Raw genomic sequence first — 144,179 nt, 5'->3', positions numbered from 1 at the left:
ACCAGCTTGGGTCGTGCAGCTGGGTTAATCCACAGTTTATCAAAAGTGCTCCGACTCATCAACGACAGACCCGAGCCCGTATCCACTTCCATACTCACTGGGACTCCGTTGATTTTTACTTCCTTTATCACTGGGGCTGAATCGTCGGTACACGTATACAGTCCAAGCACCTCATCTTCTTCTACCTGCTCCTCGCTGGATTGTGGATCATCCCCCATCTCCTCAGCTACATGGTGAGTCCTATTTCTTTTACACATACGCTGAAGGTGGCCTTTCGTATGGCAGGTATTGCACGTGTACTCTGCAAACCTGCACCGGTGAGCCCCATGGCTTCCTCCACAGCGCCAGCATGGTGCTGCTTGATTGGCCCCCCTCAGCAGACTCTGAGTTCCAGGATCCCGAGGTCCATGCTCTCTGCCCCGGGCAGAGCCACGTTCTGCAGTTTTGTCCGTGGTGGGCGCTATCCTGTGGACAGTGCCTGCCGAGTTCGAGACTGTGTGGATCATCTGCTTGGTGCTGCAAGTCGAGGTCATATGTGCCCAGCTGATGGTGATGGCCTTTGTCAGAGTGACTGTGGGTTCCGTAGCTAACAGCTTGTGAAGGAAGCCCTCGTGGCCAATCCCCATAATGAAAACGTCCCGCAACGCCTCGTCAAGGTTTGCGCCAAAATCACATGGCGCCGCGAGTCTCCTGAGGTCCGCAGCATATTTGGTGACATCCTGGCCCTCAGGTCTGCAGTGATGTTAAAATTTGTATCTGGCCGTGAGGATGCTCTCCTTTGGTTTCAACTCGTCACGAATGCGTTCAGTCAGCTCCTCATATGACTTGTCCCTGGTGTTCCCGGGTGCCAGCAAATCCCTGACGTGACAGTAAACCTCATCTCCACAACTGGAGAGCAATATCGCCTTACGCTTATCTCTCATTGCGTCCGTGTCCTCCGTCAGGTTGTTTGCTGTAAAGTAGTACTCGAGTCTTTTCGTAAAGGCCTCCCAATCATTGCGCACGGTAAAATCCTTTAGCGAGCCCAGAGTAGCCATGGTTACGTGGAGTTCGTCCGCTTCCTTGTCGCCAATGTGGTGTATGTAGCACACAAATCACTGACTCCACACGGTCTGGTGTTAATCTAACTGCTGTGACCTTCGTCCTTTATTGTTCAGCTCCAGAGTGCCTCTCAGGTGTGGTGGTCAGCCTTTTATATTGCCTGTTGCAGGTACTTCCAGGTTTCACACCACAGCACCCTCTGTGGTGTACCATTGTGCTTATATTACATTTAAGGTACCAGGACGATAAACACAACCTATCCTCATAAGTCAACCCCGTCATCTCCAGAATCAACCTGGTGAACCTTCTCTGAACAGCCTCCAAGGCAAATCTATCCTTCCTTAAATATGGAGACCAAAACTGTACGCAGTGCTTTGGGTGTGGCCTTAACAATAGCCTGTACAGTTGTAGCAGGATTTCTCTGCTTTTATACTCAATCCCCCTGACAATAAAGGCCAACATTCTATTTGCTTTCCTGATTACTTGCTGTACCTGCATACTAACTTTTTGTGTTTCATACACAAGCACCCCCAGGTTCCTCTCTACTGCAGCACTTTGCAATTTTTCTCCAATTAAGTAATTTTTTTCTGCCAAAGTGGATCACCTCATATTTTCCTTCATTATACTCCATCTGCCAAATTTTTGCCCACTCATTAGTCTGTCTATATCCCTTTGCAGATTTGTTGTGTCCTCTGAGTCGTACATAACATGCTATGCTTTATTTTCAATAATATATCAAATACTATAATCACAAAATGATGGCACTTACATTTTCTTGTCATTAGTATCAGCAGACGAACTGATCAAGGCTAATATTTCATGCAGCTCTGTTCTTGTAAGGATGCTGTCTGTCTGTGTGTCAACTCCTGTACCTGGATCAGGCCAACATCCCCAACATCGAAGCACTGACCACACTCGATCAGCTCCGTTGGGTGGGCCACATTGTTCGCATGCCTGACACAAGACTCCCAAAGCAAGTGCTCTACTTGGAACTTTACACGGCAAACGAGCCCATGGTGGGCAAAGGAAATGTTTCAAGGACACCCTCAAAGCCTCCTTGATAAAATGCAACAACCCCATCAACCCCTGGGAGACCCTGGCCAAAGACCGCCCTAGGTGGAGGAGGTGCATCCGGGAGGACGCTATGCACCTCGAGTCTCGTCGTCGAAAACATGCAGAAAACAGGTGCAGGCAACAGAAGAAGCATGTGGCAAAGCAGTCCTATGCACTCTTTCCTTCAATAATTGTCTGTCCCAATTGTGACAGAGAATGTGGTTCCCATATTGGACTGTTCAGTCACCTAAGAACTTTTAGAGTGGAAGCAAGTCTTCCTCGATTTCGAGGGACTGGCTATGTTGATTATGTACCTGGATACCGCAAACTAGACAAGTGGTGTGCCTACCATAATAATGGGCGTGATTTACCAGCTAGAAGATCTGTGTGTTGGTGTTGAAGGTGCTTGTAGTTATTTGTCTGACATCTTAAATAAATCTTGCAGCCATGTAGGTAGCAAACATTTCCCAAGGAGGCAATTTAGGTCCCCTGTACAAATGGCACCAGGACCACTAAGATAGCAACATAGCTTCAGGCAGTCTGAAAAGAGAAAGTGTTGCCTTGTTAAACCTTAGAACTGCCAATAAAAAACTGCGGCAACCATGTGGGTGGGAATAGATTTTGTCTCGGCACTGAGTGTAACGAAGTAGCATAGGCATTTATAAAGCACACGGTTTCCGATTTTACTATCCACAGCACATCGAGGAATTTTCTCATCATTATGGAGTTTATACTTAAGAACATAAGAACATAAGAAATAGGAGCAAGAGTAGGCCATTTGGCCTCTCGAGCCTGCTCTGCCATTCAATAAGATCATGGCTGATCTGATGGACTCAGCTCCACTTCCCTGCCCACTCCCCATAACCCTTTACTCCCTTATTGCTCAAAAATCTGTCTATCTCCACCTTAAATATATTCAATGACCCATCCTCCACAGCACTCAGGGGCAGAGAATTCCACAGATGTGAACCCTCCGAGAGATGAAATTTCTCCTCCTCTCAGTTTTAAATGGGCGGTCCCTTATTCTAAGACTATGTACCCTAGTTTTAGTTTCCCCTACGTGGAAATATCCTCTCTGAATTCATCTTGTCGAGCCCCCTCATTATCTTACAAGTTTCAGTAAGATCACTTCTAATTCTTCTGAACTCCAATGCGTTTAGACCCAACCTACTCAACCTATCCTCATAAGTCAACCTCGAATCTCTGGAATCAACTTAGTGAACCTTCTCTGAACAGCCTCCAATGCAAGTATAGAAACATAGAAACATAGAAAATAGGTGCAGGAGTAGGCCATTCGGCCCTTCGAGCCTGCACCGCCATTCAATGAGTTCATGGCTGAACATTGCAACTTCAGTACCCCATTCCTGCTTTCTCGCCATACCCCTTGATCCCCCTAGTAGTAAGGACCTCATCTAACTCCTTTTTGAATATATTTAGTGAATTGGCCTCAACAACTTTCTGTGGTAGAGAATTTCACAGGTTCACCACTCTCTGGGTGAAGAAGTTTCTCCTTATCTCGGTCCTAAATGGCTTACCCCTTATCCTTAGACTGTGACCCCTGGTTCTGGACTTCCCCAACATTGGGAACATTCTTCCTGCATCTAACCTGTCTAAACCCGTCAGAATTTTCAATGTTTCTATGAGATCCCCTCTCATTCTTCTGAACTCCAGTGAATACAAGCCCAATTGATCCAGTCTTTCTTGATATGTCAGTATCGCCATCCCGGAAATCAATCTGGTGAACCTTCGCTGCACTCCCTCAATAGCAAGAATGTCCTTCCTCAAGTTAGGAGACCAAAACTGTACACAATACTTCAGGTGTGGCCTCACCAAGGCCCTGTACAACTGTAGTAACACCTCCCTGTCCCTGTACTCAAATCCCCTCGCTATGAAGGCCAACATGCCATTTGCTTTCTTAACCGCCTGCTGTACCTGCATGCCAACCTTCAATAACTGATGCACCATGACACCCAGGTCTCGTTGCACCTCCCCTTTTCCTAATCTGTCACCATTCAGATAATAGTCTGTCTCTCTGTTTTTACCACCAAAGTAGATAACCTCACATTTATCCACATTATACTTCATCTGCCATGCATTTGCCCACTCACCTAAACTATCCAAGTCACTCTGCAGCCTCATAGCATCCTCCTTGCAGCTCACACTGCCACCTAATTTAGTGTCAGCCACAAATTTGGAGATAGTACATTTAATCCCCTCATCTAAATCATTAATGTACAAAGTAAACACCTTGGGCCCCAGCACAGAACCTTGCGGTATCCCACTAGTTACTGTCTGCCATTCTGAAAAGTACCCATTTACTCCTACTCTTTGCTTCCTGCCTGCCAACCAGTTCTTAATCCACATCAACACACTACTCCCAATCCCATGTGCTTTAACTTTGCACATTAATCTTGTGTGTGGGACCTTGTCGAAAGCTTTCTGGAAGTCCAAATACACCACATCAACTGGTTTTCCCTTGTCCACTCTACTGGAAACATCCTCAAAAAATTCCAGAAGATTTGTCAAGCATGATTTCCCTTTCACAAATCAATGTTGACTTGGACCTATCATGTCACCTCCTTCCAAAGGCGCTGCTATGACATCCTTAATAATTGATTCCATCATTTTACTCAATACCGATGTCAGGCTGACCGGTCTATAATTCCCTGTTTTCTCTGTCCCTCCTTTTTCAAAAGTGGGGTTACATTGGCTACCCTCCACTCCATAGGAACTGATCCAGAGTCCATGGAATGTTGGAAAATGACTGTCAATGCATCCGCTATTTCCAAGGCCATCTCCTTAATTACTCTGGGATGCAGTCCATCAGGCCCTGGGGATTTATCGGCCTTCAATCCCATCAATTTCCCCAACACAATTTCCCGAGTAATATATCCTTCCTTAAATACGGGAAACCAAAACTGAATGCCTGGTGTGGCCTCACCAGTACCCTGTACAGTTGTAGAAGGATTTCTCCACATTTATACTCTATCCCCCTTGCAATAAAGTTCAACATTCTATTTGACTACCTGATTACTTGCTGTACCTGCATACTAACATTTTGAGTTTCATGCACAAGGACCCCCAGGTCCCTCTGTACTGCAGCACTTTGCAATTTTTCTCCATTTAAATTATAATTTGCTTTTCTATTATTTCTGCCAATGTGAATAACCTCACATTTTTCCACATTATAATCCATCTGCCAAATTTTTGCACACTCACTTAGCCTGTCTATATCCCTTTGCAGATTTTTTGTGTCCTCCTTATAATTTGCTTTCCCACCCATCTTTGTTTCATCAGCAAACTTGGTTACATTACACTCAGTCCCTTCATCCAAGTCATTAATATTGATTGTAAATAGTTGAGGCCCCAGCACCGATCCCTGCGGCACCCTACTAGTCACTGCTAGCCAACCGTAAAATGACCCATTTATCCCATCACTCTGTTTTCTGTTAGTTAACCAACCCTCTATCCATATTACCCCCAACCCCGTGAGCTTTTATCATGTGCAGTAACCTCTTATGTGGCACCTTATTGAATGCCTTCTGGTAATCCAAATGCACCACATCCATTGGTTCCCCTTATTTCCCTTGCTCATTACATCCTCAAAGAACTCCAGCAATTATGTCAAACATGATTTCCCTTTCATAAAACCATGCTGACTCTGTTTGATTGAATTATGCTTTTCCAAATGTCCCGCTACTGCTTCCTTAATAATGGACTCCAGCATTTTCCGAATGACAGGTGTTAAGCTAACTGGTCTATAGTTTCCTGCATTTTGTCTGCCTCCTTTTTTAAATAGGGGCATTATATTTGCAGTTTTCGAATCTGCTGAGACCGACCCAGAATCCAGGAAATTTTGGTAAATTACAACCATTGCATCCACTATCTCTGCAGCCACTTCTCTTAATACCCTAGGATGTAAGGCATCAGGTCCAGGGGACTTGTCCACCTTTCGTCCCATTATTTTACCTAGTACTACTTCATTAGTGATCGTGATTGCATTAAGTTCCTCCCTACCTAAACCTCTTGATTATCCACTATTGGGATGTTTTTAGTGTCTTCTCCCATGAAGACCGATAACAAATATTTGTTCAACGTCTCTGCCATTTCCCTGTTCTCCATTATTAATTCCCCAGTCTCATCCTCCAGCGGACCAACATTTACTTTAGCCACTCTTTTCCTGTTTTTATATTTCGTGTTAGTTTACTTTCATAATCTATCTTTCCTCTCTTAATCATTTTTTTAATCGTTCTCTGCTGGCTTTTAAAAATTTCCCAATCCTCTGGCCTCCCACTAGTCTTGGCCACTTTTTATGCCTGTTTTCAATTTGATACCCTCCCTTATTTCCTTAGTTAGCCACGGATGGTTATCCTTTCTCTTACAGACTTTGCTTCTCATTGAGATATATCTTTGTTGCGAGTTATGAAATATCTTCTTAAATGTCTGCCACTGCTCATGAACCATCCCATTCTTTAGTCTATTTTCCCAGTCCACTTTCACCAGCTCTGCCCTCATACCTTTGTAGTCTCCTTTATTTAAGCTTAGGACCCTGGTTTGAGAATCAACTTTCTCACCCTTCAATTGAATTTGAAATTCAACTATGTTATGGTCACTCTTTCCTAGCGGATCGTTTATTAATCCTGCCTCATTAGAAAGTAGTAAATCTAAGATAGCCTGCTCCCTGGTTGGTTCCGCAACATACTGTTCAAGGAAACGATCCCGGATACATTCTATGAACTCTTCCTCAAGGCTACCCTGACAAATTTGCTTTGTCCAATCATTATGAAGGTTAAAATCACCCATGATTATTGCCATTCCTTTATTACAAGCCTCTATTATTTCTTGATTTATACTCCATCCAACAATAGGGACCCTATAGACTATACACCCACCAGTGACTTTTCCCCTCTTTATTATTCCATAAGAACATAAGAACAGAAGAATTAGGAACAGGAGTAGGCCATCTAGCCCCTCGAGCCTGCTCCGCCATTCAACAAGATCATGGCTGATCTGGCCGTGGACTCAGCTCCACTTACCCGCCTGCTCCCCATAACCCTTAATTCCCTATTGGTTAAAAATCTATCTATCTGTGACTTAAATACATTCAATGAGCTAGCCTCAACTGCTTCCTTGGGCAGAGAATTCCACAGATTCACAACCCTCTGGGAGAAGAAATTCCTTCTCAACTCGGTTTTAAATTGGCTCCCTCGTATTTTGAGGCTGTGCCCCCTAGTTCGAGTCTCCCTGACCAGTGGAAACAACCTCTCCACCTCTATCTTGTCTATCCCTTTCATTATTTTAAATGTTTCTATAAGATCACCCCTCATCCTTCTGAACTCCAACGAGTAAAGACCCAGTCTACTCAATCTATCATCATAAGGTAACCCCATCATCTCCAGAATCAGCCTAGTGAATCGTCTCTGTACCCCCTCCAAAGCTAGTATATCCTTCCTTAAGTAAGGTGACCAAAACTGCACGCAGTACTCCAGGTGCAGACTCACCAATACCCTATACAGTTGCAGAAGGACCACCCTGCTTTTGTACTCCATCCCTCTCGCAATGAAGGCCAACATTCCTTCACCTTCCTGATTACCTGCTACACCTGCAAACTAACTTTTTGGGATTCATGCACAAGGACCCCCAGGTCCCTCTGCACCACAGCATGTTGTAATTTCTCCCCATTCAAATAATATTCCCTTTTACTGTTTTTTTTCCCAAGGTGGGTGACCTTACACTTTCCGACATTGTATTCCATCTGCCAAACCTTAGCCCCTTCGCTTAACCTATATAAATCTCTTTGCAGCCTCTCTGTGTCCTCTACACAACCCGCTTTCCCACAAATCTTTGTGTCATCTGCAAATTTTGTTACACTACACTCTGTCACCTCTTCCAGATCATCTATGTATATTGTAAACATTTGTGTTCCCAGCACCGATCCCTGTAGCACCGATTTCCAACCCGAAAAGGACCCATTTATCCCGGAAATGGCCGGGCCATTTGGAATGGTTGGAAGACCAAGATCAGTTTTAGATCGATACCCACTACCTGCTAATGGGAGCCATCAACTCAGGAAATGACAGACATCCATAAATCAGCACCCATTGTCTCTCCGGATGTAAGGCCTGGGAGCGGGAATACAAAATAGCATTTTTCACAAAGATTTCAAAGGCTACGAGCCACTTCAGACCACAGGGTGGGGGTGGGGTGGGGGGGGGTGCGAGGTGGTCCAGACATAACACCTGAGTCAATCCATCGCTCAGTATTGACGGGAGGAAAGGTGATGAGTTTTGAGGATATAAGGAGCCGTTTTGCCGTTTTGCAACAAGCTGCAGCTCAGGAAACAGCTCAGGATACAGCTCAGGATAAAGCTCAAGTGGAAGCTCTCGCAAGCTAAAGTTCAAGCTCAAGTTCGAAACGCTCTTCATTTTAACAAAACACCACCAGAAGCTGAGCGCTGCTCTTCAACCCTCACCAATGGACCTCGACTCAAACTGGAACTTGGAAACTGCATTGATGGTACGGAACCAGGAGCAAGACGTACAGGAAGAAGCGACAAACAAGACAACGGGCAATCCGAGTAAGCATATTGCCTGCACCCACACATCCGCAAGATCACTTAGCTGTGTGAGGGGGTGATTGTAAGTCCCGACCAAACCCAAGGCGTTTAGTGCTGGGAGGGGTCTGTGTTAGTTTATTTCACAGGTGGGTTCTTTTATTAAGCTGTGGTAATTAACACAGCAGGGCTTATTGGATGAGCCAGGGTTGTACAGTTTTGCACTATTTATGAGTAGTGTTGTTAATCTTATTAAACACAATATGGTTGAGTCCGAAAAAAGTGTGTCTGAGTCTGATCCGTCCAGATAATCTCTATCATCCAGAACTTGTAGTAGGAGGTGCATTTTCGGTACGCCCGAAGGACTAATTAGCAATCTTGTTGTGCGAGGCCCCTTGGGGAAGAGTGACCATAATATGGTAGAATTCTTTATTAAGATAGAGATTCAGGTGCATTTAAAATGGGAAACAAAGAGATGGCGGACCAGTTGAACAAATACTTTGGTTCTGTCTTCTCGAAGGAAGACACAAATAACCTTCTGGAAATAATAGGGGACCGAGGGTCTAGTGAGAAGGAGGAACTGAAGGAAATCCTTATTAGTCAGCAAATTGTGTTTGGTAAATTGATGGGATTGAAGGCCGATAAATCCCCGGAGCCTGATAGTCTGCATCCCAGAGTACTTAAGGAAGTGGCCCGAGAAATAGTGGATGCATTGGTGACTCTGGATCAGTTCCTATGGACTGGAGGGTAGCTAATGTAACACAACTTTTTAAGAAAGGAGGGAGAAGAAAATGGGTAATTATAAACCGGTTAGCCTGACATCAGTAGTGGGAAAAATGTTGGAATTAATTATTAAAGATGAAAAAGCAGCGCATTTGGAAAGCAGTGACAGGATCGGTCCAAGTCAGCATGGATTTATGAAAGGGAAATCATGCTTGACAAATCTTCTGGAAATTTTTGAGGATGTAACTAGTAGAGTGGACAAGGGAGAATCAGTGGATGTGGTGTATTTGGACTTTCAAAAGGCTTTTGACAAGGTCCCACACAAGAAATTGTTGTGCAAAATTAAAGCACATGCTTTTGGGGGTAATGTATTGTTGTGGATAGAGAACTGGTTGGCAGACAGGAAGCAGAGAGTCGGGATAAACGGATCCTTTTCAGAATGGCAGGCAGTGACTAGTGCTGTGCCACAGGGCTCAGTGCTGGGACCCCAGCTATTTACAATATGCATCAATGATTTAGATGAAGGAATTGAGAGTAATACCTCCAAGTTTGCAGATGACACTAAGCTGGGTGGCGGTGTGAGCTGTGAGGAGGATGCTAAGAGGCTGCAGGTTGACTTTGACAGGTTAGGTGAGTGGGCAAATGCATGGCAGATGCAGTATAATGTGGATAAATGTGAGGTTATCCACTTCGGTGGCAAAAACAGGAAGGCAGAATATTATCTGAATGTCGGCAGATCAGGAAAAGGGGAGGTGCAATGAGAGCTGGGTGTCATGGTACATCAGTCATTGAAGGTTGACATGCAGGTGCAGCAGGCGGTGAAGGAAGTAAATGGCATGTTGGCCCTCATAGCGAAGGGATTTGACTATAGGAGCAGGGAAGTCTTGCTGCAGCTGTACAGGTACCTTGGTGAGGAATCACCTGGAATATTGTGTTCAATTTTGGTCTCCTAATCCTTGCTATTGAGGGAGTGCAGCGAAGGTTCACCAGACTGATTCCCAGGATGGCAGGACCGACATATGAGGAGAGACTGGATCGACTGGGCCTGTATTCACTGGAATTTAGAAGGATGAGAGGGGATCTCATAGAAACATATAAAATTCTGACGGGACTGGACAGGTTAGATGCAGGAAGAATGTTCCCAATGTTGGGGAAGTCCAGAACCAGGGGTCACATTCTAAGGATAAGGGATAAGCCATTTAGGACCGAGATGAGGAGAAACGTCTTCACTCAGAGAGTTGTTAACCTGTGGAATTTTCTTCCACAGAGAGTTGTTGATGCCAGTTCATTGAATATATTGAAGAGGGAGTTGAATATGGCCCTTACGACTAAAGGGATCAAGGAGTATGGAGAGAAAGCAGGAAAGGGGTACTGGGGAGAATGATCAGCCATGATCTTATTGAATCGTGCTGCAGGCTCGAAGGGCCGAATGGCCTACTCCTGCACCTATTTGCTATGTTTCTATGTTTCTAACCACCTACAAGCCTTGCCTTTTAAGCCTCCACCTCATCTCCCGCTGCTGCTCCCACACAGGTCCGTTGCCTCTGTGAAATATCACTTGACTATTTTTAATTTTTAAATGAAACTTCTCCTCTTCTTCAAATTCCCACTCTTTCCAAATTCCCAAATAAACCACTCTCTTTAACTCCACTCCATTTAAGACCTCTCTGTGCTGATCACTCTGTGCTCTGATAAACTGTTGATTTTTATACCCTTAGAAGCTACACCCAATTTACAATGTTGACTCAGCACACCTTTTGTCAATGATTAACACCCATTCAAGACAACCAATTTTAGCTTGTTCCACTGGAAAGAACCATTGTGATGAAGAATATCAATTTCTCTCTGTAGTACATGGGCAACACTCATTTCCCAGTCATTACAGAGAGGAAAAAGGGGCGGAGACCCGTAACGTTGGGTCTGCGCCCTCTTTTATACTGCCCTTGAATTTCTAGAGCTTTCCTAAATGGGCAAAGGGGAGCCTTCACCTGCTAATAGCAATGTTGATGAGCTAGAACAGGAATTTTGCTGCAACATGTTCCTCCCAGAATGACCAAGGACATGGTGCCCATTGCCAGTGGTGCTCACATAAACTGGGGTGAGGCCTTGTGCCAGCAACCCCCCCCAGACTGCAGTCAGAAGCCTTGGCTGGAGGACGGGCGGATGCTGGGGGTGCGACCAATACATGCCAATGGTCTGGAATATCAAATTTGGAGGCATGTGGGCTGGGCAGATCGAGCTTGCTGTCGCTAAACTCAGTCTGTCCTGCAGCCCAGGGAAGGAGAGAATATCAGGGCTTCATTTCAAATCAACCGGGGGGGGGGGGGGGGGGGGGGGCGGGGGGCGTGACGATTTTCATTTCCTATGCCAGTTTGGAGCTGGGGGGAGGCGGGAGGGGGAGCGGGGTGTAAACATAGAAACATAGAAAATAGGTGCAGGAGTAGGCGATTCGGCCCTTCTAGCCTGCACCGCCATTCAATGAGTTCATGGCTGAACATTCAACTTCAGTACCCCATTCCTGCTTTCTCGCCATACCCCTTGATCCCCCTAGTAGTAAGGACCTCATCTAACTCCTTTTTGAATATATTTAGTGAATTGGCCTCAACAACTTTCTGTGGTAGAGAATTCCACAGGTTCACCACTCTCTGGGTGAAGAAGTTCCTCCGCATCTCAGTCCTAAATGGCTTACCCCTTATCCTTAGAGCGATTAACAATAGCAGCACAGAAAATACTGCCCCATTCCCACTGATGTCTAGGCTTCAGTCATTTTGGCTCGGGCACCAGAAACAGCCAGGAGCCTTGAGATTCTCTGACATCACAGGACCTAAAGCAATTTTGAAGAACGTATGGGCAGAGCTTGTGCACCGCACACACTCTGCTCATTGGTACTTGGTGTTGAGTAGCTTAACTCGGGATCGTTGAAGGGACCGCTGCAGCGCACGCAACAAAACGTTAGAGACAGGCAAAAAAAATTGAACGTCTGATGCCTGACCCTCCGTGGCCCTCCCTCGAGATTGCCCCCCCCCCCCACTTTAACGTACCTGCACACACGATGGAGTCGCCAAATTTCCCACCCAATCAATAGGTGATCTGCGCCAAATAAGAACGACTTGTATTTATATAACACCTTTCATGACCTCAGGATGTCCCAGAGCCCTTTACAACCAATGAAGTAATTTTTAAAGTGTAATCACTCTTGTAACGTAGGACCTGCAGCAGCCAACATGCACACAGTAAGGTCCCGCAAATGGCAGTGAGATAAATGACCCGATAATCTATTTTCAGTGGCACGTTGGCTGAGGGATAAACATTGGTCTGGAGGAATTCTGTTGCTCTTTTTCAAGATCTGTGGGATCTGTTACGTCCACCTGAAGGAGCAGACAGCGCCCCAGTTTAACATCTCATCTGAAAGATGGGATCTCCGACAGTGCAGCGCTCCCTTGTTACCACACTGGAGTATCAGCCTAGATTATTTGTTCAATTCACTGGAGTAGTGACTACTTCTATTAGATAGGCAGCTCCGATGGAAGTGGTGACATGCAAATCCACCCTGATATCTCTATTAAAGAATTAAACACAGTTAACTTTTACATTTATTATTGAAAAACTTAGTAAAAGGCCAGACCCCATAAGTGCAGATCCTCAGTAAGATTGATATGGGTCGCAGAAAACACAAGCTAAATCACTAAATAGCGATTAGGTGATTCAGGCTATCATGCTAAAATGTGGATAGAATATCTGAGGGAGACATTTCTTTATGGTAAATGTTGAATATAAAAGCTTTTAAAGTACGTGATATATGAATTTTCCCGTAATATATAATGACTTTGTACAGCAACGAAATGACACTTCCGGCAATGAAATGTACTGTGGTCATGAAGGACAGAAAATGTATTCCCTTCATCGGAATATCAAATTATGCATCTTCTGTGAAGACTGCCTTGTTACATTCCCGACATCGAAACATCAAAATAAATCAATATGTACTAAAAAGGTCTCGTCCTCTTCAAACAAAAATGTGAAAGACATATCAGTGCGTATCACTGAAGTATTATTGAGATAAAGTAATAGGAAGCTGAAACCTCTAAGCCAAGCATCTTTATGGAATACAGCAGCAACGCAAATCCACTCGATGAATTAAAGAAAGCCGAGCAGTTTGCGAAGCTTTTTAAATACAGCACTGCAGGGGGCACCAGCATGCTGTTTATTTAATATCTGTTAGCTTTGGCGCTTAATAGCGATTGAATCAAACGACGTTTGGACGTGTGCCCTCTGGTGAAAGCCCAATACTTTGCCTGCATTCTCCTCCTCATAAAGACCTCCTTTAAAGAGGGGATCTCTTTTGTAGCCCTTTTAATAAATTGAACAGATGAAACAAATGGTGATCAATGTTTTTTTATTGTGAATGTTTCAGCTTAAACAAACCATGTTTGAGTCTGACTGTGTGAGGAAGCTGACTTAACATGCATGGCTGATTGCTGCAGCAAACCTAGGTTAATGACCACATCTACTAATGCTCATTTGGACCCCTCACACACTTTGGCTCCATAACTCTAACTCGGCGGTTGCCTCAATTATGGCATCAGCACCTACTGTTTAAACAAAACGACTGGTCGGAAAAGATCAACAGAAATAGACGGGACGAAAGAAACAAAGGCGGCGAATGTTTTGGAACTGTTGGGACTATTTTTAAAACTGCGGTCAAAAATGTTTCTTTCACACAGTTAGAAACACATTTTAAAAGAAAAGGGATAAATCTGTCACAAATCTGTTACTGTTACTGTTGTGGATACCATTTATAACGCGTTAGAAAAAAACCTGTCAGCTGGGTTAAATGAGTTGAAAACGATTTCCGGCATACTGTATCTTGATGAAATAACTCAATATCCTTCAGTAGGTCATTTTAAAACAAAGGAGGAACACATTCCAAGTTCGAAAAAACTAATGGGGAAATCAATTGGTAATGCCAAAATTTAGGGGGTAATGTGGGTGTTATTGAATGGAAAATTGAGCAGAGAACAGTCACACCAGATCTCCACCCACTATGCAGAATTCTAAGGCACTGAAAGCACCAAACATGAAACATTTCAGTATTCAGGCACGCAACTTCCCAACTTGTGTGTATTGCCACGAGTGATCTACCCACCTGTATAAAATGGCTATGAGATTAATTTAAAGAGTTAGAAAGTAAATTCTCTGAAAAGTTTCCAAGCCATTACTGAGCTTTATTTCTTTTTTTCATTGTGTTTTCTTTTGCTGCTGTGACAGCTTTTTTTCATAAGCTTTTGAACCAACTGTTGTGATGAGTAAATCTCACCGAGAGCAGCGCGAGAGTAGACCTGATCGGGGACAGAGCGGAGTCAAGGGAATGAAGAGCGGAGAAGAGAGACAAAATATTAGGAGTGACATCACAGGTAGGTAGGTGATTGGTTGGTGAGTACTAGTTTTTTTTTTGTCTCTAAGTTAGCTAAAACATTGTAACTTGCTATAATTTTACTTTATTAAATTAGTAACTCAAACTAGATAGACCAATAAAGTAATACATCTAAAATAATTGATAAAATAACAAGTAATAAACTAATCAAATAAATAAAGAAGCTTAGATAAACATGGCAGGGCAGGTGGTGTGCCACAACTGCAGCATGTGGGAGTTTGTGAAGACCAGCGAGATCCCGAGCAACCACATCTGCGGTAAGTGTCTGCAGCTCGAGGGACTTTGGCTCCGAGTTGTTGAGCTGGAGTATGAGGTGCAGGCATTGAGGGGCATCAGAGAGCAGGAGAGTTACCTGGACACTTTGTTTCAGGAGGCAGTCACACCCCTTAGGTTAAGTAGTACTTTAGAGTTTATCAATGGTCAGGGATAGGAGGGTGTGCCTGCAAGTCATGAAGGCCTGGGACCCACGATGTGTTAATGAAGGAGCCTTGGTCCTTGACCTTGTCCAACAGGTATGAGGTTTATGCTGCCTGTGATGAGAGAAAGGACTGCAGGGAAGATGGACAAACTGACCACGGCACCATGGTACAGGAGGCCATTCAAATGGTGGGGGTACTGAAAAGGATTGTGGTAGTGGTAGGGGACAGTATAGTCAGAGGAATAGATACTTGTTCCATTCTTATCTATCTAATCGTAACCAGAAAATCTCCTGCAATGGCTTCTCTTCCCACTCCTGCATTATCTCTGGTGTCCCCCCAGGATCTATCCTTGGCCCCCTCCTATTTCTCATCAATATGCTGCCTCTTGGCGATAGCATCTGAAAACACGGAGTCAGTTTCCACATGTATGCTAACGACACCCAGCTCTACCTCTCCACCACTTCTCTCAACCCCTCCTTGGTCTCTAATTTGTCAGACTGCTTATCTGACATCCAGAACTGGATGAGCAGAAATTTTCTCCAAGCAAATATTGGAAAGACCGAAGCAATTGTCTTTGGTCACTGCCACAAACTGCGTTCCCTAACCATTGACTCCTTCCCTCTCCCTAGCATCTATCTATTGCTAAACCAGACTGTTCACAACCTAGGCATCACATTTGGCCCTTTCTTAAATAAGGAGACCAAAACTGTCTGAAACTTGGATCCTAAACCTGAACAAAGCAAATATGTAGCTATGAGAGGCAAGTTGGCAAAGGTAGGTTGGGAAATTAGATTAGATTAATTAGATTAAAAAGCAATAGCAAACATTTAAAGAAATAATTCATAATTTGCAACAAATATACATCTCCTTAAGGAATAAAAACACCATGGAAAAAATGGTCCTACCGTGGCCAGAAAGAGAAATTAACGATAGTAATAGATCAAAGGAAGAGGCTTATAATGTTGTCAAAAAGAGTAGCAAGCCTAAGGATTGGGAGGATTTTAGAATTCAGCAAAGGAGAAACAAGAAATTGATCAAGAAAGGGAAAATAGAATATAAGAGTAAACTAGTGAGATACATAAAACAGACTGTAAAATCTTCTATGTAAAAAGGCAAAGATTGGTGAAAGTAAACATGGGTCCCTTATAGGCTGAGACAGGAGAAATTATCATGGGGAATAAGGAAATGGCAGAGAAATTAAACAAATACTTTGTGTCTGCCTTCACAGAATAAGACGTAAAAATCCTCTCGGAAATAGTGGAGAACCATGGGTCTGGCGCATTTGAGGGACTGAAAGAAATTGGTATTAGTGAATAAATAATATTGGAGAAAATAATGGGACTGAAAGTCGATAAATCCCCTGGACCTGATGGCTTACATCCTATTGTTTTAAAAGAGGTGGCTATAGAGATAGTGGATAGTCAATTGGTTGTCATCTTACAAAATTCCATAGATTCGAGAATAGTTTCCGTGGATTCAAAGGTAGCAAATTTTAAAAAGGCGGCAGAGAGAAAATTGGGAACTACAGACCAGTTAGCCTGACATCAGCAGTAGGGAAAATGCTAAAATCTATTACCAAGGACGTGGTAACAGGGCACTTAGAAAATAATAATAGGATTGGGCAGAGTCAACATTGATTTATGAAAGGGAAACCATGTTTGGCAAATCTGTTAGAGCTTTTAGAGGTGGTAACTAGAAGAATAGGTACGGAGGAACCAATAGATGTGATGTATTTGGATTTTCATAAGACATTCAATAAGGTGCCAAACAAGAGGTTATTGAACAAAATAATGGCTCATGGGATTGAGGTTAACAGACAGAAAACAGAGAGTAGGAATAAACAAGCCATTTTCGGGCTGGCAAGCTGTAACTAGTGGGATACCACAAGGATCAGTGCTTGGGCATCAGTTGTTCACAATTTATGTAAATAATTTGGATGACGGGTCCAAATGTGATATATCCAAGTTTGCTGATGATACAAAGCTAGGTGGGAATGTAAGTTGTGGGAAGCATACAAAGTGGCTTCAAGGGGATATATATAAGTGAGTGGGCAAGAACATGGCAAATTAAATCTGGTAATGTGTAATGAGACTGGATTAATTAATGATCACATATTAAAGCATCCTCTTGGGAAGATTGATCATAGCATGGTAGAATTTCAAATTCAGTTTGAGGGTGAGAAAGCTAGGTCTCAAACTATTGTCCTGAATTTAAATACAGGCAATTACAAAGGTATGCATGCAGAGTTGGCTAAAGTGGACTGGGAAAATAGATTATAGGGTAAGATGAGCAGTGGAGGACATTTAAGGGGATATTTCATAACTCTCAGCAAAGAAATATCCCAGAGAGAAAGAAAGACAAGAGGAGAAGGATGAACCATCCTTGGCGAACTAAGGAAGTAAAGGATGGTATCAAATTGAAAACAAAGACATACAATGTTGCGAAGAATAGTGGAAAGCCAGAGGATTGGGAAGTTTTCGAAAACCAGCAAGTGACGACTAAAAAAATAATAGAGAGAAGATAGTTTATGAGAGTAAAGTAGCAAGAAATATAAAAAACAACAGTAAGAGCTTCTACAGGTATATAAAAAGGAAGCGTGTGGCTAAAGTAAACATTGGTCCCTTAGAGGATGAGACTAGGGAAATAATAATGGGAAAAAGGGAAATAGCAGACTTTGAACAAATATTTTGTATCTGTCTTCACAGTAGAAGACACTAAAAGCATCCCAATAATTGATAATCAAGGGCTATTGGATATGAAACATAGAAACATAGAAATTAGGTGTAGGAGTAGGCCATTTGGCCCTTCGAGCCTGCACCGCCATTCAATAATTTCATGACTGATCATTCAACCTCAGTACCCCTTTCCTGCTTTCTCTCCATACCCCTTGATCACTTTGGCCGCAAGGGCTATATCTAACTACCTTTTGAACATATCTAACGAACTGGCCTCAACAACTCTCTGCGGTAGGGAATTCCACAGGTTAACCACTCTCTGAGTGAAGAAGTTTTTCCTCATCTCGGTCCCAAGTGGCTTACCCCTTATTCTTAGACTGTGACCCCTGGTTCTGGAACTCCCCAGCAACGGGAATATTCTTCTTGCCTCCAACCTGTCCAATGCCGTCAGAATTTTATATGTTTCTATGAGATCCCCTCTCATTCTTCTAATCTCCAGTGCATACAAGCTCAGTTGATCCAATCTCTCCTCATATGTCAGTCCTGCCATCCCGGGAATCAGTCTGTTGAACCTTCGCTGTACTCCCTCAAGAGCAAGAATGTCCTTACTCAGATTAGGAGACCAAAACTAAACACAATATTCGAGGTGTGGCCTCACCAAGGCTCTATACAACTGCAGTAAGACCTCACTGCTCCTATACTCAAATCCCCCAGCTATGAAGGCCAAAATGCGATTTGCTGCCTTCACCGCCTGCTGTACCTGCATGCTAACCTTCAATGACTGATGTACCATGACACTCAGGTCTCGTTGCACCTCCCCTTTTCATAATCAGTCACCATTCAGATAATATTCTGTCTTCCTGTTTTTGCCATCAAAGTGGGTAACCTCACATTTATCCACATTATACTGCATCTGCCATGCATTTGCCTACACACCTAACCTGTCCAAGTCACCCTGCAGCCTCTTTGCATCCTCCGCACAGCTCACACCACCACCCAGCTTAATGTCATCTGCAAACTCGGAGATATTACCTTCAATTCCTTCAACTAAATCATTGATGTATATTGTAAATAGCTGGGGTCCCAGCACTGAACCCTGTGGCACCCCACTGGTCACTGCCTGCCATTCTGAAAAGGACCCATTTATTCTGATTCTCTGCTTCCTGTCTGCCAACCAGTTCTTTATCCACGTCAGGACATTACCCCCGATATCATGTGCTTTAATTTCGCACACCAATCTCTTGTGTGCGACCTTGTCAAAAGCCTTTTGAAAGTCCAGATACACCACATCCACTGGTTCTCCCTTGTCCGCTCTACTAGTGACATCCTCAAACCATTCTAGAAGATTTGTCAAGCATGACTTCCCTTTCATAAATCCATGCTGACTTGGACCGATCCTGTCACTGCTTTCAAAAATGCGCTGCTATTTCACCTTTAATCATTGATTCCAACATTTTCCCCACCACCGATGTCAGGATAACTGGTCTATAATTCCTTGTTTTCTCTCTCCCTCCTTTTTTAAAAAGTGGTGTTACATTAGCTACCCTCCAGTCCATAGGAACTGATCCAGAGTCAATAGAATGTTGGAAAATGATCACCAATGCATCCACTATTTCAAGGGCCACTTCCTTAAGTACTCTGGGATGCAACCTATCAGGCCCTGGGGATTTATTGGCCTTCAATCTCATCAATTTCCCTAACACAATTTCCTGACTAATAATGATTTCCTTCAGTTCCTCCTTTTCGTTAGACCCTCGAACCCCTAGTATTTCCGGAAGGTTATTTGTGTCTTCCTTTGTGAAGACAGATCCAAAATATTTGTTCAATTGGTCTGCCATTTCTTTGTTCCCCATTATAAATTCACCTGATTCTGACTGCAAGGGACCTACGTTGATCTTCACTAATCTTTTTCTCTTCACATATCTAAAGAAGCTTTTGCAGTTAGTTTTTATGTTCCCTGCAAGTTTCCTCTCATACTCTATTTTCCCCTTCCTTATTGGACCCTTTGTCCTCCTCTGCTGAATTCTAAATTTCTCCCAGTCCTCAGGTTTGCTGCTTTTTCTGGTCAATTTATCTGCCTCTTCCTTGGATTTAACACTATCTCTAATGTCCCTTGTTAGCCACGGTTGAGCTACCTTCCCCATTTTATTTTTATTCCAGACAGGGATGTAGAATTGTTGAAGTTCATCCATATAATCTATAAATGTCTGCCATTGCCTATCCACTGTCAACCCTTTATGTATCATTTGCCAGTCTATCCTAGCCAATTCATGTCTCATACCATTGAAGTTACTTTTCCTTAAGTTCAGGATCCTAGTCTCTGAATTAACACTGTCACTCTCCATCTTAATCAAGATTTTTACCATATTATGGACACTCTTCCCCAAGGGGCCTCGCACAACAAGATTGCTAATTAGTCCTCTCTCATCACCCATTTAAAACGGAAATGAGGAGGAATTTCTTCTCTCAGAGGGTCGTGAATCTTTGGAATTCTATACCCCAGAGAGCTGTGGACCTGGGTCATTGAATATATTTAAGGTTGAGATAGACAATTTTTTGAATTATAAGGGAGTCAAGGGTTCGGGGTGCGGGCAGAGATGATGGCCCAAATTCAAAATGGTAATGCCAGGAGTTAGAAAAACATTAATTCACCATTCGCACCCTATCTTGACTAATGTTGAATTTGGGCCATCATCCCTTTTGTCTCTCTCATCGTTCCTGTCTTCCAACCTGTCACAGACCTTCCATTTTGTTCTTTCTTCCCCTTCCCCTTTCAGTGCTTGTTAAGAATCTGTTCTTTACGAACATTCTCCAGTTCTGACAAAGGGTCATCGACACGAAGCGTTAACTCTGCTTCCTGCCTGACCTGCTGAGATTTCCAGCATTTTCTGTTTCTATTCCAGATTCCAGCATCCGCAATATTTTGCTTTTGTCAGGGAATCAAGGGATATGGGGACAGTGCAAGGAAGTGGAGTTGAGGTAGGAGATCAACCGTGATCTTACTGAATTGTGGAGCAGGCTCGAGGGGCCAAATGACCTACTCCTGCTCCTATTTCTTATGTTCTTATGCAGTGCCCCATTGGAAATCCCCATGGAATCCTCTGATATCTGCTTTTTGCAGAAAGAAAGAGAACAATGGAGGGATGATGGACAAATATTTTGAATCAGTCAGATGTCAGCAACACCTTAAGCAGGTGCTGACATCTCTGTTTGTCCGAGGAGCATTGCATGTGGAAGCTTTGTTTTACAAGGGATGCCATGAAAGAAACTGACTGCCAGATTTCCCCCAAGCATGGCATTTCCAGTGGCTGTCTAACTTACACTGCCCTTAACGCTTGTCCTTCTTGATCATTTATGATGACTCTGGGGACTTCAGCAATATAAGTCAATCAGCTTTCCACTAACATGTGAAACAGGCTTATTTGCCTGATCAAGCAATGCCCATATTTTAAGAATTAAGTGTTATATTCAATCAAGGTGGGATATGAACTGCTAACCTTTGGATGGTCATTCCGATACCTTAATCACTACACTACTAAACACTGCTATATCTGGAGCTTGCTCACAGCATTACAATGAGGCTGACCCCAGGAATGTGTGACGGAGAGGTCAGTCTAAGTGCAATATAATGCTTTAATGAGAAGGAGATGGTGGGTTCACCTTGCTTGGGTAACCTGGTGAACTTTATTTGGCACAGCTTTTGATGTGCCTTACAGTAGAGGTAGCATGCACACTGGAGATCACCTGTTCCAGTCTTCCAGGGGACCTGGGGTGATCACTTCTGAAGAACGCAGCCCTCTTTTGCCTCACTTCTTGCATCAGACTTGTTATTCCTCTATTGGAGAAATGGCCTGCTCTCTGCTCTCTTTCCAGTCATAGATTTTTATTATAAAGCTTGCTGTCTGCCATATGTGAAAAATGATACTGCTTATTCCTTTAAGCTGCCACAGGACTTTAAATCCAGGAGAGGCACACACCTTCCCATTCAGAAATAGACGAGCTGCCAATTACAGGTATTTTCAATCCCTGCAGCTTATACACAATATTAAAGTGACCCTAGAAATATGTGAGGGGTCAGTTCTCTGTGTGCTTGTCACCGACATCCAAATGGGCTTATGCTTGATCAGAGAGTCTCTGCTAGTGGGTCGGCCCGGAAATCAGCATCGTCCCGGCCTGCAAGACCATCAACAGGCCACGGCCATTGGAGGGAGTACCGTGTGGCAGCATACCACTGAAGGGAGCAGCGCGTGCTGCTGCAGGAGGTCAACAGCTATGACACGGGCTTGACAGAGCTAGGCCTTTATTCAGTGGCAAGGATTAACCAAGACATAGAAACATAGAAACATAGAAAATAGGTGCAGGAGTAGGCCATTCGGCCCTTCGAGCCTGCACCGCCATTCAATGAGTTCATGGCTGAACATGCAACTTCACTACCCCATTCCTGCTTTCTCACCATACCCCTTGATCCCCCTAGTAGTAAGGACTTCATCTAACTCCTTTTTGAATATATTTAGTGAATTGGCCTCAACAACTTTCTGTGGTAGAGAATTCCACAGGTTCACCACTCTCTGGGTGAAGAAATTCCTCCTCATCTCGGTCCTAAATGGCTTACCCCTTATCCTTAGACTGTGTCCCCTGGTTCTGGACTTCCTCAACATTGTGAACATTCTTCCTGCATCTAACCTGTCTAACCCCGTCAGAATTTTAAACGTTTCTATGAGGTCCCCTCTCATTCTTCTGAACTCCAGTGAATACAAGCCCAGTTGATCCAATCTTTCTTGATAGGTCAGTCCCGCCATCCCGGGAATCAGTCTGGTGAACCTTCGCTGCACTCCCTCAATAGCAAGAATGTCCTTCCTCAGGTTAGGAGACCAAAACTGTACACAATACTCCAGGTGTGACCTCACCAAGGCCCTGTACAACTGTAGCAACACCTCCCTGCCCCTGTACTCAAATCCCCTTGCTATGAAGGCCAACATGCCATTTGCTTTCTTAACTGCCTGCTGTACCTGCATGCCAACCTTCAATGACATATGTATCATGACACCCAGGTCTCTTTGCACCTCCTCTTTTCCTAATCTGTCACTATTCAGATAATAGTCTGTCTCTCTGTTTTTACCACCAAAGTGGATAACCTCACATTTATCCACATTATACTTCATCTGCCATGCATTTGCCCACTCACCTAACCTATCCAAGTCGCTCTGCAGCCTCATAGCATCCTCCTCGCAGCTCACACTGCCACCCAACTTAGTGTCATCCGCAAATTTGGAGATACTACATTTAATCCCCTCGTCTAAATCATTAATGTACAGTGTAAACAGCTGGGGCCCCAGCACAGAACCTTGCGGTACCCCACTAGTCACTGCCTGCCATTCTGAAAAGTCCCCATTTACTCCTACTCTTTGCTTCCTGTCTGACAACCAGTTCTCAATCCATGTCAGCACACTACCCCCAATCCCATGTGCTTTAACTTTGCACTGGACGACTGGAGACCAGCTCTGCTGCACAGACCTAGCGCGCACACATACTGCAGTGTGGGCTGGCCTATGCCTATCTTATATGTTTCAATAAGATCACCTCTCATTCTTCTGAACTCCAATCAGTATAGGCCCAACCTACTCATAAGCCAACCTCCTCATCTCCGGAATCAATGTAGTGAACCTTCTCTGATCTGCCTCTAATGCAAGTATATCCTTCCTTAAATAACACCAAAACTGTACACAGTACTCTCGGTGTGGTCTCACCAATACCCTGTACAGTTGTAGCAGGACTTCTCTGCTTTTATACTCTATCCCCCTTGCAATAAAGGCCAACATTCCATTTGACTTCCTGATTACTTGGTGTAACTGCATACAAATTTTTTGAGTTTCATGCAAAAGGACCCCCAGGTCCCTCTGTACTTCAGCATTTTGTAATTTTTCTCCATTTAAATAATCATTTGCTTTTTTATTTTTTTTTGCCAAAGTGGATAACCTCACACTTTCCCACATTATACTCCATCTGCCACATTTTTCCCCACTCAATTCGCCTGTCTATATCCCTTTGCAGATTTTGTGTGTCCTCCTCATAACTTGCCTTCCCACCCATCTTTGTATCATCAGCAAACTTGGCTACTTTATACTTTATATCCAAGTCATTAATATAAATTGTAAATAGTTGAGGCCCCAGCACCGATCCCTGTGGCACCCCACTAGTTACTGTTTGCCAAGCTGAAAATTACCCAATTATTCTGACTCTCTGTTTTCTGTTAGTTAGCCAATCCTCTGTCCATGCGAATATATTATCCCCAACCCCGTGAATTTTTATCTTCTGCAGTAACCTTTTATGTGGTACTTTATCAAATGCCTTCTGGAAATCCAAATGCACCACATTCAATGGTTCCCCCCTATCCACCCTGCTCGTTACATCCTCAAAGAATTCCAGCAAATTTGTCAAACATGATTTCCCTTTCATAAAACCATGCTAACTCTACTTGACTGAATTATGCTTTTCCAAATGTCCTGCTAATGCTTCCTTAATAATGGACTGCACAATTTTCCCAATGACAGATGTTGGGCTAACTGGTCTATAGTTTCCTGCTTTCTGTCTCCCTTCTTTCTTAAATAGGGATGTTACATTTGTGATTCTGCAGTCCGCTGGGACCTCTCCAGAATTCAGGGAGTTTTGGTAGATTACAACCAATGCATCCACTATCTCTACAACCACCCTTGGATGCAAGCCATCATGGCCACGGGACTTGTCCATTTTCAGTCCCATTATGTTACCGAGTACTTCTTCTTTAGTGATAGTGATTGTTTTAAGCTCCTCCCCCCCGCCTAATAACCCCTCGATTATCCTTTATTGGGATGTTTTTAGTGTCTTCTACCATGAAGACTGATACAAAATATTTGTTCAAAGTCTCTACCATTTCCCTGTTCCCCATTATTCATTCTTCAGTCTCATCCTCTGAGACCAACATTTACTTTTAGCCACTCTTTTCCTGTTTATGTACCTATAGAAACTCTTACTATCTGTTTTTATATTTCTTGCTAATTTACTTTCATAATCTATCTTTCCTCTTTTTATTTTTTTTTAGTCATTCTTTGCTGGTTTTAAAAAATTTCCCAATCCTCTGGTCTCCCACTAATCTTGGACACTTCAATGCCGTTGCTTTCAATTTGATACCATCCGTTATTTCCTTAGCTGGCCACGGATGATTTTCCCTTCTTTTAAAGTATTTCCTTCTCATTGGAATATATTTTTGTTGAGAGTTAGCTCCTTAAATATCCTCCACTGTTCATCAACCGTCCCATACTTAATCTATTTGCCCAGTCCACTTTAGCCAACTCTGCCTTCATATCTTTGTAGTCTCCTTTATTTAAGCTTAGGACACTGGTTTGAGAGCCAACTTTCTCATCCTCCAACTGAATTTGAAATTCAACCATGCTATGATCATTCTTTCCTAGAGGATCCTTTACTCGGTGATCATTTATTAATCCTGTCCCAATCTCCTGCCATATTTATACTGTTTCTCTGGGGCTTCTACCAAATTTACAGTGGAAGATTGAGGAACCCCTGAGGAAATTCTAACCCCAGTGTCAGTATCAATGTCACAGGTCAGGTATGACATAGAACAAATGGTCAGTATCTCCTCTACTCTTCCTTAACAATGTCGTTTAAGCCATCACCTCAAAAAATTTCCACCAGCTGCATCTGTATTAACTTTTCCATTACTCACACCAGCCAGTCTTGTGACTTCCCTGCCGGAGAGTACCTGTTTTTCAATAGGTTTATGCTGCAGGAGTAGTTGTACATGACATTTTAAACATTCACTCCCTCCACCACCGATACACCGTGGCTGCAGTGTATACCATCCAAAAGATGCACTGCAGCAACTCAGCAAGGCTTCTTCCTCCAAAATCCATGACTTCTACCTCCTAGAAGGCCAAGGGCAGCAGGCGCATGGGAACGCCATCACCTCCATGTTCCCCGTCAAGTCACACACCATCCTGACTTGGAAATAGATTGCCATTCCTTCATCGTCACTTGGTTAAAATCCTGGAACTCCCTCGCTCACAGTACTGTGGGAGTCTCTTTACCATATGGGCTGCAGCGGTTCAAGAAGGCGGCTTACCACCACCTTCTCAAGGGAAATTAGGGATGGGCAAGAAATGCTGGCTTTGTCACCGATGCCCACATCCCAGGAACGAATAAAAAAACAAATTATGCTGTTATACTTAAGTCATTGTGTAGCAACATTTACTATTAGGTAATTATTTTTAGCACTTCAATGGCAAATCCGAGCAAAGCTAATTTTGCATTAGATATTTACAGCCATCTAGGAGAGGAAACAGGCATCCCATCATGCAGGCCTGGATTGGAAGTCAGATCCCAGAAGTAAAAGAGACAGGAGCACCGATGGTGCTTCAGTATCCCCTGTCGTATCTTGTGAGGTATCGCATTCTTTTCTGCCATGTTGGAAAACCTGTTAATGGGATAAAATATTAAAGTTGCAAATCCATTTTGGTCCATGAAACTAGTCCAAATGAATGAACAGAAATAATTATTTATTTATTGACGAATTTCCCAAATAAATATCAAGTAAACCATCTTCTAATTTTGCGTTGCACAATCTAGTGAAGCACTCATTAAAATATCAAAAATTAGTTTGCATCTTTTGATGCTATCCAACAACCAAATTGAAACTGTTTCATATTTAATAAATGAGTCTAAGTTCAATGACTGTCCCTGAGTCAAATCAATGACTTTGAAAGGTTGCAAGTCCGGTGGGAAGGAAATGAAATTTATGCAGTGTAAGGGCAGGGAAGGGTTACAATAAGTTCCAGTGGTAACTGGCCAGATAAACTGGATTAGGAAAACTAGCAGTACGACATTTGACTTTTATCCTGTTCTGTTCTGTTAATTATGTGTTGGTGTGTGACTGCAGATGCACTTCAATGACTGAAATAACTCCATTTTAATTAGCACAGAGAGGCTGATAATTCTCTGTCTTTATTCCATCAAAAGAATGACAGTGTCAAAGGTACAAAGATGAGAGAATGCCAGGCACTGTTGTGACTAAATACTTCAGAAATTAAGAATGCAAAAGCAAATTCATCTTCATTAAGTTTACATTGGCACTAGTCTGTCTTCTCAGTGTAATGAGATGAAAAGCATGTAGACAAAGGGCAATGATTCTCATTATGATGTCTTCAGGGCTACTTTTAATTCTGGTGACTAAATGTGTGTCTGGCTAATTACAATGCTAGTTATTGGGGTTCAGTAATAAGTTTCTCGACCTTAATCAGGTTTAAATTAAGTAATTAAAGTTAGTAGCTAATAATTCTATTTCTTTCAATTTATTGGCCTGCCTTTAACAGGAAAAAGCAATGGGGCCGAAATTAACTGGAAATTGGCGGCCACGCTGCGTAGTGGAATGGCTGCTATTTTGAAAATACCGCTCCTGCGGTATCCCAGCAGTGACCCGCTCCTCGCACTACCATTCCACTGCTACAGATCCGTCCTAAGTGCATCTTCAGAGTATGCACCGCCAATGATCCCCCCCGAACATGAAATTCCGCTGAGAAAATCTTGCTCCCGCCGCTCGGTGCCACTGGCAGCTTTTTCTGTCAGTGCACTGTGCTTCAAGTGCTTTTAAAATGGTGGTGTGGCTGCATTTGTTGACTATCTCTGAGAAGGTAATGTTGGACCTTCTCCTTGAACCAGTGCAGTCCTTATGCTGATGCTGCTCCTACAGTAGTGTTAGGTAAGAAATTACAGGATTGAAGGAATGATCATGTACAGTCAAATCACAGATAGTGGAGGGAAAATTGCAGTTGGTGCTGCAATTGCTACTCTTGTTCTTAAAATAACGTTAAAAACAACCAAAAAGATATTCCGAAGAGAAGCATTGAATCAAGTCAGCTAATTAAATACTACTAATGCATCCTGGGAAAGTGGGTGTACAGCAGATGCTGAGACTGCTAACGGAGTCAGAGCGTGGGACAACTGGCCAAGGCCAAGTCCAAACTTTTAGGTGTGAATAAAAACTATAATAAAAGTATTAAAAGTAAGAAAAATACAATTCAATTGGTAAATGTAATCATGTTATCATGAAATATGTGTATTTTTATGTTTTGTATAAAACCTTTTGTCAGACAATAGAAATTTCAATTACTGGGAAAATTGGTGGCCTTTTTTCCAAAAGCATTTTAAGTACTTTCTTTGATTCACCCTTTTAGTTTATTGTAAATTTCTCTGACTGGTTATTCAAGATTAGTGGTTTCATTCTTCAAGTAACTATATCCCATTTCCTTTGTAGATCAGTCACAGAACAGCACCCTTAATTGTTGGTTTTCATAAGCCTTTAATTACCTAGCTACTCTTAATGAAAGAGGAGATAAACATTTGAAATCGCAAAAGATTCAGGGTTATGGGCCGAGAACATTTGGATTGATTTTTGGATTGTTCCAACAAAGAGCCAGCAGAGGTATGATACGTCTCTTTCTAAGCGACACATTTCAATGGGTACTTCTCATCAATTGTTTTCTAGCCACTTACTTTATTTTTCACTTATACATTCCCTACCTCTTGAATTCTGATTTTGCTGCTTCTTTTTCTGGCAAAAGTGTAATTGTGAATGTGTGACAGCATAAGTGTGACAATAGGAAATAAGTGTAACAAAGAGCAAATGTGTGCTAGAGGCACAATATTATAGGTAGCTATATATGTAAGGTGATTGGCAAAAGTACCAGTGTTGACATGATAAATATTTTTTTTGCAGTGAGTTATTATGATCTGGAATTCACTGCTCGAAAGGGTGGTGGAAGCCGATTTAATAGTAACTTTCAAAGGGAACTGGATAAATATTTGAAAGGGAAACATTTATTGGGCTATGGGGAAAGAGCAAGGGATGGGACTCATTGCATTGCACTTTCAAAGAGCCAGCACAGGCACGATAGGCCGAATGGCCTCTTTCTATGCTGTATCTGTCTATGATTCTATGATAACTATAAATAGATGTAAATATCACAATATCTGAAGCAAAAGTATGTTTATGCAAGGGCTATTGTCAAAGGAAATTTTTACATATGAAATTGAGCATCATTGATATTTGAAATGAGAATCATGAACTCAGTATAATAACAATTTTATATGTTGCCTTTAACATAGTGAAACATCCCAAAGCATTTCACTGGAACGTTATCCAAAAAAATCTGACACCAAGCCACAGAAGGGGATATTAGGACAAATGACCAAAAGCTTGGGCAAAGAGGTAGGTTTTAAGGAGCATCTTAAAGGTGGGGAGAGAGGTAGAAAGGCAGAAAGGTTTAGGGAGGAAATACTGGAGCTTAGGGCCTTGGCAGCTAAAGGCATGGCCACCAATGATGGAGCGATTATAATCGGGAATGTACAAGAGACCAGAATTGGAGGAGTGCAGAAATCTCAGGGCGTTGTAGGGCTGGAGGAGGTTACAGAGATAGGGGACAAGGCCATGGAGGGATTTAAAAACAAGGATGAGAGCTTTAAAATTGAGATGTTGCCAGGCCGGGAGCTAATGTAAGTCAGTGAGCACAGGGCTGATGGGTGAACGGGTTAGGATACAGATAGAAGAGTGTTGGATGAGCTTGAATTTTTGTAGGGTAGAAGTTGGGAGGCTGGCCAGGAGAGAATAGTCATGTCTAGAGGTAACAATGGCATGAATGACGCATTTCAGAAGCAGGTGAGCTGAGACAGGGTTGGAGTCGAGCAATGTTACAAAGATGGAAGTAGGTGGTCATGGTGATGGAGTGGATATGTGGTCGGAAGCTCATCTCATGGAAAAATACGACACCAAGGTTGCAAATGGTCTGGTTCAGCATCAGACTGTTGCCAGGGAGAGGGATGGAGTTGATGACTAGGGAACCAAAGACAATGCCGCAATTTCGTCTATGGAGATGGGTTCAGTGTGGCCGGGGTCGGTAGCAGGGTTCAATGCTGCTGCGAGCTGCATCCCGCTCTATTGAAGTGATTTTATGATGATTGGGCTTGTTAAGCCCGCCCTGCAAGGTTCCTGGCCAAGTAAAAAGGAAGCGGGTCTGATGATGTCACTTGATGACGTGTCATCAGCTGGTTTCCTTAAAGAGACCATGTCCAAATTGATTTTGACAGTTGTGCTGTCAATGCTCTATAGCACTGAGCTGCTGTAAATACTGACAAGCACTGCACAGAGGTGCAGGGCTGCACCCAGGCTCACCCATAACTCCCTCCATATGCTTATGGAGGGAGTCACAGCACACGGGGAGGTTCTCCTCCATCACCATCCCTGGGTATGTCCTGTCCCACTGGCAGGACAGATCCACCAGAGCTGGCAGCACAGTGGTATACAGTCGGGAGTGAGTGGCCCTGGGAGTCCTCAACATTGACTCTGTTCCCCATGAAGTCTCATGGCATCAGGTCAAGCACGGGCAAGGAAACCTCTTGCTAATTACCACATACTGCCCTCCCTTAGTTGATGAATCAGTACTCCTCCTTATTGAACACCACTTGGAAGAAGCACTGAGAGTAGCAAGGGCACAGAATGTACTCTGGCCGACTTTAATGTCTATTATCAAGAGTGGCTTGGTAGCACCACTACTGGCCGAGCTGGCTGAGTTCTGAAGGATATATCTACCAGACTGGGACTGCAGCACATGGTGAGAGAACCAACACGAGGGAAAAACCTACTTGACCTCGTCCTCACCAATTTACCTGTCGCCGATGCATCTGTCCATGGTAGCAGCGACCACCACACAGTCATTGTCGAGACAAAGTCCCATCTTCACACTGAGAACACCATCCATCATGTTGTGTGGCACTACCACCGTGCTAAGTGGGATAGATTCAGACCAGATCTAGCAGCTCAAAACTGGGAATCCATGAGGCACTGTGGGCCATCAGCAGCAGCAGAATTGTATTCCACCACAATCTGTAAACTCATGGCCCAGCATATCACTCACTCTTCAATTACCATCAAGCCAGAGGACCAACCCTGGTTTAATGAAGAGTGTAGAAGAGCATACCAGGAGCAGCACCAGGTGTACTTAAAAATGAGGTGCCAACCTGGGAAAGCTGCAACACAGGACTACATGCATACTAAAAAGTGGAAGCAGCATGCTGTAGACAAGGTGATACAATCCCACAAACAACAGATCAGATTAAAGCTCTGCAGTCCTGCCATATCCAGTCATAATTGATGGTGGACCATTAAACAGCTAATGGGCGGAGGAGGGTCCCTGAATATTTCCATCCTCAATGATGGCGGAGCCCAGCATGTGAGTGCAAAAGACAAGGCTGAAGTTTTTACAACCATCTTCAGCCAGATGTGCAGAGTGGATGATCCAAATCCTCCTCCTCCTGAGGTCCCTACCATCACAGAAGCACGTCTTCAGCCAATTCGATTCACTCCACGTGATATCAAGAAACGGCTGAGTGCACTGGATACAGCAAAGACTATGGGCCCCGACAACATCCCAGCTGTCGTGCTGAAGACTTCTGCTCCAGAACTAGCCATGCTTCCAGCCAAGTTGTTCCAGTACAACTACAACACGAGTATTTATCCGACAATGTGCAAAACTGTCCTGTTCACAAAAAGCAGGACAAATCCAATCCCGTCAATTACCGACCCATCAGTCTACTCTCAATCATCAGCAAAGTGTTGGAAGGTGTCATCAACTGTGCTATCAAGCGGCACTTACTCAACAATAACCTGCTCACCGATGGTTAGATTGGGCCCCGCCAGGATCACTCAGCTCCAGACCACATTACAGCCTTGGTCCAAACATGGACAAAAGAGCTGAATTCCAAAGGTCAGGTGATAGTGCCTGCCCTTGACATTAAGGCAGCATTTGACCGAGTGTGGCATCAAGGAGCCCTAATAAAACTGAAGTCAATGGGAATCAGGGGGAACATTCTCCACTGGCTGGAGTCATAGCTAGCACAAAGGAAGATGGTTGTGGTGGTTGAAGGTCAATCATCACAGCCCCAGGACATCACTGCAGGGGTTTCTCAGGGTAGTGTCCTCGGCCCAACCATCTTCAGCTACTTCATCTTAAGTTCAGAAGTGGGGATGTTCACTGATGACTGCTCAGTGTTCAGTATCAATCACAACTCCTCAGATAATGGAGCAGTCCAAGCCTGCAATCAACAAAACCTAGACGACATTCAGGCTTCGGCTGATAAGTGGCAAGTAACAGTCATGCCACGTAAGTGCCAGAAATGACTATCTTCAACAATTGAGAGTCTAACTACTGTCCCTTGACATTCAATGGCATTACCATTGCCGAATTCCCCACGAGCAACATCCTGGGTGTCACCATTGACCAGAAAGTTATCTGGACCAGCCACATAAATACTGTGGCATCGAGCAGTTCAGAGACTGGGTATTCTGCAGCGAGTGTCTCACCTCATAACTCCCCAAAGCCTTTCCACCATCTACAATGCACAAGTTAGAAGTGTGATGGAATACTTTCCATTTGCCTGGATGAGTGCAGCTCCAATAACACTCACTAAGCTCAACGCCATCCAGGACAAAGCAAACCACTTGATTGGCACCCCATGCACCACCTTAGACATTCACTCCCTCCATCACCAGCGCACCGTGACTGCAGCATGTACCATCTACAAGATGCACTGCAGCAACTCGCCAAGGCTTCTTCAACAGCACCTCTCAAACCCATAACTTCTACCACCTAGAAGGACAAGGGACGCATGGGAACACCACCATCTCCATGTTCTGCTCCAAGTCACACACCATCCAGACTTGGAAGTAGATCACCGTTCCTTCATCGTCGCTGGGTCAAAATCCTGGACCTTCCTCCCTTACAGCACTGTGGAAGTACATTCACCACATGGACTGCAGCGGTTCAAGAAGGCAGCTCACCACCATCTTCTCAAGGGCAATTAGGTATAGGCAATGAATGCACGCCTTTAACAAATAAAAAAAAACACAGGAGGTTCTCTTCCCTTCCAATGGCGGAACTGACCTTCCCAGGACACCAATGCAGCCAACATTGCACAGGAGAGCACAAGCAGGGATGTCATGAGGAGGACCTGGCTGCAGTGGCACATAACTTTCAATGATCTCAGTAGCAAAGCCACTCATCACATCCTCATCCTGCTGTGTCACTCATCACATCCCCATCACTCTGCCTCCCTACCCTACTCCTGCACATCCTTACTCACACCAACTGACCTTGCACCTCCAGCCATCTCGCTCTAATCATCATCATAGGCAGTCCCTCGGAATCGAGGAAGACTTGCTTCCACTCTTAAAATTAGCCCTTTGGTGGCTGAACAGTCCAACACGAGAGCCACAGTACCTGTCACAGGTGGGACAGATAGTCGTTGAGGGGAAGGGTGGGTGGGAAAGATTTGCCGCACACTCTTTCCGCTGCCTGTGCTTGTTTTCTACATGCTCTCAGTGATGAGACTCGAGGTGCTCCGCACCCTCCCGGGTGCACTTCCTCCACTTAGAGTGGTCTTTGGCCAAGGACTCCCAAGTGTCAGTGGTAATGTTACACTTTATCAGGGAGGCTTTGAGGGTGTCCTTGTAACGTTTCCTCTGCCCACCTTTGGCTCGTTTGCCGTGAAGGAGCTCCGAGTAGAGCGCTTGCTTTGGGAGTCTCGTATCTGGCACGTGGACAATGTGGCCTGCCCAGCGGAGCTGATCAAGTGTGGTCAGAGCTTCAATGCTGGGGATGTTGACCTGGTCAAGGATGCTAATGTTAGTGCGTCTGTCCACCCAGGGGATTTGGAGGAACTTGCGGAGACACCGTTGGTGGTATTTCTCCAGCGACTTGAGGTGTCTACTGTACATGGTTTATGTCTCTGAGCCATACAGGAGGGCAGGTATTACTACAGCCCTGTGGACCATGAGCTTGGTGACAGATTTGAGGGCCTGGTCTTCGAACACTCTTTTCCTCAGGTGGCCGAAGGCTGGAGGTGGTGTTGAATCTCGTCGTCAATGTCTGCTCTTGTTGATAAGAGGCTCCCGACGTATGGGAAATGGTCCACGTTGTCCAGGGCTGCGCCGTGGATCTTGATGACTGGGGGGTAGTGCTGTGCAGCGAGGATAGGCTGGTGGAGGACCTTTGTCTTACAGATGTTTAGCGTAAGGCCTATGCTTTCGTACGCCTCAGTAAATATCTACATTATTACTACCTCATCTCACGAGCCACCCCTCACTCTTGCAAGCCGAAGAAAGCTCAATCTTTCTTCCAAGTGCAATAATCAGCAGCTTCTAACCTTTGAAAGTGAACACCTGTGAAATGGAAGCTTTCAGAGACCATTTACAGTTGTCAAGTTAAGAAATCGCCCTATGCTGACACAACACGCGACCTCCAAACTTGACATGACCCCGAGCAGTGGGGAAGCCGTAGGTGAACTCTTTAAATCTAAAGGTGAACTCCCGCCTCCTCTCGCTGCCACTGGGTCTTTTGTAGGCCTCACCAATGCCACGAACTCCCACCTCCGACTGCCGCCGCCTCTCGCTGCCTCGGGGCCTTTTGTAGGCCTCACCAATGCCACGAACTCCCGCCTCCGACTGCCGCCGCCTCTCGCTGCCTCGGGGTCTTTTGTAGGCCTCACCAATGCCACGAACTCCCGCCTCCGACTGCCGCCGCCTCTCGCTGCCTCGGGGTCTTTTGTAGGCCTCACCAACGCCACAAACTCCCACCTCCAACGACTACGTGTGCGGGAAGTGTATCCGCCTCCAGCTCCTGACAGACCGCGTTGTGGAATTGGAGCCGAGGGTGGATTCACTCTGGAGCATCCACGAAGCTGAGAATTATGTGAGTAGCACATGTAGCGAGTTGGTCTTACCGCAGGTGAAAGGTCCACAGCCAGATAGGGAATGGAAGAACAACAGGAAGAGCAGTGCAAGGAAGGTAGTGCAGGGGTCCCCTGCGGTCATCCCCCTGCAAAACAGCGCCGGTAACATTCCAGCCAATGTCTTCAGTCTTCCCAATATTTAGTTGGAGATCCAGTACTGAATGTTGGACAAGCATTGTGACAAATCATAGACAGTAGAGGGATTGAGAGAGGCGGTCTCGAATAGATCCTTGAGGGGGACTCCAGAGATAATGGTGCTGGAGCGGGAAGAGAAGCCATTGCAGGTAATTCTCTGGCTGCAACTGGATAGATCAGAATGGAACCAGGTGAGTCCAGACCCATGCAGCTAGATGACAGAGGAGAGGTGTTGGAGGAGAATGACGTGGTCAACCATGTCAAAGGCTACAGATAGGCCAAGAAGGTCGAGGAGGCATATTTTACCATGGTTACAGACATATAGGATAACATTTGTGACTTTGATAAGGGCTGGTTTAGAACTGTGGCATGGGTCGAAACCTGATAGGAGGGATTTAGTTATGGATTTGAGGGAAAGACATGCACGGATTTGGGCAGTACATCAATGATACCTGTTGAAATAATTATTAAATATATAGAGGGAGGAATTATTTGGGGTTTCTCCCAAACAGCCATCGTAGCTTTGGTGGAAGATCAGTGGAATCCCCAGAGAAACGGTGTCAGTGGTGTTAATGCTCTCTCACTGAGGTGTCCAAGGATCTACTGCCAAAGTTATGGTGGCTGATCAGGGGAAGCCCTGTGGAAATACATCCATAGTCATAAATATTTGAGAATGTATGATTAAGTGTTACAGAGAGATATAAAAAATATGTAAGCTGATCTTCACTCTGTAATGCAAATTCATTTCTTGTTAACTTTAGAAATGTCTTTAATGCTGTGGTTCAACCTTTTGACTCTATGTGGGTGATCTTCACCTTCATCGACTAGTCAATAATCTGAGGGAGATCACCCAGTGATTTCAATAGAATGAAAATCTGACGGACTCTGATAGGCGATCTGCCCCATCAGATTACCACCCAGATGATGAAGGTGAAAAGATACCCCTGTGTGTGTTAATAGGGATTTTTGTCAATATTCAGCTCTGTAAAATGTTAGCGGGTCTGATTTGCAATGCACAAAGCACACATCCTCTTGGTCAATCTGTTGAGCCACAAGTGGATTTGGAATATGAAGAAAAGTTTCACTCATCTCAACTGCTGAAAGATATGAGGTCACCAGTGACTGTGAAGAGCAGAGATGTCAAGGGCAGGTAACACGGACAATGACCTATGATGGCAATAGGTGGCGGTGGTGGATGGAAAGGAGCACTTCCCATTTGCAGCTCAAACTGCAGGCGAAGATATCAATATTTTATTATGCCACCTTCTTCCTTAGTGGAAAGCAAGTTCTGAATATCAGTAACAAAAACAGTTCTGATGAAAGGTCATTAACCTGAAACGTTGGCCGGAATTTTGCCGACGCTCAGAGGTGGGTAAGCTATAAAATTTGAAATGATTGATAGTAGGTCGGGACCCCGCTGTCAACCTGCCTCCATGCTACTTTACCAGGTGTCAGGTCTGTCAATACTGAACAGACCTGACACGCAGCGGCGGAAGAGGCAAGTTAGGTGATCAGGTAAGAACGTCGGGAGTTGTATCAACATGAATTCATTTCTTTACCTGACACCTGCAAATGTGTTCTAACAGCACCCATCTCACAGCTGTTCACTTTCCAAGATCAAAAGCTGTTGCTTACTGCATTTGGAAGGTACATTGATCTTTATGCAGGTTGCAAGTGTTTGGCGCTACCTCTCCAGCTACCTCATTGGAACAACCTCCCTCATCATTGAGAAGATCGCTTTTGTCATCTCAAGTTCACCTGCCATCTATTAACTTAGCATTAGTTTCCTGGAAACGATCTCACCTTGGTCCTCGGATTCCCACCACAATCAGCCCCAACACCAACAACAACACCAACCTTCTCCGCAATCATCTGATGCTGCACAGGACAGAGGGCATTAGCACCTGACTACATTGCTACCCAGGACACCAGGGATGGCCTCACCATGGCCACATTTACTTCAGTTGATGCTGTACAACCTGGCTGCCACATGATGCACCAGGTTTGGACTACCCCACACCAACACCATAAAGCATCGCTACAAATCTAAGTCATCCCTTTCATACTCATCAGCATTGTTGGGTTGCGGGGGAGGGTGCCTTTGTGTCTCACCATTCACTACAACTCACTAAGCCAGTTCCAAAGGTGCCCACAAATCTGTCCAAGAACGCAAAGTGTTGAAAATAAAGATTTCAATGTTTGACAACACATTAACAGAAACTTTACATGAACAATGCATAAAGCACCCAAGTGCCTACCCTTGTGTGTTGTTAGTTGGTATGATTAGACTAGGATGAGGATATGTGTGAGGGGTGGCTAGTGAGATGGAGAAGTGATAACCTAGATAGAGAGAGAAGGATGGTTGGAGGTGAATATAAGAACATAAGAAATAGGAGCAGGAGTAGGCTATACGGCCCCTCGAGCCTGTTCCGCCATTTTATATGATCTTGGCTGATCCGATCATGGGCTCAGGTCCACTTCCCTGCCTGCTCCCCATAACCCCTTATTCCCTTATTGGTTAAGAAACTGTCTGTCTCTGTCATAAATTTATTCAATGACCCAGCTTTCACAGCTCTCTGAGGCAGCGAATTCCTCAGATTTACAGCCCTCTGAGAAAATAAATTTCTCCTCGTCTCAGTTTTAAATGGGCGGCCCCTTATTCTAAGATCATGCCCCCTAGTTCGAGTCTCCCCCATCAGTGGAAACATTCTCTCTGAATCCAACTTGTCAAACCCCCTCATAATCTTATACGTTTCGATAAGATCACCTCTCAATCTTCTGAATTCCAATGAGTAGAGGCCCAATCTTCTTAACATTTCTTCATAAGTTAACCCCCTCATCTCTGGGTTAAGGTAAGTTAGTGTGAGTAAGGATGTGCAGGAGTAGGGTAGGGGATGTGATGAGTGACACAGCAGGATGAGGTTGAGTGTGGCTTGCAGTAACATTTTGAGATTTACTGAGATCATTGAAAGGTTATATTAATCTTTATGTTAATGATTTAGACTTTGGAATCAAAAACACAATTTCTAAATTTGCAGATGACACCAAATTGGGAGTGATAGTCAATACTGATGAGGACTGCAACAAATTACTGGAGGATTTGCAGAATGGGGATATAAATTTCAAATGAAGTTCAACACAGATAAATGTGAGGTATTACATTTTGATAGAAAGAATAAGGAGGTCACTATTTCTTGGAGGGTGTGAGTCTGGGTGGGGTGGAGAAACAAAGGGATCTGGGAGTACAAATACTCAAATCACTAAAAGTTGCATCACAGGTTAACAAGGCCATAAAGAAAGCAAACCAAGCACTAGGGTTTATTTCTAGAGATATAGAATTGAAAAGTAGGGAGGTTATGCTAAACCTGTATCGAACCTTGGTTAGACTACACTTGGAGGACTGCATACAGTTCTAGTTACCATATTATAAAAAGGATATAGAGGCACTGGAGAGGGTGCAGAGGACATCAATATAAGGTATAAGATAGTTACCAAGAAATCCAATAGGGAATTCAGAAGAAACTTCTTTACCCAGAGAGTGATGAGAATGTGGAACTCGCTACTACAGGGAGTGGTTGAAGTGAATAGTATAGATGCATTTAAGGGGAGGCTGGATAAGCATATGAGGGAAAAGGGAATATCATCATCATAGGCAGTCCCTCGGAATTAAGGAAGACTTGTTTCCACTCGCAATATGAGTCCTTAGGTGGCTGAACAATCCAATATGGGAACCACAGTCCCTGTCACAGTGGGACAGATAGTCGTTGAGGGGAAGGGTGGGTGGGACTGGTTTGCCGCACACTCTTTCTGCTGCCTGTGCTTGATTTCTGCATGTTCTCGGTGATGAGACTCAAGGTGTTCACCGCCCTCCTGAATGCACTTTCTCCACTTAGGGCGGTCTTTGGCCAGGCACTCCCAGGTGTCAGTGGGGATGTTGCACTTTATCAGGGAGGCTTTGAGGGTGTCCTTGTAACATTTCCTCTGCCCACCTTTGGCTCGTTTGCCGTGAAGGCGTTCCAAGTAGAACGCTTGCGTTGGGAGTCTCGTGTCTGGCATGCGGACAATGTGGCCTGCCCAGTGGAACTGATCAAGTGTGGTCAGTGCTTCAATGCTTGGGATGTTAGCCCAGTCGAGGACGCTAATGTTGGCGCATCTGTCCTCCCAGGGGATTTTGTACGATCTTGCGGGGACATCGTTGGTGATATGCCTCCAGCTTGAGGTGTCTACTGTACATGGTCCATGTCTCTGAGCCATACAGAAGGGAATAGAGGGTTATGCTGATAGATTTAGATGGGGAAAGATGGGAGGAGGCTCGAGTGGAGCATAAACGCCAGCATGGACTAGTTGGGCCAAATGACCAGTTTCTGTGTCGTATGACATTACATAGGATATATCGTACAGAAACAGGCCAGTCCCAATTTTAATCACTCCACCACTTGCAGTCTTGCCTTTAGCTGCCTGGGCCCTACGCTCTGGATTTCCCTCTCGAAACTGCTCTGACTCTCTACCTCTCTCTCCTCCTTTACGAAGCTCCTTAAAACATATGTCTTTGACCAAGCCTTTGATCATCTGCTCCAACATCTCCTCCTTTTGTTTGATAACGTTCCTGTGAAGTGCTTTGGGATGTTTTACTAACTTAAAGGTGTGATATAAATGCAATTTGTTGATGTTTTTATTCTGTACTCACTCGTTCAGGGACACTGAAGCCGAGTGTAGTGCCAATCGTGCTGCCTCAGCAAAGACCAATGGATTGACTGCAGACCGAAGGGGAGGGGGGGAGGGAGGGTAAGAGTTAAAATGTGGGAGTCCCCTGCTCTGCATAACCCAGTTACTCATGGGATAAACATTCCGAGCCATCAGCTGAGCTTTTTTCATAGCCAAATATATTGAAAATTACTAAATCATTAACAGAAAGACATTTTGCAATTTCGTTATCACTGGTTAAAGGGAGGTTTATTCACTTTACTTATTAAGATTGACTGCTAAAGTACATCATTGTAACATCAATGGCTTATCACTGACATTTTCTAAGCAAAGAGGTTTTAGCATATCAAAGATAAAATTTCAGCATTAATTTACATTAATACCAGTATGGTCAGATAATTCTGAAATCTCAAAACATTTTAAACTTTTTACATTGGCTTTAAAATATGTTTTCAAAATATTTATTAATAGACTCTAACTCAAGAATTGGCGACTATTATAAATAAATATAACATCTACAGAAAGGAACTCCAAAAACCTGTGTTTACCAATGCATTTCACGTCAGAAATAGAAGCTGATGACAATGGAGAAATGGTGCAGCAAAGTAACAAAAATGATGTCCTGGCTGCTTACTTGTACACTAAAGACAGAGCACAAAAGAACAAATGAATGCACTTGCTGAGGAATTTTATGAATATTTGTGTCAATATTATTCACATTAATTTTAAATTCTGCTGGTGTAGCATTTTGCAGTTCTTGGGCTATGCAACCACTGATTTGCAGAACTCTTGTTGAAAGAAAAAATACAATTTGCAGAAAGAGTGGGGGAAAAAATGCAATTTCACCGATCATGAGATCTTTGCAGTAAGGATCCTATTTTCAGACAAGACCATGTAAAGATAGTTTAATTGGTTCCACGGCAATGCACAGGTGCCACTTATGCCAATTTTTTGGTTCTACAATTTTTGTTTATCATTTGCAGCGGAAATATAACATTTCCTTGCAATTATTCAAACTTTCTAGCCCTGAAACTCCATGGGGATTCTCCTAACCGCTTGTCAGAATCACAGTAGGAAACTGACTGAATATCTGGGGAGTAATGGACAATTATTGGGTTTCCTTGAGGATTCTTGCTGAGATCCTGGTGAAGTTATGGTGGAAGATAAGTAGAGCAACTGCTTCTGCCCGCCCCACCCCTCCCCGCACCCCCCCCCAAATAATTTTCAGGCCAGTGTACTCACCCATTTAAATGAGCCAATTGACTCTTGCAAATTGTCTGACTTTATTGCACTGGTGATGGTAAACGTGGAAAATGGCAAGCATGAGACAAGAAAGTAAGTTTTGCTCTAAGAGATGGAGCTTGCTACACTCATTATTGAATACAGCAAAAGGAGGAAGAGTGGAAAGAGTTGGGCCAGTAGCAAGTCCGATTGTAACATCTTCAGACTGATATCTTCCTTCATCAAGAATAACCTGCGAATGACCCTCTTAGTTGCAAAGGCTTGCAGTCAATTTCTAAGGATATCTGCGAAAAGAACACATGTATATAATTTTACATACACATTACTTACAATACACCAAATTGCATTATCTCACATATTTTACTTTGTGGGATCTTTTGCACATTTCTTTCAAAGCAAGGAAAGTAAGACTACAGCATTACAAAACCTTGTGCAGAAATACTGTTAATTCCTGATGTCAATGGGGATAGCCCTTTGAACATGGTATAGTGACATCAGCTGCATGTCATATAGAGAAGACATGGGGCAGGGATATATTTACTTACCTTACTCCTTTTTCCTCTAATTTGACTGAACAACTATTGTTTATTGATTCTATGTTCAATGATTATCTCTCCACTCATGCCAGTCTTTTATTTTAATTCTATATATAGTTTATAAATTTGCAGTAGAATGGTTCTTTCCTCTCAAGAAGACACTGTGGGGCCGATTTTTGCTGAATACTTTAAGTGCTAAAGAGGTGGCCAAGATAGGATCTTAAGTAGAAGTGCCGGTTTAGTCTGTGTTTAGTGCAAGACATCTTCACTGAGGCGTACAAAAGCATGGGCCTTACACTAAACAACCGTAAGGCAAAGGTCCTTCACCAGCCTGTCCCTGCCACACAGCACTGCCCCCAGTCATCAAGATCCATGGCACGGCCCTGGACAACGTGGACCACTTTCCATACCTCGGGAGCCTGTTATCAACAAGGGCAGACATCGACAACGAGATTCAACACAGCCTCCAGTGCACCAGCGCAGCCTTTGGCTGTCTGAGGAAAAGAGTGTTCGAAGATCCGGCCCTCAAATTTATCAAGCTCATGGTCAACAGGGCTGTTTTAATACCCGTCCTCCTGTATGGCTCAGAGACGTGGACCATATACATTAGCCATCTCAAATCGCTGGAGAAATACAACCAACGATGTCTCTGCAAGATCCTGCAAATCCCCAGGGAGGACAGACGCACCAATGTTAATGTCCTCAACCAGGCCAACATCCCCAGCATCGAAGCACTGACCACACTCGACCAGCTCTGCTGGGCGGGCCACATTGTTCGCATGCCTGACACAAATCTCCCAAAGCAAGTGCTCTACTCGGTGCTCCTACATGGCAGGCAAGCCCAAGGTGGGCAGAGGAAATATTTCAAGGACACCCTCAAAGCCTCCTTGATAAAGTGCAACATCCCCACTGACACCTGGGAGTCCCTGGCCAAAGACCGCCCTAAGTGGAGGAAGTGCGTCTGGGAGGACGCTGAGCATCTTGAGTCTCATCGTCGAGAGTAGGCAGAAACCAGGCACAGGCAGCGGAAGGAGTGTACGGCAAACTAATTCCACCCACCCTTTCCTTCAACGACTATCTGTCCCACCTGTGACAGAGACTGTAATTTCTGTATTGGACTGTTCAGTCACCTAGGAACTCATTCTTAGAGTGGAAGCAAGTCTTCCTTGATTTTGAGGGATTGCCTATGATAGAAACATAGAAAATAGGTGCAGGAGTAGGCCATTCGGCCCTTCGAGCCTGAAAAGCCATTCAATGAGTTCATGGCTGAACATGCAACTTCAGTACCCCATTCCTGCTTTCTCGCCATACCCCTTGATCCCCCTAGTAATAAGGACTACATCTAACTCCTTTTTGAATATATTTAGTGAATTGGCCTCAACAACTTTCTGTGGTAGAGAATTCCACAGGTTCACCACTCTCTGGGTGAAGAAGTTTCTCCTCATCTCGGTCCTAAATAGCTTACCCCTTATCCTTAGACTGTGAACCCTGGTACTGGACTTCCCCAACATTGGGAACATTCTTCCTGCATCTAACCTGTCGAAACCCGTCAGAATTTTAAACGTTTCTATGAGATCCCCTCTCATTCTTCTGAACTCCAGTGAATACAAGCCCAGTTGATCCAGTCTTTCTTGATATGTCAGTCCCGCCATCCCGGGAATAAGTCTGGTGAATCTTCGCTGCACTCCCTCAATAGCAAGAATGTCCTTCCTCAAGTTAGGAGACCAAAACTGTACACAATACTCCAGGTGTGGCCTCACCAAGGCCTTATACAACTGTAGTAACACCTCCCTGCCCCTGTACTCAAATCCCCTCGCTATGAAGGCCAACATGCCATTTGCTTTCTTAACTGCCTGCTATACCTGCATGCCAACCTTCAATGACTGATGTACCATGACACCCAGGTCTCATTGCATCTCCCCTTTTCCTAATCTGTCACCATTCAGATAATAGTCTGTCTCTCTGTTTTTACCACCATAGTGGATAACATCACATTTATGCACATTATACTTCATCTGCCATGCATTTGCCCACTCACCTAACCGATTCAAGTCACTCTGCAGCCTCATAGCATCCTCCTCGCAGCTCACACTGCCACCCAACTTAGTGTCATTCGCAAATTTGGAGACACTACCTTTAATCCCCTCGTCTAAATCATTAATGTACAATGTAAACAGCTGGGGCCCCAGCACAGAACCTTGTGGTACCACACTAATCACTGCCTGCCTTTCTGAAAAGTACCCATTTACTCCTACTCTTTGCTTCCTGTCTGCCAACCAGTTCTCAATTCACGTCAGCGCACAACCCCCAATCTCATGTGCTTTAACTTTGCACATTAATCTCTTGTGTGGGACCTTGTCGAAAGCCTTCTGAAAGTCCAAATACACCACATCAACTGGTTCCCCCTTGTCCATTCTACTGGAAACATCCTCGTAAAATTCCAGAAGATTTATCAAGCATGATTTCCCCTTCACAAATCCATGCTGACTTGGACCAATCATGTCACCTCTTTCCAAATGCGCTACTATGACATCCTTAATAATTGATTCCATCATTTTACCCACTACCGATATCAGGCTGACCGGTCTATAATTTCCTGTTGTCTCTCTCCCTCCTTTTTTAAAAAGTGGGGTTACATTGGCTACCCACCCCTCCATAGGAACTGATCTAGAGTCTATGGAATGTTGGAAAATGACTGTCAATGCATCTGCTATTCCCAAGGCCACCTCCTTAAGTACTCTGGGGTGCAGTCCATCAGGCCCTGGGGATTTATCGGCCTTCAATCCCATCAATTTCCCGACAAATAAGGATTTCCCTCAGTTCCTCCTTCTTACTCGACCCTCCGACCCCTTTTATATCCGGAAGGTTATTTGTGTCCTCTTTAGTGAATACTGAACCAAAGTACTTGTTCAATTGGTCTGCCATTTCTTTGTTCCCAGTTATGACTTCCCCTGATTCTGACTGCAGGGGACATACGTTTGTCTTTACTAACCTTTTTCTCTTTACATATCTATAGAAGCTTTTGCAGTCTGCCTTAATGTTCCCTGCAAGCTTCCTATCGTACTCTATTTTCCCTGCTCTAATCAAACCCTTTGTCCTCCTCTGCTGAGTTCTAAATTTCTCCCAGTCCCCTGGTTCGCTGCTATTTCTGGCCAATTTGTATGCCACTTCCTTGGCTTTAATACTATCCATGATTTCCCTTGATAGCCATGGTTGAGCCACCTTCTCTTTTTTATTTTTACGCCAGACAGGGATGTACAATTGTTGTAGTTCATCCATGCGGTCTCTAAATGTCTGCCGTTGCTCATCCACTGTCAACCCCTTAAGTATCATTCGCCAATCTATCCTAGCCAATTCACGCCTCATACCTTCAAAGTTACCCTTTTTAAGATCTGGACCATGGTCTCTGAATTAATTGTTTCATTCTCCATCCTAATGTAGAATTCCACCATATTATGGTCACTCTTCCCCAAGGGGCCTCGCACAACGAGATTGCTAATTAATCCTCTCTCATTACACAACACCCAGTCTAAGATGGCCTCCCCCCTAGTTGGTTCCCTGACATATTGGTCTAGAAAACCATCCCTTATGCACTCCAGGAAATCCTCCTCCACCGTATTGTTTCCAGTTTGGTTAGCCCAATCTGTATGCATATTAAAGTCACCCATGATAACTGCTGCACCTTTATTGCATGTGTTATGTAATGATGTGTGTATCGTCCCAGTACCTTAAATGTAATGTAAGTACTATGCCACACCACAGAGGGCGTTGCGGTGGGAAACCCTGGTAGTACCTGTAACAAGGGCTATATAAGGCTGACCACCACACCTGGGAGGCATTCTGGAGCTGAACAATAAAGGACGAAGGTCACAGCAGTTCGACTTACACCAGACCGTGTGGAGTCAGTGATTTGTGTGCTACATACACCACAGCATGCACCCCTAATTTCCTGTTTGATGCCCTCCCCAACATCACTGCTACTGTTTGGAGGTCTGTACACAACTCCCACTAGCGTTTACTGCCCCTTGCTATTCCGTAGCTCCACCCAAACCGATTCCATATCATCCAAGCTAATGTCTTTCCTTACAATTGCATTAATTTCCTCTTTACCCAGCAACGCCACCCCCCCCTCCTTTTCCTTTCTGTCTATCCTTCCTAAATGTTGAATACCCCTGGATGTTGAGTTCCCAGCCTTGGTCACCCTGGAGCCATGTCTCCGTGATGCCATCCACATCGTATCCGTTAACTGCTATCTGCACAGTTAATTCGTCCACCTTATTCCGAATACCCCTCGCAATGAGGCACAGAGCCTTCAGGCTTACCTTTTGAATGCACTTAGGCCCTTTAGAATGATGGAGTGCAAGATGCCATCTTGGTAATGGAGTTGAAGCGCGTGCTAGTAACAGCCGCCCAGAGACTTGTTCAACAGCTGATTACCACTTAAAATGCCTGCTAGTGCTCATTGGAGAGGCTGCGCTGCATTTTTGTGGCTAGCACTTCAACTAACACCCCCTCCTAACAGCAAGCAGCTGTTTGGGAATAAACAGGGTGTTGATGTCGATTTCAAGCGCTACTTAAAGGGAAACTCACCATTTCAAAGTCAGTGCTGCTGAAGCCGTGAAGGGGACCTCTGAACCACACACATCCAGAGACTTGCTGGAATAAAATAAAAACAGAAAATGCTGGAAACACTCAGCAGGTCAGGCAGCATCTGTGGAGAGAGAAACAGAGTTAACCTTTCAGGTCTGTGACCCTTCGTCAGAACTGAAAAAAGTTAGAGATGTAGCAGATTTTAACCAGGTGCAGAGGCAGGGAAAAGGTGGGCAGGGGAGGAAAGAACAAAAGGGATGGTCTGTGATAGAGTGTAAGGCAGGAGAGATTAAATGCTGCGAATGGGAATGGCAGAATCATCAACAGCTGCTGTCTGAAAAAAATAGGGCATAGGTTATGGTCTGAAATTGCTAAACTCAATGAGTCCAGGACACTTCTGTCACACTTCAACACTCGAGCAACATTTATTCCACAAATTCTCTGAGGACTTCACGTAAAAAGTAAGTGCTGTGCTACTCCATCAGGAGTCACCAGGAGAAAGGGAGTGCTTGGTCACGGACAACTTGCAAGGAGACCCCTTGGTCTTTTTTCTTTCTTTTCATTGGTTATCCTATAAAAATGTAACACAATTCAAATACCTTTAATTTGCATACATAGCAAAAACTGACAATATTGCTCACTTTCATTCGAAATTTAATTGAGAGGCTGGAAAACCATTCTTTACTCAGGATGTAGAATGTAGAATTCTCACCCACTAGTCATTATTGAAGCAGAATCCTTAAGTTCTTTTAAGAAAGAAAATATTTAATTTATATAACACCTTTGATGACATCAGGTTGTCCCAAAATGCTTCACAGCCAATACAGTACTTTTGAGATGTAGTTACTGTTGTAATGTAGGGACCATGGGTAGCCAATTTGCGCACAAAATCCCACAAACAGCAATGGACCGATTGTCTCGTTAATTTTGGACGAGGGATAAATGCTGGCTATAGCACCAGGAGAACTGCACTACTCTTTCCGAATAGCTATTTTATATTCAGTTGAGAGGTCAGATGGGGCCTAGGTTTAATCTTTCATCCAAACGTCATCATCATCATCGACAGCACAACTGACAGTGTAGCACTTCCATAGTACTGTACTAAATAGATTATGTGCTCAAGTCACGGGAGTACGTCTTGAGCACATAATCTTCTGACTTAAAGGCAATAGAGCTACCACTAAGCCAAGGCTATTTAAAAAAGTGATTTTAATAGTTGCTTCAAGAATACTAAAGTGTATTGGAGCGAGCAGGAGAATGGGATTAGCATAGCTGGCCTAGATATTCTGACCTATTGAGAATTTGGCTGAATCAGTGACAGAGGTGAGCTTTGTACCTATGAAAGGCAACTTGCACATTCCCTGCTCTGACCACTGCTGAGGTTGGGCGGTAGTAATGGTAGAATATCTAGTTGGGAAGCTCACGTGAAGAAAAGCATTGGCACAGGTTTAATTGGCCAAATTACCTGTTTTGATGTTGTAACATTCTATAATTTGATGATCCAAAATAATCCATCATTGCATGAACAGTTTTTGTGGGTAAGGAATGCTGGAGCCGAAATTGCCCCAGCACCCGAAATGGGACACAACTACCGATGTTTAAAGGTACCGTCTGCCCCAATGCATGAGACGGACAATCCGCCGATTTTCAGCACTTTGTTACTTGTTTCCGGTCGGAGCGGTGTTGGGAGAGGGGCGGAAATGCAGGAGGGTCGGAACGGCTATCGGGAGAGGGGCGGAAATGTGGGAGGGTCGGAGCAGCCATCAGGAGAGGGACGGAAGTGGGGAACTGCCATCGCTCCGAGTCATCAACGCCACGCTGTCGCGTCACAGCATCCCTTCCCTTCAGTTAAAGTGGAGAGCCATTGCAAACTCTGCAGCTACATTAGTGGCAAACACTGGGCCACCAGGGAGAGCCAGCAGCCTAGTATCCAAGAGGTGGTGGCGGGCAGACTATTGGCGGCCCGGCCAAACACGTGGCCACCATTGTCGGGTCGGCCATGGCAGTGCACCCTCCTCTTTAAGTGCGGACGTGCCAAAGCCACAAGAAGGTTCCCGCTGGGGAAAGCGTCGGGGGCATCGACCAATGGCCGATCCGCTTCCACAGGGCAATTTCCTGAGGAGCCATTACAACGCGGGGCAGAAAGGGGGTCACCACTGGTCGGTAAAGGGTCAACGGTGCGGCAACACGAGTGGAGGGCAGACGTTCTTCGCTGGGAAAATTCACGAGGGCAATTTCAAATTGGCAGCCCATCCACGGTGAACGAGCAGTGAGTGCTTACTGACCTGTGGCCGCGACTTTTAGGCGACCATGGCTCTCATTGAAAGGGGCAATTTTGGCCCCTGTGTCTCCTGGGCAAACAACTTTCAGAAAGTGAATTAATGCAAGTTTGTTGGTGATAAGAACATAAGAACATAAGAATTAGGAACAGGAGTAGGCCATCTAGCCCCTCGAGCCTGCTCTGCCATTCAACAATATCATGGCTGATGTGGCCGTGGACTCAGCTCCACTTACCCGCCCGCTCCCCGTAACCCTTAATTCCCTTATTGGTTAAAAATCTATCTATCTGTGACTTGAATACATTCAATGAGCTAGCCTCAACTGCTTCCTTGGGCAGAGAATTCCACAGATTCACAACCCTCTGGGAGAAGAAATTCCCTCTCAACTCGGTTCTAAATTGGCTCCCCTGTATTTTGAGGCTGTGCCCCCTAGTTCTAGTCTCCCCGACCAGTGGAAACAACCTCTCTGCCTCTATCTTGTCTATCCCTTTCATTAGCTTAAATGTTTCTATAAGATCACCCCTCATCCTTCTGAACTCCAACGAGTAAAGACCCAGTCTACTCAATCTATCATCATAAGGTAACCCCCTCATCTCTGGAATCAGCCTAGTGAATCGTCTCTGTACCCTCTCCAAAGCTAGTATATCCTTCCTTAAGTAAGGTGACCAAAACTGCATGCAGTACTCCAGGTGCGGCCTCACCAATACCCTATACAGTTGAAGCAGGACCTCCCTGCTTTTGTACTCCATCTCTCTCGCAATGAAGGCCAACATTCCATTCGCCTTCCTGATCACTTGCTTCACCTGCAAACTATCCTTCTGTCATTCAAGCGCAAGGAACCAATCGTAGAGCAGTGGAGGCGTGTCCTGCTGAGTTGGAGCTGTGAGCAGTGAGAGAAGCAGCTAGCAACTTGAGCTCCTGCCTGGGGAGCCCTGAGACCAGCCCAGGAACAGAAGGAAGGAAGGGGTTTCACCACCAACTTTACCCAGAGGGAGAGGAGGAGAACAGAAAACTTTCAACATCTTTTTCACCATTCTGCAAAGAGTTGGAGAGAGGGGGAAAAGACAAACAACATCCAGTGTGGAAGGAGGGAGACTCAACATTTCTACAGGTGGGTGTGGGTGCATTTCCCAAACAGACTTTGTTGTATCGGTGGGGGGAGGAAAGAAGACCACTGAGGGCCGGAACATCGCGGGGGGTGTGTGTGTGTGTGGTAGTGTGCGTGGGGGCCTTGCTTACAACTAGGCCCCCCCCACAATTGGAACCCCCCCCACCCCCCACATTTGCCTAGCCTGGGATAGCTGGAGCTACCAGGCTGAAGATTGTTATTAATCACCCAATTAAAGATCGTTAGGAGTGCCTGGTGGCTCCAGCTACCCCAGGTGAAGACATCTTCTCCCCCCACCTGAAGACCACCTCAAAGACTTTTGTGTTTTGCCATCTGGGGAGTGCACCCACCCACAGCTGCGAGGAGAGACCTGCCCTCGCAGCCCCCCCCCCTTCCCACCCCCCTCTCTCTTTTCTCTGCTACTCTGTTTCTCCCCTCTCTCTCTGAGAACCCTTTCCTTCCAAATTTAAAAAAAAAACCAATTAAGACAACTGAGCAGAGGGAGCAAGGCCTCTCCCCAATTGTCAACGAGGGGAGAGGTGCCTCGTTAAGGGCTCCTCTGCTCAGTGAACATAAGAGGCCATTAAAGACCATTGAGGCCTGTGACTTTGGGGTGGGTGTAGCCCTTAAAGGGACCCCGTGATGGCGACCCCATCCACGCCGGTGGCAGGGCCAGCAAGGACGTATGCGCAGGTGGCAACCGCTTCCACAGCACCTCCTGCGCCACCCGCTGCCCTGCCACCATTTAGATTAATTACTAGAAAACACGGGGTCAAGAGCTACACTCACCCCACAATGAGCATTGAGGAGTGCGTGCGGGCGATGGCTGGGGTAGTCGGCCCCTCGGCCATTGTCGCAGCCTCCAAGATGTCTGGGAAGGCTGTTTTCTTCCTGGGGTCGGAGCGGGCGGTGTCCCTGGCCCTCGAAAAGGGGCTCACGGTGGGCGGGACGTTCCTGCCGGTGGACCCTCTCGAGGCCACCGCGCAGAGGGTCATCGTTTCAAACGTCCCGCCCTTTGTTTCCGCTGAGCTCCTCCTCCCTCACCTACAACAACTGGGGGAGGTAAGGTCAGGGATCAACCCCATACCGCTCGGCCTCAGGGAGAACAGCCTGCGCCACGTGTTCTCCTTCCGCCGCCAGCTCTTTGTCCGGCTGGCGCGGGAGGACACGACGGAGGGAGATTTTAATGTGGTGCACGAGGGGACTGCCTACCGCGTCTTCTGGACGTCGGACGGCGTGCGGTGCCATGCCTGCAGGGAGGTGGGGCACGTTCGCAAGAACTGCCCCGCCTCCAAGGCCGCCAAACCATCGAAGGCGGCCAAGGCTGGCGCCGCCGCCACCCCTCCCCCTAGTTGCGTCCGCGTGCCGGGAGCCGTAGGTGCGCGGGCATCGTCGGAGGCCTTTGTTTTCAGGGCCTCCGGCGGGGGGGAGGGAGAGCGTCCGAGCGGAAAGAAGGCGCGGAACAAGAAGAAACATCTAGAGGCGGGTCCCCTCAGTGCGCCAGAAGGATTGACCACCGCGCTCGGCCCAACCCAGCCACCGGCGAGCGCGGGGTGCCCCGAGCCCGTGCCCGAGCCCTTGACCAATACCGCAGAGGGGCCCGGGCGCGGGCAAGAAAAGGAAAAGGGGGGGGCGGAGCGGGAGGCCTCGGCAGACATGGAGGTCTCCCTGACTCCGCGCGCCCCCAGGAACAAAAAGAGGCACCGCCCCAATGACGCGGAGGGGGAACAACATCCCTCCGCGGAGGAGTCGGTGCCCGCCGCGTGTCCCGCGTCCCCCACCAGCGCCCCCAAATTGCGCTGCAGGCGCGAGGAGTCTTTCCCCGGGGAGGGTGAGACAGTTGAGGCTGCCCAGCCTCTGCCTCCCGGGGATGGAGTGGAAGATCTGCCTGTCGTGAGGGGCGTGGGGACCGCGGAGCAATGCGTAGCCGCCGGGCCGGGCGTCGCGGGGACTGAGGCGGGCGAGGCCGAAAAGGCCGAACCTGAGCCCGCCCAGCCAATACCCAACTTCCCCCGGGAGACGCTCGACCCGGCAGAAACACAATTTACTGTTTTTAATGAAACTGTAGATGCTGGGCCGGGGGGTGGCAGCGGGGAGGGGGAGGAACACCCACCCTCGCCCCTTACTTTGGAGCTGGAGCACTTGGAGGGCCTGGGGATTTCCTATGGCCGGGTCTCTCCTTGTTCTCCGGTTCCTGGGGCGGAGGGGGAACCCCTTCCGCTGTCATTTCCCGACCCAGCACCATTTTTAAAAGAGCCCAGTGGGGACTCCTCTGCCGACGATCCTGGGGGTGGGATCGGGGCAGTGCCAGGGCCGGTTGGAGCGGCCGGTTCATTTGCCGTACCTTGTGCGGTCGATGGGCCGGCTGCTGGCGGCCACCTCCCGGAGGAGGACGGGGACTCGGTGGGGGACGCGGGTGAAGACCTAGAGACCACCGCCAGTGAGGCGGTGGATCTGCTCGCGGCCGCCGCTGAGGCCCTCCTCGTTCCTGCAAAGGAACTCCGGGACTTTTTGGCCCAGAGCCGGGGTCGCCGCGACCAAGCCCGACTGGCCCTGGAAAAATGGTCCGAGCCGGAGCTGATCAAGGGGTCCGTCCGCGCCGCCGTTAAAACCTTGGCCGCGGGCGGGCCCTTGACAAAGGAGCAGCACCTTGAGCTGCGCGAGCTCGAGGGACTCCTCGCTGGGCTGCGGAGGGAGCGGAGTTCAACAAAAGACTCCGCTCCCTCCCCCACAATAGGTTAAGGTAGAGGTTGCACTATGCTTTTGCCATGAAGATAACCATAGCCAGCCTCAACATCAACGGCGGCAGAGGGGCACGCCGTAGATTTGACAATTTTTCGCTCCTGCGGGAGGGGAAATATGCGGTGTGCTTCCTGCAAGAAACCCACACCGTTCCGGGAGACGAAGCCACGTGGCTCCTGGAATGGCAAGGAGAGGTCCGCATGAGCCACCTCACCGCCATTTCTAGTGGGGTGGCCATCTTGCTGGGCCCGCATTTTCAGCCGGAGATCTTGGGGGTCGAGGAGCCCGTGCCAGGCCGCTTGCTGCACGTAACGGTTCGCCTGGGGGACGTGCCGCTCCATCTCGTGAACGTGTACGCCCCTCATCCCGGCCCGCAGCAAACGCGCTTCTTTGAAGAGGTGTCCGCTCTTCTTGGCTCCGTCGACGTCGGCGACTGCATTGTCCTCGGGGGGGATTTTAACTGCACCCTCGAGGCGAGGGACCGCTCCGGTGCCCCGCAGTGCATGACGGCGATGGAGAAGTTGAGGGACCTGGTCGGGTCCTTCGACTTGGTGGACGTCTGGCGAAATCTCCACCCCGACTCCAGCGCCTTTACTTGGGTGAGGCCTGGAGTTGGATGGTCTAGAGTCGACCGCCTTTACGTGTCTCGGGCGTACGTTTCCTGCGTCCCGGCGGCCTCCATGCGGCCGGTGCCGTGTTCGGACCACCACCTGGTGTGGGCGGAGCTCGCTTCGCTCCGCGCGAGGACGGGGTCCGCGTACTGGCACTTTAACAACCGGCTGCTGGAGGACGTGCGGTTCCAGGACTCGTTCCGTCGATTCTGGTCCGACTGGAGAAGGAAGCAGGGGGGCTTCCCCTCCTTGAGGCTATGGTGGGACGTGGGCAAGGCTCACGTCCGCGTCTTCTGTCAAGAGTACGCGAGGGGGTCGACCAAGAGGCGGGCGGCCAGAGTCGGGCGCCTAGAAAAAGAGGTGCTCGACCTGGAGGCCCGTCTCGGTCAAGTCGTCCAGGACCCGGCCCTGCGGACGGTGTACGAAGCGAAGAAGGCCGCGCTGAAGGACCTGCAGCTCGTCGGGTCCCGAGGCGCGTTCGTGAGGTCGCGGATCCGGTTCCTGCGGGATCTGGACCGCGGCTCCCCCTTCTTCTACTCGCTGGAAAAAAGGCAGAGTGTCCGTAAGCAGCTCTTGACGCTGCTGGCCGACGACGGCTCTCTCGTCTCGGATCCGGAGGGCGTCAACAACAGGGTCCGTGAATATTACGGGGCTCTGTTCTCTCCGGATCCGTCCAGCGAGGAAGCGCGTAGAGTTTTGTGGGAGGACCTGCCGAAGGTCGGCCCGGAGGGCGCCGAAAATCTGGAAGCTCCGCTAAGCCTGGCGGAGCTGACCGGTGCCCTCGCCCGGCTCTCGAGGGGAAAATCCCCGGGGCTGGACGGGCTGACCGTGGAGTTCCACAGGGCGTTCTGGGACGTCCTGGGGAGCGACTACGCGCGGGTCCTGGGGGAAAGTCTGGCGACCGGGGAGATGCCCCTCTCTTGGCGCAGGGCAGTCATCGTCCTGCTGCCTAAGAAGGGCGATCTCCGCCTCCTTAAGAACTGGCGCCCGGTCTCCCTCCTCAGCACGGACTACAAAATCTTCGCCAGGGCGATGTCTGCTCGCCTTGGTGCCGTGCTGGACCACATGATCCACCCCGACCAGTCCTACACGGTCCCGGGCCGGACAATCCACGACAACATCCATCTGGTCCGGGACCTCATCCATTGTTCCCAGGAGGCTGGTCTGTCGGTCGCCTTCCTATCCCTCGACCAAGAGAAGGCGTTCGACAGGGTGGATCACGACTATCTGCTCGGAACTCTGCGCGCTTTCGGGTTCGGGACGCATTTCGTCGCCCGGATCCGACTTTTGTACGCCGCCGCGGAGTGTCTGATTAAGGTTAACGGGTCCTTGACGGCGCCCCTTCGCTTTAGGAGAGGGGTGCGCCAGGGATGCCCCATGTCCGGCCAGTTATACGCCGTTTGCGTGGAGCCTTTCCTGCGCCTCTTGCGGACGAGGTTGACGGGACTGGCTCTGCAAGGGCCGGGCGTGGAGGTCGTCCTCTCGGCTTACGCCGATGACGTGCTCCTCGCGGTAGAGGATCCCGCTGACCTGCGGAGGATGCGTGAGTGCCAGGAGATTTACTCGGCCGCGTCCTCCGCCAGGATCAACTGGGAGAAATGTTCCGGACTCCTGGTGGGTCAGTGGCGGGTGGACTCCCTGCCGGAGGAGCTCAGGCCTTTTGCCTGGAGCACGACCCATCTCCTCTATCTGGGAGTCTACCTTAGCCCCGACGAGGAAGCCTGGCCGGCGAACTGGCAGGAGCTGGAGGCCAAGGTCGCCGCTCGCCTAGGGCGCTGGACAGGACTGCTCCGAGTGCTGTCCTACAGGGGTCGAGCGCTAGTCATAAACCAGCTGGTGGCCGCAATGCTGTGGTACCGGCTGGTCACTTTGACCCCTCCCCCTGCGTTTGTCGCCAAGATACAGAAGAAGCTGGTGGACTTCTTCTGGAACAACAGGAAGCACTGGGTCTCTGTCGCGGTCTTGAGTCTCCCGCTTGAGGAGGGCGGTCAGTCGTTGGTGTGCGTCAGCGCCCAGCTCGCGACTTTCCGTCTTCAGACCCTGCAGAGATACCTTTACGTCGAGCCCCCTCCTAGGTGGTGTGCTCTGGCGAGGTATTTCTTCCGCCAGCAGCTCGACCTCAATTATGACACGCAGCTCCTGTTTGTGAACTTGGGGGGTGCCAGGACCGCCCTCCGGGAGCTGCCTGTCTTTTACAGGGAACTCATCAGGGTCTGGAACAAAGTCTCCACCAAGCGCAGCTCTCCGCCGGCTGGAGTGGCGGCCGTCCTGCAGGAGCCGCTGCTCGGGAATCCGTACCTCCACGGCCGAGGCTTCATGTGGCGGTCGGAAGAGAGGGCTGTGGCTGGTGAGGTGACCAGGGTCAGGGACCTGCTCGATGGCGGAGGAGCGGGCTGGATGGCGCCAGTCACGCTGGCGCGGCGCCTAAATTCTGCCAACGTCCGCCGCGCGGCCGATGCCATCGAGTCGCTAAAAACAGCTCTGGGCCCTGACTCCGTTAGGTGTATCGAGGAGGCTCAAGCACGTGGGGAGATCCCGTCCGAACTGACCCCCGTCCGGACGGAATTCCTCATCGGCGCCAAACCCCGGAACCTCCCTCGGGGGCCGGCGCCTCACAACTTGAGCCGCCTCGGGGAAATCCCCTCCGTGCCTTTCAGTTCCGCGCGGAGGGGTTTCCTGTACGGGCTGCTCCTGCACACCCTCAACTTTGCCATCCTCGCCGGCCGTCCGGACACGCCATGGCGCACCATCTTGCCGTCCGGAGGAGGCGGGGGTCCCCGATGGAGGGCACTCTACGCAGGGGTCCTCCCACTATTCATCGGGGACTTGGCCTGGAGGGTGGTGCACGGAGCAGTGCCGTGCAACAAATTTTTAAGCCGGTTCACGGACTCCCAGGCCGCCTGCAATTTCTGCGGTCTGGAGGAGTCCGTGTTCCATGTTTTTATTGAGTGCACAAGGTTGCAGCCCCTGTTCCATTATTTGAAGGGGCTGCTCCTGAAATTCTGGCTGCACTTCAGTCCCACTCTCCTGATCTTTGGGCACCCTGTGCGGAGGGGAGCGGGTAGGTCCGAAGGCCTCCTCGTAGGACTGCTCCTGGGCACGGCCAAGGGTGCCATCAGCCGGTCCAGGCAGCGGGCGGTCGAGGGGGTCGTTCAACCTGACTGCCTGCCTCTCTTCCGCTCTTACATCCGGTCCAGGGTGTCCTTGGAGATGGAGCACGCGGTGTCCACCGGTACGCTCGCGGCCTTCCGCGAGAGGTGGGCACCGGAGGGACTGGAGTGCATCATCACGCCCGGCAACCAAATTTTAATTTGATTTTACGTTTTAAAGTTAATTTGTTTTAATTGCCGGTGCTTTTAGTGTCCCCTTCCCTTTTATAGGGGGCACTGGGGAAAAATTGTGATTTTAGTGCCCAAAAAAAAAAAACAAAAAAAAAAAAGAAAAAACAAAAAAAAAAAAACACAAAAAAGGGGGGAAAAAAAAATGGGCCTTGTAAATGTCTGGAGTGTCACCCAGGTCGGGTGGCACAGTTTAATGTTTATGTTTTCGCAGGTAGACTCTAAAAGAGTTTCATGCACAAGGACCAATTGTGCAGCAGTGGAGGCGTGTCCTGCACAGTAGGAACTGTGAGCAGTGAGTGGAGCTGCTATCAACTTGAGCTCCTGCCTGGAGAGCCCTGAGACCAGCCCAGGAACAGAAGGAAGGAAGGGGTTTCACTACAACTTCTAACCAGAGGGAGAGGAGGAAAAAGCAGAAAACTTTAAAACAACTTCATCATTTCTGCAAGGAGTTGGAGAGAGGGGGAAAAGACCAACAATATCCAGTGTGGAAGGAGGGAGACCCAACATTCTACAGGTGGGTGTGGGTGCATTTCCCCAAACAGACTTTGTTGTATCGGTGGGGGGAGGAAAGAAGACCACTGAGGGCCGGAACATCGCGGGGGGTGTGTGTGTGTGTGGTAGTGTGCGTGGGGGCTGTGCTTACAACTAGGCCCCCCCCACAATTGGAACCCCCCCCACCCCCCACATTTGCCTAGCCTGGGATAGCTGGAGCTACCAGGCTGAAGATTGTTATTAATCACCCAATTAAAGATCGTTAGGAGTGCCTGGTGGCTCCAGCTACCCCAGGTGAAGACATCTTCTCCCCCCACCTGAAGACCACCCCAAGGACTTTTGTGTTTTTGCCATCTGGGGAGTGCACCCACCCACAGCTGCGAGGGGAGACCTGCCCTCGCAGCCCCCCCCCCTTCCCACCCCCCTCTCTCTTTCTCTGCTACTCTGTTTCTCCCCTCTCTCTCTGAGAACCCTTTCCTTCCAAATTTTAAAAAAAAACCAATTAAGACAACTGAGCAGAGGGAGCAAGGCCTCTCCCCAATTGTCAACGAGGGGAGAGGTGCCTCGTTAAGGGCTCCTCTGCTCAGTCATTATACAAGAGGCCAATTAAGACCATTAAGGCCTGTGACTTTGGGGTGGGTGTAGCCCTTAAAGGGACCCCGTGATGGCGACTCCATCCACGCCGGTGGCAGGGCCAGCAAGGACGTATGCGCAGGTGGCAACCGCTTCCACGGCCCCTCCTGCGCCACCCGCTGCCCTGCCACCATTTAGGTTAATTACGAAAAAACACGGGGTCAAGAGCTACACTCACCCCACAATGACCATCGAGGAGTGCGTGCGGGCGATGGCTGGGGTAGTCGGCCCCTCGGCCATTGTCGCAGCCTCCAAGATGTCTGGGAAGGCCGTGTTCTTCCTGGGGTCGGAGCGGGCGGTGTCCCTGGCCCTTGAAAAGGGGCTCACGGTGGGCGGGACGTTCCTGCCGGTGGACCCTCTCGAGGCCACCGCGCAGAGGGTCATCGTGTCAAACGTCCCGCCCTTTGTTTCCGCTGAGCTCCTCCTCCCTCACCTACACCAACTGGGGGAGGTAAGGTCGGGGATCAACCCCATACCGCTCGGCCTCAGGGAGAACAGCCTGCGCCACGTGTTCTCCTTCCGCCGCCAGCTCTTTGTCCGGCTGGCGCGGGAGGACCTGACAGAAGGGCACTTTAATGTGGTGCACGAGGGGACTGCCTACCGCGTCTTCTGGACGTCGGACGGCGTGCGGTGCCATGCCTGCAGGGAGGTGGGGCACGTTCGCAAGAGCTGCCCCGCCTCCAAGGCCGCCAAACCACCGAAGGCGGCCATAGCTGGCGCCGCCGCCACCCCTCCCCCTAGTTGCGTCCGCGTGCCGGGAGCCATGGGTGCGCGGGCATCGTCGGAGGCCTTTGTTTTCAGGGCCTCCGGCGGGGGGGAGGGAGAGCGTCCGAGCGGAAAGAAGGCGCGGAAGAAGGAAAAACATCTAGAGGCGGGTCCCCTCGGTGCGCCGGAAAGTCTGACCACCGCGCTCAGCCCAACCCAGTCACCGGCGAGCGCGGGGTGCCCCGAGCCCGTGCCCGGGCCCTTGAATAACACCACAGAGGGGCCCAGGCGCGGGCAAGAAAAGGAAAAGGGGGGGGCGGAGCGGGAGGCCTCGGCAGACATGGAGGTCTCCCTGACTCCGCGCGCCCCCAGGAACAAAAAGAGGCACCGCCCCAATGAGGCGGAGGGGGAACAACATCCCTCCGCGGAGGAGGCGGTGCCCGCCGCGTGTCCCGCGTCCCCCACCAGCGCCCCCAAATTGCGCTGCAGGCGCGAGGAGTCTTTCCCCGGGGAGGGTGAGGCAGTCGAGGCTGCCCAGCCGCTGCCTCCTGGGGAGGGCGTGGAAGATCTGCCTGTCGTGGGGGGCGTGGGGCCAGTGGAAGAATGCGTAGCCGCCGGGTCGAGCGTCCCGGGGACCGAGGCGGGCGGGGCCGAAAAGGCCGAACCTGAGCCCGCCCAGCCAATACACAACTTACCCCGGGATTTGCTCGACCCGGCAGAGAATGAAACAATTGATTTTAATGATACTGTAGATGCTGGGCCGGGGGGTGGCAGCGGGGAGGGGGAGGAACACCCACCCTCGCCCCTTACTTTGGAGCTGGAGCACTTGGAGGGCCTGGGGATTTCCTATGGCCGGGTCTCTCCTTGTTCTCCGGTTCCTGGGGCGGAGGGGGAACCCCTTCCGCTGTCATTTCCCGACCCGGCACCATTTTTAAAAGAGCCCAGTGGGGACTCCTCTGCCGACGATCCTGGGGGTGGGATCGGGGCAGTGCCAGGGCCGGTTGGAGCGGCCGGTTCATTTGCCGTACCTTGTGCGGTCGATGGGCCGGCTGCTGGCGGCCACCTCCCGGAGGAGGACGGGGACTCGGTGGGGGACGCGGGTGAAGACCTAGAGACCACCGCCAGGGAGGCGGTGGATCTGCTCGCGGCCGCCGCTGAGGCCCTCCTCGTTCCTGCAAAGGAACTCCGGGACTTTTTGGCCCAGAGCCGGGGTCGCCGCGACCAAGCCCGACTGGCCCTGGAAAAATGGTCCGAGCCGGAGCTGATCAAGGGGTCCGTCCGCGCCGCCGTTAAAACCTTGGCCGCGGGCGGGCCCTTGACAAAGGAGCAGCACCTTGAGCTGCGCGAGCTCGAGGGACTCCTCGCTGGGCTGCGGAGGGAGCGGAGTTCAACAAAAGACTCCGCTCCCTCCCCCACAATAGGTTAAGGTAGAGGTTGCACTATGCTTTTGCCATGAAGATAACCATAGCCAGCCTCAACATCAACGGCGGCAGAGGGGCACGCCGTAGATTTGACAATTTTTCGCTCCTGCGGGAGGGGAAATATGCGGTGTGCTTCCTGCAAGAAACCCACACCGTTCCGGGAGACGAAGCCACGTGGCTCCTGGAATGGCAAGGAGAGGTCCGCATGAGCCACCTCACCGCCATTTCTAGTGGGGTGGCCATCTTGCTGGGCCCGCATTTTCAGCCGGAGATCTTGGGGGTCGAGGAGCCCGTGCCAGGCCGCTTGCTGCACGTAACGGTTCGCCTGGGGGACGTGCCGCTCCATCTCGTGAACGTGTACGCCCCTCATCCCGGCCCGCAGCAGACGCGCTTCTTTGAAGAGGTGTCCGCTCTTCTTGGCTCCGTCGACGTCGGCGACTGCATTGTCCTCGGGGGGGATTTTAACTGCACCCTCGAGGCGAGGGACCGCTCCGGTGCCCCGCAGTGCATGACGGCGATGGAGAAGTTGAGGGACCTGGTCGGGTCCTTCGACTTGGTGGACGTCTGGCGAAATCTCCACCCCGACTCCAGCGCCTTTACTTGGGTGAGGCCTGGAGTTGGATGGTCTAGAGTCGACCGCCTTTACGTGTCTCGGGCGTACGTTTCCTGCGTCCCGGCGGCCTCCATGCGGCCGGTGCCGTGTTCGGACCACCACCTGGTGTGGGCGGAGCTCGCTTCGCTCCGCGCGAGGACGGGGTCCGCGTACTGGCACTTTAACAACCGGCTGCTGGAGGACGTGCGGTTCCAGGACTCGTTCCGTCGATTCTGGTCCGACTGGAGAAGGAAGCAGGGGGGCTTCCCCTCCTTGAGGCTATGGTGGGACGTGGGCAAGGCTCACGTCCGCGTCTTCTGTCAAGAGTACGCGAGGGGGTCGACCAAGAGGCGGGCGGCCAGAGTCGGGCGCCTAGAAAAAGAGGTGCTCGACCTGGAAGCCCGTCTCGGTCAAGTCGTCCAGGACCCGGCCCTGCGGACGGTGTACGAAGCGAAGAAGGCCGCGCTGAAGGACCTGCAGCTCGTCGGGTCCCGAGGCGCGTTCGTGAGGTCGCGGATCCGGTTCCTGCGGGATCTGGACCGCGGCTCCCCCTTCTTCTACTCGCTGGAAAAAAGGCAGAGTGTCCGTAAGCAGCTCTTGACGCTGCTGGCCGACGACGGCTCTCTCGTCTCGGATCCGGAGGGCGTCAACAACAGGGTCCGTGAATATTACGGGGCTCTGTTCTCTCCGGATCCGTCCAGCGAGGAAGCGCGTAGAGTTTTGTGGGAGGACCTGCCGAAGGTCGGCCCGGAGGGCGCCGAAAATCTGGAAGCTCCGCTAAGCCTGGCGGAGCTGACCGGTGCCCTCGCCCGGCTCTCGAGGGGAAAATCCCCGGGGCTGGACGGGCTGACCGTGGAGTTCCACAGGGCGTTCTGGGACGTCCTGGGGGGCGACTACGCGCGGGTCCTGGGGGAAAGTCTGGCGACCGGGGAGATGCCCCTCTCTTGGCGCAGGGCAGTCATCGTCCTGCTGCCTAAGAAGGGCGATCTCCGCCTCCTTAAGAACTGGCGCCCGGTCTCCCTCCTCAGCACGGACTACAAAATCTTCGCCAGGGCGATGTCTGCTCGCCTTGGTGCCGTGCTGGACCACATGATCCACCCCGACCAGTCATACACGGTCCCGGGCCGGACAATCCACGATAACATCCATCTGGTCCGGGACCTCATCCATTGTTCCCAGGAGGCTGGTCTGTCGGTCGCCTTCCTATCCCTCGACCAAGAGAAGGCGTTCGACAGGGTGGATCACGACTATCTGCTCGGAACTCTGCGCGCTTTCGGGTTCGGGACGCATTTCGTCGCCCGGATCCGACTTTTGTACGCCGCCGCGGAGTGTCTGATTAAGGTTAACGGGTCCTTGACGGCGCCCCTTCGCTTTAGGAGAGGGGTGCGCCAGGGATGCCCCATGTCCGGCCAGTTATACGCCGTTTGCGTGGAGCCTTTCCTGCGCCTCTTGCGGACGAGGTTGACGGGACTGGCTCTGCAAGGGCCGGGCGTGGAGGTCGTCCTCTCGGCTTACGCCGATGACGTGCTCCTCGCGGTAGAGGATCCCGCTGACCTGCGGAGGATGCGTGAGTGCCAGGAGATTTACTCGGCCGCGTCCTCCGCCAGGATCAACTGGGAGAAATGTTCCGGACTCCTGGTGGGTCAGTGGCGGGTGGACTCCCTGCCGGAGGAGCTCAGGCCTTTTGCCTGGAGCACGACCCATCTCCTCTATCTGGGAGTCTACCTTAGCCCCGACGAGGAAGCCTGGCCGGCGAACTGGCAGGAGCTGGAGGCCAAGGTCGCCGCTCGCCTAGGGCGCTGGACAGGACTGCTCCGAGTGCTGTCCTACAGGGGTCGAGCGCTAGTCATAAACCAGCTGGTGGCCGCAATGCTGTGGTACCGGCTGGTCACTTTGACCCCTCCCCCTGCGTTTGTCGCCAAGATACAGAAGAAGCTGGTGGACTTCTTCTGGAACAACAGGAAGCACTGGGTCTCTGTCGCGGTCTTGAGTCTCCCGCTTGAGGAGGGCGGTCAGTCGTTGGTGTGCGTCAGCGCCCAGCTCGCGACTTTCCGTCTTCAGACCCTGCAGAGATACCTTTACGTCGAGCCCCCTCCTAGGTGGTGTGCTCTGGCGAGGTATTTCTTCCGCCAGCAGCTCGACCTCAATTATGACACGCAGCTCCTGTTTGTGAACTTGGGGGGTGCCAGGACCGCCCTCCGGGAGCTGCCTGTCTTTTACAGGGAACTCATCAGGGTCTGGAACAAAGTCTCCACCAAGCGCAGCTCTCCGCCGGCTGGAGTGGCGGCCGTCCTGCAGGAACCGCTGCTCGGGAATCCGTACCTCCACGGCCGAGGCTTCATGTGGCGGTCGGAAGAGAGGGCTGTGGCTGGTGAGGTGACCAGGGTCAGGGACCTGCTCGATGGCGGAGGAGCGGGCTGGATGGCGCCAGTCATGCTGGCGCGGCGCCTAAATTCTGCCAACGTCCGCCGCGCGGCCGATGCCATCGAGTCGCTAAAAACAGCTCTGGGCCCTGACTCCGTTAGGTGTATCGAGGAGGCTCAAGCACGTGGGGAGATCCCGTCCGAACTGACCCCCGTCCGGACAGAATTCCTCATCGGCGCCAAACCCCGGAACCTCCCTCGGGGACCGGCGCCTCACAACTTGAGCCGCCTCGGGGAAATCCCCTCCGTGCCTTTCAGTTCCGCGCGGAGGGGTTTCCTGTATGGGCTGCTCCTGCACACCCTCAACTTTGCCATCCTCGCCGGCCGTCCGGACACGCCATGGCGTACCATCTTGCCGTCCGGAGGAGGCGGGGGTCCCCGATGGAGGGCACTCTACGCAGGGGTCCTCCCACTATTCATCGGGGACTTGGCCTGGAGGGTGGTGCACGGAGCAGTGCCGTGCAACAAATTTTTAAGCCGGTTCACGGACTCCCAAGCCGCCTGCAATTTCTGCGGTCTGGAGGAGTCCGTGTTCCATGTTTTTATTGAATGCACAAGGTTGCAGCCCCTGTTCCACTATTTGAAGGGGCTGCTCCTGAAATTCTGGCTGCACTTCAGTCCCACTCTCCTGATCTTTGGGCACCCTGTGCGGAGGGGAGCGGGTAGGTCCGAGGGCCTCCTCGTAGGACTGCTCCTGGGCACGGCCAAGGGTGCCATCAGCCGGTCCAGGCAGCGGGCGGTCGAGGAGGTCGTTCAACCTGACTGCCTGCCTCTCTTCCGCTCTTACATCCGATCCAGGGTGTCCTTGGAGATGGAGCACGCGGTGTCCACCGGTACGCTCGCGGCCTTCCGCGAGAGGTGGGCACCGGAGGGACTGGAGTGCATCATCACGCCCGGCAACCAAATTTTAATTTGATTTTACGTTTTAAAGTTTAATTTGTTTTAATTGCCGGTGTTTTTAGTGTCCCCCTCTCCTTTTATAGGGGGCACTGGAAAAATTTGATTTTAGCGCCCCAAAAAAAAAAAAAAACCAAAAACCAAAAAAAAAAAGGGGCTTGAAAATGTCTGCTGTGTCACCCAGGTCGGGTGGCACAGTTTAATGTTGTTTATGTTTTGCAGGTAGACTCCTAAAAGAGTTTCATGCACAAGGACCCCCAGGTCCCTCTGCACCGCAGCATGTTGTAATTTCTCCCCATTCAAATAATATTCCCTTTTACTGTTTTTTTTTCCAAGGTGGATGACCTCACATTTTCCGACATTGTATTCCATCTGCCAAACCTTAGCCCATTCGCTTAACCTATCCAAATCTCTTTGCAGCCTCTTTGTGTCCTCTACACAACCCGCTTTCCCACTAATCTTTGTGTCATCTGTAAATTTTGTTACACTACACTCTGTCCCCTCTTCCAGGTCATCTATGTATATTGTAAACAGTTATGGTCCCAGCACCGATCCCTGTGGCACATCACTAACCACTGATTTCCAACCCGAAAAGGATCCATTTATCCCGACTCTCTGCTTTCTGTTAGCCAGCCAATTCTCTATCCATGCTAATACATTTCCTCTGACTCCGCGTACCTTCATCTTACCTCTATATTAAAGTTCGACTGAAAATGATGGCAGTGTAAAAGCTAAACAATAGTAGAATATCCAGTGATGCTATGGAATGGACACCCATTAATAATTGAAGTTTTAAAGCCAGTAGTAACAAATATTTAGTTCTGCTGTAAACCTATGCAAGAAAACACAACAGAGATGCCAATCCATTCACGATTGGGCCTCTTCTGCTGCAGGGGTGGTCTTATGGAAACCTCTGCCACCGCCATGCAATATGGTAACATTATGGTTACGTTACTGGTCCAGTAACCCAGATGCCTGGATTAATGATCCGGAGACACGAGTTCATAATCCCACCATGGCTGCTGGAGAATTTTAATTCAATTAATTAAATAAATCTGGAATAAAAAGCTAGTATCAGTAATGGTGACCATGAAACTACCGGGTTGTCTTCAAACCTCATCTGGTTCACTAGTGTCCATAAGGGAAGGAAATCTGCCATCTTTACCTGGCCTGGTCTATATGTGACTCCAGACCCACAGCAATGTGGCTGACTCTTAACTGCCCTCTGAAATGTTACTCTGTTGTATTCAAGAAGGCGGCTCACCACCATCCAAGGGTGGTTCCTTAATTAGAATATGGCTGGTGGCTTACGGACCTCAGGCATCTCCCAGAAGAGGGAGGCAGCACTAGTCAACCAGTCAGTGACTGGCACCATTGACACAAGCCTAAGATTTTTGACCCCATTGGTCCCTCCCTTATAAAGGGGATGCAAAGAATCAAAAATGTCTTCAACATCTTCAGGGGTCCAGGCGAAGTCCCAGGCCTGGACTCCCCAGGTGGGCTGAATTTCTTTCAGCTGGTACACCTCTTCTCACCCAGTGAAAAAGCCTGCCAGTGGATTCTCAGGCCAGAATTGAGCAAGCACTTGGTCTGGAAATCCCATCTCCCAGCCACTCCACATCTGATTGGTTTGGGTGGATGTTCCATCCCAAACAAGGCCTTGCAGGAACTGGATGCAGAGGTTGGAACCTGACACATCTGGGGCCCAGCCTAATTTGGGCCTCTTCTGCTGGAGGATACCGGAGGACTGTAAATTTTGGGGCCGATAACATCAATGTAGTAAAATAATGCATTTCAATACATGTGTTCAAATTCATCTGTAGATTCCTTCATCTGCTATATTAATGGACACATTAACCCATTTAGCAATAAAACAAGTTAATGCTTCTATTAAAATGGTGACTATAGCTTTTTCTACAGAAGGTGAGGCATCCATACTCTCACATTGCACAGTACGATTTGACTCTACAAGCCATTTATTTTCTGATTAGTGCTAAGTCAACCTAAAAATTACTGATGAAAACAGCTCCAGGAACTTGAACATATTTTCAGTGCTGCTGAAAATACAGTGAAGTGAAATAAATAAGGAACATTACTATAAAGATTTCCTATATTTAAAAAAAAGACAATCCAAAATACTCAAGACCAGATTATAGGAGAAAAATGAAAAATAGACACAGCGAAAACCAAAAGATTCGTGCAGGGGGACACGGAAGAGGTTAGATGGTCAGATCTGGAAGGCTGTTAGCACAGAAGGAATTGTGTCAGTGACCCAGCGTTTATTGGCAGTTTTCTACAGTGAGATGATACAACACAATCTTCCCAAATTAGAAGTGAGTAGAGGTTATGCATACAAAAGAGCACTGATAATTGGAGCTAAAAAAAAGGGTAAAATTAAAGTCTCTTTGTACTTCAGTTGTTTATTGTGCAGCAATTATTTGTTATAGTCAATTAATAATGGAGTGCACAAGCAGTGAATCAATATTTTATTATCTGGCAAGACATTCACTAAAGGTGATTGGGAGCCTGATACTAAGAACTAAATTAAACAGTTGTATGTTAAGATATTTTGGCAGGCCGGTCTTCTACTAATAAATTACCAAGCGTATTAATGAGGCAATTTTGTTTAATAATTAGTCTATTAATGCGGTATTGGTCCGATTATATACAATGAAAAGTAAATTAATGAATTAAATCTCTAAGGAGAACCCAAGATGGACACACAACATGCGAGTTTCTGATAAAGTCACTGAAAAACATTTATCTCGTCTTTTCAATGCCGATATCTGCTTTCAAATGAACATTGGTCAAACTTGCAACGAATGCTTTGTTTTGCATCCAATCTTCTTCCATTCTCCCCTTCAGGGATACAGTTCAATGGGCACCAGATGCCACCTGCTCATCTAAGCCTTCAGATTACTGTTGGCAATAATAGCTGTTGAACCCTCAGTGGGAGGGTTTTCCTGTGTTCAGTGCCCAATTAGCACTCAGAAAAGGACCCCATGCACAGGAAAAATAGGATCAGTGTTTTGTCCCTATTCTGTGCCTGGAGAGGACATCAGGTGAATATCCTGTGACCTTTCAGGTAGTTTGACCTGATAGCACCTGAACAGGGCATTGAAAGAAAAGACTTGCATTTATATAGCACCTTTCATGACCACCAGACATCTCAAAGCACCGTTAAACCAATGAAGTACTTTTGGAGCATTGTCACTGTTGCAATGTGGGAAACATAACAGCTAATTAGTGCACAACAAGCTCCCACAAACAACAATGTGGTAATGACCAGATAATCTGTTTTTCTTATGTTGATTGAGGGATAAATATTGGCCCTGTTTTTTGAAATAGTGCCATGGTATCTTTTACATCCACCTGAGAGAGCAGACGGGGCCTCGGTTTAACGTCTCTCCGAAAGACGGTACCACCAACTTTGCAGCACTCTCTCAGCACTGCACTGGAAGGGACTAAAGAGTTATGGGGAGTGGGCAGGGAAGTGGAGCTGATTCCATGATCATATATGATCTTATTAAATGGCAGAGCAGACTTGAGGGGACAATTGGCTTACTCCTGCTTCTATTTATGTTCTTATGTCAGCCTTGATTTATGTGCTCAAGTCTCTGGACTTGAACCCACAACCTTTTAACTCCGAAGCAAGTGTGCTACCAACTGAGCTGATACTCATTTGCATTCCATTCACATTGCACATTAGTATCAGACAGCTCTGCATTTGTCCACCAAACAGGCATGGTACTTCAAATAAATAATTCACATGATGCACTTTGATACATTTCTTAAAAATAAAAAAGGAGCCTATTTTAAATATTTGTGTCAGTTGTCATTTTCTTTTGGCCCTATCTCCCTTTATTGACACCGAAGGGTTTTCCTATAAGGATCCTCAGAGTTGTTCTGCTCTGAGAAAGAATAAGAATGACAGGCAGGTCAAACTGCCCAAGAGGTGCTGCATGCCTTCCCACCCACACCCGCCCCCCCCGTGTTTTCAGAGAAAGGTGAAGTGCCTCATCTTGGCAGACATTGTGCTGGTTGGGGCTCTTCTTCCCAAAGAACATTGTGCTTGCTAATGTCCAGTGCTATCACGGAGATCTTCAAGGAAGGTGACCAGTCCAACTGCGGTAACTACAGAGGAGTCTTCCATCTGTTGGCCACTGGGAAAGTCATCGCAAGAATCCTCCACAATCGCCTTCTCCACGTGGCTCAAGCACTCCTCCCAGAATCGCAATGCTAATTCCGCCCACTAAAGGGGCACAGCGGACATGACCTTCAATGTGCGGCAGATACAAGAGAAATGCCGGGAACAGCACCAAACCTTGTACATGGCCTTCTTTGACCTCACAAAAGCCTTCAACACGGTCAACCATAAGGCATTATGGAGCGTCCTCCTCAGTTTCGGCTGCCCTCAAAAGTTTGTCACCGTCCTCTGCCTGCTCCATGATGACATGCAAGCCGCAATCCTGACCAACGGATCCACCACAGACAAATCCTACTTTCGGACCAGGTTCAAGCAAGGCTGTGTCATTGCACCAACGCTCTTCTCGATCTTCCTTGCTGCAATGCTCCATCTCACCCTCAGCAAGCTCCCGGCTGGAGTGGAGCTAAATTACAGGACAAATGTGAATCTGTTCAACCTCCGCTACCTCCAGGCCAGATCCAAATTCATTCCATCCTCTGTCATTGAATTACATTACGCAGACGACGCTTGCATCTGTGCACACTCGGCGACTGAACGCCAAGCCATTGTCAATGTTGTGTGTAGAAGAACTCCACGAGGCTGAGTACTGTGAGCTAAACTTAGTGTGACCTTAGTCTTCTTTATTACAACTCCAGAGTGCCTGAACAACATGGCAGCCAACCTTTTATACTGGCCCCGCACATGTGTGCAGGTGACCATTAGGACTCAAACAGTCACACCCTCTGGTGGCAAGTATTACATAGTTACATACATAACATCACTCCGCGCCCCCCCCACCCCCCAAAGATTTCGGTACAAGTTATTTACAAGTTGAGGCAATCCGGAGCACTTCGCTCCCTGGTTGATCGTCTAAGTTCAAACCCTGGCGTGTGTGAGTTGGTCGGACCATTGCTGCACTGCACTACGGCTAGTCGGACCGAACTGTCAGGAACAATGGGTTCATCCTCGTGATTGACAGCGAGGTCGATTGCTGGTGGATCGTCGATGGTGATGTCCTCTTCAAGTTGTTCCTGGTTGTCAGTAAATCGCAATTTGGTCTGATCTAAATGCTTTCTGCACATTTGGCCATTTAACAGTTTGATTATAAACACCCTATTCCCTTCCTTGGTCAAAACAGTGCCAGCAACCCACTTGGGACCATGACCGTAATTCAGGAAAAACACAGGGTCGTTAAGATCAATGTCATGTGAAACAGCTGCGCGATCGTGGTACATGTTCTGCTGGTGTCGCCAGGTTTCCATGTGATCATTAAGATCTGGGTGGACTAGGGAGAGCCTTGTTTTGAGGGCTCTATTCATTAACAATTCTGCCGGGGGAACCCCAATGATCGAGTGGGGTCACATCCGATAACTGAGCAAAATGCGAGACAAGCAGGTCTGCAGGGAACTGTCCGTCACACGTTTCATGCTCTGCTTGATTGTTTGGACTGCCCGCTCCGCTTGAGTGTTAGATGTGGGCTTAAATGGAGCAGGCCTGACATGCTTGATATAAACTCATTGAATTCTGAGCTGGTGAAACACGGTTCATTGTCGCTGACAAGGACGTCGGACAAGCCATGGGTGGCGAACATGGTCTGGAGGCTTTCAATGGCAGCTGTGGATGTGCTGGATGATATGATTACACATTCAATCCATTTGGAGTAAGCGTCCACAACTACTGAAGACATCTTTCCTAGAAAGGGACTGACAAAATCTATGTGGATCCTGGACCACGGTTTGGAGGGCCATGACCACAGACTCAGTGGAGCCTCCCTTGGTGCATTGCTCAGTTGCGAGCAAGTGTTGCATGGATGCACTCATGACTCCAAGTCCGAGTCAATGCTGGGCTACCAAACATGCGACCTGGCAATTGCCTTCATCATGACAATGCCTGGGTGGGTACTGTGCAGGTTGCATATAAATGTTTCCCTGCCTTTTTTTTGGCAAAAACACGCAATTACCCAATAAGAGACATAAACATAGAAAATAGGTACAGGAGCAGGTCACATCACCATTCAATATGATCATGGCTGATCATTCAACCTCAGTACCCCACCCCAGCTTTCTCTCCATACCCCCTGATCCCTTTAGCTGTAGTGCCATATCTAACTCCCTTTGAATATGTCCAACGAACTGGACTCAACAACTTTGTGGCAGAGAATTCCACAGGTCACAACTCTCTGGGTGAAAAAGTTTTTCCTCATCTCGGTCCTATATGGCTTACCCCTTATCCTTAGATTGTGACCCCTGGTTCTGGACTTCCCCAACATCGGGAACATTCTTCCGGCATCTAACCTATCCAATCCCATCAGAATTTTATATGTTTCTATGAGATCTCCTCTCATTCTTTAAATTCCAGTGAGTATAAGTCTAGCCAATCCAGTCTTTCCTCATGTCAGCCTGCCATCCTGGGAATCAGTCTGGTGAAACTTCGCTGCACTCCTTCAATAGCAAGCACATCTTTCCTCAGATTCGGAGACCAAAACTGCACACAATACTCAAGGTGTGGTCTCACCACGGCGTTGTAGAACTGCAGTAAGACCTCCCTGCTTTTATACTCAAATCCCCTCGCCATGAAGGCCAGCATGCCATTTGCTTTCTTTACTACCTGCTGTACCTGCATGCCAAACTTCAATGACTGATGTACCACATATCCCCTTTTACTAATCTTTCACCATTCAGATAATAATCTGCCTTCGTGTTTTTGCCACCAAAGTGGCTAACCTCACATTTATCCACATTATACTGCATCTGCCATGCATTTGCCCATTCACCTAACCTATTCAAGTCCCTGCAGCCTCTTAGCATCCTCCTTGCAGCTCACACTGCCACCCAGCTTAGTGTCATCTGCAAACTTGGAGATATTGCTCTCAATTCCTTCGTCTAAATCATTAATGTATCTTGTAAATAGCTGGGGTCCTAGCACTGAGCCCTGTGTCACCCCACTAGTCACTGCCTGCCATTCTGAAAAGGATCCGTTTATTCCAACTCTCTGCTTCCTGTCTGCCAACCAGTTCTCTATCCACGTCAGTACATTACCCCCAATACCATGTGCTTTAATTTTGCACACTGATCTCTTGTGTGGGACCTTGTCAAAAGCCTTTTGAAAGTCCAAATACACCACATGTGACAGGTGACCCCTTGCTCTCAAAAGCATCCATGACCCATAGCAAGTCTGCGGGCTGCGCCATTTCAACCCCAGTGGTGGGTAATGGTATCCGGCTGAGAGCAGCAGCACAGTTTTCAGTGCCTGGTCTGTGGCGGATAACAGTCATAGCGGATAATGTTAGTGCCCATCTTTGGATGCGGGACGAAGCATTGGTATTTATACCTTTGTTCTCTGAAAACACCGAAATGAGCGGCTTGTGGTCAGTTTCAAGCTCAAACCGAAGTCCAAGTAGGTACTGGTGCATTTTCTTAACCCCATATACACTTGCAAATGCCTCTTTCTTGACCATACTATAGGCTCTCTCAGCCTTAGACAGACTTCTAGACATGTATGCAACCGGTTGGAGGTTGCCCGATACATTGACTTGCTGGAACACACAGCCAACCCCGTACAATGAGGCGTCACAAGCTAGCATTAAACGTTTACATGAGTCTTAGTGTACATGTAATTTATTTAAACATTGCAGGTTCCTGGCCTTCTCAAAGGCTGTGTCTTGAGATTTGCCCCAAACCCAGTCATCACCCTTGTGTAGCAACATGTGCAAAGGCTCTAACAACGTGCTCAACCCGGGTAGAAAGTTACCGAAATAGTTGAGGAGTCCCAGGAACGAATGCAGCTCCGTCACATTCTGTGGTCTGGGTGCATTCTTGATGGCCTCGGTCTTTGAGTCCGTGGGCCTGATGCTGTCTGCTGCAATCTTTCTCCCCAAAAATTCGACTTCTGGCTCCAGGAAAACACACTTGGAGCATTTCAGCCTGAGTCCCACTCTGTCTAGGTGACTTAGAACCTCTATCAGGTTGTGTAGATGTTCGATGGTGTCACAACCAGTGATCAGGTTGTCGTCTTGAAACACAATGGTGCACGGAGCAGATTTCAGCAAACTCTCCATGTTTCTCTGGAAAATGGCTGCAGCTGATCGAATCCCGAAAGAGCACCTGTGGTATATAAACAGCCCTTTGTGTGTGTTGATGCACATCAGACTTTTTGAAGATTCAGCCAGCTCCTGTGTCATGTAGGCGGAGGTTAGGTCCAACTTGGTGAACGACTTCCCCCCGCTAACGTTTCGAACAGGTCATCCGCCTTGGGCAGCGGGTAATGGTCCTGTAGTGAGACTCAGTTAATCGTTACCTTGTAGTCTCCGCAGATTCTGACTGTGCCATCGCTTTTCAACACCGAAACAATTGGACTGGCCCACTTGTTGAACTCGACTGGCGATATGATTCCTTTGCATTGGAGTCTGTCCAGTTCGATCTCGACTTTCTCCCTCATCATCTACGAAACTGCCTGAGCCTTGTGATGGATGGGCCATGCATTGGGGCCTAGATGGATCGATATCTTGGCACCTGTGAGTTTGCCGATGCCTGGTTCGAATAGTGAGGGAAACTTGCTCAGCACTTAAGCACACGAGGCATCATCTACTGAAGATAGTGCTTTGATGTCGTTCCAATTGCATCTAATCTTTTCTAGCCAGCTTCTGATGAACAGCATTGGGCCATTGCCTGGAACAATCTACAATGATAGTCATGCACTTGATACCAGTCATTGGAAGTGCGGCAGTGAAGGTATGAGCTCTTTGGTGTAGGTACGCAGCTTTGCATTAATTGGGCTCATTTTGGGCCTTTATGCTTTACTCCACAGTTTCTCGAAAACCTTCTGGTTCATTATTGACAACTCCATGGATCCTGGAACTCCATTGAATTTGACTTTCAGCATTATAGGAGGGCTGTTGATGGTGAAGGTATGTACCTCATACACTTCTTCCTTGGGTTGAGTTGCCTGTCCTGCGTGATCCACGCTGGATCGATCATCCTCTGCCATGTGGTATGTCGCAGCACGTTTGCACATTCGCTGGAAGTACCCCATCGTTGCACAGCCTTTGCACACGTAGTGCTTGAATCGACATTGATGGGCCCGATGATTACACCCGCAGTGCCAACACAGTGCTAATGGATTCACATTTACCCCTGATGTCAGACTCAGTCATCATAGGTCTTGCAGCCACAGACATATAGGTCCTACCGTATGCAATTCGGCCTGTCAGCGACATTATTTTATGCACAGTACATGCCGGTGAGCTTCGATGTTGAGAAGATATCTGTTTGGTGTTATCGTCTGTGGCCATGTATGCCTGGGCGATTGCGATGGCCCTGTTCAGGTCTAGGGTTTCGGCAGCTCGCAGCTTTCGAAGAATGACCTCGTGGCCGATGCCCATGAAAAAGTCCAGCAGCATTTTCCCCAACGCAATTCCAAAAGCGCAAGGTTCCGCGAGGCGTCTCAGGTCGGCGACATAATCCGCCACGTCCTGGCCCTCGGAGCAATGGTGCGTGTAAAAACGATACCTGGCCATGAGGAAACTCTCCTTCGGCTTGAGGTGGTCCCGAACCAGCGTCTACAGCTCTGTATATTCCTTCTCCATTGGTTTTGTCGGTGTGAGCAGATTCTTGATGAGGCCATATATTTTAGGCCCACAGACGGTGTGGAGAACTGCCCTGCACTTGGCCGCGTTAGTGTCTCCTTCCAGCTCGTTGGCCATGAAGTACTGGTCGAGACACTCAACGAAGGGTTCCAAATCATCACACTCTACGAATCTCTAATATTCCAATGGCAGCCATGGTTGCGTGAAGGTTCGTATTCTGTTACTCGTCGCCAATTGTGGTGTATAGAAGAACTCCACAAGGCTGAGTACTGTGAGCGAAACCTAGTGTGACCATAGTCTTCTTTATTACAACTCCAGAGTGCCTAATCAATATGGCAGCCAACCTTTTATACTGGCCTTTCACAGGTGACCATTAGGACTGCTACAGTAGCGCCCTCTGGTAGCAAGTATTACATGGTTACCTACATAACAGTTAACACCTTCACCGAGGCACACGAGAGCATGGGCTTTACATTAAACATCCGTAAGTCAAAGGTCCTCCAATAACCTGCCCCCGCCACACAACACTGCCCCTGGTTATCAAAATCCATGACGATGCCTTGGACAATGTGGACCATTTTCCATACCATGGGAGCCTACTGTCAAACAAGGCCAGACATCGATGACGAGGTCCAACACCGCCTTCTGTGAGCCAGTGTAGCTTTCGGTTGCCTGAGGAAGTGTGTTTGAAGATCAGGACATCAAACCCGGCACCACGCTCATGGTTTACAGAGCAGTAATAATACCCGTCCTCCTTTATGGCTCAAAGACATGTACTATATAAAGCAGGCACCTCAAAACACTGGAGGTACCACCAACACTGCGTCTGCAAGATCCTGCAAATCCATTGGCAGGATAGACCAACATTAGTGTTCTCGCTCAGGTCAGCATCCCCAGCATAGAAGCATTGACCACGCTCGATCAGCTCTGTTGGATGGGCCACATCGTCCCCATGCCTGACACGAGACTTCCAAAACAAGTGCTCTACTCGGAGCTTTGACACAGCAAGCATGCCCCAGGTGGGCAGAGGAAATGCTTCAAGAACGCGCTCAAAGTCTTCTTGAAAAAGTGCAACATCCCCAGCGACACCTGGGAATCCTTGGCCCAAGACCGCCCACAGTGGAGGAAAAGCATCCAGGAAGGCACTGAGCATGAAATCTTTTCGCTGAGAGCAAGCTGAAGCCAAGCATTGACAGAGGAAGGAGCGCAAGGCAACCCAAGCACCCCACCCACCCATTCCTTCAACCACCATCTGCCCCACCTGTGACAGGGACCGTAGGTCCTGCATTAGGCTCATCAGTCACATGAGAACTAAGTTTTAGTGTGGAAGCATGTCATCCTTGACTCCAAGGGACTGCCGAAGGAGAAGATTGTGCTGGAGAATGGTTAGTCAAGTATTCACACCTTAAACTGATACCTGCAGAAACATCACAAACACAGCAAGGCATGCTTTACAACATGAAAGAAGGCATGTCGAGAGGCGGAGTTCGTGGCGGCAGAGGCCTACAAAAGGCCCAGAGGGAGGTCGGACAGGCGGCGGCAGTTGAGATGCGAGAGTTCGTGGAGGCAGAGGTGTACAAAAGGCCCAGCGGGAGGTCGGACAGGCGACGGCAGTCGAGAGGCAGGAGATCGTGGAGGCAGAGGTCTACAAAAGGCCCAGCGGGAGATCGGACAGGCGGCAGTCGAGAGGCGTGCTTGTGCAGCTGCAGCGGGGTGAGAAGGCAAAAATGAAGTAGAAAGAAATCGAAAGGTGACGTCACAGCCAAGGGGGTAAGTGATTGGTAAGTAGCTTGTCTTTTTTCTTTTCTTTATCAGTAAGTAATGTTTGGCATTGTTGTTGCCAAGTTAAGATTATCTAAGGGTTAAGTCATGGCAGGACAGTTCGGACACGTGTTATGCTCCTCCTGTACTATGTGGGAAGTCAGGGACGCTTCCGGTATCCCTGACGACTACGTGTGCGGGAAGCGTATCGGCCTCCAGCTCCTGACGGCCGCCATTGTGGCACTGGAGCTGCGGGTGGATTCACTCTGGAGCATCCACGATGTTGAGAATGATGTGAATAGCACGTTTAGCGAGTTGGTCTTACCGCAGGAAAAGGGTACGCAGCCAGATAGTAAAAGGGTGACCAACAGGAAGAGCAGTGCAAGGAAGGTAGTGCAGGGGAGCCCTGCGGTCATCCCCCTGCAAAACAGATACACCACTTTGAGTACTGTTGAGGGGGATGACTCATCGGGGGGGAAGCAACAGCAACCAAGTTCAAGGCACCGTGGGTGGCTCTGCTGCACAGGAGGGCAGGAAAAAGAGTGGGAAAGCTACAGTGATAGGGGATTCGATTGTAAGGGGAATAGATAGGCGTTTCTGCGGCCGCAATTGAGACTCCAGGATGGTATTTTGCCTCCCTGGTGCAAAAGTCAAGCATGTCTTGGAACGGGTGCAGGACATTCTGAAAAGGGAGGGTGAACAGCCAGTTGTCGTGGCGCATATAGGTACCAACGATATAGGTCAAAAACGGGATGAGGTCCGACGAGACGAACTTAGGCAGCTAGGAGCTAAATTAAAAAGTAGGACCTCAAAAGTAGTCATCTCAGGATTGCTACCAGTGCCATGTGCTAGTCAGAGTAGGAATCGCAGGATAGCTCAGATTGAATATGAGGCTTGAGGAGTAGTGCAAAAGGGAGGGATTCAAATTCCTGGGACATTGGAACCAGTTCTGGGGGAGTTGGGACCAGTACAAACCGGACGGTCTTCATCTGGGCAGGAGTGGAACCAGTGCCCTAGGGGGAGTGTTTGCTAGTGCTGTTGGGGAGGAGTTATCTAACATGGCAGGGGAATGGGAACTGATGCAGGGAGACAGAGGAAAATAAAATGGAGGCAGAAGCAAAAGATAGAAAGGAGAATAGTAAAACTGGAGGGCAGGGAAACCCAAGGCAAAAAACAAAAAGGGCCATATTACAGCAAAATTCTAAAGGGGCAAAGGTGTGTTAAAAAGTCAAGCCTGAAGGCTCTGTGCCTCAATGCAAGGAGTATTCGGAATAAGGTGGACGAATTAACTGCGCAGACAGCAGTTAACGGATATGCTGTAATTGGCATCACGGTGACGAGGCTTCAGGTTGACCAAGGCTGGGAACTCAACATCCAGGAGTATTTAACATTTAGGAAGGATAGACAGAGAGGAAAAGGAGTTGGGGTGGCGTTGCTGATTAAAGAGGAAATTAATGCAATAGTAAGGAGGGAAGCCTGGATGATGTGGAATCTGTATGGGTGGAGCTGCGGAATTCCAAAGAGCAGAAAACGCCAATAGGAATTGTGTACAGACCACCAAACAGTAGTAGTGAGGTTGGGGACAGCATCAAACAAGAAATAAGGGATGCGTGCAATAAAGGTACAACAGTTATCATGGGCGACTTTAATCTACATATTAATTGGGCTAACCAAACTGGTAGCAATGCGGTGGAGGAGGATTTCCTGGAGTGTATTAGGAATGGTTTTCTAGACCAATATGTCGAGGAACCAACTAGAGAGCTGGCCATCCTAAACTGGGTGATTTGTAATGAGAAGAGACTAATTAGCAATCTTGTTGTGCGAGGCCCCTTGGGGAAGAGTGACCATAATATGGTAGAATTCTTTATTAAGATGGAGAGTGACACAATTAATTTGTAAACTAGGGTCCTGAACTTAAGGAAAGGTAATTTTGACGGTATGAGGCATGAATTGGCTAGAACAGACTGGCAAAGGATACTTAAAGGGTTGACGGTGGATAAGCAATGGCAAACATTTAAAGATCACATGGATGAACTTCAGCAATTGCACATCCCTGTCTGGAGTAAAAATAAAACGGGGAAGGTGGCTCAACCATGGCTAACAAGGGAAATTAAGGATAGTGTTAAAACCAAGGAAGAGGCAGATGAATTGGTTAGGAAAAGCAACAAACCTGAGGACTCGGAGAAATTTAGAATTCAACAGAGGAGGACTCAGGGCTTAATTAAGAGGGGGAAAATAGAGTACGAGAAGAAGCTTGCAGGGAACATAAAAACTGACTGCAAAAGCTTCTATAAATATGTGAAGAGAAAAAGATTGGTGAAGACAAACTTAGGTCCCTTGCAGTCGGATTCAGGTGAATTTAGAATGGGGAACAAAGAAATGGCAGGCCATTTCAACAAATGTTTCGGTTCTGTCTTCACGAAGGAAGACACAAATAACCTTCCGAATATACTAGGGGACAGTGCGTCTAGTGAGAAGGAGGAACTGAAGGATATCCTTATTAGGTGGGAAATTGTGTTTGGAAAATTGATGGGATTGAAGGCCGATAAATCCCTGGGGCTTGATAGTCTGCATCCCAGAGTACTTAAGGACACTAGAAATAGTAGATGCATTGGTGATCATTTTCCAACAGTCTATCGACTCTGGATCAGTTCCTATGGACTGGAGGGTAGGTAATGTAACACCATTTTTTAAAAAAGGAGAGAGAGAGAAAACGGGTAATTATAGATCGGTTAGCCTGACATCAGTAGTGGGGAAAATGTTGGAATCAATCATTAAGGATGAAATAGCAGCGCATTTGGAAAGCAGTGACAGGATCGGACCAAGTCAGCATGGATTTATGAAAGGGAAATCATGCTTGGTGAATATTCTGGAATTTTTTGAGGATGTAACTAGCAGAGTGGAGATGGGAGAAGCAGTGGATGTGGTGTATTTGGACTTTCGAAAGAGATTGTTGTGCAAAATCAAAGCACATGTTATTGGGGGTAATGTACTGACGTGGATAGAGAACTGGTTGGCAGACAGGAAGCAGAGAGTCGGGATAAACGGGTCCTTTTCAGAATGGCAGGTAGTGACTAGTGGAGTGTTGCAGGGCTCAGTGCTGGGACCCCATCTCTTTACAATATACATTAATGATTTAGATGAAGGAATTGAGAGTAATATCTCCAAGTTTGCAGATGACACTAAACTGGGTGGCGGTGTGAGCTGTGAGGAGGACACTAAGAGGCTGCAGGGTGACTTGGACAGGTTAGGTGAGTGGGCAAATGCATGGCAGATGCAGTATAATGTGGATAAATGTGAGGTTATCCATTTTGGGTGCAAAAACACGAAGGCAGATTATTATCTGAATGGCGGCAGATTAAGGAAAAGGGGAGGTGCAACGAGACCTGGGTGTCATGGTTCGTCAGTCATTGAAAGTTGGCATGCAGGTACAGCAGGTGGTGAAGGCAGCAAATGGTATGTTGACCTTGATAGCTAGGGGATTTGAGTATAGGAGCAGGGAGGTCTTATTGCAATTGTACAGGGCCTTAGTGAGGCCTCACCTGGAATATTGTGTTCAGTTTTAGTCTCCTAATCTGAGGAAGGACATTCTTGCTATTGAGGGAGTGCAGCGAAGGTTCACCAGACTGATTCCAGGGATGGCTGGACTGTCATGAGGAGAGACTGGATCAACTGGGCCTTTGTACACTGGAGTTTAGAAGTATGAGAGGGCATCTCATAGAAACGTATAAGATTCTGATGGGACTGGACAGGTTTGATGCGGGAAGAATGTTCCAGAACCAGGGGACATAGTCTTAGGATAAGGGGTAGGCTATTTAGGACTAAGATGAGGAGAAACATCTTCACTCAGAGTTGTTAACCTGTGGAATTCCCTGCCGCAGAGAATTGTTGATGCCAGTTCATTGGATATATTCAAGTGGGAGTTAGATATGGCCCTTACAGCTAAGGGAATCAAGGGGTATGGAGAGAAAGCAGGAAAGGGATACTGAGGGAATGATCAGCCATGATCTTATTGAATGGCGGTGTAGGCTCAAAGGGCCAAATTTCTATTCCTGCACCTATTTTCAATGTTTATGTTTCTATGACATTGTTGGCCTCATCCGCCAACATGCTAAGAAACCTTTTCTGCAAGAACTAGCAAAACCTTCCAGAGAATGTCCATTGAAATCATTCTTCTGAAGGTCTGGACCATTAGTATCGCAGATGCTGAGCTGCCTGCCATCTGTTGTAAGAATATATGTGGCTACCATGCAAGATACAGCTTTCCCCATCGAGGGACAGTAACGGTCAGCTATCGACTGAAACGTGGCTACATCTTCTTGCAGGCTGACCTATAAGATGGTATATAAACAAAAAATGCTGGAAATATTCAGCAGGTCAGGCAGCATTCTGGTGGAAAGAGAAACAGAATTAATGTTTCAGGTTGGTGACCTTTGGACAGAACTGGAAAAGGTTACTGATGTATCATGTTTTTAAGCAAGTGCAGAGTTAGGGAAAGTGGTAGGGGAGGAAAGAACAAAAGGGAAGGGAGTAGAAATTGCCTTCCGCTGGAAACGGGCTGCACCAACATTTTTGAAGTGTTCTGGCTGCCGCAATAGAAGCGGCGACCTATCCGGAAAATTCAGCACCTCGGGGATTTTTTTCCCTACCCCCATGGATCATCATGGGGGTGGAAGTGGGAGCGGAGTGGAGTGGGAATCACTATCGGGGCGGAACGGAGTGTCCACCTCAATGTCTCTTCACTTCAATTAAAGGGGAGGGACGCTGCGAACTCTGCATTAATTTTAATTAGGTTCTCTGGCCCACCAGGGAGGGATTTGGCCGGGGCAGAGATCTGGTTGGCAGTCTGGCCGAACCCGGGCGCACAAACAAAAACATGGGCGAGGCTGTGCGCCATGCCACCATTTCACAGAGTGCACCGACAGCAATTTCAGGTCAGGGACAATTTCACGAGGGGGTCCCCGCCAGACGGTAAGGGGTCGGCACGTGCACGCTGCGGCGGTAAAATTTGCGGAAGAGCAATTTCTAAAATGGCGGCCGTTCCATGGAGAGTCGGTAGCCATTCCATGCCGGCCGCTTTACAGCAGCCAGAGGACTTATCGAAAGGGTGAATTTCGGCCCCCTGGTCTGTGATAGGGTGAAAGGCAGGAGGGATTAAATGACAGAAGCGATGGTGTTATGCCATGGCTCAGAGGAGAATCCTCCCTTTAAAAATCTCATGCAGCGCAACTGCGAATCATCAAAGAGGCAGAGTGCTGGGATGTTATGTGGCCCCTTTCCCATTACCTTGGCCTCCCACTTCTTAATCCTACACCACTTCAGAAATAGTAAAAGCTGCTGATTAAAAAGGAATCTCAACCAATGCTCTCTCGAAGCTTTCTAAAGTTTTGAACCTCTCCCTCTGATACTCCCCTTTAATTGTCCCATCCCATCCCATCCCCTACCAGTGTAGACAACCCCAGACTCATCGGATTTTGTAGCTGGGGTTGTGAAATATTATGCACATGAGGTTAGACTAGAAAATTCATGTTATTAACACTTGAGTTTAAGGTGTGTCTTAAAGTGCAAACCAAATTAGGACTAATTTATACCTGATGACAAACATCGACCCCAAGATAAGATACTATATAATCATGTTCTTTTTTGAACATGTATGAAAAGGAAAATTCTTCGATTTCTGTCAATATCCAATTAACATTATCAATATATATGGAGCAGTCAGTAGATATTGCCCCAAAATTTGTTGGAATGGGGCATTTCTCAGCGTGCCCTGCTAGTTAATCTTTTTCCCCTCCCTCTTCAGCCTGACAATATTTTGCCCTGTAATTTGCTGGAAGGGTGAGTGGATAACGGTACAGCGAGGGCAACGGGGCACCTGGGACGTTGGTGAACAATGGGACCAAAAGTCTATCTCCTTAACCAAAGAAATTTAAGGATTGAGAAAGAAACAGAGGAAAGATGGAGAAGGAAATATGGTTATGTAGGCAGTCAAAATTGTCTATTGCCCCAGTTAGGGGCAGTAACCTCTCCGGGGGTCGGACATTCTGCGCCCGGTGCCCAGTCTCGTATGCGAAATTGGGATTACCGTCACTCATAGGAAGTGGAGCGCAATGTCGCGCACTCCACTTCCTGTTGGGACAGTATGCGGTGCACCATTCGGGTGGGAGCGGCAGTGCTATGCGTCTTTTATGCATAGCGCTGATGCGTTTCAACGCCCCTCCCATTAAAGGAGATTGTCACTACGCACTCTGCAGGGCCTCTGATGGCCTCCACTGGGCCACCAGGGTGGCGTGGTGCCATGGCCACAGCCAGCACCCAAATAGAGTGCCAGGCTGCACAATGGTGGCCCGGACCACACCATGGAGCAAGCTGACCGGTGAGTCGGCCAAAACGGTGAAGCGCACCTCCCCTTTAATTTCCGCCCCGGGAGCGGAAGCCAGCCCCATTCATGGTAGCCTCGCAGGGTGCTGGCCCATTTCTGCCATGGGATGCCAAGGGGGCACTGCTCACGTTGAAGACATCATCACTGGTTGCGTGGTGGCCCGGGATGCTACTAGCAGGGCGCAACCGTGTCAGCACCTTCACTAACTCCTGCAAAATTTCGCGGGCCGTGGTAGGGCACCACCTCTCTGGGCGAAAAGCTACCCCCGGAGGAGCTAATGAGAGGCGCACAACAGGGGAACTTCCCCCCCCCCGTAGAGTCAAATCAGGTACAGAAAAATAAAGAGAAGCAAAGAAAGATTGAATTGAGTGAGAGAGAGAGAGAGAGAGAGAGAGAGGAAAAGTAAAAAATAAATATTGTTTTTTTAATCTCGAGCAACAATTTACTACCTGTTGGAATGAAACTCCACAGTTTAAATTGTTCCCTTAGAGGGATAATTTGAGTGGTATTACATGAACATAAATCTCCTCATTAAAAAAAGTCCTTACGCTGTTAGGTAGCAGCCCTGACTTTGTGGCGAGTTTAACTGGCAATTAATGCACAAATGCAGTCATTTCATGAGACTCACAGGAAGGTTGAGAGAGAGCTACCATTTTCACGAGGGTTATAGAGGAGCAGCATGAACCACCTAGCAACCTGTGCTGATTCACAATTCACTAGCTATTTCCTCCTCGCCACAAGCTGCTGGACGATTTATACGTTTAATAAGATGACTGTCATTAAAATCGTCATTATTTTGGCAGCTAAATCTGGGCCAATCAGTTGATAACAGAGTAGAAAGTATAATCGTGGGACAATGCAGATGTGACACATCAAGTGTGTGGCCGGATCATAAAAATGATCTTCAGTGAGGTGTAATCTTATTATGCAGTTCTCAGATTTATTAGGCCATTAAATTTATATAGCCACAGAATTGTAATAATTAAATGATCAGTACTTGGAGGTTCAAATCAGTAGGATCTTAAGTCAATACTGTAGGATGCCTTGGGCCCACTGAGTAAATGGCCACCTTTGTGTAACCAGGTCATGTATCTTAGTGAAACTCTAAAATTACCAAGGGTTAAAATTTCTGAACTAATACTATTGAGCAAAAAAATGGATTCTTCAGCATCGTAGTGTCAACCTAGTTCAAATGGGATGGCCAAATTGATTCACTGAGCAAGGAAACAAACAAGAGATTACACTGTTGAAAACAGACAGATTGTAACGAAACAAACTTGTTTTAGTTTTGCAAAACCATTAATCCATATCTGGAATATGTCTGTCAGATTTGTCATATCTGTCTATCGACCAAGGCCAACAGTAAATTAAAGCCAATACAGAAAATAACTTGAAGGATAATTTTAAGTGATGGCAACTTCAGAGAAGCACTTAGGACAAGTCATTTGGAGATGTTTGACAATAAATGGTTGTTTTGGGTTGTCATTTCTTATCTGAGCTGCTTCGAGCATCAATCACTCATACTAATCCACAAGATGGCTGCAAAAATAAAAAAGGAGCCCAGTAAATTCTTAAATACATACATTATTGCAGAGTGATCAATCAAAATAAAGGGCTGATGCCTTTACTTCCCAGTAATAAGACACAAACCTTTTATTCCTTGGTGTCTATGATTAGCAGTGACATTAATATAAGATGTCATCAACTCAATTTGTCACCAACTCACATCAGATATGTTACTAAGATATAATTTTCACTTCGTGAACTTTCATGATTAGTTGGTGTAAATTTTATATTCATCTTTAACTATTATTTATTGTGTAGCTTCAGTGAAAATTACCTTACTTATATGAATTTCACAACCACATAAATTACAAAATCAGGTGGAAATATTGTTTATATCCCAAATATAGTAGCAAATGCCTCCCTGGTGAGTGATAAAGAGTAAATGGAAAGTAAGACAATGTTATTTAATGGGCTTAAATGGATTAATTGCATTGGTAATGATTAATTAACTGGGTAATAACTCCACTCTTGTGAGAAGACTGCACCATTGAAGCAGCAGTCTTCATTAATATTTGATAAAGGATTTTTCCAAAAGCTGAAATAACATTGAAGAAACGCTTGGGCGGGTTAGAGCGAAACCTCTTGTGGGTTGTCGGTGGCCTGGAGGCTGAATAATAACCATTGTTTTGGATTATAGATGCATCACAGAAAAATAGACCATTTAATACACACATAGGGCAAAGGATAACAAGATTTTCTCTGATATATGTATTGATGGAATGACATGGGTGATGTGTGCCAGATACAGAAGATAAATGTCATTTATTTTTCTGAAGCTGCACAAGGCGAGTATGAGTAAGTGACGTGGACATAGAAAGTTGTGTATATTATTTCGAAAAAAAAATCATTAGATTGATGCAAGGAAACTGAAGGTCAAAAATTTCAATCTATCAACCGATCCTCATTGTATAAAATAGTCCATCTGAAGTCTCATTCAAATATGGCTTAAAGATCTATAGATATTAATGGGCCTGAATTTGCTACAAACTTGCAAAGTTATGACATATTAATGCCATTCGGCATTGTTAATATGTAAAAGTTCCAGGAAAGAGTGGAGCAAGTGAGTTGCGTCACACCAAAGTCTGCTGTCACATCTATGGTTCTCCACCATTGGCCTCGACAAAGCCCATGGCCCAAATCGTGCTGGAGCGGAGCATCCCGTGGCGTGCGCTGTTAGTTACTTTTTCCTGCACCCTTCAGCTCAAAAGAATTTTGCCCTGTAAATTACTGAAAGTGCGAGTTGATAGCTGTGCAGCGGGGTCAACGGGACATCGGAGACCTTAGTACATGACGGGACCAGCAGTGTAGCTCGTCAACCAATGAGATTTCAAAATTGAGAAAGAAACAGGAACGATAGAGAAAAAAATTGAACTAGCGTCAAATCAGGTAGAGAGAGAGAAAGAAAAAGGGAAGAAAGATTGGATTGAGAGAGAGAGAAAAAAAAGAGACAGAGGCAAAGTTGAAAAAAAAATTGAAATTTGAAATGTTTTAAATCTCTAAGCAGAATTTACTACCTGCAGGAATGATATTTAACAGTTTAAATTGTTTCCTTTGAGCCGGCAAAGTTGATTTGATAGTTGTTAATGCCAGTCGTTTAAAGGGTACTTATTCTGTTAAATATGAGCCCTAACTTTCTACGGTGAGCTTAATGGTCAATTGTCCGCATGCCCGACACTAGACTCCCAAAACAAGTGCTCTACTCACAGTTCCGACACGGCAAGCGAGCCCCAGGTGGGCAAAGGAAACGCTTCAAGGATACCCTTAAAGCCTCCTTGAAAAAAAGGACACTGACACCTAGGAATCCCTGGCCCAAGACCGCTCATAGCAAGAGGATTTGAGTATAGGAGCAGGGAGGTCTTACTGCCGTTGTACAGGGCCTTGGTGAGACCACACCTTGAATACTGTGTACAGTTTTGGTCTCCTAATCTGAGGAAGAACATTCTTGCTATTGAGGGAGTGCAGCGAAGGTTCACCAGACTGATTCCCGGGATGACAGGACTGACATATCAAGAAAGACTGGATCGACTAGACTTATTTTCACTGGAATTTAGAAGAATGAGGGGGGATCTCAGAGAAACATATAAAATTCTGATGGGGTTGGACAGGTTCGATGCAGGAAGAATTTTCCCGATGTTGGGGAAGTCCAGAACCAGCGATCACAGTCTGAGGATAAGGGGTAAGCCATTTCAGACCAAGATCAGGAGAAACTTCTTCACTCAGAGTTGTGAGCGTGGAATTCTCTACTACAGAAAGTTGTTGAGGCCAGTTCTTTAGATATATTCAAAAGAGAGTTAGATGTGGCCCTTACGGCTAAAGGGATCAAGGGGTATGGAGAGAAAGCAGGAATGGGGTACTGACGTGCATGATCAGCCATGATCATACTGAATGGTGGTGCAGGCTCGTAGGGCCTACTCCTGCACCTATTTTCTATGTTTCTATGTTTCAAAGTGGGGGAGAAGCATCCAGGAAGGCACCGAACACCTGGAGGCTCTTCGCCGGGAGCAGTGGAAGTCAAGTGCAAACAGTGGAAGGAGCGCACGACAACCTAAGCACCCATCCACCCGTCCCCTCAACACCATCTGTCCCACCTGTGACAAAGACTGTGGGTCCCACATTGGACTCACATGACTGTCATCCAGCAATTCGAGTCTTAACGCTGAGAGCCTGCAGAGGTCAAGCGCAGGCAGCGGAAGGAGCGTGCGTCAAACCAGTCCCACCCATCCCTTCCCTCAATGACTGTCTATCTGTCTATCGCACCTGTGACAGAGTCTGTGGCTCTCATATTGTACTATTCAGCCACCGAAGAACTGACTTCAGGGTGGAAGCAAGTCTTCCACGATTGCGAGGGACTGCCTATGATGACTGCACAGCAAAGAGACAGGTCCAACAACGTACAGCATTGCTGGCTTTCCCAGGGTGCAGGGGTACTACTGATGGGACCCATGTGCCGCCAGAGACTCCAGTTGAGGAACCGGTCCATTTTATCAACCAGAAGGGTTATCCCTCACTTTTTATAAAGTTATTTTAGGTTGATTTCAGCAGTTGCAGGTCACTTACCTGCCAGTGCCACACCTCAATCTGATGTGGTTGGTCTGCGGGGTAAGCCATTGGCTCTGCTGTGCAGAAGGTCCCTCATTCGTAGATGGATCAACGTTCCAGCAAACGATTGATATGAACGGGGAGCTAAAAATTCCCACTAATGACGAATTTGAACATACAAATTCAGGCCCCAGCTCAATTTATAAATACTTTAAAGGGAACTCAAACCCGATAAAACTGATGGTGGCTTTTTCATGTGAAATATTAGTAGTCAGTCCCCACTTCCATTTGAATGTTCCCATTCTGGGAAAGCTAAATATTCCAATGAATAATAGCATGAATTATAACCAGTGGCACAGTGCAGTGAGCAGAAAGCTCATCAATACAAAAACTGGGGCATTAAAAATACATTTTTCTTCTCTTGCATCTCCTCTGATTTTCATCACAGCAATAATAGCAAGTTGAATTTGTATAGAACCTTTGATAAAATGTCTCAAGTCACTTCACACTTGGAAATAGGCAGAGAGACAGATGCCGAGCTGTGGAAGAAGAATTTAGAATAAGCAAATGGGGGTGATGAAAGCTTGATTGGAACTTATGGGGGTGGAGAAGACTTCTATTGGTTGGGTTTAGGAAGGAAGCTCCAGCAAGGGAGAGCAGGGTTCTGTCACCAATGATGGGGTGAAGGGAAGGGAATGGACGAAGATCAGGGTCAGAGTGCTAAATGATGCTAAGGGGATATGTCCTGGAGAAAGTTGTAGAGATATGATGGGGCAAGGCCATGGAGGGATTAAATGAGGATAAGGAGTTTAAATTTAAAATGGTGGGGAACATTGAGCCAATGTAAACCATTAAGAATGGTGGGGGGTGTGGGCTGATTGGTGATAACAAGGGTAAAATACTGATCTACTAAGCACAGCGGTGTCTGGTCAGAGAGGCTTTCAGGATGCAATATATTGGGTGGATATAATTAAATAGTGAAAAAAAACTGCTATGGGGTGAAATTATCCTTGAATGGTTGTGCAGGTGGGATGTAAAATGAGCAGCCAATTGGCTATCGTTCACTTTGCGCTACTAGCCAAGACCAATTTCATCCTTTAGAGTTTCTGGACTCAAAGATGGAGTTCAACCATTTCAGATCATAGAAACATAGAAACATAGAAAATAGGTGCAGGAGTAGGCCATTCGGCCCTTCTAGCCTGCACCGCCATTCAATGAGTTCATGGCTCCCATTTTTTTTGCATAGCTGGTGCTGGTAATGAATCTGCTGTAACCACTTACAGGTCCTCGAGACCCATATGTTGTTTCTTCACTTATTCCATCACCCTCACCTTTTGCCTTGTTCCATCTTCCCTTTTGTTATTTAATCACCCTCATGCCTTCCACCATATCCCAGGCCTTCTCCCTTTGTTCTTTACTCCAACCTCCCCCCTTTCCCTGCCGCTGTACCTGCTTAAACCTGCTGGGGGGCATTTTGGTCAAAGGGTGAAAAAACAGGTGCTAAATAGGGGCTGTGCTAATAAGACATGCCTGTTTGAAAGTGTGGATTTAGCACACAATTTTGGATCAAATTGCTCCTACTATAATTTGAACTTGCCTGGAGGTGCTAAAACAGAAACCTGCAGGTATAGCATTCAAGCTGATTAGATGCTATATTCATGGAACAGTATATGTGGGCTCCTCACACCCACTTCCACTGAAGTTGTGGAGTGCTCTGACTGGCACACAGCACCGAGGGAGAGGATGCACAGGTTCTAGGATGCAGCACTGGAGGTCCTGGTGGAGGAAGTCCCGGTAGAGCAGGGATGTCCTGGACCTGCAAGGGGGGGGGGGGGTGCATCAGGGAAGGAAACCACTCGGCTCATGCAGCAGCTGGTGCTGCCCTGCCTGACCTCATGTTCTTCTCCTATTCCTTCTCCAGACCAAGGGGGACCACTGGCAAGATGTCGAAAGACTAAGCACTCCCTTTCCCCTGATCACTCTTATAATTTGGAGTAGCACAGTACTTATTCTTTTTAGATGATTTTTAGAGAATTTCCAGAACAAATTTTGCTCGAGTGTGAGTGAAATCTTGACAAAGTATCCCAGAAAGCGCCCTGATGTGTTTCAGAGGTCCGCTTCACAGCTCCAGCAGCAAATGAACATGAAATGGTCAGTATCCCTAATTGTGCTTGAAATCAACATTTACACCCCTGTTTACTCCCAAACAGCTGGTCACTGTTAGAGGGCGTTAGTTGCAATGCTCGCCACCAAAATGCCATGCAGCCTCTTTAACGAGCACTACCAGACAATCAACTGTTTAATGAGTCTCCAGGTGGCCATTTTTAGCACCTTTACCAAGATGGCATCTTGCGCTAAATACAGGCTAAACCAGCGTTCCAGCTTAAGACACCATCTTGGCTACCTTGGAGGCTCTTTAGCACCTACACTATTAGATGAAAATCGCCCCCATTACAGCTCTAATTTTTGCCAGTTTTGATGAAAGATCGACGACCTGAAACTTTAACTCTGTTTCTCTTTCCATAGATGCTGCCTGACCAACTGAATATTTCCAACATTTTCTGGGGGTTTTTTTTTCCACCCCTTCAGAATCTGTTCTCAATGCCAGTGCATTTATGGATTGAAAAACTATAGATTATTAGGTAATGTAGGGAGGTTACAACAAAATCAACCTCAGATGACAACAAAAGCATCAATGTAAAATGTTCAGAAGAAGTGATGTTGGTCAAGGTAGCCTGTAAGATGGAGTTGCATTGAAACTTAGGGCAAAGTTTCCACACGATAAAAAACAGGCGCCCCTCCGAGCTGGGCGCCCGTTTTTCACGCCTAAAACGGCGCCGGAAAAAAAACTCGCGATTCTGGAGAGCCCTGCAGCTCCTTGTCTGTTTGGCGCGGCGCCCAGGGGGGCGGAGCCTACACTCGCGCCGATTTTGTAAGTGGGAGGGGGCAGGTACTATTTAAATTAGTTTTTTTCCTGCCGGCAACCCTGCGCGTGCGCGTTGGAGCGTTCGCGCACGCGCAGTGTGAAGGAAAACATTGGCACTCGGCCATTTTTGTAGTTCTTTGTAGCTGTTTAATTTTTGAACATTTTTTAATAAAAGCACATTGCCATCAGCACATCAGCACTGAGGCTTCCTGCAGCCTTCTCACCGTCTCCTTCCCGCCCACCATCTGGAATATCTTCCTCCCCCTCCCCGCTGCGTTCGGGCGGGTGGGCAGGCCCGCACTCCCCTCCCTCCCGCTGTCTGGAACATCTTCCTCCCCCCCCCCCTGCTGCGTTCGGGCGGGCAGGCCCGCACTCCCTCCCTCCCGCTGTCTGGAACGTCTTCCTCCCCCCCCCCCACTGCGTTTGGGTGGTCGGTCGGTCAGGCCCGCACTCCCTCCATCCCACCGTCGGGAACGGCTTCCTCCTCCCCCCCTGCCATCGGGAATGAATGAACGAACTTGTGAGGCTGGCTGAAGCACTTTCACACAGGTAGGAAGATGGTTTATTTAATCTTTTCTTTGCTTTTAAATGTTTATTCAGGTTGGATTTATTTGTATAATATTTGTATACGTATAAATAAGGATTTATTGTAGAATTTAATGACTTCCCTTCCCCCCCCTCCCCCCCCCCCACCTCGTTCTGGACGCCTAATTTGTAACCTGCGCCTGATTTTTTAATGTGTAGAACAGGTTTTCTCAGTTCTATAAAAATCTTCACTTGCTCCATTCTAAGTTAGTTTGGAGTACGTTTTCACTGTGGAAACTTTCAAATCAGGCGTCAGTGGCCGGACACGCCCCCTTTTGAAGAAAAAATTCTGTTCCAAAGTAGAACTGTTCTACCTGACTAGAACTGCAGAAAAAAAAATTTGGAGAATTGCGATTTCTAAGATAGTCCGTTCTCCACCAGTTGCTCCTAAAAATCAGGCGCAAATCATGTGGAAACTTGGGCCCATAGAGAGCAGAGTCGGGTTCAGACTTGAACTTTGTGAGTATTAAGAAACTTAAGCCTATCAGCTTTGAATACATTTCCGGCATTATCTGAACAAATTCCTCTGGGATTATAATGATGGAATATTTTATTCAAGACTGATTTTCCGAGTCATGTTTGATGGGAAGGATGGCAGCTTCCTTAGGGAGTTTTAAGTAGTGGGCACTGTCAGATTGAATTCATCTTCAATGTCACTGATTAGACATTGACAACTGAGTCAGGACATTCTTGACTGCGACAGACCCATCAATTTCATTGTAAGTTTCTTGGCAATCTAAGATAATTGTTATTTTTTTTAAACTAATCCAAAATATTTGTGCACCCTATCTGAGAGAGTCATACATATTAGGTCAAAAGAACGTGCCTGTTTTTCACAATATTAGATTCAGCTAAATAAATTACTCAGTAATAATGGTCATGGAAGGAGATAGAAACATAGAAAAATAGGTGCAGCAGTAGGCCATTCGGCCCTTCGAGCCTGCATCGCCATTCAATAAGATCATGGCTGATCATTCCTTCAGTACCCGTTTCCTGCTTTCTCTCCATACCCCTTAATCCCCTTAACCGTAAGAGCCATATCTAACTCCCTCTTGAATATATCCAGTGAACTGGCATCAACAACTCTCTGCGGCAGGGAATTCCACAGGTTAACAACTCTGAGTGAAGAAGTTTCTCCTTATCTCAGTCCGAAATGGCCTACCCCTTATCCTAAGACTGTGTCCCCTGGTTCTGGACTTCCCCAACATCGGGAACATTCTTCCCGCATCTAACCTGTCCAGTCCTGTCAGAATCTTCTATGTTGATGAGATCCCCTCTCATTCTTCTTATCTCCAGTGAATACAGGCCCAGTTGATCCAGTCTCTCCTCATATGACAGCCCAGCCATCCCTGGAATCAGTCTGGTGAACCTTCGCTGCACTCCCTCAATAGCAAGAACGTCCTTCCTCAGACTAGGAGACCAAAACTGAACACAATATTCCAGTTGAGGCCTCACTAAGGCCCTGTACAACTGCAGTAAGACCTCCCTGCTTCTATATTCAAATCCCCTAGCTATGAAGGCCAACATACCATTTGCCTTCTTTACCGCCTGCTGTACCTGCATGCGCACTTTCAGTGACTGATGAACCATGACACCCAGGTCTTGTTGCACCTCCCCTTTTCCTAGTCTGCCGCCATTCAGATAATATTCTGCCTTCGTGTTTTTGCCCCCAAAATGGATAACCTCACATTTATCCACATTTTATTGCACCTGCCTTGCATTTGCCCACTCACCTAACCTGTCCAAGTCACCCTGCAGCCTCTTAGTGTCCTCCTCACAGCTCACACCGCCACCCAGTTTAGTGTCATCTGCAAACTTGGATATATTACACTCTATTGCTTCATCTAAATCATTAATGTATATTGTAAAGAGCTGGGGTCCCAGCACTGAGCCCTGTGGCACTCCACTAGTCACTGCCTGCCATTCTGAAAAGGACCCGTTTATCCCGACTCTCTGCTTTCTGTCTGCCAACCAATTCCCTATCCATATCAGTATATTACCCCTAATACTATGTGCTTTGATTTTGCACAACAATCTCTTGTGCGGGACCTTGTCAAAAGCCTTCTGAAAGTCCAAATACACCACATCCACTGGTTCTCCCTTGTCCACTCTGCTAGTTACATACAAGATCAAGAGAACCGACATGTAAATTGCTGGTAAGGGAGTTAGTGCTTTGGGTTTGCCACTTGTGTGGAGTCCAGATCTTGGGGTCATCATCATTATCACAGACAGTCACTCGGAGTCGAGGATATCTTGCTTCCACTCTAAAAGTAAGCTCTCAGGTGACTGAGGAGTCCAATGCGGGACCGACAGTCTCGGTCACAGGTGGGGCAGACAGAGGTAGAAGGAAAGGGTGGGTGGGTAGCCTGGTTTGCTGCAGGTTCCTTCCGCTGTCTATTCTTGGTTTCTGCTTGTTCTCGGCAATGGGACTTGAGGTGCTCAGCGCCCTCCCAGATGCTTTTCCTCCATTTTGGGCAGTCGTGGGCCAGGGATCCCCAGGTGCCAGTGGGGATGTTGCACTTTATCAAGGAGGTTTTGAGGGTGTCCTTGAAGCGTATCCTCCACTCACCTGGGGCTCACTTGCCATGTCGAAGCTACGCGCAGAGCGCTTGCTTTGGGAGTCTCGTGTCAGGCATGCGGGCGATGTGGCCCGCCCAATAGAGCTGATCGAGCGTGATCAATGCTTCGATGCTGGGGATGTTGGCCTGAGTGACGGTGTGTCTATCCTGCCAATGGATTTGCAGGATCTTGCGGAGGCAGCGCTGGTGGTACTTCTCCAGCATTTTGAAGTGCCCACTGTATAGAGTCCATGTCTCTGAGCCATATAGGAGGGCAGGTATCACTACAGCCCTGTAGACCATAAGCTTGGTGCTGGATTTGAGGTTCTGGTCTTCAAATACTCAGGCGATCTAAGGCTGCACTGATGCACTGAAGGAGGTGTTGGACCTCGTCGTCAATGTCTGCTCTTGCTGACAGTAGGCTCCCGAGGTATGGAGATCCAGGAGCTCATTAGCCACAAGCGCAAGGCAATTCTGAACATAAAAACAGCAACCCAACACAAAAGCAAGAAAGCAGCTCTACAGACGGCTGCTGGCCGAGGTCCAACAAAAAACCTGCAACCTAAAAAAACAGATGGTGGGCAGAGAAAGCACAGGAGATTCAGCAGCTAGCTGACAACCATGACATGCAAGGATTCCTCAGCGCAGCCAAGCCCACCTACGGCCCAAACATCCAAGGCCTAGCCCACTGCTGGCCAAGAGTGGTGAGGTACTCATCAAAAATAGAGAGGCAGTCAGTGCCCGTGGAAGGAGCATTTCGAAGATCTCCTTAACCAAGACTTTGTCTTTGAAGCGAGTGTCCTCGACTCCATCCCGCAGCATGCTATCCGCCACCATCTCAGCACAACCCCAGCCCGGCGCGAGCTGGAAAAGGCCATCCATCAGCTGAAGAATAACAAGGCAACAGGAGCAGATGGCATTCCTGCAAAGCACTAAAACATGGAGGGGAAGCACTATTGGCATAAATACATGACCTCATTTCTCTGGTAGAAGGAGAGCATGTCAGGGGATCTCAGAGATGCTGTAATCGTGACCATCTTCAAGAAAGGGGACAAGTCAGACTGTGGTAACTACAGAGAAATCTCCTTGCTGTCTGCCACAGGAAAAGTCATTGCAAGAATCCTCCTCAATCGTCTTCTCCCTCTGGCTGAAGAGCTCCTCCAAGAATCACAATGCGGTTTCCGTCCACTAAGGGGCACAACGGACTTGATCTTTAGGAGTCATAAATATAAGATAGTCACGAATAAATCCAATAAGGAACTCTTTAGAAACTTCTTTACCCAGAGAGTGGTTTCAATATGAATCTGGTTATCACATGCTGTAGTTGAGACAAATAGCATAGATAAGTATACGAGGGAGAAAGGAATCAAAGGATATATTGTTAGGGTTAGAGGAAGTAGTACAGGAGGATACATTGCGCCAAATGGCCTGTTATGTACTGTAATTTCTATGTTGCCTTTATAAACTGGGTTCAGATTGCTCCAGATTGATTTAATATAGAACATATGTTCCCGATGTTGGGGAAGTCCAGAACCAGGGGACACCGTCTTAGGAAAAGGGATAAGCCATTTAGGACTGAGATGAGGAGAAACTTCTTCACTCAGAGTTGTTAACCTGTGGAGTTCCCTGCCACAGAGAGTTGTTGATGCCAGTTCATTGGAAATATTCAAGAGGGAGTTAGATATGGCCCTTACAGCTAAAAGGATATGGAGAGAAAGCAGGAAAGGGGTACTGAGATGAATGATCAGCCATGGCCTACTCCTGCACCTATTTTCTATGTTTCTATAAACAATCAAAGAGAGGGACCTTTAACATACATGTCTTTGCTAGATTTGATTCTGTGTCCATGAACTGAAGAATAGTTTCCTGAGCCAATCTAATGCCTCTTCCCAGATAAACACACTAGTTTTGATGGAGAAGTATAAATAAATAAATAATGCATGTAATACAGGAACGGTAACGTAGTGGTAATTTTACTAGACTGTAATCCAGAGGCCTGGTCTAATGATCTGGAGACAAGAGTTCAAATCCCACCATGGCAGCTGGGGAATTTAAATTTAGGGGAATAAAAAGCAAGTGCTAGTAATAGTGACCATGTAACTACCGAATTGTCATAAAAACCCATCTGGTTCACTAATGTCATTATATATTAAAAAATTCTCTTTTCAAAGCCAAGATTAAATCTGCCTCCAACACCCTTTTAGACAGTACATTTCCGATCCCAACGGTGTAAAAAAGTTTTTGCATGTCACCTTTGGTTCTGCCAATCATCTGTGACACTCTCTATCATCTTTTATATTATCCCCTGCTCAGAAGCTAAAGTTATGAAAACTTTCTAGCCTAGAAATTTGTTTGCATCAGGGAACCATCCCTGCGTCTGAATGGGTATGATATGCCCTTACTATACAGTACAAATGCACACGAGGCCCATACTTGAGAGAAGGTCACTCTGTGACCAGTAACCTTTATTAGCCAGCACTGAAGTGCTGAAGGTGGATGGAGCTTCCCCTTTTATACCTGAAAGTCCAGGTTAGGAGTGTCTCCCACAAGTTCACCACCTAGTGGTCAGTGTTCTCACGGTGTACAACTTAGGTCAGTTTATACAAGGGTTACAATGACAGTTGAATACATCACATCACCTCCCCCCCAAAGTCTTATTGGGATCACAGGTTAAGTCTCTCTGGTGGTTTACGCTCCCTTGTAGAGCGCCCGAGTTGGGCTGTGCTTGTTGGGCGCTGGCCTGAGTGTCTGCTGTTTGCGGTGCCTCAGGCCTGTCCGGACTGCCCACAGTGACTGGGCTCTCCTCCACTTGGTTCCGGTATTCGGTCACCTGTGGTGGAGTGAACTCTACATCGTGTTCTTCCTCTGCTTCTTCTATGGGGTTGCTGAACCTCCGTTTTGTTTGATCCACGTGTTTGCGACAGATTTGTCCATTGGTAAGTTTAACTACCAGAATCCTATTCTCCTCTTTGGCAATCACAGTGCCTGCGAGCCATTTAGGCCCTGCAGCAAAGTTGAGGACAAAAAGACGTGATAAACGGCTTTGTAGGGAAAGCCCTTGGATTCTGAGCATCTCCTGTTTGATTATCTGCACTGCCCGTTCCACCTGGCCATTTGAGGCTGGCTTGAACAGTGCTGTTCTGACATGGTTGATACCATTTCCTGCCATGAAGTCCTGGAATTCAATGCTTGTAAAGCACGGGCCATTGTCGCTGACCAAGACGTCCAGTAGACCATGGGCGGCGAACATTGCCCATAGACTTTCTACCGTGGCAGAGGATGTGTTTGAATTGAGAATGTCACACTCCATTTGGAGTAGGCGTCTACGACAACCAAAAACATTTCTCCCATGAAAGGATCTGCGTAGTCCACATGGATGCATGACCATGGCTTGGCGGGCCAGGGGCTAAGGGGGGCTTCCCTGGATGCATTGCCCAGCTGAGCACACATGCTGCACCTGCGAACACAAAGTTCCAGGTCTGCATCTATCCCTGGCCACCAAACGTGTGACCTGGCAATTGCCTTCATCATGACAATGCCCGGGTGCTCATTGTGGAGTTCTCTGATGAACACCTCTCTGTCCATCTGGAGCATGACTACTCGGTTTCCCCATAGTAGGCAATCGGCCTGAATTGAGAGTTCATCCTTGCGCCTGTGAAATGGTTCAAATGCCTCAGGGCATGACCTGTACCCATTCAGGACACATTTCTTGACTAAAGACAGTAGCGGGTCTCTATTTGTCCAGACTTTAATCTGATGGGCTGTCACGGGTGAGCCTTCGCTTTCGAAAGTTTCAATAGCCATGACCATCTCAGCAGCATGCTCGGTTACTCCCTTGGTGGTGGCTAGTGGGAGCCTGCCGAATGCATCGGCGTAGTTTTCGGTGCCCGGTCTGTGCCGAATTGTATAGTCATAGGCAGCTAATGTGAGTGCCCACCTCTGTATGCGGGCCGATGCATTTGCATTTATGGCCTTGTTGTTGGCCAAAAGGAATGTTAGGGGTTTGTGATCTGTCTCAAGCTCAGATTTCCTGCCAACCAGGCACTGGTGCATTTTTTTTTACTGCATATACACATGCAAGCGCTTCCTTTTCTACCATCCCGTAGCCCCTTTCTGCTTGGGACAGACTTCTGGCGGCATAAGCTAGCGGCTGTAACTGACCCTTGGCATTAACATGCTGCAACACACATCCGACCCCAGAGGACGGTGCATCACACCTTAAGACAAGTTTCTTACATGGGTCATATAGCGTTAAGATTATTGGAGCGTAACAAATTGCGTGCTCCATAAAAAGCCCTTTCCTGGTTGTCCCCCCAGAACCAATCATGACCTTTGCATAGGAGCACGTGTAGCGGCTCTAACAGCGTGTTCAATTTGGGAAGAAAGTTATTAAAATAGTTCAGGAGTCCCAGGAACGAACGCAACTCCGTCGTATTACAGGGTCTGGGTGCTCTCTGGATCGCTTCCGTTTTGGACGCAGTAGGTCTGATCCCATTTGCTGCTACCCTCATCCCCAGGAATTCTAGCTCTGGATCGATGAAGACACACTTCACCTTTTTCAGTCGCAGCCCTACCCGGTCCAGTCGGCGTAGCACCTCCTCCAGGTTGTGGAGTTGTTTTTCAGTATTGCAACCCATGATGAGGGTGTCGTCTTGAAAAACCACCGTCCTTGGAATCGACTTGGAGGCTTTCCATATTTCGTTGAAAGATCGCGGCGGCCGAGCGAATCCCAAACGGACATCTGTTGTACTCAAACACCCCTTGTGTTTCGTGATGGTGGTCAGCTTCTTCGACTCACTCGTCAGCTCCTGGGTCATGTAAGCTGAGGTCAGGTCCAATTTTGAAAAAGGTTTGCCACCGGATAGCGTCACAAAGAGGTCCTCCACTCTCGGTAGCGGGTACTGGTCTTGGAGTGACACCCGATTGATGGTGGCCTTGTAATCACCACATATCCTGACCAACCCATCCACCTTGAGCACCGGCAATATTGGGCTCGCCTAGTCACTGAATTCATCTGGCGAGATGATGCCTTCCCTCAGCAGGCGGTCCAATTCGCCTTCTATCTTTTCCCGCATCACGTACGGCACCGCTCTGGCCTTGTGGTGTACTGGCCTGGTGTCCGGGTTTATCTGAATCACTACCTTGGTCCCCATGAAAGTGCCAAAGCCGGGTTGAAATAGTGAGTCAAATTTGCGACCTGTGAGAATGATACTCGCTCCACCAGAGGAAATTGCATTGACATCGCCCCATTTCCAGTTCATGACACCAAGCCAACTCCTCCCCAGTAGTGCGGGACTGTCCCCCGGGACAATCCAGAGTGGCAATCTGTTCGCCGAATCTTTGTGGGTCACAACTACCGTGGCGCTGCCGAGCACCGGAATGATCTCCTTTAATATATGTCCGTAGCTATGGGTCAATCGGCAATGATTTTGGCCTCTTGGCCTTGGACGCCCACAACTAGTCGAACTGTTTGATACTCATCAGGGACTGGCTGGCCCCCACGTCTAGCTCCATTGATACTGGGATGCCATTGAGGAGCACTTTCATCATTATCGGTGGCGTCCTGATGTATGAACTGTGTATATGCTCCACATGAACTCGCTGAACTTCAGCTTCCAGCGATTTCCCCCAGTGTTCATTTGACCTTGTAGGGCTTACATCGGGCCCGTCCTCCTTGTACATCAACCTGGCTGCAGGCTTCCTGCACATACACCCCAAGTGACCACGGACGTTGCAGTTTCTGCAGGTATATTGCCAATACCTGCAAGCTCTGGCTGTGTGTTTACCTCCAACATGAGCTGTTGTTGGAAACAAAAGGTCCATTACTAGTCGGTCGTCTCTGACTGTCTCTGTAACAGTCCTTAAGTGCACCATTAACAGGTGTTGATGGCCTCATTTTCCCTTGCAATGGCATGAATCGTCCGTTCAGCTAGCCATTGTCTCTGTTGAATTCCCCGTTTGGGTTCGTCTACATGCTCGGCCATGTCCGATTGCCCCTGCCTGCGTTAACAATGTTGACTCCCTGTCCATTTGCCTCATTTAAGCCAAGATTTTTGTCAAACATCATTCTGGTCTCTTCCTCTCCTGAGATAAATGTCTGGGCCATCAAAGCCGCCATTTTCAGCGTCAATTCTTTGGTCTCAATCAGTTTCCTGAAAACCCCAGCGTGCCCGATGCCCTCAATAAAAAAGTCTCGCAGCATCTCCGCTCTGCATGCATCTGGGAACTTACATAGGCTCGCCAGAGGTCTGCCATGAAGTCTGGAACGCTTTGTCCTTCTCGCCGCCAGTGCGTGTAAAACCGTTGTCTCACCATGTGCATGCTGCTCGCCAGTTTAAAGTGCTTTAAATTTCTATGGAAATGGAAATCGGGAGAGTTGTAAAACAGGCTGCCAATCCGCTGTACTTGTTTTATACTATCACACAAAATCAAGATCTACCCCTAGAAGTAATTCCTACCAGATAAAAGTATTTTTCCAGGTCACTGTTCAGAGTGTGAAAGGCATTCTAGTCCTGAAAATAATTAGGTTTTGGAGAGAGTTAAAAACGTTTGAGGGAAATCTCAAAGCTGGTCTCAAAGGTCCCCTCGACCAGTCTTCTGAACAGCATAGTTAACCAATTTGCACTCTGGGCCTGGTGCTTTCCCCCCCAGGACCGGACGTGGTGAATTCAGCATGGTGGTCAGCAGGTCCTATAGGATTATAATGCATGTCAAATCACACAAGGCATGCTGACCACAATGCCCCAATTCCGAATAGATGCTCTCGGCGAGAAAAGTAATGCACTGGGGGTGCAAATTCATAGAATGATCCTTGTGATGCCAGATAAGACATAACTGGGTTGCAGGCACAAGTTCAATTAGATTATATTTTATTGGCATGTTGGATTATATGCTTGGAATATTAAGGGTGTGAGAAACTTCCCTTATCTAAAATTATGCCCTGTAGATGAAGATGCTGTGTTTTGCCTGGACTAAAATGTAACTTATGTCATCAATCAAACAACAATCTCTGGTATGGCATGAGCTCCGACCTACAATTTGTGGATGAAATTTAAATGAAGTAAAGAGGTAGAATGACTCCTTACCTGGATATTGTGAATGACTGCCTTCACCTTTCTCTTTATCATGGCTGATTTGTGAGCTGAGACAGCTGTTTCCATCCATGATGTTTCCATACAATTCACATTTTGTGCATGAAATGGTGTAACTGTTGGAAACATGATGTTTGACAGTGGTGTACTTTCTGCAGATTTTAAATCCTGTTGCACCACATAACTACAATATAGTTGCTCCCAGGTATGTTATTGAAGGGAAAGGGAGCGTAGGAAAACCATGAAATAAATACATGTTTAAAATCACACTGCAAACCTTGTACTGACATAGTCAGCAAACTATTTTCCTTACCAATCATAAGCAACACCTAGCACTTCCTGTTAGCGCCAGCAGATGGCAGTAATGGGGTGCTGATGCATTAACACTGGGGCGAGGCAAATCCAGCAACGCACGGCAAATCAGCACGGTACCGCCAGGGACTTCAACGCCAGGTATATCGTGACATCAGTGCGTGTGCAACACTCACTGGCCACCGTAGTTCGTTGTCGTCGTCGTCGTCGTCGTCGTCGTCGTCGTCGTCGTCGTCGTCGTCGTCGTCGTCGTCGTCGTCGTCATATAATAATAATAATAATACAGCTCCAACACAGCCAGCAATGCTGAGATTGAGGTGCTGCAGTATCAATGAACCTTCCCTTTAAGTACTGGGAAAAGCTTGTGGCTGCGATTAGAGTGCACCTGATAATGGTCCACCATTTAAGTGTACCGTCAATGAGCTTGGGACGTGAATTAGGGCTGCAATCATTCCTTTGAGCAATGAGCAAAATTCTGCATGTAGTCTAAAGCATTAGCACCTGGCGCTAAATCTCCAACTTTTCTAATGATACAACCCATTTCTGGGCTATAATGAATTTCTAGCCTTGCATTTATATAATGCATTTAGCATAGAAAAATGTACTGAAGTGCTAAGCAGAGGCATAATCAAGGAACATAGAAACATAGAAAATAGGAGCAGGATTAGGCCATTCGGCCCTTCGAGCCTGCACCACCATTCAATTAGATCATGGCTGATCATTCACCTCAGTACCCCTTTCCCACTTTCTCTCCATACCCCTTGATCCATTTAGCCGTAAGGGCCATATCTAACTCCCTCTTGAATATATCCAATAAACGGGCATCAACAACTCTCTGTGGCAGGGAATTCCACAGGTTAACAACTCTGAGTGAAGAAGTTTCTCCTCATCTCGGTCCTAAATGGCCTACCCCTTATCCTAAGTCTATGTCTCCTGGTTCTGGACTTCCCCAACATCGGGAACATTCTTCCCACATCTAACATGTCCAGTCCTGTCAGAATCTTATAAGTTTCTATGAGATCCCCTCTCGTCCTTCTAAACTCCAGTATATAAAGGCCCAGTTGATCCAGTCTCTCCTCATATGTCAGTCCAACCATCCCGGGAATCAGTCTGGTGAACCTTCACTGCACTCCCTCAATAGCAAGAACGTCCTTCCTCAGATTAGGAGACCAAAACTGAACACAATATTCTAGGTGAGGCCTCACCAAGGCCCTGTACAACTGCAGTAAGACCTCCCTGCTCCTATACTCAAAACCTCTAGCTATGAAGGCCAACATACCATTTGCCTTCTTCACTGCCTGCTGTACCTGCTTGCCAACTTTCAATGACTGATGAACCATAACACCCAGGTCTTGTTGCATCTCCCCTTTTCCTAATCTGCCGCCATTCAGATAATATTCCGCCTTTCCGTTTTTGCCCCCAAAGTGGATAACGTCACATTTATCCACATTATACTGCATCTGTCATGCATTTGCCCACTCACCTAACCTGTCCAAGTCACCCTGCAGCCTCTTAGCGTCCTCCTCACAGCTCACACCGCCACCCAGTTTAGTGTCATCTGCAAACTTGGAGATATTACACTCAATTCCTTCATCTAAATCATTAATGTATATTGTAAAGAGCTGGGGCCCCAGCACTGAGCCCTGCCTGCACACTAGTTACTGTCTGCCATTCTGAAAAGGACCCGTTTATCCCGACTCTCTGCTTCCTGTCTGCCAACCAGTTCTCTATCCACATCAGTATATTACCCCCAATACCATGCACTTTAATTTTGCACACCAATCTCTTGTGTGGGACCTTGTCAAAAGCCTTTTGAAAGTTCAAATACACCACATCCACCGGTTTTCCCTTGTCCACTCTACTCGTTACATCCTCAAAAAATTCCAGAAGATTTGTCAAGCATGATTTCCCTTTCATAAATCCATGCTGACTTGGACTGATCGTGTCACTGCTTTCCAAATGCGTTGCTATTTCATCCTTAATAATTGATTCCAACATTTTCCCCACTACTGTCCATACCTGTTTTTTCTCTCTCCCTCCATTTTAAAAAAATGGTGTTACATTAGCTACCCTCCAGTCCTTAGGAACTCATCCAGATTCGATAGACTGTGGGAAAATGATCACCATTGCATCCACTATTTCTAAGGCCACTTCCTTAAGTACTCTGGGATGCAGACTGTCAGGCCCCGGGGATTTATCCCATCAATTTCTCTAATACAATTTCCCGCCTAATAAGGCTATCCTTTAGATCCTCCTTCTCACTAGACCCTTGGTCCCCTAGTACTTCTGGAAGGTTATTTGTGTCTTCCTTCGTGAAGACAGAACCGAAGTATTTGCTCAATTGGTCTGCCATTTCTTTGTTCCCCATTATAAATTCACCTGAATCCGACTGCAAGGGACCTACGTTTGTCTTCACTAATCTTTTTCTCTTCACATATCTATGGAAGCTTTTGCAGTCAGTTTTTATGTTCCCGGCAAGCTTCCTCTCGTACTCTATTTTCCCCCTCCTAATTAAACCCTTTGTCCTCCTCTTTTTAATTCTAAATTTCTCCCAGTTCTCAGGTTTGCTGCTTTTTCTGTCCAATTCATATGCCTCTTCCTTGGATTTAACACTATCCTTAATTTCCCTTGTTAGCCACGGTTGAGCCACCTTCCCCTTTTTATTTTTACTCCAGACAGTGATGTACAATTGTTGAAGTTCATCCATGTGATCTTTAAAAGAAAATTATTACTGAGCCAAAGACAAAGATATTAGAGAGGCTAAATTGTCCTCCACCCCGATTGGGGGCAGTAAACTGATGGGGCCAGGACCTTTAATCGCCCAGTGCAGAAGTCCCGTCCCAGCCGCTGAATTGGGCTTACCGTCTCTCAAAGGACGTGGAGTGCAATCTCGTGCACTCAACATCCTTTAGGGGCGGGTCCAGGGGCACTAACTGGGCGAGTAGTGCAGTGCAGCTCCGCGTAGAGCTGACCCGCTTCAATGCCCCACCCCTTCGCTTAAAGGGGAGGCCTGCTGCACACTTTGCAAGGCCTCTGATGGCCTCCACTTGACCACCAGGGCAGCATGGTACTGAGGCCTGCAGCCCGGCACCTGAAACAAAGTGCTGGGCTGCACGATGGCGACCCAGTCCACGCTAGGGAGCTATTGTGGGAGCAGAGTAGAGAGTTGGCAAAAGTTTAAAGATGGCAGCACGGGGTGCTGGCGACCTCCTCTTTAACACCCACTCTGCAAGCAGATGTTCTCTACTCTGGACTCCACGATCCGTGAAGCTTGCGTTGACACCCGCTCGCCCCCACCTTGTGGGCCGCGGGCAATATCCCCCTCGGGCGGAAAGCGGTCAGTGCACACCGCTGAGTGACCGGCATGACATCATCGCCGGTTGTGCAGCAGCCAAGGGCGTCACCGTCGGACATGGCACTGCCATGGCAGCGCCTCCGCAAATCCCGGACAATTTCCTGAGAGCCGGTAGCACCCCTTGGGTGCAAAGTGTTGCCCTAACAGGCCTCTGAAAAAGGGACAATTTTACCCCCTCGGAGTGGGTCTTAGGAGGAAAAGGAGGTGAAGGGGTAGAGGAGTTTAGGGAGGGAATTCCTGAAAGTGGGCCCTTGGCAGCTGAAAGCATGGCTCGCTATGGTGGGGAGAGGAGAAGACAAGTGCTGATAATAATAATAACATTTTATTTTGTCATGCATGGAATGGCGCTGATTAATAAAAAAGGAAAGTTTAACAGAAAATACTTTGTTTATGAATCATGACTGCCAAATATGTGAAGTTTAAGTATAATAATTCTTTCACATTGTATAGTAATGGTTCTACTCTGTAACTAAAAATAATAACAATCTAAAATAATACGTGAACATTATATGCCTCCACAGAATGGCCTTGTAGCAATAAAGCTTAATTATGCTTGCAACTCCTGTAAATTGACTGTAGACTCTTACACAATTATTGTACAATGAACCAACTGAAACCATTTAACAGTAAAAGAAATACAGGGCCTTGTTAGAGATTTTGATCACTACAGAGCCTGTGGGCTCCACTTTTAACTCTAGTGTAACACAGTGACAATAAGTAACAGCAGATAATCTGAACAGTGTTACTAATTTACTGTCATTGATCAAAATGTATTAAGCAAATTGACATCTCTGTCTGATGGTTTTATGTCCTCCATTAACAGTTCCAGCTATGAAAGAGCCTTATTAAAAGAGCGTACATGTGTATACTGGAGTATCTAACAATGTTAAATAAAATGAAAATAAATAGATCAAAGGATTTCTTTCTTTCTTGTTGAGTAAATGCAAAGTACCAAGGTTAAATCTTCAGTGAGACGGTGAAGATAGTTTTCATCACACCCCCTTTTAGGCTGGATAAAAGCTGTGTTTTCTATTATCAGAGGAGTGCTTGATTCACCAGTTCCCAAAGTGTGGATCTTGCACAATTGACAGCAATCCTAGTCTAAGCCTCCAGATTCACAAAGGCTATCAACCAAGAAGATCGTTTAATACCCTTTAAGAACTCAAGCAAAGGAGGCCTCAGGGTTACAGTGCTCAGCACTCTCCTGAGTTTATCACTTTAGTACTGCTGTGCACCCCAAACCTTTTTACATCAACACACAAGTGGCAGTACGAATGCAGCCAATATGACACTGTCGGCTGAAATTTCAGCAGCTCCGACGAAATTCCCGGACTATTTTTTAATCGAGTTTAGCGATGTAGCTTTAACTGATTTTGATCGAAGTATTCAGCCTATCCACTGAGGGGAAAAATTCTAAACCTTCTGAGGGCTTTATCAATTTGTCTTTGTATATTTTTTATTTGCATTTGGTCAATCACAGTTAAAGTTGAAAAATCTCCCCATTATATAGGCTGAGAATTATTTCAAAGGCATGAATCCCACTCCTTCTGCTATTCATTCTCTCCAGGTAGTGCAAGATATGGGGCTGGATTTTTGGTTTGTTGTTACCTTTGCTTTTGTCCTAGAGGGGCGGTAATGGCAGTGGAGAGCATTTCCAGACAGGTGTCCAGCTTCCAGCACCCCGCCGGGACATTCAATGCTGGGTTTTTGGGGGCACGGAGCAGTACCATCCGGGAGTGTGCAACACCTCTGGTTGCGACACCGACTCGATATTTGTTTCACGCCCGATCCGTAGCGCCCTGTAGCGCGCCCTAGTGGGACCGCATGTCAAAGCTGCCGATTGCAGCTGTACCGGCCACAGTGAGGGAAGGAATGTGTACCTGAGGTAAGTGTAATCATTTTCCATTTTTGAATTTTTGTGATTGATATTAATGCAGCATCAGTCATGTATTGGGAATATTTTTGGTGGGTTATTTCAGATTTTTTTTCTACGGCAGTCTCTCTTAGGGCACTCCGAGGCCGGCTTGGGATTTTCAGTTGCTCAGCCAGCCTGGCCCCTTAACATGGTGTGGGACACCATCCTTAGCGCTCTGCCCCACACTCAGGGCCCAGCTGGTGAGTTATGCGGCTGGAGACGGAAACCATTTCCCGGCGCAAAAATTACTGCTCCACCTGGATTAACACCGCAACAGAGGCGCGACCGAATTTCCACCCCATGTTCTTTGAGTATTATTTTATAACTAGAGGTAAGCATTTTATTAATTCAGGCTTTGCATTTTCCTCTCCATTAAAGGAAAAACAAATCTCACTATAATTAAAATCTGAGTCTGATTTCTGAAGAAGGACAGCTAATGTGAGGACACATGAATTCCATAGAACGCTGAATGAGCGATACACGAGAGCAGTGGGACATTCCAATGCATGTTTAATAGACCATGAAGAAACTCAGGCACATGTCTATCAAACCACAAGGGAATTCAGATTGGTGGATGGCATCCCCACTCAACTGTGAATAATGGTTGGTGTCTCTATGCTTAGATCTGTAGTTTGGCTGTGACTTAGATAAATAGCAACGGAGTAATGAGAACATCTTCCATCAGAGGCATGATGCACTTTTGACCCAGAGGAGTCACTCCTCCATCAGGATCTTTGTATATTTTGGGTCCTCCAAAATAAGTGGTACTGCAGGGAGAAGAGCCAGTCAACCTAAAGTGAAACTCTCCGGTACTTCATTCTTGATTTTATTACTAAAATGAGTGCTTATATCTGTTGTTACGCAGATTTAATGATCTTAGGGATTGAGCCTGTACACCACAATTAAACAAATGAGTAATTGCTTTTTAGTTTTATTGCCTTGCATAAATTTTGCCTTGGGGCTAGGAGAAGCAATTGCTCCTTTGCGGGTATTTAGGAGGATGCAATGCCTCCCCATCTGAGATCTGTCATCAAGTTGCAGACCTGTCCCCTGATGATTGCATCAGGCTCTTTGCTGGCTTCCAGGAATAGCTCGCGGTCCAAACTCCTCACTTAGTGACATTCGTGAAGTGAATGTGTTGATTGACTTTTTATATCATTTTGGCAATCGATCCTTATTTGGCATTATGTCACCTGGGTTAAAAGTTTTCAACTGTGGTGCCTTCCATATCAAAATAGTGGTGCTGGGAATTATGCATTGGGGGATGAAAAAGTAAAACACAAACTCCTTTCTCTGACCCAAAGAATAAGCCTGATCTCCACAAAGAATAGTACCCACAGGAAACACTGTTACATCCAACAGCTTCTACTAAGTTGCAGTGACTCTTCAAAATAAGATCATGACATTAATGACTTGTTCCATTTCAATGTACACCAGTCACTCTGCTGACCTGATGTACTACGCACAATAACTTGACTCTAGCTTGGCTCAGTTAGTGGCATTTTTGCCTCAGGACCGGAAGCTTTTGGGTTCAAGCCCCAAAACAGGACTTAAGCATGGAAGAAGTAATTTGCAAAACTCTGAGCCAAGAGCAAAAGTGTCTAAAATTGGTCCTATAATCTAGGCTGACACATCAGAACTGTACCGAGGGCATGCTGCATAATCAGAAGTGCTGTCCTTTGGTTGAGAAGTTAAACCAAGGTCCTGCTGCCTGTTCACCTGGGTGTTATAGTTCCATTACATGACGAAAAGCAGTGTGTAAATGGTGTCCTGGCTGATGTTCTTCCCCCAACCAACACCATTCACTGTTTCTGAATGTTGCTGGCGTAGAATGGTTGCCATATTTGCACATGAAGCAATAGCAACTGGACATTACAACATGATTACCTGCTCTATAAGAATAAGAGTTATATTATTATCCACTGTGTTAATTAAAGTCTTTGAATTTTTTTATGGAAGGACAAAGGGCTCAAATTTGGCCCCTGCCGATTTTTGGCGCACTCACCCGAAGTGCGTCGACTTCCTAGGATAGAAACGGCGCCAAAAAGTTGTCCCCGCATTCTGGCCGCTCTATGGCCTCTCCCATGGCTTGACGGGGTGTGGCAATTCAATTAGGGAGTGGAGCTGGGGCCCTGCACTCAGAAGAGTGCCGGCAGCCCAACGCATGCGCACTGGAGGTAGCTCCTCTGCAGCGTGGGACCCAATGTCCCGCCCCTATCCCAGACCAAGTGGCGTCACGACGCACGCCAGGCTGCGGCACACCGTAGAGAGTTCCGCACCTATCCCCGGCCGAGTGGCCTCCCGGGCCGAGGTAGGACTTGAGTTTTTTAAAATTTATTGTGCTTTGTTTAGCGAGGAGAGTTTTCATTGGTGTGGTGGGAGGAGGAGAGTTTTGATGGGGGGGTCGAGGGGGAGTGTTTTGATTGTGGGGGGGAGTTTTGAAAATGGGGGGAGGAGGAGAGTTTTGATGGGGGGGTCGGGGGAGAGTGTTTTGATCGGGGGGGGGGGGTGAGTTTTGAAAAGGGAGGGGGAGGAGGAGAGTTTTGATGGGGGGGTCGGGGGAGAGTGTTTTGATCGGGAGGGGGGTGAGGTTTGAAAAGGGAGGGGGAGGAGGAGAGTTTTGATGGGGGGGTCGAGGGGGAGTGTTTTGATCGGGGGGGGGAGTTTTGAAAAGGGGGGGAGGAGGAGAGTTTTGATGGGGGGGTCGAGGGGGAGTGTTTTGATCGGGGGGGGGAGTTTTGAAAAGGGGGGGAGGAGGAGAGTTTTGATGGGGGGGTCGAGGGGGAGTGTTTTGATTGGGGGGGGAGTTTTGAAAAGGGGGGGAGGAGGAGAGTTTTGATGGGGGGGTCGAGGGGGAGTGTTTTGATCGGGGGGGAGTTTTGAAAAGGGGGGGGAGGAGGAGAGTGTTGATGGGGGGTTCGGGGGGAAGTGTTTTGATCGGGGGGGGAGTTTTGAAAAGGGGGGGAGGAGGAGAGTTTTGATGGGGGGGTCGAGGGGGAGTGTTTTGATCGGGGGGGAGTTTTGAAAAGGGGGGGGAGGAGGAGAGTTTTGATGGGGGGGTCGAGGGGGAGTGTTTTGATCGGGGGGGGGAGTTTTGAAAAGGGGGGGGGAGGAGGAGAGTGTTGATGGCGGGGTCCGGGGGGAGTGTTTTGATCGGGGGGGAGTTTTGAAAAGGGGTGGGGAGGAGGAGAGTTTTGATGGGGGGGGTCGGGGGTGAGTGTTTTGATCGAGGGTGGGGGAGTGTTTTGATCGGGGGGGGGGAGTTTTGAAAAGGGGGGAGGAGGAGAGTTTTGATGGGGGGTCGGGGGGGGAAGTGTTTTGATCGGGGGGGGGGAGTTTTGAAAAGGGGGGGAGGAGGAGAGTTTTGATGGGGGGTCGGGGGAGAGTGTTTTGATCGGGGGGGGGGAGTGTTTTGATCGGGAGGGGGGTGAGTTTTGAAAAGGGAGGGGGAGGAGGAGAGTTTTGATGGGGGAGTCGAGGGGGAGTGTTTTGATCGGGGGGGGGGAGTTTTGAAAAGGGGGGGGAGGAGGAGAGTTTTGATGGGGGGGGTCGAGGGGGAGTGTTTTGATCGGGGGGGGGAGTTTTGAAAAGGGGGGGGAGGAGGAGAGTTTTGATGGGGGGGTCGAGGGGGAGTGTTTTGATCGGGGGGGTGGGAGTTTTGAAAAGGGGGGGGAGGAGGAGAGTTTTGATGGGGGGGTCGAGGGGGAGTGTTTTGATCGGGGGGGAGTTTTGAAAAGGGGGGGGAGGAGGAGAGTGTTGATGGGGGGGTCGGGGGGAAGTGTTTTGATTGGGGGGGGAGTTTTGAAAAGGGGGGGAGGAGGAGAGTTTTGATGGGGGGGTCGAGGGGGAGTGTTTTGATCGGGGGGGGGAGTTTTGAAAAGGGGGGTGGAGGAGGAGAGTGTTGATGGCGGGGTCCGGGGGGAGTGTTTTGATCGGGGGGGAGTTTTGAAAAGGGGTGGGGAGGAGGAGAGTTTTGATGGGGGGGTCGGGGGTGAGTGTTTTGATCGAGGGTGGGGGAGTGTTTTGATCGGGGGGGGGAGTTTTGAAAAGGGGGGAGGAGGAGAGTTTTGATGGGGGGGAAGAGTTTTGATCGGGGGGGGGAGAGTGTTTTGATGGGGGGGAGTTTTGATATGGGGGGGGGAGTTTTGATGTGGGGGGAGGGGAAGAGTTTTGATCCGGGGGCTGGGGGGGAAGAGTGTTTTGATGAGGGGGGCGGGGAGTGAGATTTGATGGTGGGGGGAGGGGAGTGATAACTATTTTTATTTAGATATTTTGAAAAAATTATGTAAATATGTTTTGGCTCTTTACTACTTTTATTTTTGTAGTTAAAGCTTACATGAATGCTTCTGTTGTATAGTAAATTAACTTTGTGAAGCTTGTCATATTATGTCATGTATAGCTGGTTGATCCTATTCACATTCTTTAGTCAAGTCATTAAGTACCTACCTGCGCTGATTTCTTAACTCTCCACAAGGGTTTTCTGTGCGGCCACATACACTGGCCTAAGTTAGTTTGGAATAACTATTAGCTGTCCAAACTGGCTTAAATGGCCAAAACAGGCGTAGGTGGCTGGTAACGCCCCCTTTTGAAAAAAAAATTAAACTAAAAAAAATCCTAACTAACTCACTTACACTGGCGCAAATTAAATGTGCCGAATGGGGATTTTTAAGATACTCCAGAAAAATCAAGTTGCTCCAAAAAAAGGAGCAACTCCTGGGCAAATTTGGGCCCAAAATTTCTATTTTCTTTTCTGCAGCAAAATACTGAGTTATCAGAATACTTAAAAAATGCATATGGAAGAGTGCTTTCTTTTTAAGGAGCAGTGCAGTCCTTTAACTTATTCATTGTAATGTGTTCTTGTTATTATATAAGGTTTGATGATTGATAATTAATAAGAAACTACAAAATGATTATGTACAATTTAATTGGATGTTGTGAGAAGTAATCATAAAATAACAACATAAAACTGTAGTGCCACTTCCAGGAGTCGCATCTGTGGATTTCACTGTGGATCTTTAAAATCTCTATTTAGGGCCTTAACATCCTCTGCTTTTGTATTACAGGTTAAACCTCCCTTATCCGGAACCCTCGGGACCTGGCCTGTTCTGGATAAGGGATTTTTCCAGACGAGGGGTGGTCACGTTAAATGTATAGTACAGGTAATGAGCAAAGGAATATCGGGCTGGCTGGCTTGGGGCTGGGAGTGCAGCAGAGAGATCATGAGGGGGCGGTGGGTTCAGGCCAGCGATTGTGGGAGTCGGCAGCGAGGAAGGACTTCAATTTGTTCAATTTGTGCATGTCGGAGTTCTGTGCTTGCATCACTCGATGATCAGGAATAGTTCTGGACGAGGGGTGGTTCTGGATAAGGGAGTTCTGGACAAGGGAGGTTCAGGCCTGTATTACATTCTATTCCATATCAATCAGAAAGGAATGGCTAAAGTTGCAAGTGAGCATCATTACTTAACAGCCTTGTCCTGACCACAAAGAATTGAGTGCAATAGACCCTTATTTAACAACTTCAGAATTTAGTCATTATATATCCATAGCTGCAGCATGATGTGCTACTTCTCTACATCTATTCATTTCTTCGAAAGGTGGTATCACCTTTTCAACATGGGATTTGTTGCACACACTTCAAAGACCTGACTTCAAAGACCAGATGCGTGCTATGAACTGTTGGCTGTCAGCTAACTGTGGGTGCCTCCCATTTTTCTTACCAGCACACAATCTTACAATCTATTCCAAAAACATCTTTTCAAAGATCTTGTGGAGAAAACAGCCCCTTATTCCTGTCAAATAATTTGCATACAATAAAATGTTAAGAAGAAGGTATTCATGTATAAAATAGTGAGCCACTCACTAAATACTGCTAATGTCAACCAATTCTGGGGCAAGTTGCATTACATTGCACGTCAATTAATGGGAACGGGGTTCATGAGGACATTTGTCCAAATGGAACACTTGCTCAACCACTGAACATTCCAATAAATTTTATCAGACAAATCTGAAATTAATGACACAACAGTTTAAATTGCAATTGTTACTTTATAGGCACATCTCACAGACAGCACTGCCATTATTTTATATAGTGCATGCAAGCAAAACCAGCTGAAGACAGCTGACCCCAGCTAATCCAGATGGTGTGTAAAATGCTGAGATGCACGCAACATGTAGAAGTAGGCAACATAAATTGGACTATGTGTGCAGAATTAGAGGACACACATACAAAATTAACAACCCTCAAGGAAGATTAGAGATGCAAAAATATTTTATTTTTATATTCATTCTTGGGATGTGGATGTTGCTGACAGGATTGTCATTTATTGCCCATCCCTAGTTGCTCTGAGAAGGTAGCAATGAGCCTTATTTTTGAATAGCTACAGACTGTGTGGTGAAGATACTTCCACAATGCTATTACACAGAGAGTTCCAGGATTTTGACCCAGCAACAATGAAGGTGGTGTGTGCTTTAGAGAGGATATTGGAGGTGACGGTGTTCCTGTAGTATCCACCACAGTTACAATATACTGCTGGTGGAGGATGTGGATGTTTAGGCTGGTGAATAAGGTATCGATCCAGCAGATTCCTTTGTCCTGGATGAAGTCAAGCTTCTTGCACTGCACAAATCTAGGCGAGTGGAGAGTATTCCATCACACTCATGACTTGTGCCTTCCAGGTGGTGACGAAGCTGTGAAAAGTCAGGTGAGTTACGTGCCATGGAATACCCATCCTCTGACCTGCTCTTGTTGCCACAGTATTTATGTGGCTGGTTCAGTTAAGTTTCTGGTCAATGGTGACCTCCAGGATGTTGATGGTGGTGATTGGGCGATGGTAATGCAGTTGAATGTCAAGGGGCGGTGGTTAAACTCTCCTTGTTGGAGACAGTCATTGCCTAGCACTTGTGTGGCACAAATATTACTTACCACTTATCAGCCCATGCCTGAATGTCGCCCAGGTCTTGCTGACTGTGGGCATGGACTGCTTCATTATCTGAGGAGTTGTGGATGGCACTGAACACTGTGCAGTCATCAGCGAACATTCCCCCTTCTGATCTTATGATGGAGGGAAGGTCATTGATGAAGCAGCTGAAGATGGTTGGGCCTAGGACATTGCCCTCAGAAACTCCTGCAGTGATGTACTGCTGAGATCATTGACCCCCTACAACTACAAGCATCTTCCTTAGTGCTAGGTCTGACTCCAGCCAGTGGAGAGTTTTCCCCCTGATTCCCATTGACTTCAATTTTACTAGGGCTCCTTGATGCCACACTCGTTCAAATGCTGCCTTGATATCAAGGGCAGTCACTCTCACCTCACTTCTGGAATTCAGCTCTTTTATCCATGTTTGGACCAAGGCTGTAATGAGGTATGGAGCCAAGTTGTCTTGGCGGAACCCAACCTGACCATTGATGAGCAGTTTATTGATGAGTAAGTGCCGCTTAATAGCACTGTTGCCGATACCTGCGACAGTGATATATTTTTAAGTCAGGATAGTGTCTGACTTATAGGGGTACTTGCAGGTGATGGTGCTCCCATGTGCCTGCTGCTCTTGTCCTTCTAGGTGGGAGAGGTCACGGGTTTGGGAGGTGACCTTGGTGAGTTGCTGCAGTGCATCTTGTAGATGGTACACACTACAGCCATGGTGCTCCTGTGGTGGAGAGAGTGAATGTTTAAAGAAACATTCACTCTCTCCTTTCACCTTATAGCACCTTTCACAACTACCGGATGTCTCAATGCGCTTTACAACCAATGAAGCACTTTTGGAGTGTAGTCACTGTTGTAAAGCAGGAAACATGGCAGCCAATTTGCGCACAAGCAAGCTCCCACAAACAACAATGTGATAATCTGTTTTTTTGTTATGTTGATTGAAGTATAAATATTGGCCAGCACACTGGGGATAACTCCCCTGCTCTTCTTCAAAATAGTGCCATGGGATGTTTTATGTCCACCTGAGAGAGCAGACGGGGTCTTGGTTTAATGTATCATCTGAAAGACGGCACCTCCAACAGTGCAATGCTCCCTCAGCACTGTACTGGAGCATCAGCCTAGATTTGGTTGTGCTCAAGTCTCTGCTCAAGTTTAAGGTGGTGGATAGAGTGTCAATCGAGAGGGCAGCTTTATCCTGGATGGTGTCCAGTTGGAGCTGCATACATCCAGGTAAGTGGAGAGTATTCCATCACATGCTTGACTTGTGCCTTGTAGATGGTGGAAAGACTTTGGGGAGTCAGGAGGTGAAACACTCAGTGCAGAATACCCAGCCTCTGACCTGCTCTTGTAGCCACAGCATTTATGTGGTTGATCCAGTTGAGTTTCTGGTCAATGGTGATCCCCCCATGATGTTTATGCTGGTGAACTCGGTGATGCTAATGCCATTCAATGTTAAAGGGAAGCGGCCAGGTTCACTCTTGTTGGAGAAAATCATTGCCTGCCACTTGTATGTCATGACTGTTACTTGTCACTTATCAGCCACATGCCTGGATGTTGTCCAGCTAGTGCTGTATGCAGGCACGGACTGCTTCATTATCTGAGGAATTGTGAATGGAGCTGAAAACTGCAATCATCAGAAAACAAACCCTCTTTTAACCTTATGATGGACGAAGCAACATTGATGAAGATAACTGGATGTAAGATGTTCTTCAGAGGAACTCCTGCAGCAATGTCCTGGGACAGAAATAGTTGGCCTCCAATAACCGCAACTATCTTCCTTTATGCCAGTCAATAGAAAGTATTCCCCAGATTAACACTGACTTCAGTTTTACTAAGGAACCTTGGTGCCACGCTTGGTTAAATACTGCCTTAATGTCAAGGACAGTCACTCTCAACTCACCATTGGAATTAAGCTCTTGTGTCCATGTTTAACCAAGGCTGTAATGAAGTCTGGAACTGAGTGGTTCTGGCAGGAACCAAACTGAGCATTGGTGAGCAGGTTATTGGTCAGTAAATACCACTTGATAGCATTTTTCACGATTCACTCCATCACTTTCCTGATGATTGACGGTAGACGGATAAGGTGGTATTTGACCGGGTTCAATTGTCCTGCTGTTTGGGGACAAGGACATACCTGGGCAGTTTTCCACATTGTCGGATAGATGCCAGTGTTGTAACTGTACTGGGACAGCTTGGCTAGAGATGCAGCTAGTTCTGCAGCACAGGTTATCAGCACTACGGCCGTCAGGTTGTTAGGGTCCATAGCCATTGCTGTGTCCAATGCATTCAGCCGTTTCTTGGTGTTATGTGGAATGAATCAAATTGATTGAAGACTGGCATTTGTGATCGTGATGATCTCAGGAGGAGGCCATGAAGGATTATCCACTCAGCACTTCTGGCTGAAGATGGATAGGTTAAGCAAACTCCTTGCAAAAGCACTAAGTGCTTTGTGGACTAACTTTGGGGAATGGGTTTCAAGGAACTAAGGATAAGCAATTATTAAATGCTCCATGAAAGATAATAGTCCTTGAGCTACCGGAACCATAAAATATTACACAGGGAGAAATTCAACTGGTCAATAAAAGAGGTGTAAGATATTTTTATTGTTGGTTAATTACCTTTGAAGCATAGAAACATAGAAAATAGTTGCAGGAGTAGGCCGTTCGGCTCTTCGAGCCTGCACCACCATTCAATAAGATCATGGCTGATCATTCAACTCAGTATCCCTTTCCTGCTTTCTCTCCATACCCCTGGATCCCTTTAGCCATAAGGGCCATATCTAACTCTCTCTTGAATATATCCAATGAACTGGCATCAACAATTCTCTGCGGTAGAGAATTCCACAGGTTAACAACTCTCTGAGTGAAGAAGTTTCTCCTCATCTCAGTCCTAAATAGCCTACCCCTTATCCTTACACTGTGTCCCCTGGGTCTGGACTTCCCCAACATCGGGAACATTCTTCCTGCATCTAACCTGTCCAGTCCTGACAGAATTTTATATGTTTCTATGAGATCCCCTCTCATCCTTCTAAACTCCAATGAATAAAGACCCAGTCAATTCAGTCTCTCCTCATATGTCAGTCCAGCCATCCCGGGAATCAGTCTGGTGAATCTTCACTGCACTCCCTCAATCGGAAGAACATTCTTCCTCAGATTAGGAGACCAAAACTGAACACAATATTCCAGATGAGGCCTCACCAAGGCCCTGTACAACTGCAGTACGACCTCCCTGCTCCTATATTCAAATTCCCTAGCTATGAAAGCCAACATTAGCCTTCTTCACCGCCTGCTGAACCTGCATGCCAACTTTCAATGACTGATGTACCATGACACCCAGGTCTTGTTGCGGGTTATGCCGAACTTGTACTCGGTGCTTAAATGGTTGAGCAGAGTCCATGATAGAATAGGTTATCTATGGAAGGATGGCGGTTGATTGGTTGACTTACCTTCTTATGAGGCGGGTTTATGATTTTGTTTTTAGGTCAGTATGAGCAGCAATGGTACTAATACATAATACAGTATTTGCTTAACAATGGTGATTGCTCACAGGGAGCCTTTTACTTCACATGGTCATGTTGCCATTGCTAGCTCCACTGTATTGATTTTAATGGGTTTGCAGGATAAGATGCTAGCCATTATTAATGACTTGGAGTAGTGGATGCAGAAATAACAAACCCCTGTGTAATTTCAAGCTGCATAACTTGCAAATAGTGTAGGTCGACCTCTGCTTTGCTGAGTATGCTACAGAGAGTTCCATTGTTCATAATCTACCCGTATATTCTGTTGCTGCCCACTCTTCCTTCTTCGTGTAATCATCACACGGGGGCTGAGAGTCAGGCCCAGTGGGGGGCTGAGAGTCGGGCTCAGCGGGGGGGCTGAGAGTCTGGCCCAGCAGGGAGCTGAGAATCGGGCCAGCGGGGGGGCTGAGAGTCTGGCCCAGCGGGGAGCTGAGAGTCAGGCCCAGCAGGGGGGCTGAGAGTCTGGCCCAGTGGGGAACTGAGAGTCAGGCCCAGCGGGGGGGCTGAGAGTCTGGCCCAGCGAGGGGCTGAGAGTTGGGCCCAGCGGGGGGGGGCGAGAGTCTGGCCTAGCGGGGGGCTGAGAGTATGGCCCAGCGAGGAGCTGAGAGTTTGGCCCAGCGGGGAGCTGAGAGTCGGGCCCAGCAGGGGGGGTTGAGAGTCTGGCCCAGCGGGAGGCTGAGATTCAGGCCCAAAAAGGGGATGAGAGTCAGGTGCAGCTGGGGGGCTGAGAGTCAGACCCAGTGGGAAGCTGAGAGTCAGGTCCAGTGGGGGGCTGAGAGTCGGTCCAGCAGGGGGCTGAGAATCGGGACCAGCAGGGGGCTGAGAGTCGGGCCCAGTGGGGAGGCTGAGTCAGGTCCAGCGGGGGGCTGAGAGTTGGGCCCAGTGGGGGGCAGAGATTCAGTCCAGCAGGGGGCTGAGAGTCGGGCCCAGTGGGGGGCTGAGTGTCGGATCCAGTGGGGACTGAGAGTCGGGCCCAGTAGGGGGCTGAGGGCCAGGCCCAGCGGGGGGGCTGAGAATCGGGCCTAGTGTGGGGCTGAGAGTTGGGTCCAATGCGGGGCTGAGGGCCGGGCCCAGCAGGAGCTGAGAGTCGGGTCCAGCGGAGGGCTGAAAGTCACGACCAGCAGGTGTGGCATCCGAGCCCTGTGCGGGGCGGTGTTAGATGCCCAGTGAGGGCCGGTGTTCGAGCCCCGTGCGGGGCGCGCTTCAGTCCCAGCGAGGGCTGGTGTTCGAGCCCAGCGAGGGCGGCGCTTCAGTCCCAGCGTGGGCCGGTGTTCGAGCCCAGTGAAGACCGGTGTTTGAGCCCAGCGAGGGCTAGTGTTCCAACCCAGCGAGGGCCGGTGTTCGAGCCCCTCGCTGGGCGGCGCTTCAGTCCCAGCGTGGGCCGGTGTTCGAGCCCAGTGAAGACCGGTGTTCGAGCCCAGCGAGGGCTAGTGTTCGAACCCAGCGAGGGCCGGTGTTCGAGCCCAGCGAGGGCGGCACTTCAGTCCCAGCGTGGGCCGGTGTTCGAGCCCAGTGAAGACCGGTGTTTGAGCCCAGCGAGGGCTAGTGTTCGAACCCAGCGAGGGCCGGTGTTCGAACCCAGCGAGGGCCGGTGTTCGAGCCCAGCGAGGGCGGCACTTCAGTCCCAGCGTGGGCCGGTGTTCGAGCCCAGTGAAGACTGGTGTTTGAGCCCAGCGAGGGCTAGTGTTCGAACCCAGCGAGGGCCGGTGTTCGAGCCCCTCGCTGGGCGGCGCTTCAGTCCCAGCGTGGGCCGGTGTTCGAGCCCAGTGAAGACCGGTGTTCGAGCCCAGCGAGGGCTAGTGTTCGAACCCAGCGAGGGCCGGTGTTCGAGCCCAGCGAGGGGTGGTGTTCGAACCCAACGAGGCACGGCGTACAAGTGAAGTCGGGGGTGGAGGTCGAGCCCAGCGAGGGGCAGCGCAGCATTTAACAGCAGTGGTGCCGTGGCCCAGGAGCAGCGCAGCATTTAACAGCGGTGGGGTCGGGGCTCAGGGGAGGTGCAACAGAGCAGGTCTCCAGTCATCTTGGTCAATCCTCGCCACTGGATTAAGCCCGTGTGGTGGCTGATGTGCAGCGGTCACCACACGTTAAAACAGTCCATGACCAGGATCTTCCACCCTTTAAGATGTAACTCATTGTAACACCTGTGAGCCCATCTTTTTTTTGTGTGAAGAGCATCATCCTCAATACGAGGGACTGCCTAGTACTGGCTACAGAGAGTTCCATTGTCCATAATCTACCGCAGTATATTCTGTTGCTGCCCACTCTTTCTTCTTCGTGCAATCCTAGTAAAATGGTTGTTTCAGTCATATGACATCAAACTCATAAATCATTGCCGGTAACATCTGCTGGCGCACACACACAGGCACTGTGGGAAACTATCCGAAGATTTAAAATTAAAACATTTCATGCAAAAATAATGCTTTACTCTGGAAAAAGATAAATGTGTCTTTACCTGCTACAGGGGACAGTTAACCACTAATTGGTTCCACCCATGTGAAAAGTTAATTGCATAGCAGTAAGTTAAAACTCAGCACATTTGTTTCAATATTATTATTAATAATTCATTTTCAAAATTCAGATGTAATTGTATTCAACCCCCCCCCCCTCCTGCCCCCGCAGCAATCACTTCTCAAATCTTCATCCCGGTCATACTTACTGCACAAATGCATGATGTTGCCATATATGCAGACCCTCTGGGCCATTGATTTGTCCATCAGAAGGGCCAACCATGCCTCAGTGAAATAGAGTTTCCTTCATTTTCAAAAGTAATTTGAGGAATTGTTCATGAGTATCAGTGACCTCATGTGGGGAGGTCAGTTGATGAATGCATTGCCTTGAAGTGAGAGACACCCGTTAACTGAATAGATGAGATTACAGCTAGAAATTCAGTAGGTTAGTGCCTCCTATTAGCGCCTGAGGTGAGAGGGCGCTATCATCATCATAAGCAGTCCCTCAAAATCGAGGAAGACTTGCTTCCACTCTAAAAGTGAGTTCTTAGGTGACTGAACAGTCTAATACGAGAATTACAGTCTCTGTCACCGGTGGGACAATCATTGAAGGAAAAGGTGGGTGGGGGTCTAGTTTGCCGCACGCTCCTTCCACTGCCTGCACTTATTTTCTGCAGGCACTCGGCGACGAGACATCGAGGTGCTCAGCGCCCTCCCGGATGCTTTTCCTCCATTTTGGGCGCTCTTTGGCCAGGGACTCCCAGGTGTCGGTGGGGATGTTGCATTTTATCAAGGAGACTTTGAGGGTGTCCTTGAAACATTTCCTCTGTCCACCTGGAGCTCACTTGCCATGTGGGAGTTTTGTGTCAGGCATGCGAACAATGTGGCCTGCCCAACGGAGCTGGTCGAGTGCGGTCAGTGCTTCGATGCTGGGGATGTTGACCTGAACGGGGAACGTTGGTGCATCTGTCCTCCCAGGGGATTTGCAGGATTTTGCAGAGACAACGCTGGTGGTATTTCTCCAGCAATTTGAGGTGTCTACTGTATATGGTCCATGTCTCTGAGCCATACAGGAGAGCGGTATCACTACAGCCCTGTGGACTATAAGCTTGGTGGCAGATTTGAGGGCCTGATCTCTGAACACTCTCTTCCTCAGGCAACCGAAAGCTGCACTGGCGCACTGGAGGCAGTATTGAATCTCGTCGTCAATGTCTGCCCTTGCTGATAATAGGCTCCCGAGGTATGGAAAGGAGTCTTCGTTGTCCAGGGCCGCGCCATGGATCTTGATGACTGGCGGGGTCAGGTTGACGGAGGACCTTTATCTTACAGATATTTAGTGTAAGGCCCATGCTTTCGTCTACCTCGGTGAAGATGTTGACTATGACTTGGAGTTCAGTCTCTGAATGTGCGCAGACGCAAACGTCATCCGCGTACTGTAGCTCGACGACAAAGGATGGGACAGCCTTGGATCTGGCCTGAAGGCGATGAAGGTTGAACAGGTTCCCACTAGTTTTGTAGTTTAGTTCCACTCCAGTGGGGAGCTTGTTGAGTGTGAGGTGGAGCATTGCAGCGAGGAAGATTAAGAAGAGGGTTGGCGCGATGACGCAGCCCTGCTTGACCCTGGTCCGGATGTGGATTGGGTCTGTGGTGGATCCATTGGTCAGGGTTCATTAAGTGGTTAGTGACCAGGCGTGGTGAATGTAGCGATGCCCATGAGCTTCAGTGCCATTTTAGCGCTGCCGCATAGCACCTGGACCTCTAGCGCCTCGCAGATCATGACATCAGAAAGTGAGCAGCATTCCGTTATTGTCCCCGATGTAAAATTGACTCTCACCCCTTGCTGTATCATCTTGCGCCAACAACGCCAACAAGAGGAGGCATTGTGAGCTCAGCTGGCCACTTGGGGAGCGGTAATTAAAGGGAATGGTTCTCAGCTAGCGCAAACTTTATCATTTGCACCAGTCTGGTGCCTGCGTAATGTTTTTCATTTTTCACTGGTGCAGGATGTCCACGCCCTCTTCTTTTTGAGAGTGTTTGGTGCTGTAAGATTTGGATCACAGGTCACACACACATTTCCCAAAGGGTCTTAGGAGTTGTAAGGTGTTTTATTAAGGAGCGGCAGTTTTAAGCAGAATCAGACACAACACGCGGTTAAGATAGATATAGTAGACATACAACCTGTGACAGAAGAGAATGATGTATGGCCCCGGAATGGAATGGACAGACAGATGGACATTGAATGGTCTTGGAATAGATCCCTCCAGGCTGTGGCTCTTTTGTGTACGTTCTCAGTTTCGTGTGGATCGGGCTCAGGGCTGGCCTGAATGCCTTGTTGCACCACAGTCTGTCAAACATCTTTTTACTCATGATGGATTGGCTAGCACCAGTGTCCAGTTCCATGGCTACGGGTAAGCCATTCAATTTTACATTTAGCATTATAGCTGGACATATATTCAAAAGGGAGTTAGATGAAGTCCTTACTACTAGGGGGATCAAGAGGTACGGCGAGAAAGCAGGAAGGGGGTACTGAATTTGCATGTTCAGCCATGAACTCATTGAATGGCGGTGCAGGCTAGAAGGGCCGAATGGCCTACTCCTGCACCTATTTTCTATGTTTCTATGTTTAGTCGAAAATGTATGCACCCCATGTACTTCAGCATCTGCCTCCTCTCTCTGCAGCTCAAAATTGCTTTGATCCACTATGGACCGATCTTCCTCTGCCATGTGGTGGTTAGCAGGTTTTGCAGAGCTTGCAGCTCATTTGCAAGCTCATTGGAGGTGCCCCATTGTTCCACAGCTCTTGCAAAAATACCCTTTGAAGCGGCATGAATAGGCTGAATGGAAGCCTCCACAATGCCAACAAGGTGTGAATTGCCTTGCATTCATCCTTTGATGGGGACTCTGAGTCATCTGGGTCACCTGAGGCCTGTTGGCAGTTGCAGACTCCTGGGTTCTGCCCTGTACATTTCTGCTCGCAAACACAGTTCCAGTTAATTTATGAACATTGCTAGCACTTGTGTGCTGAGAGATTTGTTTGGTGTTATCATTGGTGGACATAATCGCCTGTGCTATCAAAATTGGCCTTACTGAGGGTCGGTGTCTCTACAGTCAAAAGTTTTCGTAGGATGGTCTCATGGCCAATGCCCAGTACAAAAAAGTCTCTGAGCATTTGCTCCAGGTAGCCATCAAACTCACATTGTCCTGCAAGTCGCCTTAGCTCGGCGACGTAGCTCGCCACTTCCTGACCTTCAGATCGCTGGCACGCGTAGAACCGATAACTCGCCATCAGCACGCTCTCCCTCGGGTTAAGATGCTTCCGAACCAGTGTACACAGCTCCTCATATGACTTATCGGTGGGTTTCACCGGAGCCAGAAGATTCTTCATGAGGCTGTAGGTCGGTGCCCCGCAGACTGTGAGGAGGACTGCTCTCTTTTTTGCAGTGCTTCCTTCTCCGTCCAGCTCGTTGGCTACAAAGTATTGGTCTAGCCATTCGACATAGGCTTACCAGTCCTCACCCTCCGAGATCTTCTCCAGGATGCCCACAGTTTGCTGCAACTTTGCGTTGAATTCGTATTCTCGTCGCCAGTTATTGTGTTCCTAACACAGATGAAGCTGCACACAGGGAGGTTGAAGTAACAGTGACCTCAGTCTTTAATAAGACACTCCAGAGTGAGGAACAGGTCGTAGGTGCCGGCTTATATACAGTGTTCCTAAGGGATGCTGGGATCCCTTGGGACTTCAGGGGAAGAGCTCCCTGGTGGAGGAACATGGGAGTGCATGCTTTACAGATACACAACAGAATGTGTTCTCAATGAGTCTGAAGTGAGTACCCTTATGTTGGTGAGGATATACAGCATAAGGCCGAACTGTTGAGTAGACCATTTAACCAATGCAGGTACAGCAGATTAAACATGAAGAGGTTTGTCTTGGCCTCATTTACTGCGTGTTTCTTTGAGATTGCAGACTTCTGTAATTAAGGAATAGAGGTTGATATGAGGCAGACTTCTGTATTTAGAGAATAGAGGAGGACATTATAGTTGATGTCCTCTTTCTGATTCACGGACTGCATTTGGATCTCCATGTGCGTAGGTAACAATACTTAATACATCATGAAATAAATTGATGAATGCTTCCTTGAAGAGGGCATAAGTCGCTTCTTCAATGCAGCGGACAGGCAGGAGAAGCCCCATGAAAATTCATACCCTCACTAGCTGGTAAATTAATTTGCCATCTTCACAGCCACAAGAACAACAATTAGAGTCACTAATGATTTTTCAATGGCTTTGCTTCCCGTTCCCACACCATTACATCTGGAGTCCCCCATTGACCTATCATTGGCTCCCTCTTATTTCTCATCTAAATGCTGCCCATTGGCTACATCATCCGTAAACATAACGTCAGGTTCCACATGTACACTGATGATGCCCAGCTTTAACTCACCACCACCTATCTTGACACCTCCACGGTCTTTGCTTTGTCATGCTGCTTGTTTGACATCCAGTAGTGGATGAGCAGAAATTTCCTCCAACTAAATATTGGGAAGACGGATGCCATTGCCTTCGGTCCCCACAACGAACTTTTATCCCTTGCCACCGACTCCATACCTCTCCCTGGAAAATGTCTGAGTCTGAACTAGACTGTTCACAACCTTGGCATTGTAGTTGACCCTGAGATCAGCTTCTGACCACAAATCACCCAGACCACCTACTTCTACCTCCATAATTATACCCGTCTCCAACCCAGCCTCAGCTCATCTGCTGATGAAACCCTCTTACATGCCTTTGTTACCTCTATTCCAACACACTCCTGGCTGGCTTCCCACGTTCTACTCTCCTTAAACTTGAGGTCATCCAAAACTCTGCTGCCCATGTTCTAACTCACCACTCACTCATTACCCCTATACTCGCTGGCCTACATTGCCAGTCCGGCAATGCCTTGAGTTTAAAATTATCATCTTCCTTTCAAATCCCTGCATGGCCTCACCCCTCCCTATCACATTAACCTCCTCCAGAACCTACAACCCTCCAAGATTCTGTGCTCCTTCAATTCTGGCCTCGTACGCTTCACTGAATATAATCGTTCCACCATTGGTGGCCGTGCCTTCAGTTGCCTAAGCCCTAAGCTCTGGAATTCCCTTCTTAAACTAGTAGAGTGGACAAGGGAGAACCAGTGGATGTGGTGTATTTGGACTTTCAAAAGGCTTTTGACAAGGTCCCACACAAGAGATTCGTGTGCAAAATTGGGGTTAATGTATTGACGTGGATAGAGAACTGGTTGGCAGACAGGAAGCAGAGAGTTGGGATAAACGGGTCCTTTTCAGAATGACAGGAAGTGACCAGTGGGCTGTCGTAGGGTTCAGTGCTGGGACACGAGAGGTGCGTGGAGAGGCATCGGGAGTTTGTTGGTGAGGCCTATAAAAGGCACAGCAGGGAGTCTGGGGCCCAGCATCGGCGAGAGGTGCATGGAGAGGCGTCGGGAGTTCATTGGTGAGGCCTATAAAAGGCACAGCAGGGAGTCCGGGGCCCAGCATCGGTGAGAGGTGCATGGAGAGGCGTCGGGAGTTCATTGGTGAGGCCTATAAAAGGCACAGCAGGGAGTCTGGGGCCCAGCGTCGGCGAGAGGTGCATGGAGAGGCATCGGGAGTTCATTGGTGAGGCCTATAAAAGGCACAGCAGGGAGTCCGGGGCCCAGCATCGGTGAGAGGTGCGTGGAGAGGCGTCGGGAGTTCATTGGTGAGGCCTATAACAGGCACAGCAGGGAGTCCGGGGCCCAGCGTCGGCAAGAGGTGCGTGGAGAGGTGTCAGGAGTTTGTTGGTGAGGCCTATAAAAGGCACAGCAGGGAGTCCGGGGCCCAGCATCGGCAAGAGGTGCATGGAGAGGCGTCGGGAGTTCGTTGGTGAGGCCTATAAAAGGCACAGCAGGGAGTCCGGGGCCCAGCATCGGCGAGAGGTGCATGGAGAGGCGTCGGGAGTTCATTGGTGAGGCCTATAACAGGCACAGCAGGGAGTCCGGGGCCCAGCGTCGGCGAGAGGTGCGTGGAGAGGCATCGGGAGTTCGTTGGTGAGGCGTGCTTGTGCAGCTATAGGCAGAAGGCAAAAAAGAAGTAGAAAGAAACAGAGGTGACGTCACAGCCAAGGGGGTAAGTGATTGGCTGGATTGGTGAGTAGTTTTTCTTTTTTCTCTTCTATAACAGTGAGTAAACTTTGGCATTGTTATTGCCAATTTAAGTGTATCTAAGGGTTAAGTCATGGCAGGTGAGCTCGGTCACGTGATATGCTCCTCCTGTACCATGTGGGAACTCAGGGACACTTCCGGTGTCCCTGACGATGACGTGTCGGGAAGTGTGTCCGCCTCCAGCTCCTGATGGTCCACATTGCGGAATTGGAGCTGAGGGTGGATTCACTCTGGAGCATCCACGATGCTGAGAATAACGTGAGTAGCACGTGTAGTGAGCTGGTCTTACCACAGGTGAAGGGTCCACAGCCAGATAGGGAATGGAAGACCAGCAGGAAGAGCAGTGCAAGGAAAGTAGTGCAGGGGTCCTCTGCGGTCACGCCCTGCGTTTTGAGTCCTGTTGAGGGGGATGACTCATCATGGGAGGGCAGCAGCAGCCAAGTTCATGGCACCGTGGCTGGCTCTGCTATACAGGAGGGCAGGAAAAAGAGTGGGAGAGCAATAGTGAGAGGGGATTCGATTGTAAGGGGAATAGATAGGCGTTTCTGTGGCCGCAACCGAGACTCCAGGATGGTATGTTGCCACCCTGGTGCAAGGGTCAAGGATGTCTCGGAGCGGGTGCAGGACATTCTGAAAAGGGAGGGTGAACAGCCAGTTGTCGTGGTGCACATTGGTACCAACGATATCGGTAAAAAAAGGGATGAGGTCCTACAAGATTAATTTAAGGAGCTACGAGCTAAATTAAAACGTAGGACCTCAAAAGTAGTAATCTCAGGATTGCTACCAGTGCCACGTGCTAGTCAGCGTAGGAATTGCAGGATAGCTCAGATGAATACATGGCTTGAGCAGTGGTGCAGCAGGGAGGGATTCAAATTCCTGGGGCATTGGAACCGGTTCTGGGGGATGTGGGACCAGTACAAACCGGACGGTTTGCACCTGGGCAGGACCGGAACCAATGTCCTTGGGGGAGTGTTTGCTCGTGCTGTTGGTGAGGAGTTAAAGTAATATGGCAGGGGGATGGGAACCAATGCAGGGAGATAGTGGGAAACAAAAAGGAGACAAAAGCAAAAGTCAGAAAGGAGATGAGTAAAAGTGGAGGGCAGAGAAACCCAAGGCAACAAACAAAAAGGGCCACTGAATATAAAGGGGCTGCAGAGGGGTCAAAACTAAAAATCATGGTTTAAAAACTAGTATTAAAAGACTCTACCTAAACGCACGCAGCATTCGAAATAAGGTAAATGAGTTGACGGCACAAATCATCACAAATGGGTATGATTTGGTGGCCATTACAGAAACGTGGTTGCAGGGTGGCCAAGACTGAGAATTAAACATACAGGGGTGTCTGACGATTCGGAAAGATAGACAAGAAGGGAAAGGAGGTGGGGTAGCTCTGTTAATAAAGGATGATATCAGGACAGTTGTGAGAGACGATATTGGCTCTAATGAACAAAATGTTGAATCATTGTGGGTGGAGATTAGAGATAGTAAGTGGAAAAAGTCACTGGTGGGTGTAGTTTATAGGCCCCCAAATAATAACTTCACGGTGGGGAGGGCAATAATCAAGGGAATAATGGAGGCATGTGAAAAAGGAACAGCAGTAATCATGGGAGATTTTAACCTACATATTGATTGGTCAAATCAAATAGCACACGGTAGCCTGGAGGAGGAATTCATCGAATGCATATTGGATTGTTTCTTAGAACAGTATAGTACAGAACCTACAAGGGAGCAAGCTATCTTAGATCTGGTCCTGTGTAATGAGACAGGAATAATAAACGATCTCCTCGTAAAAGATCCTCTCGGAATGAGTGATCACAGTATGGTTGAATTTGTAATACAGATTGAGGGTGAGGAAGTAGTGTCTCAAACGAGCGTACTATGCTTAAACAAAGGGGTCTACAGTGGGATGAGGGCAGAGTTGGCTAAAGTAGACTGGAAACACAGACTAAACGGTGGCACAATTGAGGAACAGTGGAGGACTTTTAAGGAGCTCTTTCATAGTGCTCAACAAAAATATATTCCAGTGAAAAAGAAGGGCGGTAAGAGAAGGGATAACCAGCCGTGGATAACCAAGGAAATAAAGGAGAGTATCAAATTAAAAACCAATGCGTATAAGGTGGCAAAAGGTTAGTGGGAAAATAGAAGATTGAGAAAATTTTAAACGACAGCAAAGAATGACGAAGAAAGCAATAAAGAAAGGAAAGATAGATTACGAAGGTAAACTTGCGCAAAACATAAAAACGGATAGTAAAAGCTTTTACAAATATATAAAATGGAAAAGAATGACGAAAGTAAATGTTGGTCCCTTCGAAGATGAGAAGGGGGATTCAATAATGGGAAATGTGGAAATGGCTGAGACCTTAAACAATTATTTTGCTTCGGTCTTCACAGTGGAAGACACAAAAACCATGCCAAAAATTGCTGGCCACAGGAATGTGGGAAGGGAGGACCTTGTGACAATCACAATCACTAGGGGGATAGTGCTGGACAGGCTAATGGGACTCAAGGTAGACAAGTCCCCTGGTCCTGATGAAATGCATCCCAGGGTATTAAAAGAGATGGTGTAAGTTATAGCTGATGCATTCGTTATAATCTACCAAAAGTCTCTGGACTCTGGGGAGGTACAAGCGGATTGGAAAGCAGCTAATGTAACGCCTCTGTTTAAAAAAGGGGGCAGACAAAAGGCAGGTAACTATAGGCCGGTTAGTTTAACTTCTGTAGTGGGGAAAATGCTTGAAACTATCATTAAGGAAGAAATAGCGGGACATCTAGATAGGAATAGTACAATCAAGCAGACGCAGCATGGATTCATGAAGGGGAAATCATGTTTAACTAATTTACTGGAATTCTTTGAGGATATAACGAGCATGGTGGATAGAGGTGTATCGATTGATGTGGTGCATTTTGATTTTCAAAAGGAATTCGATAAGGTGCCACACAAAAGGTTACTGCAGAAGATAAAGGTACGCGGAGTCAGAGGAAATGTATTAGCATGGATAGAGAATTGGCTGGCGAACAGAAAGCAGAGAGTCGGGATAAATGGGTCCTTTTCGGGTTGGAAATCGGTGGTTAGTGGTATGCCACCGGGATCGGTGCTGGGACCACAACTGTTTACAATATACATAGATGACCTGGAAGAGGGGACAGAGTGTAGTGTAACAAAATTTGCAGATGGCACAAAGATTAGTGGGAAAGCGGGTTGTGTAGAGGACACAGAAAGCCTGCAAAGAGATTTAGATAGGTTAAGTGAATGGGCTAAGGTTTGGCAGATGGAATACAATGTCGGAAAGTGTGAGGTCATCTACCTTGGGAAAAAAAACAGTAAAAGGGAATATTATTTGAATGGGGAGGAATTACAACATGCTGCGGTGCAGAGGGACCTGGGGGTCCTTGTGCATGAAACTCTTTTTGGAGTTCATCTGCAAAACAAAAAAACATTAAACGGTGCCACCCGACCTGGGTGACACTCCAGACATTTACAAGGCCCTTTTTTTTTTTCCCCTTTTTTTTTGGTTTTTTTTTGTGTTTTTCTTTTTTTGTTTTTTTTGTTTTGGGCACTAAAATCACAATTTTCCCCAGTGCCCCCTATAAAAGGGAAGGGGGACACTAAAAGCACCGGCAATTAAAACAAATTAAACTTAAAAACGTAAAATCAAATTAAAATTTGGTTGCCGGGCGTGATGATGCACTCCAGTCCCTCCGGTGCCCACCTCTCGCGGAAGGCCGCGAGCGTACCGGTGGACACCGCGTGCTCCATCTCCAAGGACACCCTGGACCGGATGTAAGAGCGGAAGAGAGGCAGGCAGTCAGGTTGAACGACCCCCTCGACCGCCCGCTGCCTGGACCGGCTGATGGCACCCTTGGCCGTGCCCAGGAGCAGTCCTACGAGGAGGCCCTCGGACCTACCCGCTCCCCTCCGCACAGGGTGCCCAAAGATCAGGAGAGTGGGACTGAAGTGCAGCCAGAATTTCAGGAGCAGCCCCTTCAAATAATGGAACAGTGGCTGCAACCTTGTGCACTCAATAAAAACATGGAACACGGACTCCTCCAGACCGCAGAAATTGCAGGCGGCCTGGGAGTCCGTGAACCGGCTTAAAAATTTGTTGCACGGCACTGCTCCTTGCACCACCCTCCAGGCCAAGTCCCCGATGAATAGTGGGAGGACCCCTGCGTAGAGTGCCCTCCATCGGGGACCCCCGCCTCCTCCGGACGGCAAGATGGTACGCCATGGCGTGTCCGGACGGCCGGCGAGGATGGCAAAGTTGAGGGTGTGCAGGAGCAGCCCATACAGGAAACCCCTCCGCGCGGAACTGAAAGGCACGGAGGGGATTTCCCCGAGGCGGCTCAAGTTGTGAGGCGCCGGCCCCCGAGGGAGGTTCCGGGGTTTGGCGCCGATGAGGAATTCCGTCCGGACGGGGGTCAGTTCGGACGGGATCTCCCCACGTGCTTGAGCCTCCTCGATGCACCTAACGGAGTCAGGGCCCAGAGCTGTTTTTAGCGACTCGATGGCATCGGCCGCGTGGCGGACGTTGGCAGAATTTAGGTGCCGCGCCAGCGTGTCTGGCGCCATCCAGCCCGCTCCTTCGCCATCGAGCAGGTCCCTGACCCTGGTCACCTCACCAGCCACAGCCCTCTCTTCCGACCGCCACATGAAACCTCGGCCGTGGAGGTACGGATTCCTGAGCAGCGGTTCCTGCAGGACGGCCGCCACTCCAGCCGGCGGAGAGCTGCGCTTGGTGGAGACTTTGTTCCAGACTCAGATGAGTTCCCTGTAAAAGACAGGCAGCTCCCGGAGGGCGGTCCTGGCACCCCCCAAGTTCACAAACAGGAGCTGCGTGTCATAATTGAGGTCGCGCTGCTGGCGGAAGAAATACCTCGCCAGAGCACACCACCTAGGAGGGGGCTCGACGTAAAGGTATCTCTGCAGGGTCTGAAGACGGAAAGTCGCGAGCTGGGCGCTGACGAACACCAACGACTGACCGCCCTCCTCAAGCGGGAGACTCAAGACCGCAGCAGAGACCCAGTGCTTCCTGTTGTTCCAGAAGAAGTCCACCAGCTTCTTCTGTATCTTGGCGACAAACGCAGGGGGAGGGGTCAAAGTGACCAGCCGGTACCACAGCATTGCGGCCACCAGCTGGTTTATGACTAGCGCTCGACCCCTGTAGGACAGCACTCGGAGCAGTCCTGTCCAGCGCCCTAGGCGAGCGGCGACCTTGGCCTCCAGCTCCTGCCAGTTCGCCGGCCAGGCTCCCTCGTCGGGGCTAAGGTAGACTCCCAGATAGAGGAGATGGGTCGTGCTCCAGGCAAAAGGCCTGAGCTCCTCCGGCAGGGAGTCCACCCGCCACTGACCCACCAGGAGTCCGGAACATTTCTCCCAGTTGATCCTGGTGGAGGACGCGGCCGAGTAAATCTCCTGGCACTCACGCATCCTCCGCAGGTCAGCGGGATCCTCTACCGCGAGGAGCACGTCATCGGCGTAAGCCGAGAGGACGACCTCCACGCCCGGCCCTTGCAGAGCCAGTCCTGTCAACCTCGTCCGCAAGAGGCGCAGGAAAGGCTCCACGCAAACGGCGTATAACTGGCCGGACATGGGGCATCCCTGGCGCACCCCTCTCCTAAAGCGAAGGGGCGCCGTCAAGGACCTCCTTGTGCATGAATCCCAAAAGGTTAGTTTGCAGGTGCAGCAGGTAAGCAGGAAGGCAAATGGAATGTTGGCCTTCATTGCGAGAGGGATGGAGTACAAAAGCAGGGAGTTCCTGCTGCAACTGTGTAAGGTATTGGTGAGGATGCACCTGGAGTACTGCGTGCAGTTTTGGTCACCTTACTTAAGGAATGATATACTAGCTTTGGAGGGGGTACAGAGACGATTCACAAGGCTGATTCCGGAGATGAGGGGGTTACCTTCTGATGATAGATTGAGTAGACTGGGTCTTTACTCGTTGGAGTTCAGAAGGATGAGGGGTGATCTTATAGAAACATTTAAAATAATGAAAGGGATAGACAAGATAGAGACAGAGAGGTTGTTTCCACTGGTCGGGGAGACTAGAACTAGGGGGCACAACCTCAAAATACGGGGGAGCCAATTTAAAACCGAGTTGAGAAGGAATTTCTTCTCTCAGAGGGTTGTGAATCTGTGGAATTCTCTGCCCAAGGAAGCAGTTGAGGCTAGCTCATTGAATGTATTCAAGTCACAGATAGATAGATTTTTAAGCAATAAGGTAATTAAGGGTTACGGGGAGCGGGCGGGTAAGTGGAGCTGAGTCCACGGCCAGATCAGCCGTGATCTTGATGAATGGCGGAGCAGGCTCGAGGGGCTAGATGGCCTACTCCTGTTCCTAATTCTTATGTTCTTATGTTCTTATAACACCAGCTATTTACAATATACATCAATGATTTAGATGAAGGAATTGAAGGTAATATCTCCCAAGTTTGCCGATGACACTCAGCTGGGTGGCGGTGTGAGCTGTGAGGAGGATGCTAAGAGACTGCAGGTTGACTTGGACAGGTTAGGTGAGTGGGCAAATGAATGGCCGATGCAGTATAATGTGGATAAATGCGAGGTTATTCACTTTGGTGGCAAAAACAGGAAGACAGAATATTATCTGAATGATGACAGATTAGGAAAAGGGGAAGTGCAACGAGACCTCGGTGTCATGGTACATCAATCATTGAAGTTTGACATGCAGGTATAGCAGGCGGTGAAGAAGACAAATGGCATGTTGGCCTTCATAGCTAGAGGATTTGAGTATAGGAGCAGGGATGTCTTACTGCAGTTGTACAGAGCCTTGGTGAGGCAACAGCTGGAATACTGTGTTCAGTTTTGATCCCCTAATCTGAGGAAGGACGTTCTTGCTATTGAGGGAGTACAGCGAAGGTTCACCAGATTGATTCCCCAGATGGCAGGACTGACATTTGAGGAGAGACTGGATCAACTGGACTTGTATCCAGTGGAGTTTCGAAGAATGAGAGGGGATCTCATGGAAACATATAAAATTCTGATGGGATTGGACAGGTTAGATGCAGGAAGAATGTTCCCGTTGCTGGGGAGTTCCAGAACCAGGGGTCACAGTCTCAGAATAAGGGGTAAGCCATTTAGGACCGAGATGAGGAGAAACTTCTTCACTCTGAGAGTGGTTACCTGTGGAATTCTCGACCGCAGAAAGTTGTTGAGGCCAGTTCATTAGATATATTCAAACGCGAGTTAGATATGACCCTTACGGCCAAAGTGATCAAGGGGTATGGAAGGAAAGCAGGAAAGGGGTTCTGAAGTTGAATGATCAGCCATGATCTTATTGAATGGCGGTGCAGGCTCGAAGGGCTGAATGGCCTGCTCCTGCACCTAATTTCTATGTTTCTATGTTTCTCAACCTCTCCGTCTCTCTACCTTTCTCTCCTTTAAGATGCTCCTTAAAACCAAACTTTTTGACCACGTTTTTGGTCACCTGTCCTATGATCTCCTTATGTAGCTCAGTGTCAAATTTTGTCTGATAACACCCCTGTGAAACATCTTGGGAAATTATACTATGCTAAATGCGCTATATAAATACAAGCTGTTGTTGTTTAAGTGGTTATCCAATAATGACGGTGAAGAGTCTGCATAACCGAATACGCAGTTACTCTTACAGATTTAGTTAGGACACTCAGCATTCATAGACAGTCGCGAGGGTAAAACCTTTGTCTAACCGTCTTTTTATGTGCCCACATCTGCTTTTTATCCCTTTCCTTTGTCAAGAGGGTGATAGATAATAGCTGCAATTACAATGGTTGCTGTCTACAATTGTGCTCATGATTTAATGGTCCATCTTAAAATGTAATCTCTGCATCATACAACAACCATTGTTTTCTCTATGCCTACAGTTCGATGGACCTATTGCTCAATAGTAGTTATATTGTATTTATTTAATCACTTGAAGAGATTTTCCACCATATTAATTTTATGGCAGAATTTACAAACCAGGATCACTATCACCCAAATACAAGATATTGCCTAGCCTGCCATTTACCACTTTATACTAAACTCGTGTAAAAATGACCATGTTAGGTGATCATCACACCCTCTCTCTTATTAACCTATCTTGTTTGAGTTAGGAGTCTGTATGGTTCTTCAGGCCTTGGGAAATGAAGCCCAGCAATAATGTTGGTGACATAATATTCGGTTGGAATTTTCTGAAAAATTGTTCCATTGTTGCATCTATGCTGCACACCATTATGCTAGCACAGAATTTCCAGGAAATTATAGAGTCGATAAGTTACACTCGTATTTAATCCACATCAGAATTTCCTGGTAGCATCTGCAGAAACCCTTGCCGAAACAATTAAAAGTTGATTATAATGGCTCCGCCCACCCCCTCCCCCCCATTCAATACAGCCCAATCGCGAATTTCCTTGTTTTGCACTAGTTTTCTCACCGCTTCCAGACATGCCAATATAAAATGGCACAGTAGGACACTTGGTCACTAGGTAACCAATTTTCCATTGTTAAAATAAAACTAGATTTAGTGGCTATAGAAACGATCGCATTATCAAAAGCTGACAAACAACTTATCACACCAACTTAAGTTGTGCTACAATTTTCCAAAGCTCTCATAAACTGAAATTACAATTTATTGCTAATGAAAACCAGCCCAGAATTTCACTCTCAAACATCATGAAAACAATTTAAAATTAATTCAGAAGATAAACGAGATAATATTGTAAAATGGGGTTGGGGTAATATATTAGTATGCATTGAGGATTGTTTAACAGACAGAAAACAGAGAGAAGGGATAAACAGGTCTTTTTCAGGATGGCAGGCTGTAACTGATGGGGTACCGCAAGGATCAGTGCTGGGGCCTCAGCTATTGACAATCTATATTAATGATTTGAATGAAAGGACCGAATGTAATGTATCCAAGTTTGCTGATGATACAAAGCTAGGTGGGAAAGTTAGCTGTGAGGAGGATGCAAAGAGCCCGCAAAGGGAAGTGAGTGAGCAATAAAGTGGCAGATGGAGTATAATGTTGGAAAATGCAAGCTTATTTACTTTGATAGGAAGAATAGAAAAACAGAATAATTTTTAAATGGTGAGAAACTATTAAATGTTGGTGTTCAGAGAAATTTAGATGTCCTCGTACAGGAAACACGGAAAGTTAGCATGCAAGTACAGCAACCAATTAAGAAGGCAAATGGCATGTTGGCTTATTTTGCAAGGGGGTTGGAGTACAAAAGTAAGAAAGTCTAACTATAATTGTACAGTGATTTGGTGAGACCGCACCCAGAGTACTGTGTACAGTTTTGGTCTCCTTATCGGAGGGAGGACATACATGGCTTGGAGATGGTCAAACAAAGGTTTACTAGATTGATCCCTGGGATGAAAGGGTTGTCCTATGAGTGGAGATTGAGTAGATTGTGCCTATACTCGCTGGAGTTTAGAAGAATGAGAGGTGATCTTACTGAAATATAAGATTCTGAGGGGGATTGACAGGATAGATGCTGAGAGGTTGTTTCCTCTGGCTGGAGAATCTAGGACTAGGGAGCATAGTCTCAGGAAAAGGTGTCGGCCATTTAAGACTGAGATGATGAGGAATTTCTTCAATCAGAGGGTTGTGAATCCTTGGAATTTTCTACCCCAAAAGGCTGTGGATGCTGAATGTAGCTACATGTACAAATGAACCCGACCGATTAGCTCACTTTTGAGTGTTCATGGCAGATGCAGTATAATGTGGATATATGTGAGGTTATCCACTTTGGTGGCAAAAACAGGAAGGCAGATTATTATCTGAATGGTGACAGATTAGTAAAAGGGGAGGTGCAACGAGACCTGGGTGTCATGGTACATCAGTCATTGAAAGTAGGCATACAGGTACGGCAGGCAGAAAAGAAAGCAAATGGCATGTTAGCCTTCATAGCGAGAGGATTTGAGTCTAGGAGCAGGGAGGTCTTACTACAGTTGTACAGGGCCTTGGTGAGACCACACCTTGAGTATTGTGTGCAGTTTTGGTCTTCTAATCTAAGGAAGGACATTCTTGCTATTGAGGGAGTGCAGCAAAGGTTCACCAGACTGATTCCCGGGATGGCAGGACTGACAAATGAAAAAAGATTGGATCGACTAGGCTTATATTCATTGGAATTTAGAAGAATGAGGGGATGTCATAGAAGCATATAAAATTCTGACGGGGTTGGACAGATTAGATGCAGGAAGAATGTTCCCGATGTTGGGGAAGTCCAGAACCAGGGGTCACAGTCTAAGGATAAGGGGTAAGCCATCTAGGACCGAGATGAGGAGAAACTTTTTCACCCGGAGAATTGTGAACCTGTGGTATTCTCTACCACAGAAAGTTGTTAAGTCCAGTTTGTTGGATATATTCAAAAGGGAGTTAGATGTGGCCCTTTCGGCTAAAGGGATCGAGGGGTATGGAGAGAAGGCCGGAGTGGGGTACTGAAGTTGCATGATCAGCCGTGATCATATTGAATGGTGGTGCAGGCTCGAAGGGCTGAATGGCCTGCTCCTACACCTATTTTCTATGTTTCTATGCTTCTATGTTTCAGAGTCGCCACTGTTTGCTGTGGAGTTTAGAAACTGGCTTTCCAGCAAATTTTGGAGTAACTGTGAGCCAGCAAGATCAGCGCACAAAACGCTGAAATTTGCAGAATGTATCATCATTCTTGCTGCTGTAGAAAATTCTGGGCCAGTAATTTGCTTGTGACAGCTTTTGAAGTCTTATTGCTCCATCAGCATGACATAGGATATGTTCTCAATTGCCCGAATTTTGCAGTGGTAATGACAGCAAAACTTTCAGCGTTCACTCTCATTACTCCTCTGAAACTGACCATGAATTCATGATTTAGCGCATGCGCAGATAAAAGCGGAAGTCCTGAATGTGTGGTTAGTAATTACCTGCTCCGTCAAAGGCTGTACTGTGGAACTCTCCATAGCTGGCAATCAGGAAATCAGTTGAACTGATGAAAACTTCCCCTTTTCTGCTCTAATAAAGCTGTTAAACACCTCATAAAAAGTTATGCCTTGTTGAAATAGGTCTCATCATCATTGGCAGTCCCTCGGAATCGAGGAAGACTTGCTTGCACTCTTAACATGAGTTCTTAGCTGGCTGTACAGTCCAATATGAAAACCATAGTCTCTGTCACAGGTGGAACAGACAGTCGTTGAGGGAAAGGGTGGGTGGGACAGGTTTGCTGCACGCTCTTTCCGCTGCCTGCGCTTAATTTCTGCATGCTCTCGGCGATGAGACTTGAGGTGCTCAGTGCTCTCCCGGATACACTTCCTCCACTTCGGGCAGTCTTTGGCCAGAGTCTTCCAGGTGTCAGTTGGGATGTTGCACTTTATCAGGGAGGCTTTGAGCGTGTCCTTGTAATGTTTCTGCTGCCCACCTATGGATCGTTTGCCATGAAGCAATTCCGAGTAGAGTGCTTGCTTTGGGAGTCTCGTGTCTGGCATGAGATATATGTGGCCTGTCCAGCGGATCAAGTGTGGTCAGTGCTTCAATGCTGGGGATGTTGGCCTGGTCGAGGACACTAATGTTGGTGCGTCTGTCCTCCCAGGGGATTTGTAGGATCCTGCGGAGACATCGTTGGTGGTATTTCTCCAGCGACTTGAGGTGTCTACTGTACATGGTCCATGTTTCTGAGCCATACAGGAGGGCGGGTATTACTACAGCCCTGTAGACCATGAGCTTGGTGGCAGTTTTGAGGGCCTGGTCTTCAAACACTCTTCCTCAGGCGGCCGAAGGCTGCATTGGCGCACTGGAAGCGGTGTTGGATGTTGTCGTCAACGCCTGCTCTTCTTGATAGGAGGCTCCCGAGATATGGGAAGTGGTCCACGTTGTCCAGGGCTGTGCCGTGGATCGTGATGACTGGGGAACAGTGCTGTGTGATGAGGACAGGCTGGTGGAGGAACTTTGTCTTGCTGATGTTTAGCATAAGGCCCATGCTTTCGTACGCCTCAGTAAATACTTCTCCAGGCCAGGTCCAAGACCACCCCAACCTCTGTCATCAAGCTACAGTAGGAGGACAATGCCTGCGTCTGCACACATACAGAGGCTGAGCTCCAGGACATAGTCGAAATAGGTCTAACTGGTGTTTTAATCACGTATTGACTGCTGAACAACTGTACTGACCATGAAAAACTATGGGGCTGAAATTGCCCCTGTTGATAAGGCCTCTGGCCACCTGAAAGCGGCTGAAATGGGGCGGCGCGGAATGGCCACCAAGTCTCCCTGGAGGGGTTACCAGTTTGGAAATTACTCTTTCTCATGTTTGGAGTGGTATCTGGGACCGCTCCCACTTCCACCTCCACGATTGTGCCACTTCCGCCCCGCTCGGATAAATCCCTGAAGTGCTGAATTTCGATAGTTCGGCTGTCCCACCATGCATTGGGGAAGCCAGAACACATCAAAATGGATAGGTGCACCTCGTTTACGGCAGTGGGCAATTTTGGCCCCATATATTTGTGGAATGTCAAATTTCTCTATTATGACAAAAATTACTAGATTTATAAAATAACTTTTTTAACATTTTTTTAAGTTTGTTTCATATAGTTTAGCTTCTACTTAAAACCCATGTGTATGTTCCAATCTTTTTTTCACTCTCTGTAAAAATTTTTAAAAGTGAAATGATAATCAATGCTTTTTATTTCATGGTTTGCTTTTAGTGAGAATTCTTCAAGGTGATTGGCTGTTTAGACAGCTTGAAGGCATTACTGCTAATATATGCTAGGGTTTTGCTTTTGACAGTGCTGCAATCAAATTCAGGCCAAGAGATCGCAAGACCTTTGTGGGCAACTTTCTTCAAGGTCATTGGTGATTGCCGTTGCTTCCCCACTGACCACAAATTCTGGGCCAACGACTTTGAAGTGGTGAGTGTATTTTTAAGCACAAAATAACTCTTTATGAATATGACATAAAGACTTGTAGTTGATTGTTGCAGATAAACTTCCAGAAGGCTGGAAGGTTCATTAATTTCCAGAAAATGAAATTGAAAACAGTTACAGAGATAATAACCATTAAAGGGATTAATATGTCCTTACTATACAGTATAAATGCACACGAGGCCCATACTTGAGAGGAGGTCACTCTGTGACCTGTAACTTTTATTAGCCAGCACTGAAGTGATGAAGGTGGGTGGAGCTTCCCCTTTTATATCTGAAAGTCCAGGTTAGGAGTGTCTCCCACAAGTTCACCACCTAATGGTCAATGTTCTCACGGTGTACAACTTCGGTCAGTTTATACATGGGTTACAATGACAGTTAAATACATGACAGGGATCATATTGGAGAGGACTGTAATGATACAGTGGGTGAAGTACTGATCTTTCATTTCCAGAGTTTGGGCTCAAATCTAGCTCACAATGACAGGTTTAAAGGGGGCAAAATTGCCCAGTGCCCCGTTTGGCGGTAACCAAGTCCCAGCCGCGAAAATGTGCTCCACTTCCTGTTGAGGCAGATTCGGTGGCCCTACTCGGGTGTTTCTGTCAGTGCTACGCAGCTACTATAAGCACCACTACTTACGTTAAAAGGGAGGGCTGCTGCGCACTCTGCATGGCCTCTGATGGTCACCATTGGGTCACCAGGGTGGCGTGGTGTTGAGGCCACAGCCCAGCACCCAAACAGAGTGCCGGGCTGCACGATGGCGGCCCAGACCATGCCACGGAGGAGCAATATGGGCCAAACGTTCAAAATGTCAGCGCATGGCGCCCCCCCATCTCCACTTTAACCTCAACTCCACGAGCGGATGTCACCCCGGTTCGCAACCCGTGAGGCTGGTGCTGACATCGCTCGCGGCAGCTTTGCGAGGCGCTGGCAAATTTCTGTTGCGGGATGGAAAAGGGTCACCGCGCATCACTAAGGGGTCGCCATGTATGCCGATTATGTCATAGCTGGTTGTGCGGCGGCCCGGGGTGCTACCAACGGGGCGTCCCCCCTCCCCGGGCAAAGACAGAAAACAGGAGGTGCTAATGCAAGGTGAAAAACAGGGCAAGTTCGGCCCCAGAGTTTCTTTTCTCTGTAAGGGTTCTATGGGAAATGAGTTTGGGTAGTCTCGATCCAGTTCCTAGTGGGCCTGTGCCTACTGCGCAGACCAGTCCCTAATATGTCCATTTTTCTCAGAGAGACTACAGTATTGCTGATGATGGTAATGGGAAATAAATAGAGTTCTTTTGAGGGTGTGGCTGATGGGGAGCTGTAGAATGCTTTTGGCTGTTGTATATCTAAACTACAAGGGCTGCATTTTACCAACCTTGACGGGTCCGTGGTGGGCAACATCAGTGGTGGGTTGTGGCCCCATTGCTGTCTCCAGCCGACTTTGTAAAATCAATTTATCATGATTGGGCTTGTTAAGCATGCCCAGCGCATTTGCCGGCCAATTAAAGGAAGTGTGTCTGATGACGTCATTTGATGATGTGTCATCAGCTGATTCCCTTCAAGGAACGATGGGCAACTTTAATTTGACATTGTGCTGTCAGTGTTCTGCAGCATTGAAGTGCTGCAAACACTGACAAGCACTGCACCCAGGCTCTCCTGTAACTTCCTCCATATGCTTATGGAGAGAGTCACAGCATGCAGGGAGATCCTCTTCCCCAGGAGATCAACACAGACAAATAGCAGAGCAGGTTACAAGCAGGGATGTGGCCAGGAGGACCTGAGTGCAGTGCCGCAAGCATTTCAATGATCTCAAAACATTAATACAAAGCCACAACCTCATCCTCATCCTGCTGTGCCTCTCAACACATCCCCATCAGTCTGCCTTCCCTACCCTACTCCTGCACATCCTTACTCACACCAACTTACCTTGCACTTCCACCCATCCCCCTCTCTCTATTTACATTAGCACATCTCCATCTCACAAGCCACCCCTCTCACATACCCTCATCCTAGTGCAATCATACCAACTAACAATATACAAAGGTAGACACTTGGGAGCTTTATCCAATGTACATGTAAAATTTCTGTTAATATGCTGTCAAACATTTATTTTGAACACTTTATGTTCTTGAACAGATTTGGGTGCACCTTTGGAAGTGTCTAAGTGAGTTGCAGCAAATGGTACCCCCCCCCGCAGTGCATGTGAAAGAAATGACTTGGGCATTGTAGGGATGTATTATAGTGTCAGTGTGGGGTGGTTCCAACCTGGCACATCATGTAGCAGCCAGAGTGTACAGCATCAAGTGAAGTAAATCTGGCCATGGGTGAAGCCATTCCTGGCCTCCCAGGCAGCAATGTGGTCATGTGCTGCTGCCCTGTGTCCTGTACAGCATCAGTTGATTGCGGAGAAGGTTGATGTTGGTGCTGCTGTTGTGTCTGGTGATGTTGGGCTGATCATGGTGGAATTCTGAGGACCAAGTTGAAAGAGTAGAAAGGGCACTAATGCTGATGTAATAAATGGCAGGTGAAGTAGAGATAACAGAAGTGACCTGTCAATGCTGAGAGAAGTAATGAGGTCAGATTGGATGGAGATTTGTGCAAAGACTTGCAGCATTCTAAATCTGTAGTGGAAATACAATTGGTGAAGTTAGTGGCTCAGGGAACATTTCGTAATCAGCAGGGAGCTTTGATTAGACATTTGAAGCTGTTAACTCATCAACTGATTCAATGGTGACTGACCTCCCGCCTCAGCATCACTGATGAGGTACAGGCACAGCGGGAAACCGGTGGGCGACCTGTCAAATTCAAAATGCTGGGAAAAAAAGCATTGATAAGTGGCTGTTAACAAGACACTAATGATTTTAGTTGCCTCCCCGCCACTGTGTGTCGGGTCTGCTCAATTTTGACAGACCCGACATTTGGTAAAGGCACGTGGCAGTGGGTTGACAGCGGGGTCCCAGCCTGCTGGAGAAATCATTTCTCACCCAACCCGCCACTGATCATGTCCACTGAGCCCCTGCAAAATTTGAAAGAAAAAATTAGAAAATGCTGGAAACATTTGGCATCCATGGAGAGAGTAGTCAAGGTTGACCCTTCATAGTTCAACCTTTCAGCATTTTCTGTTTTTGTTTCAGATTGCCAGAAACTGAAGATTTCCAAAGGCTAGCATGTTCTATGGCTGACCGCCCGGTTTCTGGGCGTTATTGGCCATTGTGGGAGGTAATCAGGTGAGCAAAAATTTCCTTACCTGAGTTACGCCGGCAGTTTTGAGTTGCCGCTGGGGAGCGGACCGCCGGCAAGCACCATCCTCAGATCGCCCTGGTATGATATTTGGTTGAGCGGTGATCCGTAGGTAAGTTTTTAAAAACCACCCACGAGGATGAGCAGAGCTGGGCGTTAGGTGAGTAGCTCTGCAAGAAAAAGGTTAGTAATTGTTTTTTTACTAATTATTTTAAAAATGTGTTGTGGTGATTTCGTTTTAAAGAGCTCAATTTTCCCCAGTGATTTGCGGCTTTTTTTTTGAGCAGGTTGCTTTTCTTGGCGTATTTAATTTTTTTCAAAGTTTCCCCCTGCGATCTAACTGACTTAGTTACGATTTTTCTCGGCCAGCTTTTTTTGATGTTATATGGGTTTTTTTCAATTGTTTTATTGCTTTGTGTCTTAATGCAAGGAGTATCCGCAATAAGGTGGATGAATTAATTGTGCAAATAGATGTTAACAAATATGATGTGATTGGGATTACGGAGACGTGGTTCCAGGATGATCAGGGCTGGGAACTCAACATTCAGGGGTATTCAACATTCAGGAAGGATAGAATAAAAGGAAAAGGAGGTGGGGTAGCATTGCTGGTTAAAGAGGAGATTAATGCAATAGTTAGGAAAGACATTAGCTTGGATGATGTGGAATCTATATGGGTAGAGCTGCAGAACACCAAAGGGCAAAAAACGTTAGTAGGAGTTGTGTACAGACCTCCAAACAGTAATAGGGATGTTGGGGAGGGCATCAAACAGGAAATTAGGGGTGCATGCAATAAAGGTGTAGCAGTTATAATGGGTGACTTTAATATGCACATAGATTGGGCTAGCCAAACTGGAAGCAATACGGTGGAGGAGGATTTCCTGGAGTGCATAAGGGATGGTTTTCTAGACCAATATGTTGAGGAACCAACTAGGGAGGAGGCCATCTTAGACTGGGTGTTGTGTAATGAGAGAGGATTAATTAGCAATCTCATTGTGCGAGGCCCCTTGGGGAAGAGTGACCATAATATGGTGGAATTCTGCATTAGGATGGAGAATGAAACAGTAATTTCAGAGACCATGGTCCAGAACTTAAAGAAGGGTAACTTTGAAGGTATGAGGCATGAATTGGCTAGGATAGATTGGCGAATGATACTTAGGGGGTTGACTGTGGATGGGCAATGGCAGACATTTAGAGACCGCATGGATGAATTACAACAATTGTACATTCCTGTCTGGCGTAAAAATAAAAAAGGGAAGGTGGCTCAACCGTGGCTATCTAGGGAAATCAGGGATAGTATTAAAGCCAAGGAAGTGGCATACAAATTGGCCAGAAATAGCAGCGAACCTGGGGACTGGGAGAAATTTAGAACTCAGCAGAGGAGGACAAAGGGTTTGATTAGGGCAGGGAAAATGGAGTACGAGAAGAAGCTTGCAGGGAACATTAAGGCGGATTGCAAAAGTTTCTATAGGTATGTAAAGAGAAAAAGGTTGGTGAAGACAAACGTAGGTCCCCTGCAGTCAGAATCAGGGGAAGTCATAACGGGGAACAAAGAAATGGCAGACCAATTGAACAAGTACTTTGGTTCGGTATTCACTAAGGAGGATACAAACAACCTTCCGGATATAAAAGGGGTCAGAGGGTCTAGTAAGGAGGGGGAACTGAGGGAAATCTTTATTAGTCGGGAAATTGTGTTGGGGAAATTGATGGGATTGAAGGCCGATAAATCCCCAGGGCCTGATGGACTGCATCCCAGAGTACTTAAGGAGGTGGCCTTGGAAATAGCGGATGCATTGACAGTCATTTTCCAACATTCCATTGACTCTGGATCAGTTCCTATGGAGTGGAGGGTAGCCAATGTAACCCCACTTTTTAAAAAAGGAGGGAGAGAGAAAACAGGGAATTATAGACCGGTCAGCCTGACCTCATTAGTGGGTAAAATGATGGAATCAATTATTAAGGATGTCATAGCAGTGCATCTGGAAAATGGTGACATGATAGGTCCAAGTCAGCATGGATTTGTGAAAGGGAAATCATGCTTGACAAATCTTCTGGAATTTTTTGAGGATGTTTCCAGTAAAGTGGACAAAGGAGAACCAGTTGATGTGGTATATTTGGACTTTCAGAAGGCTTTCGACAAGGTCCCACACAAGAGATTAATGTGCAAAGTTAAAGCACATGGGATTGGGGGGTAGTGTGCTGACGTGGATTGAGAACTGGTTGTCAGACAGGAAGCAAAGAGTAGGAGTAAACGGGTACTTTTCAGAATGGCAGGCAGTGACTAGTGGAGTGCCGCAAGATTCTGTGCTGGGGCCCCAGCTGTTTACATTGTACATTAATGATTTAGACGAGGGGATTAAATGCAGTATCTCCAAATTTACGGATGATACTAAGTTGGGTGGCAGTGTGAGCTGCGAGGAGGATGCTATTAGGCTGCAGAGTGACTTGGATAGGTTAGGTGAGTGGGCAAATGCATGGCAGATGAAGTATAATGTGGATAAATGTGAGGTTATCCACTTTGGTGGTAAAAACAAAGAGACAGACTATTATCTGAATGGTGACAGATTAGGAAAAGGGAAGGTGCAACGAGACCTGGGTGTCATGGTACATCAGTCATTGAAGGTGCAGGTACAGCAGGCGGTTAAGAAAGCAAATGGCATGTTGGCCTTCATAGCGATGGGATTTGAATACAGGGGCAGGGAGGTGTTGCTACAGTTGTACAGGGCCTTGGTGAGGCCACACCTGGAGTATTGTGTACAGTTTTGGTCTCCTAACTTGAGGAAGGACATTCTTGCTATTGAGGGAGTGCAGCGAAGGTTCACCAGACTGATTCCCGGGATGGCGGGACTGACCTATCAAGAAAGATTGGATCAACTGGGCTTGTATTCACTGGAGTTCAGAAGAATGAGAGGGGTCCTCATAGAAACGTTTAAAATTCTGACGGGTTTAGACAGGTTAGATGCAGAAAGAATGTTCCCAATGTTGGGGAAGTCCAGAACCAGGGGTCACAGTCTGAGGATAAGGGGTAAGCCATTTAGGACCGAGATGAGGAGAAACTTCTTCACCTGGAGAGTGGTGAACCTGTGGAATTCTCTACCACAGAAAGTAGTTGAGGCCAATTCACTAAATATATTCAAAAGGGAGTTAGATGAAGTCCTTACTACTCGGGGGATCAAGGGTTATGGCGAGAAAGCAGGAAGGGGGTACTGAAGTTTCATGTTCAGCCATGAACTCATTGAATGGCGGTACAGGCTAGAAGGGCTGAATGGCCTGCTCCTGCACCTATTTTCTATGTTTCTATGTTTCTATGTTTCTATGTTTGCAGTTTGGCCAACATTATTTTCTCTTACGTTGGCGTATCTGGCCACTCCCGAAAAATCTTGTGGTGAGTTAAGAAACCAGCGCTCACACAAGGTATGGCATTGTCAGTATTGCCCCCATAATTAACTTTAACCTTTCAAAGAAGCTCAAAATGGCAGGAAAGCAGGCAGCACAGGTTTGCAATTGTATCTCTCTAGATCTATGTGGATGACAATAATAAAATTCAACTTTTTTTTATCTGTCAACGTAGAAATGTAAATTTGTTGGGTTTCACAAGTTTTCTCATTTTTTTACTCACTCACACGCCACCAGCGAACGTCTTGAAGAAGGCCTGGAGGGTTGTAGGTTTGGCCGGCAGAATCGGCCTCGCGTCCGGACACAGCGGCTCGGGGTTCAGCTACAAAACAAGCCATGGAGTGGAGGGGACGGGGGGGTGGGGGGGGTGGAAAGGAGAGGAGGGAGCGAGAGCCGATTGGAAGGCTTGGAGCCCGGGGAGGGAGAGGGAGAGAGAGGTTACAAGACTCAAGGGGCGGGTGGAGGGAGAGAGGAGGTCACAAGACTTTTGGGTGTGGTCCATCCATACAGATCGAGAGAGATACAACTGCAAACCTGTGCTGCTTGCTTTCCTGCCGTTTTGAGTTTCTTTGAAAGGTTAAATTTAAGTATAGGGGCAATACTGACAATGCCATATCTTGTGCGAGCCTTCTGCATCATGGTGCTATATAGGAGACAGTTGATTCGATGTCATCACATCAGGAACATTAGAGCCCGTAGGGTGCTGGGCAGGAGGCCTTACCCACCTCGGATATATCGAGACAGGTGTTCGTACCTGCATCTGAGTGATGCAGACAGTGTCAGAAGGCTGTGTTTCTGCAAAGAAGTTGTCCGTGAGATCTGTGAGTTGGTGAAAGCAGACCTGCAGCTGAGAAGTGTCAGGCGGACTGAAGGTTACATCTGCACTTTCATTCTATGCCTCTGGATCATTTCAAGATACAACTGGGGATGTGTGCGCACATGCAACACATTAATCTGCATTCGCCAGGTGACAGTTGCAGTGTATGCATGGAGGAATGACTTCATCAAGTTCCCCATGACCGCCCAAGCAATCCATGTCAGGGCTGTGGGTTTCTCCAGGATTGCTGGCTTCCCAAAGGTACAGGGCTGCATTGATTGTATCCACATTGCCTTGCGAGACCTTTGAAGGATTCCGAAATGTACAAGAACAGAAAAGGCTTCATTAATGTTCAGCTCGTCTGTGACGACATGC

At 47.5% G+C, this 144,179-nt stretch overlaps 1 long non-coding RNA gene across 2 annotated transcripts; it reads right to left on the bottom strand.

Annotated features, from left to right (window-relative positions):
- Positions 1–40,761: 40,761 nt before the first annotated feature.
- LOC139266915 (uncharacterized) lies at positions 40,762–106,621 on the bottom strand. Of its 2 annotated transcripts, XR_011593803.1 has the most exons (4): positions 106,445–106,621; positions 98,852–98,973; positions 45,936–46,056; positions 40,762–41,093 (listed from the first exon to the last, which is right to left on the bottom strand). It is a non-coding gene; the product is annotated as an uncharacterized lncRNA (long non-coding RNA). The 2 variants fall into 2 exon arrangements; XR_011593802.1 differs by lacking the exon at positions 98,852–98,973.
- Positions 106,622–144,179: the final 37,558 nt, after the last annotated feature.

The sequence above is a fragment of the Pristiophorus japonicus genome, chromosome 7, assembly GCF_044704955.1.
Source record: "Pristiophorus japonicus isolate sPriJap1 chromosome 7, sPriJap1.hap1, whole genome shotgun sequence".
Taxonomy (NCBI): domain Eukaryota; kingdom Metazoa; phylum Chordata; class Chondrichthyes; family Pristiophoridae; genus Pristiophorus; species Pristiophorus japonicus.
The sequence above is the reverse complement of the archived record's forward strand: the minus strand, read 5'-3'. Positions and strand labels throughout refer to the sequence as shown.